The sequence below is a fragment of the Centrocercus urophasianus genome, unplaced genomic scaffold (assembly GCF_019232065.1).
Source record: "Centrocercus urophasianus isolate 14NV4802_14NV808 unplaced genomic scaffold, USGS_Curo_1.0 seq_13, whole genome shotgun sequence".
Taxonomy (NCBI): domain Eukaryota; kingdom Metazoa; phylum Chordata; class Aves; order Galliformes; family Phasianidae; genus Centrocercus; species Centrocercus urophasianus.
In genome coordinates this window covers 32174557-32313373 of record NW_024884475.1, presented here as the reverse complement: position 1 = coordinate 32313373, position 138817 = coordinate 32174557, and the positions used below count along the sequence as shown (strand labels likewise).

Below are 138817 nucleotides of genomic sequence, written 5' to 3'. Positions count from 1 at the left end.
GTCTTCTGCCAACTGAGAGCAGTAGCAGTTATACACACACTCAGTATTGATCTCTTTACAAAAACTGAGATTCAAGCCTAGTTGTAGCCAAAAACAAGTGTAATGTGTTTCTGATAGTGATAGTTTAAGTGTAGTCTGATCTCTTCTGCATTGGAAATATGCTTTGTTTCTAGCTGGCACTATGGTGCAGTGAGAGAAGAAACAGCAAGCAGCTGTGCTAAGCTGTGTAGATGCCAAGACATCTAGGTAGCAATGACCCAATACACATTTCCAAGGATGGATGAGGCTTGAACTGTTAGTTCCACAGCAGCAATAAAGAAGGACAGAGTGCTCAAAGGAAGTGCCAGTGTTCCAGCCTTGGCTTACCCTATCTGGATCATCTCCCTCTCTAGAGAGGATATCATGCAGATGAGCACCATGGCCCCTCATCAGAACGCTGAAGATATTTTTGCTTGTATAAGATGATGAATGCAGAAAGTGACAAGAAAGCTCACCCCAAGCCACTTCTGCATAAACTACTAGCATGTCTATTTCAAAATTAGCAAGTGCTGTCTAAAGCTGGAGGGCTACAAATTGGCTTAGTTTAATTTCTAGAGAACTGGAAAGAGTTTAAAACAATATTATTAGTCACCTAGGCAATACTAGACATTTCTTTCATGTTGATTTTTTGTGATTCTGTGATCCTGTGATTTTTAATTGAAGCAGTTTCACCTTGAGTTAGGATTTAGTTCTCCATCTGAACTGGAATTACTGCACAAGTTTTGCCCAGCCCCTTTGGCTACCTGAAAAAGAAGAGTATAATGTCACCCTGCTCTGTCTTGACATTGCTGGTGGGGACATGTACATCGCTACAGGAGCAACATCCAAACATCTTTTCAGACAACTGCCAGGAATGTAAATGCATCCTAAATTTTATTCTCCGAATGGTAAGCTTCTCTTTTCCAAGAGCATTTCCAATTTTAAGATTAGAAAATGGAATAAGATTTCCACAGGTGACTGCCAAGAGCAGCGTTAGCATGGGCCTGCCGAAGGCTTTCAGGGAGAAGTGACACAGACCCAGGAAATCCTTGATTTAAACCAACAATGAGCAAAGAGCTGCTCTGGAAAGTGTCAAAGACATGGAAATAAACAAAGTATATTAAAAATAATAATAAAAATCAAATTCTGCAACAAATCACAACAAATGAAACTCCCCCTAGCCAAGTCCATCCTTGGAATAACACAAAGTACTTATTGGGCCTATGCCAAGGATATCTTCGCTCCCTGTGTCCAGAGACATTAAGACGATATGAGGGCAGCAGAATCAAAGAACCTCTGATTTCCTGCCTGTCCCTGAGCTGCCCCAGCTATGAAATTATGGGTTGTTGTAATAAATGGAGCCTCTCTGCCTCCATCAGGAGCAATTTGGCTCTCTTTACACTAAACCAACACTCTTAATTAAATCCATGGTTGCAGAAAAAAGAATGCATGAAGCAGTCTCCTTTAGTGACTGCTTTCTGTCAGAACTGCACTTGTAGACTTCTCCTCTGTGGCTCCTTACCCCAAGAACATTCAAAACATGAGAGATGTGAAACTGTGACGTTCCCCCAGGTCAGAAGTGAATTGTACCAGAAGTAATTCCCTTATGCTTTATTTTCTTATGCCTGTAATGATTAATCTTGTCTCCATATTCAGCTCTGAATATCATCTAGCAATTATGAATCCCCCAGAAAGATCTTAGTAACTGCTGGCTTAGAGTGATCCTTGCTTCACTCAGCTTTTTCGTTGACAGTTTTTAACTCTCAGGTTTGTGTTGTGTGGAAATACAAATGTTTCAAGCTGATTTGAGAGGTACATTTGGCTGTACAGTTACAGCTGTTTCCCCCAGTAAAACCTTTGACAGCTGGCCTTAGTTGTGCCATATTGACAGCTGTGGAACCTCAGGAGGGTGTTACCCCCTGCTGCTTTCAGTCTCACCATCCCTTCTGCTTGTTTCCCCTAGCAGGCTTGTGATGGATGTATTACTTCTCATTTGTATCAAGGCTGAAAGGGTTTATCTCAATGCCTTTTCACAAGGAAGTGAATGCAACTGTGAATTGCTTTTTTTTTCCCCCCTCCTTTCTGTTTCAAATTTCTGGATTTGGATTCTGTGTCCTGAAACATGAACATCATCCTATATACTTTGTGTTCAGAAGGCAGCTGAGACTCAATTTGCTTTGCTCTGAAATGTTATTTAATCATCTACTGCCTTTCCAACAAGGTGAGCTTGCTTGGGTTCTTTCAGTCAAATCATTAATCTAATATAAAGCCATAACATAATGTGGGATTCTGATAAATACGATTACTCCTTACTTGTTCCAGTGTGTTTTATTATAGTTACCCCTTACAACTGTATTTCTTATCAACACTGGCTATTAAATAAGTTACAGGTTATGGCTCTGCAATTGGAAGGCTAGCTTCCAATGTGAAGTTTCCTTTTTAAAAATGGCCTGAGGCGAGTTCTACTGATCAACAAAATACAAATAAACTTATTTGGACATTTGTCTCAAACTGTCTCAATAAGACATCTTCCTGCCATTTAGTACAGCTTTTTAACAAATTCCTAATAAGAAAAAAAAAAAAAAAAAAAAAAAAAAAGAGATAAGAAAGGGGAATTTACAGTGTTTACTTAACTGGTAGAATATGCTGGGAGACTGAAAGGCCCACATGAAAACATGAAACTTTCAGTAGGAAATCCACAGATGAACTTGTGCAGTCCTTTTATCTACCTAGCATTAGGAATTTGCTTCCTTTTGCTTTCTTTTCTTTATGAGTGAGGGTGATACCTTAGACCTTCTCCCCCTGCATGCAGTTCAGGGAAATACTTGTAATCTATTTCATAAGAGTTGCAGTTCCCTGAGATGCCACCTTTGCCCTTGAACATTGCTGTGTCATCTAACACAGCTATATTGATCTGCTCATATGTCTAGGTAGCAGGGCATAAGAAGAAAAGCATTTTTAATGGAGCAGAGGAATAAATTTCCTTCCTACCTCAACTAGCCACAGCTTGAAAATGTTAACCTTTAAGACAGGCTCATTTGTGTGTCTCCCTCTTCTAGAAGCAGTGGGAGTCTGGAGGCCAAATAAATAGGAAAGTATTAACCAGGCCTGTAAGGATGTCTGCTCAGCATGCAATGACAGTTCTAAACCCAAGTAACATACTAGATTCACCGAGCAGGTGATGGAGTCTACTGTGGCAAATATATTATCAGCTGATGATGTGTTTTAACATACAGCAAATTATGGGTTTCTCATTTTACTGAAAAAAACAACAACATGGAAATGAAAGAAGTTGTAAGACGTCTTAGGTTGGAGGGGACCTTAAAAAATGCATTAAGCTAACTGGCAAGACAGACTAGAAAGATCAACCATCCTTCTAATCACTAGAAGAGATTAAAACATGGAACTGTGCTCTTAACAGCTTTGTGCACTCTCAAGGCCAGCGGTTGAAAGTCTGCTAAAAGAAAAATAGGATATGATAATTGTAAAAATAGTATATGTCTTAGATTAAGATAATTTGACTATTCCATACTATCTAGGAGACTTATACAACTTTCAAAGGCAGGGGTTTGACGCAGGTTAGAAGAAAATCTTTCCTAGTAATTTTGCATCACACCTGTGGCATTCATAGTGAGGGGTCACAGATGCTGTTCTTGAACCCCCTCGTGCAAACCACTGTACACATAACAGTGAACTGAGAAGGCCCGATCTCTTCTGCTGCATAGATTCATGGGGCCCTTTGCTGCTGAAGAGATATCAGAAATTGTGCCAAGTCACAGAAAAATTGCTGGTGTGATTTCTGGTGCAAAAGGATTGTTGTAAAAGGAAACAAGTTAGCAGTAGAGAAAACAACTGTTAAAATTTTTAATCAGTTGGAGTTATAATGTCAGTGGAATTCTGTCTGTGTGTATTTAGGTTGCTTGCAAGTCTGTTACATCTGCATTTGTCCTTGGTTTCATTTTCTCAGCCAGAGCAATGAAACTGATAAAAGAAAACGGTTGCAATGGCATGAACTTTCATTTGGCTATCATATTAAAAAGTAATAATCCTTTTTCTCCTTTGTAGGGATTGTGCTTATATTAAGGTATTTGAAAATGAATTCAGATTAGAGGATGAAAGAACGTCAACAATTAAATATATATTTACCTTTCCTTGTTCCCCTTGAAACAAATCTATTTGTCTGCAAAATGGAAATAGAAAAAGCTGCATCTTTGCAGCTTCAATCACATTTACTCAATCTATATTGCTCTGCATGGAATCTTTCTCTCAAGAACTAGCTTAATTTTTATCAGTCCTCACCTCCCTGCCACTACAGAGGTTGAGTAGAGAATGAGATAGAGATTCACCCCTTATGTCACATGGGTGGAGTATTGGGAGCATCCTAAAATGATGGGGTAAGGGTGCAAAAGTAAAAAGCAAGATATTAATCGATGGATTTTGTTTGAAGTAGATATAAGAAGAGATAGAGAATATTTATGTAGGTGTTCATGTAGGAAACCTTTCTCTCTGAAAGACTTAAATCTCTACAGTTATATGAGTTTTCTTTATTAAATGTGACTTCTAACTGATCATCCACCTCATTTAATTCTGGATGATCATGGCATGCAGAACTATCAAGAATCCATCATCAAGACTGTCACTCATTGTTGGTGTCACTTGTATGGGTGGGATCCTTACAATTTGTTTATGCAGTGAAGTAACAGAATTACCAACATCAAAAGATATTTGTCTTTTGGGATTGTGAAAACGAAGCTCCTTGAGAGCTTGTGAAGTGCTTGACTTTCTGGAAGCTGCAAACTCTGTTTGTAAACTGCAGGTCAAGGAGTAAACGGGGGACCTTTAGAGTAAAGGGATATCACAGAGCAGAGGGGGGAATTCCAAAATAAATGTTGGCTTAGAAGAGCCTGAAGACATTGTACCAGAGTAAGAAGATATATTAAAGTAACAGGTTTATGTAGGTACACATGCCTAGTTGTATCATTATTTAGTATTTTGATCTCTAAAACCTAGTAATTCCATCCACCTCTGAAGTTAAAATATTCCAGAGGCTGGGAACCCTAAGCTATGGACATTAATTCCTAAGACCAATCCTAGAAGAGCAGATGGCTTCAAAACTAGGAGTAGATTGACTGATTCCCAAGGAAGTTCCAAAATTATTCAGCTTCACAAACTGGTGAGGGATGACGAAGTATATGCACTAAAGGACTAGTTAGCAAGCTTGCCTGAAGGGGGGTGTCATGTTAGGAGGAGGAATTTGACATGAGTAATACTTATTTTTATCTTGGTATTGAGAGTCATGTCCTTCAAAGCAATGACTAGCCAGATTTTTTCAAGCAGAAATGTTCTAAAATAATCCTATTTTAGCAAACCCAGGCTAACCTGGGAGTAAAATTTAATTGTCCAACAGCTAACTCCTCACATCTAATTTGATCCTTTTATTATAAGCAACAGCAACCAAAGTAATCAAAGTCTCTACACAAGGATAAAGACAGCTAGATTCTTCAGACATATAACATTTGAGCTCGTATGCAGCAGTACAGCTTGCCAAGAGCATAAAATAACAGACAGGCAAAATTTAGCACTTGGTAAAGATTGCACAGAAAAAAAGCCAACAACACCAAAAGTGATGAAATCCAGGAATTCTGTATCTCACAGATGATGAAAATAATTTGTCTTCTAAAACCAGTTAAGGAGCTGCATACTTTTTGGCTCCATTTGGTGTTGAATATGGAGGCTTAGACTTGGAAATAACCAAATAGTGTCTTTCTCTGTCTGAATCCAGTGTAAGATTTTAGTCCCTTGTCCAGAATCTTCTCCACTGATAATCAGAGCTGATCATCAGACCTTGGGTGAGTTTAGGTTTTATGTACCAGTTCACTTTTAAATCTGTAAGATTTCTGTCTCCACTTTTCCTGGAGGAGCTGAACTATCAGTGTTTTATAGGATAGAATATTGTTGTACAGCCAAGTATTTCCTGCAAAGCCTTTTTTTCCTTTCTCATTTTAAGTCACTCTTCCCCTCTGACTTTGGGGTATGGGTTTTGCAGTTTTTCTTTTGTTTGTTTGTTTTACCTCTAGAAGGAGTTTTCCTATCCTAGAAGTTCTGACAATATAAGCCACAAAAATACCAACAAGCATGATAGAAGAAAATGGATATTAAAGACAACTTCTCAGCCTATGTCCTTTAGGAACTATGTCTTTTAGGAACACATAGTAATATTCGTATATGCTGTTTTCAGCCTACTTCTGAAGTCAATAATGCTTCCATTCTCTTCAGAGAGACCAAGAACTAAGACATTTCAGGCTTATGTTTATTGCCAAATCTTAAGGGAAGATTTAGACACAGGGTGATTGACACTTCTTCCTACAGAATGTTTTCTATTTATATGCTTGCATTCAAAAGCAGCCTAATGGTTTTAGGATAGAAATTTGGTCCTTACTGAGAGAGTAAATTTGTTGGTATTAGACATGACAAAAAAGTAGGGCACTAACAAATGAAAAGAGAGAATGCTTTGATGTGATAGAACAGTTGTATCAGCATAGCTGTATAGGCAGACAGATAAGCACTTTTTCTTGGTTGTTTGTAGTCTAACACATAGCTCACATAGTATGCAATTCTTATTGCATAGCAGGCTTTTATTCCGTTGGTGAGAAACCTTCAAATGACACTTAAAAAAGAGTTAAAATAACTCTATTGAAATGTCTTCTTATCTGAGAAGAGCACGTACTGAACTCTCAGAGCAATATCCAGTTGAATAATCAGAACTCATATCTATGGTGCAATCAACAGCATTCTTTATATCTGCAGAGCCAGTCCCAAGATCAAAAATAACAAAGGGCAAGTTGCTTGGCATAGTTTTACAGTGATCTTACCTAATTTTTTTCAAAAAAACAGTTGTTTATTAAGTATATGAATAAAGCAATAAGGAAAAGTTCAATCTGTTTAATTTTCTTCTGCAACTTTAAGCCCCATATCACTTTTTTGAATGGGAATAACATTTTTTTGAGGAAGATACACTGCTATAGTGATGCACAGGAATAAGAAAACTCTGATATATTACTTAGTTAAGTTTATGTAAAAATTATATATCAAATTAACTATCATGGAAGGGTATCTCTGCACAAGTTCTGAAGTCTGAGTCACCTCACTACAGTTGGAGATTCAGTATGTGTTTTTCATAAGCTATGCAGCCTCCTTCTATCTAGCTTGGTCTGTAATATATCTGCTATTGACACAGATGTTCAAATATTCAGACACGGCCTGCAGGAAAGGAAAAAATGGAGAAGGTGTGAAAGATGATCTCAAATCAGAGAGACTCTCATCAGTATTGTCACTATAGCTGCTTGTCAACACAGAGATGCCAAAACCTATTTCCATCCACCAGTTATTTCTGCTTATTCTAGCTGGCCATAATCCTGGACCAGGACCGACAGCCCAAATTGTTGACATTCTGGGCTTTTTTTTGTCTAGAATGCTATGCGGAACATTTCAACAGTGTTGTCTTAACAATACCAAGTGAAAACCAAAATATTCTTGATGCAGCAATAGAAGTAGCTTTTTCTGCTTTACAGAGATGGAGTATTGTGTTCCTAAGTCATATCTTCCTACAGGGAATAACTGTACGTTTAGTGCTGGAGAGAATGTTCACAGTCTTGCTTTCCAGAAGACTTGCTACAGTTTAACATGCTGCACAGGCTGTTCCCTATTGTTCTGTGGCAATGTTTTGGCATACTCTCAGCTGAGATTCTCAGATTCACATGAAGCATTTCAGCAAGTGGCCCAGTTTTACAAGTGCTTGCTTGTGAACTTAAACACTTAATCTAGCTCTGAGTCTTTGGGAAAAAAAAATAAATTTAAACTTAATAGCTTTGTGAAGAAGAACAGGGTATTTTTAAAGTTAAGTAGAACATTTTCAGTATCTGCTTTCCAAGGTTTTACTGAAGGCTTATGTGTACATGGTACAACTCTGGGCTTTTGGGGACCTACTAAAGAGTTATAATTTATCTATACTATACCTGTACTTGCAGACAAAAATACAGCCTCATCTTAATAAAGAGATGAGTTCTGGTTATGCTTGTCTGATCACTTGGATTATTGCCATTTCCACACTGAGCTGGGTGTCTGTGCTCACATCATGTTAGCTGTGCCCTGAAGTACAGCAGCAATCAAGACTTCGTCTTCTGCAGTACACTAAAGCAGTGCTGCAGAGAGGAAAGCTTCTATGTTGCTTCAGGTGATGTATGTGACAAACACTTATGTCCCAGCAAATTCTTTCTATGACCTGCTGGTGCTTCATATCTGACTGTAAGTGCGGTACTCAGCCTGCAGCCTAGCCCAGGGCAGGCCTCCTGGCAAGGGGATCAGAGTGATTCCCCTGTGCTGTAAGTGTCCTGAGTCCAGCCCGGAATCATAGTCTCTTTGAGCAGTCAAGTGGGACAGTGTCCTAACAGCCTGCCAGCCATGAGTTAGCTCCATTCAGGCAGAACATCGCTTCTACTGTACCTGATTCATTTCTGCAGTGCAAAATACATCTCCTCAAACTTTTTGAGTTCTTCTGTGCTTGGTAAAAATCCCTACCCATTGATGCCTTTTCCAGCGGAAAATTCTAAAAATCAGTTACTTGAATGAATTCCAGAACATGTTTGCAGCTTTAGGAGTGTCAGAAATTACTGTCACAGGGGAAAGAAAGTGCCTTTATGCAACAAATCACTAAAGCTGCCTTCCCTCCAGGGACTTGATGAACTGGTCTCTTAAATACAACTCCAAATCCCCTGATCTGCTGGGATTTACTGGACTCACCCAGAAAGTGAGGGGTGAAGCCAGGCAATGACCAGAAAGCAGAGGAAACTGCCTTAAGTGCTCTGCATTAAAGCAGGCTGCAAGAGAGTGGCCAAAGGAAGCGGTGGTAAAAGGAGCTCACTTTCCGAGATGCAGCCTCATGATCCAGTGAGATTTCTGTATAGTTGCTGTCAGGGATTGATACATATATGGAGAAATCTGCCCTGAACAGACAGTCAGTGAGGCTAGTTTATTATCTTATAACTCAATGATAGATGTGTAACGCTTCAGGTTTTCTTCCCTGATTCTGGCATTACACGCGCAGCGCCTCCTGTCCATCTCCCATCAGTCTAAGAGCAGCCAGGACCAGGCCTGTGTTTATGCTGGCTCCCAAAGATCTGGGGTTATTTCTATGCTTTTGGTAATTGAATTTCAACAGACTTAATCTAAGGGACCAAAAAGCAATGGAAATGTGGGTTTGAGGGATTTTTTTTTATTATCAGAGTTTGATTTACTTCCCAGTTCCAGCAAGTAGAAACCCATGCAGCTTCCCTCTGCTACCTATCTCAGAAAAGTTTCTCAGGACTACAGGCTTCCACTGTCTCATTCTGTGGCAATTTCATTGCTCATTCATAAACAGGAATAGATGTTTCACTCACAAAAATGAAGAACAGGTGTGGAGAGTGAAATTATTTCCTCCTGATTTAATGTTGTTTCACTTCCCTTTCACTAGATTCTCTGTGAGAATAATCCACTTCCCTGCTGCCCAGCCACTCAGGTTGGAGTGGAAGACCTGGAGTGGGCATGCTCCTCCCATGCTGCCCTGAGAACATCTGGATTCAATACTCCTATTCTCCCTAGCGCTCATAAGTACAAAACAGATGTGGTGGGATTTTGTTGTTGTTGTTGTTGTTGTTGTTGCATCTGTGTTAAGGTGGCAGTGCGGGAACCTGAGTGAATATGCCTGATCACACAGATGGTGTCAAGGCACTGTCCAGTTTCTTTACTGTTAATAGATCTACAACATTTTGAGCCACAGCTGTTGCTTAAATGGAAACTTGTTCTTTCTGTGCTATGGTAACAAGAGGTTAACTGTTTGCTCAGAACTCATCAGTACATTATGAAATGTACTGGCTTTAGTACAAAGAGAAGAAATCAGCTTATTGTGAGAATATTGATTGTTATTAAGAGGATACTGACAATTCAGGAGATCTGAATACAGGTTAAGATGTTACTCTTAAAAATCAAATCCAGTGCTTCCAAAATATTCTTCTGTCATTACAATGTTTGGGTTCAAGACACGATGCAAGACTTCAATTTCCATGGCCAGGAAGTTTCTGGAATGGTATTTAACTTCTGTCCAACCCCTTCACTGCCAAATTTCTTGTTGCAAAGGAGCAAACCAGAGCTCACTCCCATTAACATAATAAAATGGAGAAGTAAGTATTCTCTGAGTCACTTGTAAAATTGGTACAAAGACATGACTTTCAAATTAACACTTCTTTCCACAGCATTTGCAGCAACTTCATGAGATGTAGCACTTATTGCTGGTGGCCTGCAGTTCACCAGGATTCTGCTGAGATGAGACATTTTTATGCAAGCTATTTAAAAACAAACCAACACCTCTAGGTTTAGCGTTAACTGAATTAAAATAATAAAATGTTTTATTGTACAATAAAATGAATTATAAGAGCATAGCCTTGGAGTTTGATTTCAGGTAGTCATTGTTGAAAACATTTTTTCAACTTGGAGACATCTTAGATTTAAGACTGAAATTCTCTTTGCCTTTCATCTCCAATAGAAGGATTACAAAATTGTGCTCAGCCACAAAATAGTTACAGTTTCAGAAGTAGCACTTTCTTCAGACACTAATTATTTTATTTGTTTTCATTTTGGACTCAGGAGTAGCTTGCTTTTGATGTAAGAAAGAGCTGTCTTTCCTGAAAAAGAAATGAGTCCACAGTCCTCTTGAATAGCACCAAAATCTCAGCATCCCTTGGAGGAAAGTCTTTCCCCTTAAAAGAGATATTTCTGATAGAGCACTGAGGCACTTTTTTTTTTAATGTGGATTTGAAGAGGTCAATTAGATGCTTGCTTCATGTCCATCTTATCTGTAGGGCTGTCTCTTCTTAGAGTTCAATGTTGGGACTACTTAAATAGAAGTAGCACAGAATGGAAGACTTGTCCTAATCCTCACTTGCTCATTCACATGGCAGGTGGGAGTAGCTTGGCCTTTATTACCAGCCAACTACTTAATAGACATAAAGTATTGTAACTAGAGATTATAGTGAGTGTGAATAAAAGTTAGACCAGCTTTAGCCTTAACAAGAAGGTTGGATATATTTTCCATTGTTGGCTAGCTTTTCCAAAAGAGCCTAACTACTTACCTTGCTCTTTCCCACCACTGGAAATGAACTAAATGCAATAGTTTCCAAAGACAGCAGACTTCCTTGAGTTTTACTATTCTTCAGGCTCTAGCATCCTGTTTTATTATTTCTGTCACTAAAATTTCCCTTGTTCCAGTTCTGGACTCCAAGCCTCTGAAGTGTGTTTTGGGTTATTCTCAATCTGTGCAAACAAATTCCCTTCTATTAAAGTTACTGATTTTCACTCTCACCTATTTCCTGCTTTTTTTCTTTCCTAGTCAGAATTATTTTATGAGCTGGAATATTCAAGCCTAGTTTTGCTGAGTTTGCAAATGTTTCAGTATCTGTACCTTCACTACTGAAGGGGCAGAGATGCATTGGAAGGTCAAATGCTGATGCCTTGGTTTGGTTCCACGGTTTCTGAGCAAAAATATCTAAACAGTGGGGTTCTTATCAGCAAGAGCAGGATTTGGTCTTCTGAAAGTTCTGGCATCAGGAGACGCCTGCCATCTATTTCTGCTGACAAACTACTTTTCTTACAGCGTAAACAGAAGCTCTCATCTTCTACCTTCTATGTTTTGTTCTGACCTTGCATATGTTTTCTTGTACTTAATTAGTTTATTTCAAGATTTTAACAATCATCCCTAAGAGTAATTCCCATTCTTCTAAAGTACAGCAGCACTAAAAAAATTCATCATATACCATAAAATCTAACAAATCGATCAAAAGGCACCTGAATGAAGTGCAGATGATGTCTCAAAGAGCATTTTTTGCCTCATGGTTGCGATAAAAGCAGGTCAGGTGCTGTCACAAGTTGCATCACTTGAGACGCCAAGAACATCGAACAATAAACATAAAGTTCCTGTTGAAGTGCAGTTCTGTCAAGGAGTAAAAAGCTAGAATCAATATTCTATTCAAAAAAAGAGATGTAGGTTCTTCACAGAAACTGGTATGATTTAATGCTGGGAATCAATGGGACCTTCACCTGTCTGCAAGTTGTTAAAAGCAATAGAAATGTTTATTTGTTATTGGCTGTGTGGAGGCAACAGTTCTTGTATGCTAATATTGCTGAGTTTGCTCCAAGGTGCCTGGGAGCACGTTTATCAGTTAGGGTGTTCTGAAAAGGAGTTACATAAACAGACAAATCTCATGACTGCTATCTTGCTTTGATGCTGCAGTGAAGAATTTGTTACAGAACCGCTCTATTAGGCACACCTGTATTCAAACAACATTATTCTATCTCTATTCAATGAATGACAACACCTTCATGACCTCAAGGTCCCTACACAGCTTGACATTTAATTGCTTTCCTTTACTGTTGAACTTATGGAAAATCCAAGTGACTGGGAAAATCAGATGGAAAATCATTCTCCAGTCTCAAAGTTAAAGGGATAAGTGAACTCAGAAAAATGTCTCAGTTATGAGCTGCTCAGTTGCAGATCTCATTTGAGCTTGAAAAAATTGCAGAAAACATCAATTTTCAGGATTTCAGCAACATGTAATATTTACATAGAAATCTGTCAGACTAACACACATTGGGAAACTAGGCAAGTACCTCCCTTTATTAATATAAGTAATGTGATCCTTTATCGTAGATGTGTTTCTTAAATAGCAGTAATCAGGCAAATATGGCAGGCTATCACTTATTATTGCATCTTTGGCCTCTTCTCTTGTGTAACCAGTTATAGGACTAGAGGCAAGGGCCTCAAGCTGTGCCTGAGCAGATTCAGACTGGATGTTAGGAAATACTACTTTTCTGAAAGAGTGGTCAGATGCTGGAATGGGCTGCCCAGGGAGGTGGCGGAGTCACCAACCCTGGAGATGTTCAGGGAATATTTAGATGTTGTGTTGAGGGCATGATTTAGTGACAACTATTTTTGCTAGCTGGGTGGTTGGACTGGATGACAAGTAGGTCTTTTCCAAACCCAGGTGATTCTATGATTCTGTACTCCTTTTGACAGCAAACAAGTGAGGCTACTGCATTTTATTGGATTTTGAGATGGGAAGTACCTAAGTAGATGTCTGGGTATTTACAGTACGTATTTTCATGTGTTGTTCTTTATATTATACATTTCTAGTAGATCACTTAACTGCAATATCTTCCTTCTCTCACTTCTGGAGTGCCATACTGTGTCCCGCTTGCAAAGAGAACTGGCAAATATCGTCCCTCTCCATTCAGCTTTCCTCTGGCTGGAGTAGGACATAATAATGATGGGATGACAATTTCCAGCTGCAGCACAGGAAACTTGTGCTTTGGACAGGTGATGAGCACTGAGTGCCATTTGCTTGTGGGGCTACAGCAGACGTTGCTGTAGGGGATTGATATCCAAAGGGGAGGAAGACAGCTGAGCAGAGGTGAATGCCAGAGTCGTGCACGGGCTGTATACTCCCTGCTGAAAATTGCTGAGGACTAGCACACTCCTTTGTAAAAGGTGAAAGAAAACTTTCACCTTGAACATGCCGGAAGATATTTCCTACATGACTCAAAGAAGGATGATCTTACTTGTCAAATCAATTTTTCTGTACTGTCTAACCCAGGTAATATTCATACTGTATGAACTTTTACCAGAAAGTTCTATTAAATTGTCTCATACTTCAAAGAACTGTAGTGTAGATTTAAAGGAAGCTATAGAGTTTAATTTAGAGTATGTCCTGCTCCCTCATAGATACTTTTGTATTAAGGATCACTTTTATTGCCAGTGCAGGTTAGCCTTACAAAACTTAATGATAACCATACAATCTTGCTTGTAGGATGGTTCAGGAAGAGTGATCAAGAAATATAAATAGAATAGTAGGATTTAGATGAGAAATCTGCCCATGTTCTGTAACTTGCTGCTGACATCAACTGGCAGGGAGATAATTATTAACAGAATGAATTCAGTAAAGATGATAACATCTACATGATTGATTTATTTATTTTATTGTTCGTTTGTCATGACAACCTTTAGCCAGTTTTCCTTGATGAAGGACAATTTAGATAACAGGAAGATTACATGAAGTGTTGAAGCGTGGGTCAGTTTCTTTGTCAATCTGCTCTCATCCTTGTCTCTGAGTGTTACTTTGCACCTTTCACACCACTTATGGTGTAGTATATGATGCCTTCCACACTGCAGTGGCCTGACAGTGTGACAACTCTTACTGTCAGTTGTGGTCTAAAACGCTGGAAACCTAATCATAGTAGCATGATAGGGTCAGAGAACAAATCATGAGTAAACATTCTTGTTTGTGTTTCTAGGGTCCTCAGTAAAAAACGTTCATTTTATCTTCAAAGGGATTATTAATGGATGCTCAGTTTCCACGTCTTCAGTAGGTATCCCAGATGTAATGAATGTTGAAACGAGCACTGCTGTGACTTGCCAGGTCTTCTAAACGTTGAGGAGCAGACAAGAAACTGAGTTTCTAATGGAACTGAGGAAGAAGCAGTTAATGCTGTGCTCAGCACCAAGCTGCAGCTGACAGCCACGCAAGAGATCAGGTTCTAAATGGTCTTTTATTGCAATAATAGAACTGTTATGTTTTTAACATTCATGGTGTGGAGTTCATTGTACTCTATGGTGAACTGACTGTTAGATACGAAATGCACTTGAAGCCTTTTTAATCTGCAGCCATACAAATATGATAAAAATTTTTCCTGAGCACTTTAAATGGCACAGAAAAACCACAGTGCTCTTGTTATAGATAACATGTTTTCCTTCAGACTGACAGCGAGAACGGCCTCAAGTAACCCTGTGTGGTGTGCAGTGATAGTGGCAGACTGATGTATCCTGGCAATTTGCAGTCTGCAGGGCATTACAGAACCGTGGGAGCTCTCATGGATGGACTGCATAGCAGTATACCTGGAGGCAGATTAATAAGAATGATTTATAATAAATACTGTGGCCACAATTACAAAAGAAGGTGCTGAGTTTTTCCTTACCACTCATGCAGAATTGGTTGGTCAGAGACATTATATGGCCAGTACACTTCTAATCTTATGCATCTTGCTATAATAATTGTAACATAAAAATTCCCACATTAATATTTAAGAAACTACTTTCCTTTGGTATTGTATGGCATTTGCATAATTATCACTGCAATTCCTGTCAGATTCAAATTGTCAGGTCTGTGTACATTGCAGTGGAAAAATATTTACTGATCCACGCAAATGTTACATTTGCATTTGTAACAGAAAAACATACTTTCTCAGTTTGCTAATGAGAAAAATTATACATCCGGCTAAAGGATATTTGTCAGAGGCAGAGGTGGCATTTCCTGTATGTCATTAATATATGGATACACTCCTTTTACCCCTGGAATTTCAGTTAACTGTGAGAACGTGTTATTGGGAAATGTTTCCTGGAAGACCAACAGTATCCTGGGATGCACCAAAAGAGGGGTGGCAGCAGGGAGAAGAAGGTGATTGCCCCCCTCTAGTCTACTCTTCTGAGATCCCATCTGGAGTACTTTGTCCAAGTCTGGGGCTGCCCATACAGGGAGGATCTGGAGCTGTTGAAGTGGGTCCAGAGGAAGCCACAAAGGTAATCAAAGTGCTGGAGCACCTCTCCTATGAAGAAAAATTGAAAGAACTGGGCTTGTTCAACTTAGAGAAGACTCCAGGGAAACCTCATTGCTGCCTTCTAGTACTTGAAAGGAGCTTACAAGCAGTAGGGGGGGTGACTTTTTACATGATCCGATAGCGGTAGGACAAGGAGTAATGGGTTTAAACTAAAAGAGAAGAGGTTTAGGTTAGATGTTAGGAAGAAATTTTTTTACACAGAGGGTAGTGAGATGCTGGAAAAGGCTGCCTAGAGAGGTTGTGTCTGTCCCATCCCTGGTGGCGTTCAAGGCCAGGTTGGATGGGATCCTAGGCAGCCTCATCTGGTGGCTGACAATCCTGCCTAGGCAGAGGTTGGAACTAGTTGATCCTTATTAGCTACTGAATGAAGATACACTGGTCCAAAGCAGACTTAGAGACTGTAATTGCAGACCCAGAGTGATGTGGTGGAGTTGTACCTAATGGGCTCTTCAGAAGCCAACACAGATCCAGCTGGGTTCAGCGTGGTTCAGTGTGCAGAGTGATTAGATATCTTCGTCTTTGCTCTGTGTTTATGTACACTGAAAAGAGGAGAATCCAGAGGAGTTGTCTCTTCCCTTCTCCGAATAGGTGTTGCCTGAACTCAGCTTCATTGTTCTGCTGGGTATAGGAAGCCCTCTGAGCATTACAGAAGAACCTTACAAGGAAGATGAATTACATCAATTATCCAGAAGAATAAAACTTTCAAATACCAGGGGTCAGGTTCCAAACTGCACAAAAAAGTCGAGTATTTTAAGATATGTTCTCTTCATCTTTAGACAGTTCTGTATTCACATGAAATTCCAGACATGTCCCTTGAACAAGAAAAACTACAACTGAACTTGACATTCCTGTTAGCAAGAGCTGGTACACTAGCACATTTGTGAGCCTTGAAATAAGACCAGCACTGCATGCATAACAACTGATGACCCTGCTCAGTCCTGGAATACTTTTTCTACTCTTTTGTCTTGACACACTAATGAAATTTTTGACTGGAAAGTCGAAGATATTTATCAAAAAGCCTTGCCCTACTAACACAGGAGGTGTGATAGGTATCATCTGTGAATGCTTCTTTGCCATTGAACTGCTTGTGAAAAACATAATTCTTTAATTGTTCCAAACACTCGTCTTCAAAGTAACAACTGATGTAAAACAACTAACTTAAAATGTCCAAGAAACGAGTAACCAAACTGTGAGAATGTCTTTGTATTGAGCAGAGAAGGATGAAGCTGTTCCTTGATCCAAACATGTTCCTACCTTGTGTGGCTCTTCCCTTCAACAAATGCAGCTACCTTATTATAGCCACTGAAAACTAGAGGGAATCATTAGATCTTTTCTGTACAGGAACAAATTATATTTCTCCTAACCTATCTAGGAAGAGTTCCATAGTTCTTCCTAGTCTCGGGTAACCAGGGTTTTAACTTCTCATGTCACTTGCATGCTACACATTTTTTTTTAAATTACTTTTAAACAGTGCCCATGAAATTATGTATTATCCATAAGAATTGCCTCTGAAACATTTCCCTGAGGCTAAGATGTTTCTCCTTTGTGGGCATATTCACCCAAGTAGCCTATTTTATTGAAATTTTAAAACTTTCCTTCAGAAACAATTTTTTCTTAATGCACGTCCTATTTGCATCTTTATTTGGCACTAGCCTTCATTTATGTAATTTGAGCATGTTAGATCAGATTGATATTTATAATTTTGGTCTGAATTTAAGAAAATTTTAAGGGTGAATCCAGTGTTTTGATTTGTGGCCTCTGTAGTTCAAATGGGGACTCTGATGTTAAATCTCTGCATTTCTTCCACTTTATAAAAAAGTGTTGTATTTTACTTATCTATGTAACAAATGGGAGCATATACCTGGGTGTTCCTTTGTTTGTTTGTTTGTTTGTCTGTTTTGAGGGAAAACCTCTGTCAAAAATCTGTTCAACACGTTATTCTGTTCTGTGTGCACGTGCTTCAGATTCTCTAGTCAGTGGCAGCCCCTCCTTCCATGGCACAAAAATCCTGTGAAATTTAACTTCACAGAAATATGTGGCTCCAAGATTACAGGGCTACTGAGGTAGAGTGTTTTCTGTGCAGTGTCTGAAGCTGGAGATGAGAGAATGAATGGCACAAAAACAGAAGCTTGTAATTATGAGTTCTTGCAAACCCTGATGTGTCCTTGAAGGTTAACAGTTGACTCTGTGCTTAGGGTGGGGAGCTGAACAGGACCTGAGGTCAGATGAAATGTGGCAGGTGACAGACTGAGGTGCACACAGTGTATCTTTCAAAAATGTGTCTGTTCTACTGGAACCTTAGAAATAAACCTCTTCTGATTGGTTGTGCCTGATTTATATAAGCAACCAAAGGACATTAAAGGAGATTTCCAGGTGTTCAGGGCTCCTCATATGATCCTAAAACTTCCTCAATAGCATATCACTGTAGGATTCAAAATCCTTCAGTTTCTGCCTTACAAATGTTTCCTTTTGCTTCATTTGCCACCCAGTATTAGACTCTGAAATAATAGATTGAGAAAAAATAAGTTTTAAGAGGAGAAAAGTAAAAAACAGTTTCAGAAATTTCAGATTCTAGAGAAATAAATTCTTCAGTCATGCACCAGGAAGCAAACTTATCCTCAGGTTACAGAGCAAGATTTGGTTTAATTAACCCTGTTGTCATTTTCCTTTGGTCGTGGAAATCAGACTCTGTTCCACTACCTGTGACATCAAACCAGACATGATCTGAGATTCCTAAAAGCAACCAAAGCTCACTAATGGAACTTTGTGGTGTGCTGAGCAACTATGGTTACATAATTTGTGTCCCTCTTAATCAGAGATACTGTATACAGCACTTTTTGTTACAATGAGTTACAGTGAGGATGCTCCAGTCTTTCCCTTAGTTGATTGAGTTACAGATGTTTCAACCTTTGAGGGGCTGACAGACTTGGAGGAATAAATAAGAGTGTAAGGTCTAGATTAAAAATACGTAAGCTTTTAAATTCAAATATCCTTTTCCTGTGCTCTTAAAATGTTGTGGGTTTTTTGTTTGTTCATTTTTTTAAACAGCTTAATACATTTGTCCCACTAGATTCCAAGGATATATATTTTTTTTTTCTAGAAGAACTAAATGTAGAAAATCAAGAACCCAAGCTTAGGTTACTAATGCTACTATTTAGGTTTAGATGCTGTAATGCTAATTCTGCTAATTCTTCTGCTAATATAAGTTTGCCAAAACACTTAGAAATATGAATACTATACTACAATCACATAAAATGAATAAAATGTATGAGAGCTGCTGAGAAACTAATGCCCCTTGTTTTATTATGTTGGCCCAAGACATCAGAGGTGGATGTTGTTGGTCCGGCAGCAGCAGTTGAACCTTCCCAACATTGTTTCGTTGCATATTGTTACTGTGCGACAGATGGCAGCAGAGAGGCAGTCTGACAGATTAATGTCTGATGTGGAATTGTGTAAGCAGAGGCTTAAAAAACAGTGTTTTGTAGCTGAGAATTTACACCATCCAATAGTGTTATTGTGCTCTTTGTATCTGTTGTATTTTACATGGAAATAAATGAGGCATGACTTTCAGAGCGACCTATGTATTTGTATGCATATAACACACTTCTATACATATACTTTCACAGATGAGTTTTTTTCTGTGTTGTTTTGTTTTCGTCTTTTTACTAGGAAAAAAAGGTGCTTTTTTTTTCCTAACCTGTGGTACAAATTAGCAAAACCTTTTACTAAAACTTGTCAGGGAGCAGCCTGTACAAATGTAAACAAGTTTTAACTACTTTAAGATGCTTCAGACAAAATCCCTAATTACAAAAATGCAAGAATGAAATGATCTGAAAGAAAGGAGTAATGACTTTGAGTTTAAGTCCAGCGAAATGCGTATAATCTATTGAAAGTGGAGCAATTAAGTTTTACATCAAGGAGCATGTTCAGTTACCACAACCAATTAATTCCAGAGCAGTTTTCTCACTGCCGCTTAATTTGCTGAGTGCAGCTATTTAAGCTTCCTTGCTTTTCAGCTGTTCAAACTGCTTAGTGGGAACAGCAGACATATCTATTTCTTCCCTAAGCTGTCTGTGTACTCCAAATCCAAAGATGAGCAGGTTCAGTCACCCTTTCACAGGTTAACAGAATTCTTTCCCAACTGTTGGAGCATGTAAGAGTACAGCAGTGCACTAACAAGAGAACAGATCCCATATTGTCAAGAGTGCAGAGCTTAGTCACTCTGCTGCCTGAAAAGCAATTAATGTTTTCATAATCTCACACTTTTTTACTTTTTACAGCAGCCCAAATTATGACTGGGATGTTATTGTGATGAAGTCATGCAGGCATAATATGGCTGTGCGGTAATATGATCTTTACAGGGTAATTTAGGCTCTGCTGATGAATTACAAATTTAAAATACCAACAGGAATGCACCTCTACTCCGAGATGGGGGCCACCTCTTGCACACATTGCATTGAACCTAATTTTCTCTGCAACTCCCTCGAAAACCTTAGAATCATAGGATGGCTTTGTTTGGAAGGGACCTCAAAGATCGCTTAGGTCCAACTCTTTGAATTCTCTTCAAATGTACATTGGCTTGAAGACTTTGAGGCAAGCATTGCTGTGTTTTGTTTCTTAGGCCTTGAAGAGCATCAACCCTCCATCCTTCAAATTCAGCCAGTGGCTTTAAAGTGCTGTTTGAGGTGACACTTCTGAATCTCAGCCTGGGGACCGTGCCAACTGGGACATACTGAACTAGTGTCACTGTAGCTCTGTCCTGGGTCTTTCTGCCAGCTTTGAAATCTCTTAGCAGCATGATGCTCTGGGAGTGACAGGTCTGCTACCCTCCTTCCCCTCTGATTTCTCACTATCCAGTGCTTGCTACATGAACAGTGCCTGGATAATGCCCACAGCCTGAACTGCTGCATCTCCTCTGGCCAAGCCCTTTGCACAGGTAGCCTCACAGTTGTTTCTTTCAGAAAAGTAGCTGCTTGGAGCAGTGCAGAGCTTTCCAATGGCAGCATGGGTATGCACCAAGTGCAAGAAGTGCTCTGACGTGAGGCAGAGATGGTGTGAAAGCACGAGTGCTTTTCCCCAGACCAGGACTCACACTGATGCAGTCCCAAACTGGCTACATGTAATAATATCAATTGGTTTGGCTGTTCAAGAGCATTTTCTCAACATACATTAATGTCAATGTTGTGAAAATCTAGGGATTCTGCTCCTTCGCCAGTAACTCATGCATGCAATCCAACTTATTGAGATGTTTGCCGCTAAAGGCTTCCTCACAGGTGCAAAAGCAAGCTTCATTCAAATTTACTGTCTGGAGAGGATGTCAAATTCTAGTGCATCTGTCAGATCCCTCTCTGAAAGCCTGAACTACATGTATATGCATTTATGGGCTTCTATCTGTGCCATGTGTAGCTGATGTGAACTTAGTTTGACCTGCAAGTGGCAGTATATGGCTTAAAATGCTGTCTACTTCCTCTCGTCCAGCTTGAGGACATTCAAAGGCAAGAATACTCAAAGGGCTGCCTGAATCCTGTTACCAGGGTCTTACTTACACAACAGTCTTCTTTTCTGAATGATGCCCCACAGCTTCCTATTATTCCTAATGCTGCTCAAGCATAGGGAGAAGGATTTTCAATCACTTTCTTTTTTCAAGACATTTTAAAGCTGCTTTGCACAGTGGGAAACTTCCTTCCCCACATATACTGACTTCCTTTCAGCCATGCAGACTTCAAAATAGCATGGTATAGCTAACTCCTATACAGTACTTGAATGTTAACATAAATATACATTGAGAAATAAGTGCATTCAAGCAACAAAAATCTTAATTTGCATATGTGATATCCTTTGGAAAGCTGATGATAAAACTGTTATTTTGTTCTGTTTTTTGAGAGAGTGAAAGATAAACTTTTTGCATTACTGTAAGCCTTCCCAAGCCTTTCTGTTGACTCGACATGACTGCAATAGGCCTTAGTCAGATTTCATAGCAATAAGCAGACGTTGCTCTTTGCCCTGTGGCAAGGCATGGAAAATGGGATTGATCCAAGCACTGCACAGGTTTGAGGAGGCTGTGACAGCAATGCTGCTCATTCCCCATAGGAACAGCCCTTCTTTAGGTAGGACTGCACCAATTACTGGACGCACTACGGTGCAATGTATGCATTGTAGATTCTGCTGAAGATTTCCTACCTTGTGTGCCAACAATGGGGTTCAAGTTCATCTATGAAAGGGAAAGAATGTAAGACTGCTTTTCTCTGCTTCCTCACTCTGGTTTATTTATTTGTTGTTGTCACCAACAAAGTTGGTAAAGGACTACAGAAGCCCACTAAAGACCTACCTTCCAGATAGAGTAAGAAGGGGCATTTTATACATCCTGGATCATGGGAGTCTCCCTAGGATTGAATGGCAATCATAAGCAGTGCTCTTTTCTGTTTCCCATCCTCCCTCTGCTTTTTTGTATTAAGGTGCCATGCTTCGCCCTTGTCAGCTGCAAGTCTGCTGCTTTTTCACAGGCTTTAAAAATAAATCTTAAAAAGAAACTCTTCTGTTCTATTTGGCTATAAAGGACACCGAAACTTCATATATAGCACATCATGCATAAAAGTAATCACTGCAACTGCAGTGTACAAGTACTCATTGTTCTGAGGTAAAATCAAGAAGTGTCACAAGTGAAAAATATTACTCTGGGAAAAGAAGTCCTTACTTTAAGAAGTGGAGAAAAACAGCTATATCAGTGGACAGCCAGAACACAGAGAGGTCTTTATTTGTAAGTCAGCGTTTTTATGGTACTCATCAGAATTCCTTTAGTACCTCATAAATATGAATTAATTTATGCTCATAACTCTTCTGTGAAGCATGGAAATATTATTTTCATCAGGTTTGAGAAGGAAAATGGGTCAGAGAAATAGTAAATGATCTGCCCAACATCACAAAGCTCACCTTTAGTAAAGCAGAACAGAAATGCTGATTTCCAGAGTCCCAGGCAGATTCTGACCACAATTCAGTCTTTCTCTCAAATCTGGTTGTTGGTATGTAACTCACAGGAGAAAGGAAATCAACCTGACTCTCAGGAAAATAAAGACAGGTTTTAATGAGTTGTAGAGACAAAGATGAAGTGGTACAACTGGAAATTTCTGAGATTCAAAAGGGTTTGGACGCTAATGGAGTTTCTGTGGGGTAACTTCGGATTTATCTGTGTTTACAAAGAAGAGAGCTTTCAAAAAAAAAAAATAAAATACAATATTCCATATGTAATAGGAATTAAGGATGAAGAAGGAACTGATGAACTTAGGGGTTCTTAAGTTTTTCAAATGTGCATCTGAACTTCAAAGCATGTGTAAATGTCCTAATTTTAACACTGTGAGTCTTTGTCTCCTGCTGGTTTTATGACTCTCAATTTTGGAGATGGTATAAAGCACATTCTTCGCTTGGCATGATGACAGTTCCTCTCCTGTGCAGCATTTGCCCAAAGCCTGGTACTCTAGAGTTCTAGCGCAGCAGAGACAACTGTGAATGGTGAGATTTGTAGAATTGTAATTATTTCATGCAATTAATTTTCCCCAGACAGACTAAGAATTATCAGGTGAGAGAAGGCCTGCTCTGTGCTAGGTAGAAAGCAGCTGATGAGAGTTGTCCTTCTTGTCAGTTCCCTGAGTGCAATTAGACAGTTGAGGACAGAGAAACATTTTGACAATTGCCTTGTGCCAACGCAGTCCTGCACACTGAACACTGCTTAGTTCCAGAGGTCATCACTGCAGGGTATATTTGTCTTTATCAACATGTAAAACCTGCTAGTAATGGAGTGCTAGCACAGCCTGGAAGGAGTTCAGTGCACACCCCATTGCATGATGCTATACCAAATATTATATAGCCCAGTATGCACACCTCGGAACAACTTTAAAAGAAGAATCTGTTTGCTGGCCTGTTTGCTGAGCTTTTCTTCCACTCTGAAGTTTTCCTATCCTTTTACTGTTACAATAATGTACAGTGCTGCTTCCTACTAACTGGAAAGTGTGGGTTAAGATAGCATGTAGGACTTCTGGGCTGACTACTTTTATTTCAACCCCACCACTACAGTGCATACATAACAAAATTTTAACTTTAAGACTTCTTCCAGATCTAAGATATATGCCTCTGTGAGGAAGAAGTCCCCAGGTGATACCAGTGGGGAAATTAAGCTGATGGAAAGATGGGTGAGAACCATAGAATCATTACGGTTGAAAGAGACCTCTAAGATTCCTCTAGTCCAGCTGTCCACCTACCATCAGTATTGCCTGCTAAACCATGTCCGTAAGTACTAAACCTACTCTTTTTCTAAACACTTCCAGGAATGGAGATTCCACCACATCTGTGGACAGCCTGTTCCAGTACCTCACCACTCTTTTTGAGAATAAATTCTTTCAAAAATCCAAGCTGAACCTCCCGTTGAAGTTCTCACAACTTCAGGATGTTCCCTCTTGTCCTATCACTGCTACCTGGGAGAAGATGCTGAACCCACCTCTCTACCACCTCTCTTCAGGTCATGGTAGAGAGTGATAAGGTTCCCTCTGGGCCTCCTCTTCTACAGACTGAACAATCTCAGGTCCCTCAGCCGTCCGCCTGAGACCTGTGCTCCAGACCCCTCACCAGTTTTGTTGCCCTTCTCTGAACACTCCAGGGCCTCAATGTCTTTCTTGTAGAGAAGGGTGCAAAACTGAACACAGTACTCAAGGTGTGGCCTCACCAGTGCTGCATACAGAAGGACAACCATCTGCATAGTCCTGCTGACTGCACTATTTCTGATACAAGCTCGGATGCGATTGGCCTTCTTAGCCACCTGGACACTCTACTAGCTTATGTTCAGCTGAGAATCAACCAACCCTGTCTGAACTGGAAGGGACATTTGAAGATCATCTAGTCCAACTCCCTCCCTCCCAGCTAAATTAGGTTGCTCAGAGCCTGGTCCAGTCTGATACATCCATATCTACATAATATGATAACAATATCTGATCAGAGGGAGAGCTGCATGTTACTTGAGGTGTGGTACCTGTCCCTCAGTGAGAGGTGTCACAGGAGTTCATCTCACCAGCTGTAAGAATGACAAGCAGTCCCTGCCCAGCCACATCAGGGAGAACTGCCAATCACACTTCTCTTCCACTTCAGCTGAAAAAAGCCCCAGCTGCAATGTGGTTTTTGCTTTGACCCCTTCTACCAGGCATGTGTGCGATGTCACATTGCATAACACACTGTTCAACACTTGCTGCGTAAAGGCATTTGCTGTATGTCACCGAGAGTGATGCTAGCCTATAGGTATTTCTGCATGTGCTGAGAGGGTCTGAGTGTCTGGAAGAGCTGTCTGTTGTCCCACAAACAGAGCCACTCAGTGGCTGCCTGTTTCTGCACCTAGCCCTGCAAAACACTGTTATTTTACAGTCAAGGACACAGAAGGTAGATATTTATTTTTTCCCATTGAAACTTGACAATCCAGGCTCCTGCTTGAAGATAAGGTTGTTGTGCTCAGCACCCAGGCAGAAGCCCCTTTGGAAAACAACAGGCAAGGGGTCATGTGGCTGATTTCTTGCTACACCAACTGCTCAAATCTCAAAATAATTATGTAAGAAACAGTACTTCTAATCCCTCTGTGCCTTGGCTTTTTTCTCTCACCATCTGTGAGTGGAAGTGCCCATACTGTCAGTACCAAAGTGAGGGTGTTTTACCAGTAAATGGCATGTGAGCAATGACCAAATAATGGGGAGAAGGAAATGAGGAAGGATTCACCCACCACTGTCTGCATCTGTTGGGAAGCTGGGAGGAGAGAAAGAAATCCATCCCCCCCTTCTCCCCCCCCCCCCATTCCGCCAGGGCAGGAGGCTGGCAGGCACATTTCAGGGTGTGAGCAGTCCTAAGGAGTCTTAAGGACATCTGAAAATGCAAGGACACTGTGGAAATGAAATAAGAAAAATTAGGTGGATAGAAAGAGGAAAAGGTGCTCAAATAATGTGGAACATAGCAGCCATTTAAATGATGGAAAGATGTAATTAATGAAAGAAATGCAAACAAAATAAACAAGAAAAAAAAAAGGCTCGTAACTGGCATTTATAGAAAAGTGAAAAAGAGTCTCCCTTAAATATTTTTGGAAGCTTTTTTTTCTTAATTCTGTCCCATATGCTTTGTGCTGATCCCATCTTTAGAGCTTATGCCTTTCTATCAAACATTTTTTCTCAGCTGTGCTAGCAAGTTTTTGAGGCAGGAATGAAGTGCTGCGTTTAACATGGGAAGTGGAAAAGCCTGCTTTAAAGGCTTGAGAGCTCATGGATCTCCTGCCTTTAAAAAGCTGTTTGTTCTGACATACAAATATGGAAGGACAATAAAAAAAAGGAAAAGTGTTTGCTGTTTGGCCAGTTTTTATAGCCAGGAATAGATAAAACAGATTCCAGTCCAGTGTACTGTTTGCACATACCTGCTGTCAGGTCTGTGTGCGCTGACGTATTTTTCTCTGACTTTTGCTTTCTTCTCATGAACTTAGAACCATCACTTCCTCACCCTGCAAGTGACAATGTAAACAAATACAGAGGATTCTGTCTGTGCTCCTTAAAAAACAGGCACAGCCCATGCTTGCATTTCTGTATCACTACTGACATTGCCCCCGACAACATTCTTGTGGAGAAGCTGGCTGCCCGTGGTTTGGATGGGCGTATGCTCCTCTGGGTGAAACACTGGCTGGATGGCCAGGCCAAAAGAATTGTGGTCAATAGAGTTAAATCCAGTTGGTGGCCAGTCATGGGTGGTGTCTGCCAGGGCTCGGTACTGGGGCTGCTTCTATTTAATATCTTTATTAACAATCTTGATGAGGGATTGGGTACCCTCAGTAAGTTTGCAGATGACACCAAGCTGGGAGGGAGTGTTGATCTGCCTGAGGGGAGAAGGGCACTACAAAGGGACCTGGATAGACTGGATTGATGGGCCAAGGCAAACTGCATGAGTTTCAATAGGGCCAAGTGTCAGGTCCTGTGTTTTGTCCACAATAACCCCAGGCAACCCTACAGCCTTGGGGAGGAGTGTCTGGAAAGCTGCCTGATGGAAAGGGACCTTGGTGTGCTGATGGACAGTCAGCTGAATATGAGCCAGAAGTGTGCTTAGGTGGCCAAGAAGGCCAACGTCATCCTGGCTTGTATCAGGAATTGTGTGGTGAGCAGGACTAGGAAGTAATCCTGCCCCTGGCCTCACCTTGAGTAAAGTGTTCAGTTTTGGGCACCTCAGTAAAGAAAGGACATTGAGGTGCTGGGGCAGATGCAAAGAAGGGCAACAAAGCTTGTGAAGGGCTTGGAGAATATGTCCTACAAGGAGAGACTGAAGGAACTGGGGCTGTTTAGTCCGGGGAAAAAGGAGGCTGAGGTGAGACCTTGTTGTTCTCTTCCAATACCTGAAAGGTGCTTATAGCGAGAGCGGGGTTGGTCTCTTCTCACTGGTGACAGGTGACAGGATGAGAAGAAATGGCCTCAAGTTGCACCAGGATAAGTTTAGGTTGGATATCAGGAAAAACTTTTTTATAGAAAGGGTATAGAAAGCACTAGGCTCCCCAGTGAGGTGATTGACTCACCATCCCTGGATGTGTTTAAAAAGCGTTTGGATGTGGTGCTCACGGACATGATTTAGTAGAGGGTTGATAGGGTAGTTTGGTTAGGTCATGGTTGGACTCGATGATTCTTAAGGTCTTTTCCAACCTGAGTGATTCTATGATTCTATGAACACAATGGGATATATTTCAGAAGAGGTCAGCTCTCAGCTGCAGCCTGCAGTCTGACTCCATGAGTGCTTTGCTGCTGTACTCAACTGCAGTGAGTGGTGATATGCCTGCGTGCTTCACCCAGTTACTTCAGCTGACCAAATGCATGGGGGTTATCAGCAACATGACAGTATTTTCAAAGAGGCAGATTGACACATGACATAAGGAAAGAAAACAGTTTGGATACTCATCTGTTTTTCAGGCTTCAGCATCAAATTCTCCTGTCCTTGTTTCTGCTAAATAGCACTCATTAGCTTTGCTGCTGGTATTACCCTGGAAGCACTTGGTTAGGAGAAAAGAGTTAGGATATCAGAGTCATACCTGTATGTCGCTTTGCCCCAGGAGGTGCTGCTTCAGCACAAAAGATGACAGAAAGTTGTAAAATCTTGGGTCCCTTCTGACACTGATACTACTGAGATGATGCAGAATCAGACAAAGTTGTGCTCCAAGCACAGCGTGCTGCATGGACTTCCCCATTCAGGAGGAGTTTGTAGGCACTGTGTGCTTCAGAGTTTATATAAGACTTTCTTGAAAGTAACACATGCTGCTTCCCTTGAACACATGCTGGAGACATTATCATTGGTGATATGTGAGTGCCATCTCCAGACTTTTCCGTTACAGTTAACAGTCAAATTTTAGACTTAAAGAGCAACACTGTTCTTAAAGCCAAGCAGAATGTGCCCACATCTACTGCTATGTAAATCACAATCTCCTCAACATACAGTAGTCTGGATAGCACAGCTACATATGCCCAACAGTCCTATCTGTATGCAGTACATCCCTGGTGAAACACCCAGTTCTGGACAAAACTTTTTGTTCAGGACAGCTTTTGTGGAGAGTGTTCTGTGTGAAGAGTTGTAACTGCATGTGAAGGAGCATTTCCTTTTCTTCTAGCTATGTGTTGGTGAGAAGTCCTAAATAGTAGAGATGCTTAGGAAAGGTCTCCCTCTCCAGACTCCCAACCGTTTCAGCCAACAACATGAAACTAAAATAATCTCATTGGTCTCTTTTTTTACTCTCCCTCTGCTGTGCAAGCACACATCATAAGGCTCAAATCTAGGCCATTCTAAGACAGGAGGTAAAATTCCTATTAATTTTAACAGAGGCTGGGTTTTACTTCAGAAATGAACAGCACAGCCGTGCGATAAATGAATTAAATGTCCAAGATGCAAACTTGCACATTGTGATGGTTTAAATTTGCATTACTCTGCACCTATTATAGTACTATAGGACTACTATAAGAGTATAAATTATTACACTGCTTCCTATACATTATTGAAAAACAGATGCCAATCTTAATCTACTGAATGCCAAAACTAGGGGTACAAAATTCAATTATAAATTGTGTGCAAAATATGCAAGCTGCCAGAAGTAGCGTCTGTCATGTACATGCCCATAGGCTCAGTAAAGGATACAGTTTTGGTTGCTAGCTTTGTTTTGTGTCTATACTTTCTTTATAGGTTCATTCTGGACTTAATTTTTTGCATAACTTTTGGCTCATTTTTTATTCCTAAATTACTCAGAAGAAAAGAGAGAAGAAACATTAAAATCATTGTCTAATTTTGCATGAGCAGAAAATTCTTTGGAATAGATTGAGAGTGAAGCAGGCATTATTGACAGCCTTGTCAGGCTTCCCATACGAACAGTTTATCATCATTTCCAGGTGGTTACAAATAATGGAAGGGAAGGATCTCTTAAACTTGTCAGACAAGACATAAGCAAGAAACATATATGCGGCTTACTCTTATTCTGGAGAGCTTATAGTTTATGATGCCATTGGTTTGATTTCCCAAAGAACTAGCAGGTTGTCTTTCAAGACAAACCAGCTCAAACTGACTTAGAGCTACCACAAATAATCACAGAGTGACTCTCATGAGTGATCACATGATGTCACACAAGGAAAACTGCCAATGTCAGGAAAGATGGTGGAAAATTTTATGTTTGGTCTGTGCTCTGTTTCATCTGGTTTTGCTATTCTACAGTCTCAGCTTCAATACTTAGTAAAAGAAGTTCTCAGGAAAGGGAAGCTTGCCAGCCTAACTATGCATCTTTTATAGGGTGAAGTTGACAATAGCAGTAAAAATCTGTTTATTAAAATCTCTTAGTGTGTGTAATTATAGGGTACTATGTGATGAATAAAGATAAAGTTGGGCACAAAGTGAATGATCTTTTAAACACATTGAGTCTACAGTAACTATTAAATTCCTGGAAAGCTTCCTAGCTCACACTGATAATATGTGAAAAAATGGACTTCCTTTGATGACGAAAGCTGGCAAAATTACATATGATCAAATTCAATAAGCAGAATCACCAGAGTGACTATTCCTATTATTTTTGTGTGACAAGGTTTGCATCGTGTGTATTTTATATGTCTGCACTCCTCTTCTAGGAAACTCAGTAGGGGCAGGAACAAGAATCTGCTGATAACTGATCTGTGTTGTAATTACATTGGGTCTGGTTTATGTCTAATGATAAGATACCTGTGTTTATATAATTTAGACACCTGAAAAGAAAAATGGGAGTTTGGAGCTGCAAGAACTGAGATTTGCACAAGAAGGGAGTTTCTCTTTCTGCTGAATCATAGAAAATAATAGGGCTGAGAGTTCAGAGGTTATCTAGTCCATCCTCCTAAATCAGTGTAATCCCAGTGTGTTTTGTGCAGCTGCTGTGGAGTTGGAAGCAGATGAAGAGAGCACATACACACTCGGTGGTTGCTAACATGGCCCTTTTTCAGTACTCTCCTTTTACACTGCTGCATTAGTCTCTTCTACATCAGCCCTCCAAAGCTTTCATTTCTTTATAATGTTTATTACAAGAGAAAAAAGGTCTAGAAATAAGTCCTGTCAATCAATAGTTGATGCTTTCATTGAAAACCAATACAAACTCTTAGATTTCTGCATCTTCAGTCAATAGATTCACACTTGCATTTTGGAGTGCTACATTTCCGAAATGACAAAACTCACTGCCTTGCTTTAAGACAAGTTTTTGTTGTTGTTGTTATTTGTTTGTTTGTTTTGTTTTTTTACAATAAATTGATGGGTTTTATTATTTTCAGTTGACACACAAGTAATCAGTGGAGTTCAGGCATATGCCTCACTAGAGCAAGAATAGAATGGCTATGCTGGGAGGAACTGTCAAAGATTACCTAGTCCAAGTGCAAGGGTATCTGGTAAGTTTTAGAACATACTAGAAAAGTCCACCTCCCAGTGATAGCAGTGGGACGCCTTTGCTGATTCTTTGCTGGGAATATTCTCTCTGAAAGAAAAGCTCTGAAGTATTAATGTTTGCTACTTAATGTTAAAAAGGTGTAACATGGTATGTAGGTCAGGTATAGATGAATAAGATGAGACGTTCTCTTGTACTTCCATCTGACTAGGGACACTTTGCCTTTTGTTTGCCCTGAAAGAAATTTTGAAAATCAAGAAGCTTGATTTTTTTACATTTATCTTATTTTTCTGGTAGCTGTTTCCTTTCTAAATCCATCACAACCGTGTTAACTCAGTTGAGTTGTTGTATTTAATAGTCTGAAATTACCTCAGAACTGTGATTGTGCTCAGTTCTTTGTTTTGCTTCATGAATAGCCTTGTATTGAAGTTATCCATCTTGCTTACCTAAATAGGCAACATATGATTTATTTTGAACTGGAAATCATAGGGGATTCTACAAAATGTAATTGCTGTACTAAATAACAGTAGTATTTCCTTTTATACCCATATTCAGTGTCTACACTTTCTCATTGCAAAGGTTCTCCTGGAGCACTTCTTCCAGTAACTTTTGATTACAACCCACTGAAAATGAATCATTCTTCATTGACATATAGCAGATGTGGTATATCTGCCTTTGGACTGCTCTGGTTTTATGTCTCCTCCTCCTCATGCCTAACTTTCTCAGTCTCACCTCCTAGGAATTAGTCAGGATTCTCTGCTGGCAATAAAAGTGCTGGCTTCTGCTAGGTTTCCCAGGGATTAATCTACAACCTCAAAGCTCTTCAAAGCACATGGGTTCTTTTTGAAGCCACCTTGATTGTCATAAAAAATATCATTTGAGTATCTAAAAGTCTCCTTGTCAGATTTTTGAACAGCAAACACCGACACAGATCTCCAGTTCATCCACTGATTGTTGCCAGAATTTGACACCCAAAGATCTTGATGAACTCTGCAGACAGAATTAGTGACTGTTATAGCACACTAAAAGTCACTGTTGATCTTTTCTTCTTCCTCAGAAGTACAAATAGCTCAGAACTGTAAACTTTATTTTAAAAATCATTAAAAATACTGAGAATTAACCAACATAGTTTTTCATATAAAAAATAATGTTCTACAAAAAAAAAAAAAAAAAAAAAAAAAAGAACCATTTGGAAATCAGTTGGAGCAAATCTATCAGTCTCATGCCTCTGCTGCATTACATTGTAGCCTCTTATCACTTTCCACATCAACAGCAACAGCAGCAATCACCAAGTGTGTGATCCTTAATGGAAGTGAGAAACTTCTCCCTTTCAGAGACTGAAATTTGCTTATAAGGGACTGAGATGGAATTCTCATCCACTATATTCTGTCCATTAATATAACTAGATTTCATCTAGTCTTAAGATTAACTTCTCAGGAGCATCATCTTCAGGAGAGATAAGGCTTTGCTGTCAGTGCATTAAGTGAGGAATATCTCTTGCAAAATCAATGTGCATTTTCATAGCTTCAGTTTTTCCTTCATTTCTAAAAAGTTTAATGTATCCTTTTTTTTTCTCTCCTAAAACTTTGTAAGCCTTTGTCTGCTGATGTTAATTTCTTTTTTGTCTTTTCTTCACTTTTTGTTTCTTTGAGGAAATTAATTCCCAAGCTTTTAATTAATTCCCCTAGCACTGTCATTATAATTGGCATGACCTTTGTAGTTTTTCAGTTTGGGCTGATCTAATTGGCCAAGTGACACCCTCTTCATGTTTACTGAATTCCTTTCTTGACTGTAAAACCCCATTTGTTTTGTCTGGGTGACAGGCTTCTCCTAGCTGCAATTCTTGAAATTGTTTCAGAGGAGCTTTTCCTGTCTTATCACACTCTTCTTTCTTTCAAAATAAATTGTTTTAATTAGTTTTTAAATCAGAAGTTTAAGGTTCTCTGCGTAGTCTCATTCTTATCTTTTAGTTCTTTATGCTGAGGCTGTCCTCAATTAGGCTGTGATAGCTATTTATATCACTCCTGACTGCTCATCTCCAATTATGAATCTGTACAGAAGGCCAAGTCTGAATTTGCATGGAACATACTTCAGCAACTCTCATAATATAAATGACTAAAACATGATTAAGAAACTAAGAGACTTGCGAAGGCATTTCAAGGTTCTGCTGAAGTCATTTAAGTTACTGAGGCTCTACTAAAATGGTGAAATCAGAGTTTGATACTAGCGTGGGGATTTGCTCTCTTGCACGAGTTTCTGCGGAGGGTGGGCAGTTTTCTCCAGCACTCTTCACTGGGTCACAGAGCTGCCCTGCCGTTGTCCTCATGAGCAGGACTGTGCCAGGGCTGCTGTTGGTATTGAAGATCATTGCCAACTGCCGATGAGGTGCCATGAAGTCCCACGGAACTCTTAAAATAGAAGAACAGCCTGTGAGTTCAGGTTTGCCCATAGCTCTCCTAGAAATATTTGACTTTCTGGATGGATATAACTGTGATTGATTTACGCTTTTTTTGTGGCTACCTTTTACAACTCAGTGTGGCTGATATTGTTGATTGAATGGCAGGAGAAAATAGCGGATTCATGAATAACAGTCTTGTTCCTTATATTCCAGGTATATGTGTCTCAGACAGTGAGTTGGAATCACCAAGATCACAGAGTAGTATGTAGGATCTTTGCATTTGCAGTCAGGTTTGCATTGAGTCTAATAACCATATTGCTGGGCCTGATGTCCTGCCAGAAGTTAAATACAGCTTTTCTCGTGGTTTGTTTAAATTCTTAGAAAGGAAGGCAGCTTTAAAGGAGATGTGCTTGCAAAAGGTTTAAGGGGATTGCTTCAGAATTTGTATGAAAAATTAGTCTCCTGAGAGAAGGTGAAATGTTCACAGTCTAAACCTGAAGTCCCTGAATAGACTCCAACAGATGAAGAATACCTGTATTCTGATGTTAACAGTCAATTTATTGAAGGACGGTAAAGATAAATCCTCTGGATCCATGCAAACTACCCTGATTGCAAGTGTCTATTTTGAAGGCACTACTCATGTATTTTCCTTTTCTTTGTAAAGTTCTGCACTTGATTTGATTTACTACGATTTGAGAAACAGAAAAGAGCAACACACTGAGTTCTCTTGCAACCTTTTCTGAACTTCATCCTTTTTTTAGTTTACAAATCAAGCAGGAAACTTTCATGAATAGGCTGATATATGACTGACATGTGGGCAACACATGAATGACACACCTCGTATGTACAGGACTGGGGCAGGATTTCAAACTGGTTCATTTAGCTTCATGTGTTTCCCTTGCTGTAGATAAAAGTGTTGGTGGAAATGGCTAATACACAGTGACCAGCTGCATTTTATCTGTAGTTCCTTTTTTTTTTTGTATGAACCTCTCATTGGTTTTGTGGGGGTCTGCCTCTTGATTGGCTCAGTGCAAACCTGAAAGCTGGAATTTGCAAAATATGTTGCAGCTGTGTGTACTACATATTCTTCATTTTCTGTAGTATCAGCACAGTGTGATCACTCCTCTGGCTCCAGTCATTTATCTGGATCAGATGAAAAAAAAAAAGAAATATCTGGGAAAGGTAAGCTGAGAGCAAACTTTGCCACATGGTAGCCCATTGCAAACCATTTTCCTTTTAAAAGAAGTGCAGCAAAATTTCTCTGTCTGTATTTACTTGAAAACAGGAGGTGAAGCTGCACATTGAAAATCCCTATTGGCAAATGTTGCTTAAGTGTTCAGTGCAGTGTGATAAGCTCTAGTAATGCCTCTTAACAGAAGTAAGCCACACTGTCCCAATGGCAACTAGCTCCAAGCACACTCTAAAGCTTCAGGGAGGTCCTAGGAGCACTGATCCTGTGCTGTCACTGTTCAGAACAAGAGATGCCCATCCTTGAGTGCCTCATTGCTGAACCAGCTCCTATCCATGCCCAGAAAGGGCTCATTGATGTCTCAGAAAAAATACCTTCCTGGTGGCTTCGAATCTGGGGTGTAAATCTTATGAGGAGTGGCTGAGGAAGCTCGGATTGTTTAGCCTGAAGAAGAGGAGGCTCAGGGGAGACCTCATTGCACTCTACAACGTCCTGAAGGGAGGTTGTGATGGCAAGGGATTTGGCCTCTTCTCCCAGGAAATAAACAGGACCCAAGGAAATGGCTGCAAGTTGTACCAGAGGAGGTTTAGGTTAGACATAAGGAAAAACTTATTCTCTCAGAGTGGTCAGGCACTGGAATGGCTGCCCAGGGAGGTGGTGGAGTCACCATTCCTGGCAGTGTTCAAGAGGCATCTGGATGAGGAGTTACGAGATACGGTTTAGTGCTTGTGGTAGCAATGGTGATGAGAAGACGGTTGAGCTAGATGATCTTACAGGTTGTTTCCAACGGTGCTAATCTATGATTCTATGATTCTACGATTCTATGAATCTGTAGCTGAATCCACAGGAACCATTTCCCTCAGCCATAAATTAATAACTGAAGCTAATAACTGAAATGTTAAGGTTTGTTTTATTAGTGATCAGAAGTGTGATTACATTTCTGACTTCTGCCGTGGTTATTGTGCTTATTCAGTTGTTGACTCTTTCCTACAATGTCCTTGAGTTTTGCCCTGTTTTTTTGGCACCACTGGATGTGAAAGGCCTAGATTGTTGATTTTTTTTTTAACTTGATTGTAGGTAGAAAAAGATTATTTTATTTCTAATTTTCTATTTTTTTTTTTTATTTCTAATTACTAAATTTCTAATTTCTAATTTTTAAAGCACATCTTTTTTCAAGAACTAAAAAAAAAGTATATCCATTCTACTCAGTCGTGAGTCTTAATTTATTCAGCTGGGACTAGATCTCATTAAAGTACCTCAGAGATATTGACTGTGCTTTTGTCCATAAAGAATAGCTCCCTTCCTCTTAAAATATGATAGCATAGTGCATATTTGCAAAAGGAGCTTAAATTGCACACCAAGTGGATTCTTCTGAACTAACACAGAAAGATTTTTGATCTCTGAAAATGGAATAACACTTTACCTGAAAATATATTTTAGTCTGAGAACCCAAGCTGAGTAAGAAGACTACTATTTTTGCAACTAATTGGAATTCAACTTTAATTGAAAAAACTGAGAAAAAAAATTGCTAATTATAGTACACAACATTAAATTATGAACACGTCCAGTAAAGATGCATGGTATTCTGGAGCATTCTTGAAATTTACAGCTATTTAAATAGTCATTTTGTTATCAAGAGGACTCAGCAAGGTAAAGAGAAGTGACATGGGAGCAGGAAGAGAGAAGAAAGAGGAGTGAGTTGGGCAGCAGCAAGATGGAGACAGGGAAAAGGAGGTCCTGATCAGTTCAGCACTTTGAACAACCTGTGGAAAGCTGCCTTGTGTTGGCATCATCGGTGACCCTTAAAGACAGGAGGGAAAAAGCACTGGAGCAGGTTGCCCAGAGAGGTGGTGGATGCCCTTTCCATGGAGACATTCATGGTCAGGATGGACCAGGATCTGAGCAACATACAGGAGCAGTAGACGTCCCTGTTCATTGCAGGGTAGTTGGACTAGATAGCCTTTAAGGGTCCCTTCCAACTCAAACAATTCTATGATTCAATAAAGCAGAAAAGTGGTCTGTGTCAGCCCTGCAGGCTGAGTGGAGGGTATCTGGGCTGAGCAGCTTCCCTTCCCCTGACTGAAATCTTACTTTCTCCAAAGTTTCACCAGGCTCATACAGATTTGTATTACTTTTTTATTGAAGCTTACAGTGAAAATAGGTCATTCCAAGAAACACCTATTTTTTCATCTCCTGCAACATTATTTTTGGATACCAAAGTTTCAGACTATTCAAAAAAGCAGCCAAGAGTTGCTGCTGAACTATGTGATCAGTTTTGACGTTGTCAGAGCTTTCTTCTTTATCAATGTCTTTGATAACATTATTTACAAAGTAATAGTAAACGTTAATGTTCAGAGTATAGCTTGAATTTCAGTACTGTCAAAGCATTCCTTTTTTAGCAGGCTTGCGTCTACATCTCAACTGTTAGCATCAAAGATTCAAGGAGAATGCCTTGAATCAAACACATGCCAGAGTTCTTTGTGGGCTCTGCAAGAGCAAACATGGTTTCTGCTCCCACTCAAGGCAGTGAGCTACTTTGCCCTCCCATCCCCTGCCCTGTCTGCTTTGGGGCAGTGGCTGTCCCTTACTTTGTCCATCTGTATCTGGCACTGTGAGACTGCTAGAGCCCTCACTGTGATACTGCTAACTGCAGGCATCTGGAGTTTTGGAGGGAGTCAGGACAAGTAAGCAAACTTCAGATATATAGCACTTTCATTTAGATGCATTATCACCTCTTATCTCTAAGCTATATTTAATCTGCAGGCCTCTCTGCCTTATCTGCTGCCAAAAAGAGGGAGTCCAGATATGCTGGCAAGGTTTATAGACAGACTGGGGAATAAAATCTCAAGAAATACAAGTGAAAACAAGACTAGAGACAACATACGACTAAGCTCTTTTTGATTAAGATGCTTTACCACAGAAAATCGTTTATTTTAGGTCACTCCATTTTTTCTCTTTGTGTTGGAGTGCAGAACTGCAGGTAGGCAGTTCTAGTCATAAATGCCATATCCCTACTTCTGTTGAGATAGCAGAGAGGCAAGAAGAGAAGGCAAGTACAACAGAAGATATGTGGTAGTTTACATGATCTTGAAACCTCCAACGTGACTGCAGAACACCTAGCACTGACTTTCTGGTGCACTGAATTCAATTTGTAGGCTTTTGTCTGCTCCAGTGGCAGCACCAGATCTTTGCAACACATTTGTGCCCATTTCAGTAGAACTGTTCTGTTCACAACTGGGTTTCTGAATTGAGAGTATCCCATGAGAACAGTCAGCCATCTGAGAGAGCCATGAGCAGGCTACTTAGTAGTCATGAGATGCTGCTGGGAAGAAATGGAATCCCCACAATTTAAATATTCAAAACAAAGTCTTGCAGTTTTGAACAGAAAGCAATCTTTCGATTTAGTTTGCACTTTCATCCAGGCAGCAGCACAGCTCCGGTCACAAGGGAGGGCAGCGGTTTTGTGTCAGCAGAGATGCAAGCAAATTGGAAAGAAACAAAGCCAAATTTTTACCACACTCCTTGCTTTTTTAATAGGTCTCCTTGATTTCATGTAGTATAAATGCTGGAATCACCCATGCATTTAGCAGTCCTATAAACCTGTTCAAGGAAACAGCAGACCAGATGTAACTCTTCATGTTTTGCACTTAGTTGCCTGATAGTAAGTAGAGTTTGCCACCTATTGTTATCTGATTGTATAAAGCCAGTTTGGTAGTACTGCTAGGCACTGATTTAACGCTGAGATATTCAAGGTCACTAATCCACTACTTACTTACACAGTTGTCAAGTATTGAGGCATATTTATGGGAATGTGTGGGAGAAAGTTTGTGCTTTACCAGTGACTCTCCCAGACTGCTGGTCAAGGAGCTTTGAACACAAAAATAATTCGATTTTATTTTTAATCTCATTAATTTCTGTCATTGCAGAAATGCTTTTTCCCAGATAAGCTTTTGAAGCAAGCAATCATACAAAGGGAAGAATGTGAGGGACTTGCAGCAATTTGTGGCCACAGACCTCCCAGGATCTCTTCACTCACACCAATGGAAATGTGAAAGGAATTAACCCTGCTTTAAATTTCTATCATACTTCTAGGCTTCTTGGTTGTTTTTTTTTCTTCTTCTCTTTTCCTTTTTTCCTTTTTTCCTTCCCCCCCCCCCCCATCCCCTTTCTTTTTCTTTTCCTTTCTCTCTCTCTCTCTCTCTTTTTTCCTTTTTTTTTCCCTTTTGTAACAAGATCTGGAAGTTGCTTAGCCACAAACATTTTCATGCTCTGAAAATAATAAATGCACTTCTTACTTGTTCTGGACAAAATGTTAAGATAAGCATCTCTGTTGTTTTTTCAGTCACCTTTTAAATGAAAAAAGCTTGCTGAGTCAGACAAGCCTTGATGCTGAGTTCTGTAATGGAAGTAGGAGATACTATCGTTTCCAAAGTATTACTAATTTACTCTTTTACTGACACATGGGTGAGATCTACCTTTCCTACCAGAACTTTATAATAAGAGTCAGGACCTGATTCTATGTCCGGATAGCAGAATAGGAGTTATGGAATCAAAACGGCTCTTTGATACTTGATGCAAGATGGAAATATTCAACTGACCAAAAGCAAAGCAGGTTAATTTTTTTGTCCTGCAAAGCATGTTTGCTCCAGGAAAAGAAACAAAGTATAATTGTTTTCATTTTGACTAAAAACATTTAGCTAATAGCTAATTTCATTCTACCTAAAACACTGTAGGTGGCTTTACAGCAAAATGGCATTTGAATGTGTCCAGTATACAATGATCTAATATAGAATCCTTCAGCTGTATACAGTATCCCACTGTATATTGGGATTTTTTTAATTTCACCATGCAATTTGAATAGAGAAGTGGGCAATAATTCCAGCAATGTAATCTCCCTTTCATTACTTGATCTTTTTGTATATTTTTCTTCAGTTGCTATCCTGTTCTGTTTTAAATGCACATGAACAAGTATCGGGATCAGCTCCAAATTGCCTCTCTGCAATTAGCAGCAATTTTGAGTGCCAGCCATCATTTATTTGGGAGTACCCGGGTATGATCAGCACTAGCTCTTGGACTCAGCTACAAGCACTGTCCTGCAAGAGCAGCTAATTCATTTCTGGACACAGCTCTGATATTGTTAAAATCAGCTGTGGGCTTTGCATGTGAAAAACTCTTATTTTTGAGTACAAGTTGGAGCAGAGTATCAATCCTGTGGTATTCATTTGGTGTTTTTTACTAAAAATGGGAGTGGAGCTGGGCCAACAACAGCAAAATGCAGCTTTTGTTGAAGAAGTAAATAGTAGAGTAAAATTCTGGGCATACAAATTTCTAAATATTTAAAGATGTGCACTTGTACAATAGTTTCTTAACAGCAGGTGAAGAGTCCTTGGTAGATACTTGGTACATATTCTCACTGCGCTTAAACAACTTCAAAGACAAATTCAGCTTGGAGATTTATGCAAGCTTCTGTCCTGTCCACATTGCTCTCTCCTACCTACTCAGGCAGAAAGAAGATGGGCCACTGTCAGCATTATGCTATGTGACTGGCACCATGTTTTTCCCATATAGCAGTTGCCAAAGCAAAATTTTTACTCATCCGTAAACTGTAATTCAGGGGTTTGCATGCTCTTAAACCATTTCAGCTTCTTGCTATGTCTCTACAGACATAGGAACATACGACTGATTGGTGATACCAGGTCTTCAGAGACAAATACCATGCAAGCAGATGGTAGCTGCTTTCAGTTGCCATTAACCAGGAAATGAAGAGACCAGCTGGAATCTTACTAGTACTCAAAAAGCAAAAGCAGTCACTCACTGACATTTCTATGAGCCACCCTATTATCAGCAAAGGCAGTTGTAATGTCTGCTTTGAGTGCAGGCTTCCAGGAAGGTGCAACAGCCCAGCCTGAAGAATGGGAAAAGCTCTTATCAGAAAGAGCAGTAGATTGCCATACAGTTATATGAGAAAGAGCAGTCTGATTCAGGAATTAATTCTTAGCTAGGCATCCCACCTACAGCTGCAAAGCGGTTCTATATTGAAATATCCAGTAGTCCAAAAGTAGACAGAATGTTCCAGTCCAAATTCTCCTTGTGTAGCGCCTCTTTTTTCCAGACTGGAAGTTGCAGCCTAATATCTGTGTATGTTACTCAGGAGAGAAATCCCCTTGTAAATCTGTTATGTTAATGCTCTTTGCAGATCGTTATGCTGCATGTGAATGGCTATTTGCAATAGGAAAAAAAAACCTGCCTGAAAACTGGGGTTGTTTGGAACCCATACACATGGCATATTTCAACTGCATTCTTTTCTTGTTTGTTTTTCCTCTTTCAGTTTGGAAATCTCTCTGTCTTCACCAAGAACCAAGTATGCCAAGGCCAGCCTAGGAGCAAATCCTGTCACTTCTCTTTCTGCACACAGCCCTGCTCACAGTGACTGCAGGCAGCATTTTGGCCCCCTTTGATGTACAGCTCTGTAAAGAAATGGAACAGATCATTTTGGCAAATGGCCAGCAGAGATTCCCATGTACACATGCAGGGGCACAGCAAAACTGCAGTGCCAGCGTCCACTCAAGTGCTGCCTGAAGAGTAGGCAGCTGCTGTTCTTTTGGAAACCTTAGTGCAGGGGCTGGCAGAGCTGTGCCCTCCCAGGTGACCTCCCTAGTGCTTGCTTATTGCCCCTTACACAGCCAGTGCACAGCTGACCACCAGACAGCCCTCACAGGAGCGAGGAGATAAGGTCAAGAGTTTTCCGTCCAATTTATAGGTAATCACTGCTTCCAGACCTGAATAATCAGATTCTCTGTGCACCAGCTGACTTCCTAAGGCATAAGGTAATTGATAAGTAGAAAATTGCTTACTTGATTATCCTCGAAGTATTACAAATGTAAGAAGCCTTTCTCAGTGTCCCTGCTTTACAGAGGCAGAATAGACACAAACTGTTACCCACAGGGGCTCTGCATTCTCTCCTAGTGGACAGCAGTGTCTCCAGCCAGCTCAGGTGGTCTTAGTTACAGGGCTGAGCACCTACCCACAGCACGTAGTAAAGCAGGCCACAGAAGCTGATTGAGTCAGAGAGCAGGGAGTTCAAGCCAAGACATGCTGCTGCTGCAGCACAACTGCCTCAAGAGGAGCTCACCTGGAGAATTTTTAGCTGAGGAATGGCTGCACTGTTCTGTTGTTGCCTCCCAAATTGTAGGAGCAGGAATAAAATTCAGCTCACCTACATCATTCCCTGATCCCTTTGGGGAAGAGTTTCAGCTTCCCAGCTGCAGTTGTAGGTTAAAAAATCAGACTTTGTGCCTTTGAATATTGGCATTTGCCTGCAAGCAGAAAGCTATGGGTCAGTCTCTCCCAAGGCAGCTGTGGGAGCTGACTTCATTGTATATGTCCCCCAAAGAATGTGGGGGCAAAGAACTATGTGGGACAAACTGGTGGTTCCCTGCAGAACCTGGAAGAGAGTAGGAAATCTGTGAATCTCACACTCGAGGCACCACCACGACAGCAAAGGAAAGGCTTGTTCGTGATGTATCTCCACAGGAGTATTTTTACAATGTTCTTTGCTGCACAGTTTGAGAATTCAAGCCTAAATCATGACTATCATGATTTATCATGATATAAATCATGAATAAAATGAATAAATCATGAATAAAAGCAGGGCTTCTGAACAGGAGTTTTGGCAATGGTTAAAGTCAGGGTTCAAATCTGCTTTATTCTGGGCCATCTCTGAACATTGCCTTGTGAAGTGCACTCAGGTTTTGGGTGAATGAAAAAATAGGATCTTTAATTAAGCGTTGCTTTTTATTAAGCAATAGGTCAAAAGCTTAAGAGGTATTTGTGGGTTTTTTTTTCAGCTCAACCTAGAGCCTTGTTCTGGCACAAAAGCACCATTGTCACCCACCCAGAGGTGAGGCCAGGCTCTCAAATATCCAGTACAAGAGGACATTCCTCATTCAGATATATGGCCAGACAGGAAATATCACCTTTGGTTTCTGATCTAGCCACACTTTTCCCTCATTTCTCCTCCCTCTCTGAGCAAATTTTCAACTAGTGCGTCATGGGCAGTGACCTAAGGTGAAACCCCAGAGGGACTGCTGTGCAGAACACTCTCTGGGAGCTGGTATGGAAGGAAGAATGGAGGAGTTTGTGTATTCATGTTTTCACAGGCACACAGAAGCTTGTTTCTTGGTTGCAGCGGCTGCCATTGCTCCTGCTAACAAGTCTCAGCTGCCACTGCCTGGTTTTATAGTTAACAAAGGCTACTTGTGCACTGTCTGATGGCCTCAAAACAACAAGTTGAAGCTATTGTTTCCTCATCTTTAGTGTACTTCATATTTTGTGAAAACAATCCCTTGTAAATCTCCATTGTGTAAGATTGTTTTAAAACAAATCCATTTTAATTACATGATCAATTTCTTCCTTCAACATGTCTTTTCTCTTTTTCTCTCCTCTTTTTTTTTTTTTTTTTTTTTCCTTTTACATGTTACAGACCTCTCTTTCTATCCTGTTATCTTCATGGGAACGAGAAAAAAAAAAAGTACCATTTACTGCTCTGGGTTTATGGTCCTATAAATAAGCATATATTGAGCATTATCAGCATTATCAGGTCTAAATAGGATTAGTATGATTTTTCTACTTATTCTTTTGGTGGATTATTTTTATATAATTTGTGTATAATTTATTCTCACCCACTCCTTCTATAGGGCAAATTAGCTTTTAGCTTCTCAACTTTTTCTCTGCTTCCCCCACCTGCTGAATGTTCTCTTGGCACAGGAACTTCAGATAAAGCCACAGACCAAGTTGCGTGTGAAATGGGATCTGGGCCTTTTATTCTCTGTTTAAAACCACTGCTCAAGAAAGAGAGCAAAGGGAGCAGACTCCTTACCTCAGCCCCAGTGTTGGGGTGGTGCCTTACGGAGCACAGATGGAAATCTTCACCAGATTTAAAAGCCAGGCTGATGGAAATTTATCTGGGTGCTCCAAGAAGGAGCCTCTTTCAGAACCAAGTTGTGTCTCACCAAACCAAAGCAAGCAGCTCTGAGGAGCCCATCCTCTTGGCTCTCACTCTGTGCCTTATGAAAGATGTGAACTAAAGGTGATTTTGGAAGATGCCTGGAGTGTCCCTTTGTAGCACACCTGTTAGAGCAGGACTTGCCAATGCAGTGAGCAGAACTGCTGGTTTGGTTGCTTTGAGGAGGTTAGTACCAGTATTACAGATATCGTGGGGGCAGCACTACTGCCAAGGGCATATGGCAACCCGAACAATCTTGAGGGCACCTCCATGAAGTGTACAGTATCACCAATGCTTCCATTAGAGTGCCTCTGTGTCCCCAGACATCTTAGAGATGTTTTAGAGAAAAGCTTTGTTAAAGATTTTTGTTACAGCGAGAGAAATAAATTGTTTGGCTCTCGCAAGACGCAGGAGTTTTAAGTGAGCCGGCTGGGGAGCTTGGTATTTCAAAGATGGATTTTAAATAACTCTTTAGACAAAGGGGAATCTCTGGAGCTGTGCCAGTACTTACAAACAGAAGATGGCATGCCCCAGATGCTTTCAAGTGCTATTTCTCATTCTGACATTAATTCGGGGTAAACATTTTAAATGGAATAGAATAAAACAAATGGAGGGGGAGAATTAATGGGTTTATAATTAATACTTATAACTATTTATTAAACAGTTTCAGTGGGTGCTTTCACATTTGTAATAGATTGCTAGATACTGTATCCTCTTGCATAACACTGATGATACATTGTACTTAGACATCTGGTAAGAATTTCACTACATCTTACACAGTATTGTAAATAAAAAGAATGCTATAAAATTATCATAGTTCGTGTTAGAAGTGAGATAGCTGGCAGCTCTTTAGTTGTGGCCATGAACTGGGTAACTGTGAGCAAGGACCTGTGTCACTGCAGTGGCCAGTGGTGACTGCTTCTTAGCCACGTACACATGTACTAACCATCAGCAGCCCAGAAGCACTGCATCAATAGCAACTACAGCAATGTTGGGCTTAAAAAAAAAGAAGCCCACAATAGTGTGGTTCTCTGATAAAACAGGATTAAGGTAAACAACATAGATCTTAAGCTGAAGTTTATTACACAGATATATATTGTGCACAGTTTAGAAACAAACAAAGAACTCAAGGGAAGAAATCTTCCTGCTCCCCAGGCAGCAGCATCTCTGTAATGGATTGGAAGCAGTGGTGAGTTCTCCTGGACAGGCAGTCCATAGTGAGGCCCTTGGAAATTAATGCAGCTCCAAAAGCAAAGGTGTGAGGATGTTATTGTTTTTGTCTGCCACTGGAGACAAAGTTAATAGAAAATTGTCTCCAGTTCTCCCATCCACAGTTCGAGAAGGACAACGACAATCTGAAACAGGTTCAGAGAGAAGTTATGAGAAAAAACAGGAAACAGGAAAATATTTATTATGGGCAAAAAATCCAGGAAGTAGGCACTAACATTTGCCTTATTGAATGGAAGTTAGAGGGTAAGTTACTTGCAGTTTACAAGAGCCTACTAAGCTTTGGTAGTGGTTCTCTGCAGTCTTGAAGCCAGAAAAATGAGACTAGAAATAAGACATTGAATTCAACAGTGGGAACAGGTTCTCATTAGAGTTTATGGTGTAGTAATTTGTAAAACAAAGATTTTTAAATTTTGTTTTGTTTTTCTTCTAGCTGCAGTTGAATGAGAACTAATATGGGAGGGTGCTGCTCAAGAGTCATCCTTGCTGACCTCTGTGAAAATTACTGATGGTATCCCAAACAATATGTGAGTCAAAGCTGCATGATCATTCATACACTGATAAAGATGAGCAGGGGGTCAGAGTCTTACTTAAATCAATCCTTTACACTGCTTTGAATGTTGAGGAAATTGTTCTACACTTCTCAAGTGTGTATAGAAAATAAGCACCTTTTCACCACTGCTTTGTTAGATGCAAGAATGTTCCACTGTCAGAGAATAAAATGAAAAAGGAAGTGGGAAGGGTTGGTGAGGCAGACAGTATGGATAGGACTTGGAGCAATGAGAGAAGCTGAATAACTTCCTCTACCCAAAGAGTTCTGAGAGGAGTGAGGTTTTTCAAAAATATGTGAAGAAGAAATGAATCCTATAGGAAATTGGTTGAGAAAAGGATTTGTGTTGAGCTTGTTTTAATGCAGGTGCCCTCATTAATGAGAGAACAAGGGAAACTGCAGATGATGTGAATGTATAAGTAACTGCCCTGGAGGAAATAGAAGAGACAATAAGTCTGTAGAGGGTACAACATGGGCATAGAATAACAGTGTGAAATTCGCATTGAAAATACGTGAATTACCTCACTGAGACAGAGGGATAGATAGAAATAATCTGAAGGAAAGGAAAATCATATAAAGCACCTAGGCTGAAAGATAAATGTCCAAAGATGGGGGCACAGAGCAAGTGAAATGAGCATGTGATGTGACAGAGGAGTTACAGCTGGCTAGCTCTGGATTTCAGATGTAAGAACATAAGAGAGAGACTGGGCTTTGTCACTTAGAAGGCCTTCTGCCTATTCCCAGGCACAGAATCCTTCTTGTCTGTTCTGAAATGGGCCTCAGCAGCACCCAGATGTAGGTGAAAGGACATTCGGATCAGAATTTAGCTGGGGTATTCTCATACTTCTCTGGCTTTATCCAAACTTCTCTTTGAGCTCATTGTATGAAAAGTGAGGAGGATTTCACTGAAATACATTGGTGGAAGTTCTGGGCTGAAACTGGGGGAAAATGTGCCCTAAAGTGGTCTGGAAATCTGAGTATTGTTTGACTGCCAGCCAGGGGATTCCCCTGGAAAACTTCAGACAACATTTGCACCAGCCTTGATAAAACACTACTAAACTGTGCAATAAAAGAAAATCTTCCAGAGGGAGATGGGTTAGATGGCCTACTAGGTCTTTTCCATCTTTAACTGGTGATGACTTTATGAAAGCACTTTGTCAGTTCCTCACTTAGCACTGTGTACTTAGCTCTGATCAGTCCTGTCAGACTGCAGTTTGGGAAGTTAGATTTAGCTATAAATTCTTGTCCGAGTCTCTGAAATCTAAAAATAAGATAGTTGAGAATCTATGGTCTGAGTTATGGATCAAATATGTCACTGCAGGAACCAAGGACAAAAAGTGTGACATTAAAACTCATGTGAAAGAAGAATTTGCTACTTGACTATTTCTCTGCTCACAGAGTACATTTTTCAAGCTCTGAATTTTCAGAGCTCTGTCAACACATTAGCTAATTAATCTTCACAGGATGTCAGTAGATCATTACTTACACCTCCATTTTTTGGACAGAAGCAGCAGATGTAGTGAATCTTCCCAAGTTACTACTGAAATTAGAAACGCTAGTATCTTTCCTGTTGCCCCATACTGACGTTTCCAGTTCATACTGCCACCTAATGCCTGTCCAATATATGTCAGGAAATGTAGCAGGTGTTTTGTGTGAAACTGAGTAGATATTTTCAAACTATTCACAATGTGTAGTAGTTTAAAAATATCATATGATGCATAGAAAAGAATGGAAGAAAAAATAAAAGGAAAAGCAAGAGAACAGGTGACACAAGGCTGAAGATACTTGCATGGGAGGCATTTCTTCCATTGCGTTTGTAGGAGGCTGCAGACAGCCTCCCCATGCTGCCTTGGTACAGATGCAGCTCCAGCAGCACAGGGCACAGCCCTGGCTCTTCCTTGCCTGTTTGAACATCGCTGATGTATCAGTTGGTGCACACAGTGGCTAGCTGTGATTCACAAGGGTTTCCTCACCACTTGAGGCTATACGACTGCCTCCCACCATGGCCAAGGTGAGCACTGGTGCATGATCTCCTCCTTCCTGCTAGAGGGGAACTAGGCCAGCCTGTGAATCTCAGTTCTTCCCAGAGTCCTTGGGAGCCTGGGCATCCCAAGCCATTATTTATGGTTACAGCAGCTGCTTTGCCCAGCATGCTGACAAGGCCACAAGCTTGTCACAGAACCACAACACCAAAATGCTTCTCCCTCCATCACAGTAACTTCTATCACATCATCAGTCACCATTTCATCAGTTTTCAAATCTGCCACAAACAGTTATGGTTTCTGTTATTCACAAATTCAGCTTTAGTGCAGCAAAACTCACAGCTGCTCAGTCTGGGTATTGCTTCTAGATTGTGTGCTGCTGCTGAAGCGGACAGATGCATCCATACTGGTGTCAGACTAGTAGCAGAGAGCTGACACAGCCATTGGATGGTCATCTACAGGTTGCAAGTGTCCTTGAGATAAAAAGCTGTGGCATACTTGTACAAAATTACTATTGCAGCTCAATAGCATTGCGTATCTACCCTCTAGACTAGCTAAGGAAATGTGCTTGGAACTATGGGATGCAATTAGCATTTGTCCAGAGGCAGTAAAAAGCAATCATACCTCTATTTTTCCCCCTCAAAATCTGTAGCAGCTAGGGTTCCATTAACAGCAATATTTGCATGTTTTTGCTACTCACTGAGTGATTTTCCTGTAACTGTTAGATTTTATTAGTATTAGCTTAATAAATCTTTGTGGTTTATTGTCCAGGGAGAGCTAGCAGCTTTGCCACTGAAAGAAAATAACAAGGGAAAATAAATGATTCGTCACCATTGCTATGGAGGTGAAATTCTATTTTCCTGTGATTGATTAACCTTTAATGGTGGGAAAATCAGTTCACTATAAGAACTACACTTTGAAATGCAATGTGCTACCATAGGAGTTTGCTGACAAGCTGGGGAGCCTTTCATGCTGAAAGCCAAGCTTTTACCATTGGAGAATATTGCTGATTGCCTTCCTGGGTATCACTAATAAAACCCTATCGATGTAATTAAAGATTTATCCAAAACTAGAGATCTATGCAGATAAATGCAATAGGGATTTCGCAGTTTGTTTTTGCCCTAATTTCCAAGGGAAACTAAAGCATTCTGAGTCCTTTCTGTCAGCACTAAAAACATCCTTACTCTTGACTAATGTGGGTGCGCAGCAAGCTCTGCTGTAACCTTTAGCCCTGGGAGTCCCCAAAACTTCTATCTGCCAGGGATCTGTTGGCCAGGCAGACTACTTTCCTTGGTGCCATTTCCCCAGGGAAGAGAGCTGCCAAGAGAGCTTCTCCCTGGAAGTGGGAGAGGCAGGAATCCTGCCTGAGAGCTCTTGCTGTGCTTCTTTCTAAATCTCACTGGCAGAGGTACATATTTGCAGAGCATTTCAGGTTCAGTTAATTCAGCACTGTGTAGTGAAAAAAGAGTTTTCTCTGTTCTTCCCTCCTCACATTGGTTTCTTGTCAGAAAACAGCCACATTTACTGATTATGAACTTTCATTAGAAAATGTCAAAGAAAAATTCATAGCCTAATTTTTTAAAGGTAATAACTGCAAACCTTCCCCCAGGGATGCTCTTACCCCAAAAAATTAGGTTATTTTCCTGTTCCAGTATCTTTCGAAATAGGCCAAATTCAGTTCTGGAGGAGGTAACTGTATTTATTGCATGAGAACTCAGGTTTGTGGGAGGTCAGTGTTTTTTTCCAGGACAGTCTTGCTTTATTCTTCTTAATATTATGATTATCTCCTAACTCTGGATGGCAGCCCCACTGTGGTTTGTTATATAAAAGTGCCTCGATCTCTACCTCAAAAACAGAAGTTCAGCTCCAAAAGCAAAGGGCAGAGAAAGGGTAGAGGAAGGGAATAGAAATTCTTATTGAGAATGATGCATAGAGCAAGGTCACTGATGGAAACAGGAGCCATATCTAGATTGTCTGCATCACATGTTGGGCTGTACCCAGGCTTTGTTGGAAAAATGTCATGCCGGGGGCAGTCAGCACAGCATGGATGTGGGGAAGAGTGGTTTTAAATCTTTTAATTTGACCTTTACTGTCACTCAAAAAATGGAAATGAAAACAGGCACTGCTGTCCTCTCCTCACCAGTTGTCTCCAAATTTGTCCCCTCTGTCACCTGAGTTTAAAAGGCAGATGTTTCCTAGTGGCATCCACACATGATTCAGAGAGCCTCCCATACGGTGATGTTGTGCTGCTTTTCTGCAGCTGCTTTCCAAGTGTGCTCCCAGTGAGCCAATTAAAGCAGACAAGATACCAAAAGAAAAAAAATAAATAGTTTTTGGCTGCCACTTCATTAAGGAATCCAAGCGCCTGTCTCCTGTCAGAACCACTGGAAGCTTTTGCAAATGTGCAAGTGCATAAATTATGTCTGCGTGATTGCAGCTACCTGTGCTCCTGGAGCAACACAGAGCATCATGCCAGCTTGCTCCATATGTGTAATAATTAAAGGCATAAGTGATGGCTGTGCAAAATTCAATGATGCTGAAACAAAAGCATGGACTTCTTACAACCTTAACAGTGCTGTTGTCCTCTATGCTTTCTTGGCTGACATCCTCCTTTGCCAATTATTTCCATTCAGTTGTTTACTGCTACACCCAAAACAGGCTGAATTCAGGAAGAAACAAAGTCCTGTCTCCCCCTAGGAGCACAGGCCTGATTTCTTGCTTGCACAGCCAGGTACATGTAGGAGACACTAAAATGCTGAGACTTGACTACATTAAAAAATACAAACATCTTCCTCAGAAGAATGTCCTGTACCTTTAAGGCAATTTAGATCACCTATCATGTATCAGTCGCAGTTAGTATGATGGTTACATACTGGGTTTTGATATTTTATTTCAAGTTATGTTGATACTGTATTTGTACAATAGGGTTACTTTGGGTTCTTTGGTTTGTTGCTGTTGCTAAATACAGTATGTAATAATGTGATTTGTATGGAAATGGTACCACTGGTGTGAGATGTTCCACTCTCCACCAAGCAGAAGATGAGGCAGGAGGTATTTTGTTTTATAATTCACATTGGGCTAGAAAATACATGTATGTATGATAAAAGAATCCAAAATCAAATGGTTGATCTTCCTTTAGTGATGTTTTTGCAACTATGTTACCTAGGAATGCCAAGATAATAGATACAGAAATTAATTGGAAAATTTCCCAGAATGCCTTAATGAAATTATAAAGAAAATGGGCATTACAGAGACACGTGGACTGTCCCTTGCAAAGTCACTCACTATGATGAGTGCAGAGCACTTACAGGGGACTTAGGACAGTGAGCAGCTCCCACTAAGGAAACACTGACCAATTCCAATGGGGTCCATCCATGAAGGAAACGGAGGATGTTTTTGTTTGCCTTGGCATGCAATGGAATTTAGGTGCCCGTTAAATTCATTCCTTGCTAAGCTTCTACATTCAATAGAGAACAATATGGTTTTACCCATAGGCCCAGCATCTCCAACAGCAAAACCCTGGCTCAAATCCAGGGTGCTGTTCTGCAGGCAGAGTCGAGGAAGTTGTCTGTGTGAGATGACTGCGTTGCTCAGCTTGTCAGGGAAGAGGCCAGGATGATCACCGATGTGCTCCAGTGCACCCCTCACAAATTACAGCTGTACATGCACATGGGTATAATTAGGTGTGTACAGAGGAGCTGAAACATTTCAGCATTGTCTCTGCCAGTACTTATTCCCAGCACTCTGCCATGGAGAGAATGAATAAAAGGGCTCGTTTTCATAAGAGGGAGCTTGTAAGGCTGCCTACAGCAAAAGCTGGTCAGTGCTTCCCATTGTGTTGACAGTGCAGGTTAAAGCATGAAGGTACTGGTAGGGACAGTGGATGTGCATAGGTGCTGAGAAAGGCAGAGAGGAGTGCTGGCTGCAGCATGGGAAGCCCAGGGCTGGTGGGATGGTACCCAGCCTCATAACTGGGTTCAGCTGGACTCATGTGGCTCAGAGTCTTTTGGACAGAATGCTTTATTACATTTAGCTGCTTTTACTAACAAAATTTTACCCAGCCCTGCCTAATTAGGATCCCCTGGTAGCAGAATCATTGGAATACTTTATGTAAGGGTAAACAGTGTGCTTAGACTCTATGAAGAAGGGGTTGACCTTGAAGTGTCTTCTGCAGCTAAGGTCTATATTCCACTTTGATTTGTGGAGTACCTGAATAAATGAGTTATCAACCAACAGATGATGGCTTCAGCTCTCTAACATCTGACTGAGGTCACCATTTGTCAGCCAGACTCTGAAAATGTGAACAGTGCAGTAACAGATGCTTGAGCAAGGTGGTGATTACAGTGGCCAGCAGGAGGACAGAGGCTATAGATATGCTAGGAAAGTCAGAAACCTGCATTTCAGTAATCATAATGTACTTTGAATCGCTCTTCCTTGCAGCTTGAGCTACTGCACAGCACTTTTTGTCCAGCTAGAAAAAGTAGTGGTGACCTTCCATGCTGAAAATGCAGGTGAATGCCTTTTGATACTCAGTAGCGAAGCTGTCCTTAGTTTCAGCTGCCAAAAATGAAAGGCACATCTATGGTAAATCATGATATATATTTATACGTAAACCCATCACTGAATTAATCTCTGATGCTCCTTCATCTCGATGCTACAAACAGGACACAATACACAAAATTCTATTTGACTGTATGTTATGCTGTATTTAACAAAACACATAGGAGGTACATGATATTAAACATAAATGTTGTTTACCTTTAGAAAAGTGCAAACTAAGATGCAAGTTTGTTTACATGCATAGAAATGAATGGGATTTCTTCCATCAAGTAGTTCTATACGCAAAAACAATTCTGACAAATCTAAATGAATATAGTTGCTTTAATAGTCTTCCAAGAATAATTCCACTTTTCCTTTGATTTCCATTCTCTCCTTTCTTCATGGATCTTCAGTAACTGCATAGGTTTCTCCATGGAAAGATGGGAATACTTTAATTTCATTTTGGATCATTGTTCTGACCACTACTACACAAGAATGAGAACTGAAAGACACAGTCAAGAGGCTTCACTCTATGCGCAGCTGGGTACAGTGTTTCACAGGAAATTTCCAAAGGTTGACCCAAGCAATACAAGTCAAAAGTACAGTCTCACAGCCAGTTTAACAACTGTGCCTGAAACTGAGAATGAAGAGGGTTTGTTTGTAGTACTGCCGATCTCAAAATGTGCAGTAGGCCTTTGAAGTTAAATGTAGCCCTTGTGAAAGCTGGGTGTTAATGTCACTGGAGTTACAGCAAGGAGGCTGACATGTTCACAAAAATTCATGGTGAAGTGCAAAATGCCAGGCATAGCTGACAGGTTCTGGGGCATGTGTGCTCAGATGTGTAGAAAGATCTGATTTCTTTCTGCTCTGTTTGGTATTTATGGTTTGTTTTTTTTTTTTTTAATGTTTTGGAGTAATTTATTCTAAATAATACAATTCTGTTTGTTGCCTGTATTACCTAACTGTTCCAATATTGAGGTTTGCTGATTTGAAGCAAATGGACAGGAGACAGATGTCAGATCAACAAATCTGAATGGAATAGGAGTGAAATGAAACAGAAATGTCTAGAGAGAAAAAAAATCCTAGAAACTGTTACCATCTGAGGACAAAGGTACAAACAAAGAAAATATATTTCTGTGTTTTCTATTTATCTATATTTCTGTGTTTTCTATTTATCTGAGTGAATCTTAGGAATTATGACCTGCAGAAGGTCTGATAAGCTATAAGGTCTGCTTGTCTAGGCAACATGGTAGAGATAGCACAGCCTTATCTGCAGCAAGTCAGAAGTTTTCACTTTTGCTAGAATGCTACAAATATGGGAGGATGTTTCAGTATCAATCTGCAATTGGATCAAAATGCCCCTCCTCTCTCTTAGAATTATCATAGTAATTCTGAGTGTGCATGGAATGGGTTTTGCCTAATGAGAAATATCCTCTTGAAAATGTTAAACTATTTTAAGGTAAAATTGAAGTGATCCACACTCCTTCCTGTGAGAACAGAAACTGTTACCATCGTGCACATTACGAATGTTGATAGTAGCAACTCTGAGAGAATAAGCCAGTAACACACATTTTATTATTAGTTTTGGTTCCTGGGAGGTCTTTGCAAAACCCTCTAATGAAAATGTGACTTGGCATGTTTGCAGTGAAGGGGAAGCTGAAGTAGAGTCTGTGTGCCATGGACTCATAAAGTACTTTTGTCTGCTCACATCCTACTGCTTGGCTGTTTCCCAGCTCAGGCCAGGCCAATCTGCCTTGGCAGGGCCAGACTCAGGTCAGGGAGCGGAGCTGTGTGACCAACTGGGACCTCAGCACTGCCCAGCCTTTTGGTCCAGGACCAGTTCTGAGCCTGGTTCACCCTGAAGTACCCACACAACAGGCTCCAGCAGAGGGCACAGCCAGCCAGCATAAGTGGACTGCTCTCAGCATGCAGCAAGCAGCAGGGTGCTGTGGGAGCAGGTGTCCCATGGCTGGTTCCTAAAATGATCCCCTCCCTGATGGCCATGCAAGTCCCTGCAGCTTTCAAAGGAGGCACAGCATTTTGCCACAAAAGCATGTGGTCCTTGTTCCTTATTTATAAAAAACTTCCAATGGTTCTGGGGAAGCCTGATGACCAATCTACCTCAACATTTTTATTTTTTATTTTTTATTTTTTCCTGAAAAAATAACCACCAGAAAAAACATCAACTTCCATTTGCAGACCTGTTTTTGCAGGGCATTTTCCATGGGGATCTCCCTTGGTACGTTTTGTCCAGCATGACCTGCTTGGGTCCTTCTCCTCCATCCATCTCCATGAAATTCCAAGCAGAGGAAGGGGATCCCTCTTTCTGAGCCAGCTTGTGCAGGGAAACTGATATATAGCCTTTGGGGAGGTACAAATCAGGAGACTGCTTAGGGAACCATCCTTCCTGCAGTGCCTCCCGATGCATGCTTTAGCTCTGTGTTCTCCCCAGCCAGGGCTCTGCCTCTGTGGCATAATTAACATCCTCTTGAGTTGTCTCTTTGTGTCTCAGTAGATCATCATGACAAGCACAACACTGGCATTTTACAACATGGTAGTAATTGATACCTAGATACAGCATGTTGGCATCCAGATCTTTCTTAACTGATGACCAGAATCACAGAGAAGCATTTATGTTATTAACAGTATGAGTGTGATGCAATTTAATTTTGTGGACGACATCTGTAGCAGATAAGCAACATCATAATTATGCTTTATTTATAACACAACACTTTCCTTTCAAAGATTTCCAAACTTAGGAAATTCAATAAAGAGTTTAGACTCACTATATCTGTCACAATGGGAGAGCTGTGTGTTTTCAGAAATATTGAAGCAAAGAAGTGAAGTATTTTGGAAATTTTAGCATTAACTCGCTTAGGGTCAATGAACGAAAATCTTCAGGTTCTCAGTTTTGTGGTATAAGCGTAAACTGAGTTTGTATTTGCTTGAAATCTGATTGAAGTCCAACAAATATTCTGTTGATTTCAGTAATTAATCATTTTACCTTTGGAACTCAGACCTTGAGCTTCTGGTGACAAAATTTATCATCCTAAGAACCAACTGATAAAACAGTCATTGTTCTTTTCTATAGGGTATTATTTTAAACAAATGAAATACTCAGATAAGAAATGCATGAATTCACCATCCTTTCCTATGGGAGCTAGGGAAAAGCCTTGGGCAGAAATCGGAATGTTTCCTTTGATCAGTGTCTGACCTCTGCATATTCAAGTCATGATGATTATCAGAGTGATAATTTGGTAATTACAATCATGCTGGAAAACTCTTCTGTCATCTTTGGACTGTCCTGGTAAGGGGTGGAGGAAATGGCTGGGGAAATGAGTATAGGATTAAAGATAGTAGTATATTTCCGTAGGAAGGTAGTTCTTATCTCTGGAAAGATTTTTCCCAGTATCTGCACCTTAAAAATGTTGAAAAAAATCAGCATTGGCATACATTATCATCTTTTTTTTAATACATATTCATTAATAATTAAACAGCTGTGTTCAGATCTCACCTTATGCCAGTGTGAAAATTTGTTGCTCAAACTTCATTCTAGAACTCTGAAAATCCTAATTTCCAAATCAGGATGACTTGAAGCAGGGATCTCTCCCACATCTAGCTCAAGTCAGCCAAGCCAAGCCAACTTTATAATTCCTTCTTTTGGCTAGAAGAGCCATCCCATGACTAACCTGTGTTAGCACTCTGCTCTTAGGTATAGCAAGTTTCTACTCTAAGTTTGCACTACAGCAACATCCTTGGTCAGCACCTGGACATTGCAAATCACTACACACACAAGCTATTTACTTTTTCTTTTTTTTTTTTTTTTTTTTTTTTTTTGTAGGTGACATCCCCTTTAATGGGCCGAATCAGCTCACAAGGGGGTTAGGGCAGTGCCAGAGGTGGGGACCAACAGGAGAGCAGGCAGCGGAAACTCCCCTTCTGTGGCAACTGGGTTGGCTCAGCCCTTCCACTCAGGCAGTCTTCCCCTGCCAGTGTGGCAATCCATTGAAGCAGAGAACAGAATGACCTGTCATTTGGGAATGCTTCCCAAACAGCATTAATTCTCCACATGATCAGCAGCCTCCAGTGGAGTAATTTCTATAGTCTCTTTGGTGGAAGGAGAATAATAACTTTGGCACATGGACATTGCTCATGTATCCACATGTATATGTTAGCTTCCAATGGTAATTGTGTACCCAGCACATCCCTGGGACTGGCAGATGGGACACAGTATAAGAGGAACAGCTGCTGGAGGCCAGGTGGGACATCAGAAAGCGCTATGTGATACTCACATCCTTGCAAATGCCTTGAATCCAAAGTGAGTAATGCCAGAGTCCTCAGCTCTGACACAACACGGCTCCATCTACACTGATAAAACTGCCTGGAGATCAGGTAGTAGGAGGCCAGAGCAATGACAGCGCCTACCCACGGACTTCCCTCTGATACAGTAACAACATATCAAATGTACAACTGGGTACAAATGCTTCCTCTCGACCCTACTCACTTTCTTCAAAAACCCTGGCAGTTTTACTGTCAACTTGTCATCCTCTTATTTCTTCATGTCTACTTGCAATCTAATGCTAACACAGAGCTTTTTATTTGAACACCAGCAGGAAGGATTTCTGAGGCCAAAAAATACCTGCATGGTCCAGGAGATGTTAAAAGATATATCCAAATATTGAAGACAGCCTTTTAAAAAGACATTCTCTCTGCAACTACTTCTCTGTAAAACCACTTTATTTCATGACTTTTCTTTCCACTACTCTAAAGAGCACATAACTCTAAATTGCAAAGTAAAGTTCTTCTATAGACTATTTTTGCACAGATTCCAGATGGCACAGAGTGAGTGACTTTTCTATGTAAAGCTAAAGATTTCAGAAGAGGTGACTATAAAGACATACTCAGCTTTTGTACCCTCTTAATCGCTGATTGCAGGATTAGTCCAGCCAATGAAGCAGTAGAACAACAGAAAATCCCAGCAATCATTTCCCATTTTTAGTTTTGAAGCTAAACATCCTTTTTCTTTCTTTTTTCTTTTTCTTTTTTGTTTTTGTTTTTTTTTGTTTGTTTGTTTACTAAATCCCCAGTGTGAAATATAATCAATATTTATAAAGTTAAACATGACATTCCTATATAGGAAAGCGAGACCTTCTTTTCCATCTTTTAAATCAGTGGGCCACTGCATGCATGCATGCATACCTGTATGGTCTCACTGGCACCATCAGAAAGATTATGCAGCATGACTGATGACTGAGTCCTATCCTTCATAATAGCCCCTGTGTGGGATTTGCGTAGCATATGTTTATTTTATTTAATAACAGTGATAAGTAATAGTGATATTAATCATAATAGATAAATAGTAATCAACAGGATTTAATCCTGTTACTTCTTTCCTGCTGTGGGATTTCAAGTGGTGGCTCTCACCGTCTAATGGGCAGCGAGTGGGCTGAGTATGGCTTCCAAATGCTATTGTTGCTTCTGTTGCCTCAGGACAGCAAGCGCTGCAACACAGCTCATCCCTGCTGAGTTCAGCAGGACTTTCCAAAGCCATTGCAAGCTGGCCCCTCAAAATCTCACAGCAAACTGAAGATCTATATGTTCTACAAGCTGTGATGTCTGGGATGGAGCCTGTAAGCAGTTTGGCAATACCACTGTTACATATTAAGGTTTTTAGGCAAGTGAGAGTAGCGAACTTGTTTGTTCAGGAGAGATAGTGATATCAGTTTACTGGCTCTGGAAGCAGATAAACCTGCACAGAGCAAAAGCAGGTGAAAAGCCTGAGCCTGCCTAATTACACTTTCCTAACCACTGCTGGCAGATAAGCTCTGTCCTAGAGGCTGAAACCACGAAGACAAAAATCCAACCACGAGATTCTCAGGATGCTGAGTATTTTCATATGCAGCCACTTCATCAAAGCAACAGTCAGGCTTTTGCTCTCTTTCAATACCACTTCTTGAGGTTTTCAAGTAGCGCGAAAAAGTATGGAGAGTTAAGGTTGATGTGTACATGCTCTTTACTGCCTTATTTCTCAACATCGCCCAAAATAAACACATTCCACCCACAAATGCACACCTGAAATAACATCACTGATCACTTGAAGCATCACCTCCTGCTCATGTGATTTTTTCATACTGCAATATAAGAGCAATGTGGCTGCACAGACCCCATTATTTCAACCACACTTCCTGTTCTTACCCTAATACATTTAAAAGGTAGTATGGAGGAACGTTAAGCAAATATATGTAATAACATCCAGCACCAAGTACCACAAAGCCTGTCTCATCTTCCAACTTCTGCCATAGACCTGCGGTGTGATCTCAGTATGCAGGCTAGAGTGGCCAGCATAGATATCCAATTCGTGTGCTCGTGTTTGAGCTTTTTGCATTTCACTTCTGTCTTTTGCCTCCTTCCCTTAAAAAATAGATCATTTTGTTGACCTCTCAGCAGGGAAAACAGGGAAAATGAGTTCATTTTCTCTCTGTTTTACTGATGGGATCAAACCCTAGAGTCTAGTTAAGAAAATAAGCCTTCAGTTGCGTTCTCTCCTTGGCTTGTAGGTATGAAACCCTCTACAGATATGCAGATGTTCTTCCAGAAAATGTATGTAGGTAGAAAGATCCTGCCTTTTGTTTGTGAATGGATACCATCTGGGGTATACTTAGAACTGCTACTAGACTATAGAAAAATGGGAAATACAAATTTTTATATGTAAATGGCTATAATGTGGAAAGTTTTGCTGTTGGATTGCATTTTATGCACAAGACTTTGTGTACTTCACAAAAGATCTTTTGTGTACCACAAAAGATTTTCCACTTCTTGCCACAGAACCATGGCCTGAAGCTTAAGTGTGAATTGAGAAATGCTTCTGCTGCTCATGGCCGTGTAGAAAATATTGAGGGTAGGGAGTGAGGAAATGAACCATGTGAAAGCAATGCTCTCATCACCTCGCTTGTAAATACGCCGAGCTGTTATCTAATCCATCTAAGCCATAGCCCCAGTGATGCGGAGGGGCAGGTTTTTGTCTGAGCTGCCCACGGGAGCTGTACTCTTATGCTGCATTTCACTCCTGCCTGTTGCCATTTCCCTTTTATCTGGTGTGAGCTGCACAAAGAATAATGCAAGTGATTTTAGAGATAGGTGGTTTCAGAGCACTCTGTTGGTTTTTAAGCATGTGATCAACTTGAAGTCTTTGGCTACTGTAGTGCAACGGAATAGGATTATGTTGAGACATGGCTTATTTTACAGATCTGGAAGATGACACAGTAATTCAGCTTTAAATTCCTTTACAACATTTTAATTCTGATTAGTGCTGACTAAAGATTTATTACCAGCTGGCTGCCCAGGCTCAGCAGTTTGTTAGTGGGATTTGCTCAGGCCCACCACAGCAGCCACTCAGGCTGTGGCACAGCCCCAGTACAGTGCAGTGCCACTGACTGACCTAGTTGTGGGTCTTCACTGATAGACAGACTTGGGCTGACAGTAAGTGGTCCTTGGCCATCTTGTTGTTTATTCCCTGGTACCTGATGAAAACATTCTCTTTGGAAGGACAGGTCAGGACCAGCTAGTAGTCCCAGAGATGCCCACCTACTTCATTCTTCCATTAGCACCATCCAAGGGCACCAATGAATTGTTTCCAGATTACAGGGAATATAGGAACCTTCATTCTTTTTCTGTCTTCTGTTATTTGTATGTTGTTTTGCTTTCAAGCCAGCCAAAATTGTAGAGAGAAATCAAATCCTTTAATACATCAGTTGATACAGATGGAAAAAAAGCTTTCAGTACACAGTCCTCCTTCAAGTTTTTATTTCTTTTAGTAATTGATGCTATGTTTAAATCACGATGTTGTCTCTCGTTGCCACTTACCATACCTTATATTGACTTGTCAGCAATATAGTGCCTCATTTCCCAGCAGCTGCTAAGAGTTTAGTCAACATCCAGCTATACATCGGGACGCCAAACTATTCAAAATCACTCCTCGCGGCAATGAAGCCTAATGGTTTTTGTAGTAATTTAACACTGTGACAAGGGAGGAAAAAGTATTTGCTTAGTAGCGGGAATGATGATGGTTAGGTGCCCAACCTGATTAGACAGTTCTTTGTAAACCTTGAATGAACCTGCTCACATTATTCAACCAAATGTTCCTGGGTAAAATGTAAATGGCATTGCTGTCTATCTGGTATAAAATGCAGTGTTTAGCTGCTACACATTCTGTACAGCTTTAAGAGGCATCCTGAATGAAGGGAATAAACATTAATGCTTGTTAACTAGCTACTTACTGAATGAGACAAGGAGCCCATAGGAAAAATATAAAGTTATGCATGTGAATGCAAGCACAAAATTTGCTAAGATTGTGCTCCCTGTCTTTTGGAGACATTATTCTGAAACCTTATCATTCTCACCCCACCCTTCCTCATGAAAGGATACTTACAACTTGAACTGCTTTCATGTAAGAATTAAACAAATTTAAAAATGGTTATATAACAGTTGTTTTCCCCTGAAAGAGGTTATGTATTTTACTGTTCTCAAATGCAACTTATATAAGCGCCTAGAAGCAAGGCTGTGCAGGTGTTATACCCTCTTTCAGTGTCCATGCAGGTTTTTCTAAGTGGTGCAAGTGGAGGTGTTACCACCCAGTAAGCCATGTGGTGGGAAGAATACTCAGGTAGCCTACGTGGGCAGAGGAAGAAGGACTGGATGCAAATTGCTTCACCTAAATATAGGTACAGAACTCTCAAAGCTTGTGTCCAGATTTAATTGTTCAGGAGTTGCATTCGGCAAAAGCAAGTTAACATACAATAGTGTTTGTTGAATTGTGAATGGATTTCTACACATCCCTGTACTAAAGATACTATTCAGACACATGACTAGAGCCCACCATTGGAAGAAGCCCAGGCACATGCTGCCACGATGTCACTGCCAGGTGACATTTCAGCTGGAGTAGCATAGCTGGGGCTAACCTACAGGAAGCTGAGCTGGCACAGGAGCAGATCATGCAGGCAGAGAGATGCTGTGGAGCTGCGTTGCTCCTGGAATGATGGCGGGGAGCGTTCCCTTTGCCCAGATCCTGAGTATCTTCAGGGGCAGTCACCAGGAGCAGGAAAGCGACGGAAGGCCGCAACGCCAAAACCCTGCCCCACCTACAGTCTGGTGGCTGCAAGAAGCAGTTCTGGAAAGCTTTGAGCTTCCCTTCTCTGTGGGGAAAGCAGGGAGAGTAGTGTTCCCAGGCTACTGCATTGTGTCTATGCAGACAGCAATCTCTCCGAGGAAAGACTGCTGGACCTGGATCTGCTGAGGGCCTCTGGTACAATGAGAGTAAACAATAATTCAGCACTGCCTTGCAATTTCAGTGTGAGCAGCTGAAACACATGATGCTGAAGAGCATAGTGGTCAAAATGCAGATAGAAACATCAGACAGGTTAGGTGTTGGTATCCTACATCCTGAGGGCTCCATGTTGTGTTTTTTTTTGCTGTTCTTGGACAACGTTAAACACTTCCATGTCAAGAAGAACTGAAATCCACAAGAGCCAAGGGTATGCTGACCTGTGCTGGCTCTGCTCTGCTTGTGTCTGGCATCCATGAAAGTGGGAACCCCACTGCCTTCAGACTGCAAAGCTAGCAGGGACTGTGCCCTGCCTTGAGACCAAGTTGTTGGGAGAAGCGTGGCTAGGGTGCTGGCCCTGCTGGAGCCAGAGGAACTCAGCTGGTGACAACAGCATGGGACAGATGTGCCAGGAAAGATGAAATGAAGGATACGTCGGTACACCCCAAGAAGGTGACGGCCCTGCATCAGGTCTCTGCCTTAGGTTTGAGTGAAGATCTATGCTCCAGCGGCCCCTAAGCCGGGCTACCCTCCTGCAGGCCGGCACTCCCGCAGCACGCCGGACCGGGCCAAGCTGTGAAACACGGGGACCGCGCTGTTGCGGGGCCCGCAGCCTCAGCAGGTGTACGCTGAACGGAGATGCAGAAAGGCCGGGGGGCTGTGAGGCGTTTTGGGGAGAGCCCTGCTTCATAAGTCTCACCCCGTGATTCTTTACTTGGGGGCTGCCAGAACGGCCGGGGGGTCCCCTTTCCCCGGCTGGCTGGGGGGTGGCGGGGGGCGGGTGTCCCGGGCGGCGGCGGCGGCGGCGGCGGGCGGGCACTAAGACCGCGCCGCCCCCGGGCGCTGCGCGGCGCGGCGGCTGCAGAAGAGGAGGAGACCGGCGGGCCCGGGAGGAGAGGCGCGGAGGGGAGCGGAGCTATGCTAAACCTGGGGTACCGCTGAGGCGGGGCGGCCAGGCCGGAGGCGGGAGATCTCCGGCTCCCGAGGCGGCAGGAGGCATTTAGGCGCGGGGAGCGGCTCCGCAGCCACCGGGCCAATGAACATGTCCGTGTTGACTTTGCAGGAATACGAATTCGAGAAGCAGTTCAACGAGCATGAGGCCATCCAGTGGATGCAGGAGAACTGGTGAGTGCCGGCGCTGAGCCCAGCCGGCTGCGCGGCCCCGCGGCGCCGTGCGCGGGCACGGGGTTCCGCTGCTACCTGCCCGACTCCGCCGCTCCCCGGCCCCGCTCCCCCCGCCTCGGATCCCTCATCAAACTTCATTTCCAGCCGCGCCGCTATCAACTTTGCGGGCTGTGCGGGGAGATCTAGGGCCGGGGGCCGGGATCCCCCTTCCTGTCGCGGCCGCTCGCCCACGCCGCCCTCCGCGTCCCGGTGCCGCGCCGCCTGCCTGGGCCTCGCCGGGCGCGCCTCGCCCGCGCCGCGCTGCACTGCCGCACTCCCTTAGCCGGGACCCGGTCTCGTCCTGCATGGCCTCTCGGTCCTCTCAGCTCGGGGAGCTGCGGGGCGACGGAGGGCAGCGCTGCCCGTGCCCGTGGAGGCGGAAAGGTGCCGGGTACCTGGTAGGGCTTGGGCAGGGGCTTGCGGAATCCTTCCGTGTCTCATCTGGGCTTTTCTTAAGGGCAGGATGAGCAAAACGACCAGCCTGTGGTTTGCGTATCCCTGTCGTCCTGTAGATGAGCCGTGTGGATACCCTGTATTGCTCACTACTCGCATGGGCACTCTGTATAATGGCTAGTGTGGGTAACTTGTGTTGGTACCCCATGCTGCTCATGTCTCTGAAGAAGCGACAGCATATAGGTGCTCTTGGCCTGAGAGTGTTGGATGCTTCCCGTTTTGTTCACATTCTGAAAGAAAACTGCCATCAGAATAGGACAGGCTGGTAGAAGAGGTTGGAGGGGGTGATGTTTGAGATATGCATTAGCTGGATGAGCCACAGGAGATGCAGTTCAGATTAAAGAACATGACTGGGAACCAGGATTTGTGCGTCGTCCTCGTGGTTCTCCTGCTCTTCATTATGTGACCTTGAGACAATTACATAATCTCTCCTGGGCCTCAGTTTCCCCAGCCAGCAGAGACCCGGGGTAATGCTGAATTACCTCGTGGGGTGCTTTGGAGACTGAGATGCTGTTTGCTGAGGGTCCGGGAGACATCAAGCACTGTGTAAATGCTAAGCAGTGTTACTGAAGTCTCCCTGGCTGTGTGCTTGCTGCAGTTAGCTAGCTGGGACTCATCAGCATGAGGCCCCGCTGCCTGGGCCCAACAGAGGAGGCCATTGACTCTGTGCTCTGCTGTGCAGCCTGAGAGATGGGATGCTCCATGTGCATGGAGTCTCAGTGTAGTTTCACCCTCTGTAAAAGAGCTGATGCATACTTAAGTTTGATTCATATAGAAGTAAAGGAGAAGAGCAGTCTGGCCCAGGGACATTTCAGGGGACAAGATGAAGCCATGCCTGCTGCAATCTCTCTCCTAGCAAGCTTCTCTTGAAAATACTGGTGAAGCTTCTTCCAGATTTCGAGTTAGCTTATACATCCTTATCTGATGGAAGTTTGCTCATTTAATGGAACTGGTTCTGTTCCAGCACATGAGATGTTGGCGAAAAACTAACAAATAAAATACAGCAGCTAAGGGCTGTACAAGGAGGCTTCCCCAGTTCCCATCGGTTTACTCCGTATGTTTGTCTGCACTGACACTGATGGCAGTGTTTGCCTTCCTGGCTTAATAGGCAGAACTTGGATGCACACATCATGACTATGAGATGAAGTTATTAAGCAGGGATAAACACTGTTGTTTCCTCCTTAACAGGAGGATGAACTAAGGGGTCGGACTTCCCAGAAATCTGTGGCAAGAATTTATGCTCTTACTAGTCATTAAATGTAGGTAAACAAGTCCCAAAGGTGTGGCATTTGTTATTTTACTTCCATCTCAGAAACAGCTCTTGATGCCTTACAAGGCCAAAAAATAATAATAAATAAGATCTGTACTGTGTGTGAGGCAAGGAAGTGGCTCTAAGTGTTGAGCAGCTTCTGGGTTTGGAGCATCATCAGTGGAGTTCAACTTGATTGCAATGAGGACAGACCAGATTTAGGCAGTGTATTAATCCCTTTACATACCCTCTGGGTTCTGGACTGTTTAAATACTAACAAGCCCTTTTAATTATAACTTTTCCAGCCAGGCTGGAAAAGCTTGAACACAAAGTCCTGGGATAGTGGCATGCCCCCCTGTGTACCAGTGTTGTTGGTCTGTATGTGTGATGGTGCAAGGGACAACATGGCTGCTTCTCTTTTGCCAGGGCTGAGCCTCTTTTGCCTCCATTCTCCCACTCCAAACTGCTCTTCAGGGCAAATGAATGTCACGGGGAACTTGGCACCTCACTCATTGCAAACACCCATGATTGCCTTCAGCACGCGTACGTGCTGGGGTTGTTCGCACTCCCACGTCTGCCTCTGAAAGTGTTCCCTGTGAGGCTAATGTGGATGGAGCCATCCTGACAGCTGAGAGCTGTGACAGCAGTGAGTGAGGGCCTCCTTGCCTCATCCTAGGTATTCCTCTTTCAGTTTATGAAGACCCTCCTCCCACAGTGAGAAGGCTTTCTGGAGTGTGGACCTACATTAGCTATGCTGTACAGAGGCTGCTGTTGGAATGCAGAGGGAAAATGAATGGTCCATTCCCAGTACCTCCAAGCTCATGAACTTCAAGCCTTCCTGGTGTGCCATCCCACCATCCTACTGCATGGCAGTAGGATTGGTGTAAAGCCACCAGTCTCGGGGCAGAGCTGGTCCCCTACCCCACACCAGTAACAACAGTTTTGGGAGAGGCTAACGAGCTGCTAGGTCCATTGGGTCCCGTGGAGCAACTTGCACTCGTGTTGTGTGAAGGCTGTTGTTTACCACCATCTGCCATCAGATAAGTGGATTTTCATGTAAGATGCAGCACCCCATTGATCTTATCATGCTTGTGCTGTGGGAGTTGTGATTTCAGCAAGATAAGAATTAAGCCCGAAGTTTGTTAAAACTATTGCTTAAAATGAATTCTTGGATCAAGCTGTCCTACTACCTCCTGCCAAACTTCTTTGGAAAGAGATGAAGCAAATAATCTGTGGAATATTATTATTTTTAATCAAGCTGCTCCATGAGAGTGCATGCTACTGTAGCCCTTCATTTCTTTGAATCAATAAATTGTGGATTTTGCAGGGGACTGCGGGCTCAGGCAGGCATGCAGCAAAGGGGCCAGCAGCGCTGCCATTCTGGCTGCAGGCACTGCGGCGGTAGAAAGTGGCCGGAGCTGAAGTGGCAGAGATGGGTGGCGGGAGCGCTGGCTGCCGGGTGCCGCCGCGCCGCAGAGCGCCAGGTTGGGGCATCGGCACCGAGTGACAGTTGTTCCTGTTATAATTGTCTGGCCAATAATAATTATCTTCAGATGTCTGCTGACGAGGGGCTCGCCAATGGGGAGGCAGGAGGCCTGTGCTGACTGCGCTGAGATTATCTGCCTGGGGTGACGTCACGCGAGGGCTTGCCGAAAATCACAGAAACTTTTCCTGTGCTGCTTCACCACCGGCGGCAGAGCTCTGGGATCCCATCCCGAGCCATTGGTGTCCTGGCAGCTCTACACTGCAGGGTTCTGCTCCCCCCATCCCTCTCCATGTTTCTCTGTTTCCTTTAACCCTTGTCAGCCAGCATCGAGCTCTCAGGTGGCAGCAGGAGGATGAAAGCAGAGCTAGTTGCTCCCCTAGGATGCTGTGGGGCTGTGCTGTAGTAAGTGGCCATTTTTGTTAATGAAGCTGTAGGACAGAGTGAAGCCCTGTGGAAAGTCTGGCAACTCAGGCATGACTGTGAAATTACCTCTGAGCTCTAGATTAGTATAAATGCTTTTGTATTAAAAAAGCTGGTTTTAACCTTTTCTTATCTGAAATTCTTATGTGGCAGGGGACTGAGAGTACCTCTAATTCTGGGGGAAATTTACACCCTGCTATAATTCTCTTTCCAGTCCAAATTGAAAATAGATGTGGAAAGGCAGAAGGTGTGCCAATTTGGGTTTCAAGATGGGCTTCCCTTTTAATAATTCATGCAGGCACCATTGTTCTGGACAGGTTTGTTTCCTAAATGCAGAACAAGCTTCTCTAATCCACTTAAGTACTCTTACTTCATGCAGAAATCATAAATAAGAGGCTGTGCCTATCACTCCAGGCATGTGCGTATGGCAGCCTAAGATTGATGTAAGCTACTTCCTTATATATGTTTTTGAAACCGAGTGCTTGCAAAATGCCAGGGGAACATGAAGAGCAATGCTGTGGTCACCCTGTCTTTCTCTTGAGTGCCATGGCAGGGATGCAAAATGCAGCACTGGAGCTGCTCTTCACCATGGAGGCTGTTTTATTTGACCAAGTTCAGAGAATGTAGGTTACCTTTACATTTACTCCAGTGCCCAGAAAGCGTTTCTGCTGTTCTCTGGTGCCAACTGGCCAGAAAGCTGAAAGAGCGAAGTGCTGTTGGTGCCATGGAAATTAGCGAATAGCAGCTCTTTGCATTTCCTCCATCCTTTCCTGAGCAAAAGACTGATGTACTACATCATCACAGAACTCTGCCTCTGTGAAAGTGCAAGGATGAAGCCAGCGGAGAGCAGCAGCATTGTCATTTCAGAGTTCAGGTGATCAGTTATTTTCTGTCTCTGTGTGTGCTTGAGGAAAACAACAGAACAGAAGAGATGGTGGCACAGAAATATCATCCTGAAGATAAATGTGTTGGTGACTTCTAGATTCAGCCTGCCTCTGAAACACAGTCACTGGCCTTTCCCTCACCCTATTCCCGGAGTTTGAGCACATCTCTTTTTGTGCAGCTTCATGAATTTTTAAGCTTCTGAGAGTGAAGACATCTCTTCTGCTTCATATGTGAAACACTGTGTACTCGTGGGACTAGCCACCTAGTAAAAATGGCCAACATGAACTCATTTATGAGACTGCCATTATTTTCAAATGCAAATTTGAATACTACGGAGAGTTTTCACTTAGGAAGAGTTACATAATGCTGAATTACTTTGGCACTTTTGAAAACACAGCTAACATCTTCAGCTAGGTTCATGTCATTAGAGCAGAATGCAACTAGCATGGTTAGGACTTTCGATAACTCCGTTAGCTACTCTACTTAATGTAACTGTCCTCCCAGACCACTGAATGCAGTCAGCCTTTGTGATCAGAGCATCTATTGCTCCCTAAGGAGTAAAGCCTGGTCCTGTTAGTATTGGCCTCAGCAGAGAAAGGTCTGGCCAATTATCGAACTCTCACATTTTTGCTTTGTGTTTGAAATTCATGTCTTCTCCACAGTTGCCTGTAGTGGCACTGGGGATAGAGGGATGTTTGTACTTATTTATTCTTTTGACTCTTTGCGCAGTCTCTGCACCTTGCTCAAGAACCTAGCCCAACCACTTCTCAGCTCAATTTCATGTGAGGATTCTTAGTGATAAATGTAGAGATTAAAAGGGGTGACATCTTGTAAGGAAAAGGCTGTAATGTTCCTGTTTTCCTAACAGTGTAAGCACTGGACCGGTTCCCCAAGTGCCTTGGGGGTGCGGGCAATCGGAACAGAATGATAAGTGAGCACAGAGACTCTGCTCTGCTTCAGAGTTTGTTGAAATGCAGGAAAATATAGAGTTGGGATTTCACTTTTTGCTTTAGGGGTAAACTTTGAGTGCCTATGGAGTTTTCTGCAGTTTTGAGAGTGATTTTTGTAGTACAGGGTCCACTGGGAGTACATGAAGTAAGATGACAGAAAACACTCCTGAAAGCTTTATCAAGAGAGAGTTAAATGCTTTTTTTTTTTTCTAATGGAAGTGGTCAGAGGTTAAAATATTATTTTTAAATGTAAGTTGGCATTAGCTGAAATGTAAAATAAACTTTTTATTGACTCAGACTGTATTGACGTGAGCTGTTAGTACAACAGCTTCACCTGTGTATTGCTATACAATACTACTATGCAATACTATTTTATTTATTTATTTTGTAAACTGTTTTGTCAGCCCACTTGAATCTTGTCCTGACCTGATGCAGAAAAAATTTGCCTTTACTTTGTGCTGACAGAGTGCCTTGCAAAGTGATGCTCCATCCCTGAGTGAAGACCCCAGCACTTCTGGTGCTGTGAGCCTGCTGTTCTCGCTTCCATAAGTGTGTGTCACAGTGCAGAATTCCCTGGGCTTTCTGTGGGCTGCAGGTGCAGTCCAGTGGGGTGCTCTGCAGGGATGCTCAGGTTTGTGGCATCCTGGCAGGCAGTGCTGTGGGTAGCAACATGTCTGTGTTTGCACCTGGTCTAATTCAAGGAAGAAACTCTGTCACTTCATTAAGATTGGAAAAGACCTCTAAGATCATCTAGTCTGACCCCAACCCATCCATACCATGCCCACTAACCACATCCTTCAGTGCTGCATCTACGTTTCTTGAATGCCTCCAAGTATGGTGTCTTCACCACCTCCCTGGGCAGCCTGTGCCAGTGCCTGACCACTCTTTTGTTCTACTATCCAATCTGAACCTCCGCTGGTGCAACTTATTACTCTGGTCCCAAGGGACAAAGCCAAGGTGGCAATGTGTACTGTTTTCTCATCCAAAGTAGCAATTGCACATGATGGCAACTTTCCTTGTGCCCTTTGTACTGTTCTCCATTACGCATCTTTAGCTGCAAGCCTTATTGATTCATGTGAGGTCAACAGTCTTACCTTTGATTGCCACGAGGCTTACTTGTGTTAATTATGGACTTGGGAGCAGGTGGAAATGCTCCAAAAGTAACATGACCTGATCTGCCAGGGTAAGCAGCCAGAATGTTGCAGAGGATACATGCCACAAAGTGATGAAATGATGGGCAGATCTTGTATCTGCCAAGAAATCTTTGACCCTGTGTAGGGAGAATGGTTATTTGGAGTGATGAAGGTGTTTTACCTTGTGCCAGAGATCCTGGGGCTTTGCAGAGGGCGTGCAATAGTTTGTGCAATGTGCAGCATACAGGGGAGTGATGATCATTCATCCCTGAGTGTGGCGGAACCTGGCCTCAAACTGAGGATAGCCATAGCCTAAACCCACATAGCCCATAGTACAAACCCACATCCATCATCCAGGAACAGTACTTCATAATGTGCTGCATGATTTCAATGAAAGTTGGGGGCTTATGTCATCTCTGAAAATTGTTCCTTGCGTCTTAGTTTTTTAGCTGGAAAATATGAGGCAATTTCTCTCTAAGGTATTACTGTTTGTTTGTTTGTGTGTTTTAAGTGTGTCATAGAGGTTATTCTGAAATGGTAAGACCTGTATGAGTAGTTGTGTTAGAAGAATTCAGAAAACATAGATTTTATGCTAATACCATGCAACTTTATATTTGTGTGGCAGTGAAGAAGACTTCATTCTTGGGAAGAATGTGGGGCAAAGTCTGTCTCCTTGATTGTGGTAACCGGAGAGTAAGAAGCTGTTCTAATATTGGAGAGAAGGCAGTTTGTTGTTAAGTCTGGACCATTTGTAACTGCAAATTTATGGAAGGAATTGTCCTTCACATAGTCCAATAAAGCTTCAGACATCTTCTGATGATAACTTTTAAGTAGAAATTTTAAAGCTTACTGGTAATTAGTTCCAGCATATGAAGCTTGGAAATTGAGTGAAAAATAAGTTGATCATCATCCACAATCATGGCGTCACAATTTGAGTGCACTGATTCTGGAATCTGATGAATTCACTTACCTCTGGGCATGAAATTTATGGTCAGTCCAGAGTATTATTAAGGGTGAATATTTACCCTGCATATCTTGAGCCATCAGTCATATAAACACACCTAGAAAGAGCAATCCCAGGGATTGCCAATTAACATTTTAAGAGGAAGAAACAGTGGGCCAAGCTCATCTCAGTAAGAATACCAAGGTGGTATCAGTGAGGAGTTGGATCCTCTGACTAATAAGGTTGTCTGGTTTTCTTTTTTCTTTTACATTTAGAGCTGTTAAGAGGTACTTAAGATGGTAGTAAATTCCCCTAAGGATAAACAAAAGCAGGATGCCAAAGTTGTTGCGCTGTTCTGTTCAGATAGTGGTTTTGTTTAGAAATCTTTACAAAGTCTGGCTTTCCTCTTATTTTAGCTTTAATGGGGAATTTTCCCAGTTCTCCTGTGCATCTGCCAAATGCAGGACTTCTGTAAATACTAATGGGAGTTTTGTGGTTTCAGACATATGACATACACAGGCAGCCGAAAGCCTTGGGTTTTCTTCCTTTCTTGCTCTCCCTGGAGGGGCTGGTTTTCCAACTCCTTTTTCATGTCTTTGCAGATCACAATTAAGGGAAGTGTTTGTTCGTAACTAAGAACTTTTTGGACAGCTTAGGTTTAGATTCATTGCTTGCTTGTGGTTTCTTCATCATCCTTGGTTGACAGCTGGTGATTTTTGTGTTTCCAAGGTAGAAGCTGAAATCACAGATTTGCATTAAGTGAACGCTGACTGGGTACACATCATTGATTATGGATCCATGATGAAGCAAGTTATTCAAGAGACAAAAGTTTTGAGATGCAGAATGTTTTCACTATGTTGTGAGAGCACTGCCCCCTTACATTTTTGCATAAGAGACTGCTGTTGGATGCTATCTGAAACAAGATACTGACCTCGTTCAACTTTTCACCTCACTTGGTCACTGCTGTGTGCTTAAATACTGTTTTTTGATCTTGTGCCTGATGAAGAAAGAACTATTTTTGGTACCACTCATACCAGAACAGTTCTGTAGCGACCTTCTGTTTTGCAATGGCTCTGTGTGCACAGAGCATAAGTTTGGTTTTTTACGTCATTATTTGTTGTTTCAGAACTCTGTAAACACTTTGGAGTTAAATCCATTATTTTTAAATCTTACTTGGATTGGCAATTCATGCCAATCATACTGCCTTCATACTACTGCATTTCTGTGGGTCCAATACCACACGAGATGCCCTTGTTCAAGGCCTTGTATGTTGTCTTCAGATGTAGTTGCATGGTCCTTGATTTCTGGAATAGAGCAATAACAAAAGAAGACTGCTGGTTTGTAGCTTTGCTCAGCCTGTGTCATACCTCATGTGCTAAAAAGCGCATTGCTGCAACTAGCTGGGAAAATCCTGGGTAAAATCTGTAGTAAATTTTCTGCTGACTTCAACACGAGAGAGAAAGTTGCTAAAATTGTATGTGTTAGGTAAATGTAATGTAGCTTCTGGTATGTAAAATGTTTGTGATAATGCGCATATTTTGAAGTGGTCATTACTGTAAGTGGAATAGTTGGAAAAGATGCAAGAAGAATACTAAGAGAAAGGAGATTGTGTCTACATATAGGAAAGATGCACACCAGGCAGATAAAACAGGCAATCCAGGCAGAAATAATAATTATAAGATCTAACACTGGTGAGCGAGCAGTGCTCTTCCCTCTGTTTTTTCTAGTAGTATGCCCTGATTGAAAAGAAAAATGGACTAGATTAAGAAAATATCTGTTGTGTATCAACATTAAAGCTGAGAGCGTAGATTTCAACCTCAGGTTTTCCAAATTCTCTTCTTGCCTTAGCAGTCCCCGCGAATTTTCAGCAGCTTTGACATTGTGAAGCATATTCCCTGGTGGAAGGCCAGTGGCTCCAGGGTAGACCTGCAAGGCATGTACGATCCTGAGGGTGGTCCTTGCATCTCTGAACTTGTATGAGTAAGGTGAGCAGTTTTGAACTACATCAATTTAAATGGTATATGTGATTGAGGGAGCCTCTTGACAGACCACAAGTATTTTGCTATGCTTTTGTTTTACAATTTTCTGCAGGCTTTTGTCTTGACAGGTTGTCTCCTGATGACCTTATAAGTTACAGTTCAAATTTATTGCTGGCAAAGAGTAGGTCCAGTTCCATTAAATTAGATCATGTTGCATCTGCTTAAAGGGGACATGAATTAGGCTTCAGACATCTTTAGTCAATTTTCCTTGCTTGAATTTTCAAGAATGAGTTGTGGTGGAATTTCAAGAAGCTCGGGTGTTGCAAAAATAGAGACACTTGTGTTCATTGTATTACTGTGCAGAGATACTGTTTTCTAGTATCCTTTTGCCCTTCACTAAGGTCTAGACAGAATATTTACAGTCATGTGCTAGGTGAGTTATATGCTTTAATGGGTAACGTATCTGATGGTAGTAGCTGCCTTGCAAGCAGTGGTTCTGCACTGCTACTGGGGCTGCTCTGAGAGCTACTCGAAGCCACTGTGCCTGAAAATCTCACCAGGCTAGCTTGACTACTTCATTGACTTTCACATGAGGTCTCTTCTCAGCTCCTATATGACATTAAAAGAAAGAAAGATTTTGATTTCCAGCAATTTTGACAGCCACCCTTGATACATACAGTAGGTTGAAGCACATCAGGTGTAAGCTTCGTACCGGCATGTGTTTTTCTTGACCCTGCCCCTTGGATGTCAGCCAGCTTGTGGGGCAACACAGCAGCATCCCTGTTGCTCCTTGCTCTTGGGGGAGATGTCAGAGTGGGTTGGCTTGCTTGTGTTTGCTGTGTCTGGAGCATGCAACCACAGCTGCAGTCAGATGGCCAAGGCCACTTGACATGGCGTTGCCTGGCGCCATGACCTCCTGTGGAGCCTCAGAAAGGCCTGATGAAGGCAGTAAACTGACTGCTTTTCTGGAGTCTGTCTGTGTGACTTTCCCAAAAGCAAGCCAACAGGAGATGGAGATGACATGCCTGTTGGCACTTAGTGCCCAAGGAAGCACACATGTGGCTTGTGGCTCACACACTTTGAGCAGTCTTCTGGCTGCTCGAGTGTGCGTAAAAGCTGTAAGATGTGAATGACTCCAACCCTTGGCTCCACACAGGCCCAACATCCAAACCCTATGTCTGCTAGCATTGTCCAAAGGCTCCTTGAACTCTCGCAGCTCAGGGCCATGCCCACTGCCCTAGACAGAGTGTTCCACGTCCATTGGTGCAGAACCTTCCCCTAACCCCCACCTGACCCTACCCTGACACAGCTCTGTGCCATTCCCTCAAGCCTGTCACTGTTCCCAGAGAGCAGAGCCTCCCCTCAGCGTCCTCTGTTGTGCACTGAACAAACCCAGGGATGTCAGTGATTCCTTATATGTCTTGCTCTAAGAGGGGTAACACATCCTTTTGGAGAACTGGAAGCTTTCAAAGACCCTCACTGTGAAAAGTGATGTTTGGGATTCATCCTAGTAAGTGGGATTACATGGGATGGTGGTGATGAAACATAGCTTTGTTCAGATGGTGATGTGAGTGCTGCGAAGTTGAGCTCGGCTGCCATTCCATGGGCTTCCTGCTGGACTGCAGTGGAGAGGAGGGCCAACACATGAGGGAAGTACGTATGTGGAGGATGGGGTTATGTGGTGGATCAAGGTCCTGTTTCTCAGAGACGCTGGCTAGTGATGGCTTTTGTGTGCCATATCAGAAAAATAGGCAACTGGCAATAAGTTTGCTGGTGGCTTGAAACCCAATGAGTTTTGCAAGACTTCCCAGCTCTGTCCCTTGCTGCCTTGTCCTACTCACCACTTTCTGTAGTCGCAGCCAGCAAGTGTGGTGCAGCCATGTGTGATTCCCTGGCCAAAGGCAGAAGGTCAGTGACTTGGTTTGCAGAGCTTGTGGGAGGATGAGCTAATTTGTAAACAGGTTCAGTGGAGCGTTTTCTGGCCTACGATGCCAATGGGCTAATTCTGAGACCATGTGGTATTCGTGGTGACAAGTGACTGGATCTCTACCATCACCCTTCCATCTCTAAACGTGGTATAGATTTATTTTTCCTGCATAAACGGAGAAATGGAAGAAATCTGCAGCAAAACGTTCCCCAAAGCTACATGAAAATGCATTGTCCCCCTTGCAAGTGGGGGCCTTTGTACTGGGATGGAGTGTCACTGGGTTGATACAGCTTCCCATCTCATTTTGCCTGCATTGCTTCCAGCAATGCTGCCCACATTTGCTGACTCATGCTGGTGCTGCCTTTTTCCCTTGTATTTCCTGTTGTGTTGATTTTTATCTCTGCTCCCAGGGCTGTGCCTTGGATACTCTATGATCAGAGTATGTGTGTTTGCCTGTGATTGTGGTGAAAAATGTCTGCATTTCAAGACAAATGTTAATATTGCTAACATACAAGTGAGCAACAGCAATCAACTAAAGGGGATGAAGGCCCTCCACAGTAGAGACTGCTGTGCTCTGTCACTTGCTGCAATGCTGTCCTCATGTGAAAGTGCTTCCTAGCTGTGCATCACAGGAGCTGGGCATGGCTTAAGAGCATGGAGGAGCTTAGGACTGCTGGAGCCCTGCTGGTCTGCTTCTGCCATCTCTGCATAGCGAACCAAAGATTGTCAGGATGCTCCCAGATGAGGTTCACCCAGCTCCTCTCCCTGGGTGATCTGCTCCCTTTCAGCCTTGCTTGTTTTCCCACTTTGATCTTCTACTCAGAGCCACTGAGTGAGTGGGTCTCTTGCCACTTGAAAGGATGACTGCTCTTAATGTAGAATGCTTAGGTGCATCTGGAAGTACAGCTCGTTTTCTGTTTATGTGCCCAAATACCATCAATACTAGTCTTAAGCAACACTCCCTAAAATCTTTGAGGATCCAGGTTGATACGCAAAGACAATTACAACTTCAATTCTTTTCAATTTAAGAGTCAAGGTTCCTAAATCATGTCTGTGGGTATCCCAGCTGGTTTTGTCTGTCTTGTCTTCTCAGTGTCTTCTGATCAAGTCACCCAAGTCACCATTCTTTTTTTTTTTTTTTGTCAGATGATGTACAGTGTTTTACCAGCAATCCTCATGCAAGGAATGACATTGCATGGTCAATTACCGGGAAGCTAGTTAGCAGACAGCTTCTTTCCTCATGGATCAAAGAGTATTACATACCCATTCCCAGGAGCTTGTACCACACAGGAAGGATAACCTTATAGCAGCATTGCTGTAAATGAAGCACGCTCTTCCCATTTGCCTTTTCCTGCTCATCAGTTTATGTCACAGCAAGAGTGGGCAGCCAGCATTCCCCAACATCACCAAGTGTAATTCAGCACTGAAGATACCTTTGCAATCCTGTCTATGTTGAAGTTACGACCTCTACACGCCAGTTCTTTTTTATTATGCTAACCTGTATTTATGGTACTGCTTATTGCAGATGTGGGTATTGCAGGTTTAGTCACACCAGGGACATCTGGCATTTGCAAACAGAAATTCAAGACTTGAAAGTCTTGGCGTTTTTGATTTGAAATTTCTGCAAGTGCCGGAGGCTGTGAAATGCACAGCTTCTCTGGTGTTTTCTTCTGTTAAATGTTTCTGTAGCAGCAATGACTGTTGCATTCTCAAACTGAAAGCCCTCCAGGCATTTCAGTGACAATACTAAGTACCTGGGACCAACTTTGCTCCGTTTTGAATTTACATTTTTGTCATTGATTCTGAATATGCACTGTACCAAATATGTTTGTAAACAGTACAAGGAGGGTATACTCTTTGCACTTACTCTTAATGATTCTCAAAAGCAGTGCGTGGCACCGTGAGCCCATTCAGTAAGGACAAAATGATGACCAAAGCATGTCCTCCATTAAATTAGTCCTTCTCTGCTTCAGCTTCCTCTGTTCTTGTGTTATATTTACTGGCAAAGAAAATCTGGCACCACCTATTTGTAAATGATAAATTTATATTTGTTTTACCCAACCAAACAGAAACCAGCCCTGGAACAGACAATAATATGAGAGCTTTAGAAAAGACATCTCATCTTTGTCAGTCAGTGGTGTTATGTACTCTGAATGGGTAATATGGGCTTTGTTTTCAGCATAGTGCTGTGTCCCAGAACAGGGTGAGCAATGGCACTGCTCTCTTCCATCTCTCCTCCACCCCAGGCAGCAGCAGTGTTTTGATGTTCTCTTGTTCAGCTACGCAGTAAGTTTGGGGGATGAATGGCTGCTTCAGTGCAGATTTTAGGAGTGAAAATGGGAACCAGAACTCCATATCCATTCCCTTGCCCAAGTCAGGCCATCCAGCTTTTCATTTAAGATACAAGGAAGCCATTGGTACCTCCTGAAGATGCTTGGGGCTGTGGGCGGAGATGGGAAAACATCCATATATTACTTCTCTCTTAGGCCGGATTTTCCAGCTGTTTATTTTACAAGTGTGTTGAGACATCTTAATGCAGTTAATTGTTATTAAGGCTAACAAGTTAATTTTAATGACTTTAATAGACCTCTAGTGTTCATGTTTAATCCACTACTATTTACTGGCCTATGTAGTCTGTTGATGCTTTTTAAAGCTTCAGACTTGGTAGCTCAATTGAAAGAGTTCTTTTTTTTCTCATATCCTTGGATGAATTTCTTTCTGCTAACCAGTGTAGACTTCAGCACTGTATTTGGTCTAAAATTCAAAACCATCTTCACAAGATAGACTGACATAGTCGTAGAAGCATCAGCAGCTGACTTTGGAAAGAGTGACTGCATCTGGCCAGCAGAAGTGTAGAGGGAGGGCAACAGATTTGGACTGACTCAAATGAGGCATAAAACAGTGTGCTAGCCAAGGAGGTGTAAGAAGCTGTCCAACAGACCATAGAGCCCTGTTCACCGAGATGAAACTCAGCTCTGGGTGTTTCCAGCCCACTTCAGGTTCCCAGGGATAAACATCCTGCTGGTTACAGCACAAGAATAAGTATCAGCCGCTGCTTTTTTCTGTTTCATTTGAACTTCTTTTGGCATAAGAATGCTTCTCCAGCAATTCAATTGTAAGTTCCAGAGTTTCTGAACTATATTAAAATTTAATCTGCCCTCTAGTAGCTGACAGTTTCCATCCTGATTTGCAGTGATTAAAAATGAATCTAGCTTGGATTTAGTGGTACTCCAGGATATGGACATTTTGATCTTGTAAGTCAGATTTTAAAGTAAATGCGCATTACATACACACCTGCTTTATTTAAAAAATAGAGGCAGCATATCAGCTTTAAAGTTAAAATTATTCATGATTTCCTGGCTTACTGAGAATTGCTGCTGTATCACTGTAGCTAAGCTATCAGAGAGCATCTTCCAGATGACAGTTCATCTCTTACAAGGAATACCTTTTATGATTGACATCAGAAACATGTGCAAAAGGAGCTTTTATGTCTGCACTTGTGGCTGCCATGTTTCTGACCTAGTGTTTGAGCTAGCAAACCCAGCCCTTCCACACTTGGTTGAGACAAAGCTTCCCCTAATGCCATAGGACAAATTATCTTCTGTACCATGAGCCATATAACAGGGTGCTAATTTTACAAAAGGGATTCAAATGCATACCTAGATTTGATTCTCTTATGTATGTAATCCTCCTATGATTTTTCTATATATTTTGTCAGGCTTTTCTGTCTCTGATTCCACATTAAGTGCCTGCTAACCTTCCTTGGATCAGCTTTTGTTCTCTAATAACTTGAAGTAGTGTGTACAAATCCTGGGATTTATATATTTAACTGATTTATGAGTAAATATCTTTTAGTCTTTGAAATCAAGCAAATATTTACACGAAGAGGTGCTGATGTATTGCAGTCATTTTGCAGTTACTTGCATCTGAGAGATTTTCTCCATTGACTGTTCCCTGGACGTGACAAATATTTGTGCACCAAGTGGAAGCACAACTTGGGATACTTTCCATCATATTTGTGGAGTTTTTACAGAAGTTGTACAAGACCTATTCTTCTGCAGGTATTAGCACCTTTTTATTTCTCTGCTAATGAAGAATAATCCAGTATGCCTCCAAACTCCTCCTGGTAGTTTATTAGTTCACACTGGGCTACAGTGTTTTTTACTGCTTAAAGCTCGCGGCTAAGATATGCATGACAAAACTCATCTGGCTGAACCTGAAGTATTTCATTCCCTTTGTCACTGTTGCATCTCTGTGACATTCACTGTTTGCTCTTTGCCTTTTTCAGGTTTTCATTTGTTCAGCTGAAAAAGTCTTTTGATGCTTCATTTTTAAACAAAACTGATAAACACTTCTGTAATGTGTCTAGTGCTTTGTGGGGAGAGGACTGATGAATCAGGACCAGGTTCTAAGCCAGGTAGGTAGGAAGTGAAGCATGAAGTATAGACTTCCAGAAGCAAAAAGCACAGGACCATTTCAGCTTTTAATAATATGTGAAATGTTCTCACCTTGAGGAAAAATGCTCTCCAAATTCACAATTGTCTTTTAGGTTATTCCAGTCATGCTGTCTCTACTAACTGCTAATCTCTGATGCAATTACTCTTCAGTTATGAAGTCATCATTTTACATCAAGGCTTTTTGTCTTTATTTAGTGCGTCTCCTTTCTTTTGCTCTCCATAGATGCAACTATAATATCTGCCTTAACTGTACATAGCATAGCAGAGCAAATATAGATGCAGCAGTCTTTCTCCAGGCAAAGGTTTTTCTACAGACAGAGGGTAAAATCAGCCAGATCCCTGAGAGCTTAGAAACTTCAGCACATGGTGTGCGGAAATCTGGATGTCTTTCATGGGGTTTTGCATGATAGTCAGCTGTAGAAGCAGACATAACTCTGACTTTAAGTGGAAGCCTTTTAACAGATGATAAAATCATACATCCAAGTTTACACAAGCTATCCTTCAGCGATAACAGGTGATCAGGCACAGATTAGTGCCCAATACAGAATTAAAATAATACTGTTCAGCAGAATGGTGGACAACTCTTGCTGTAAACTCTTGCAAATGGGCACTGGTTATCTTTTCCCCTAGTCCTACACCTGCAGAACTGCCTGCGTGGGGAGAGAAGGAACACAGGTTTGTGATGTATTTAGAACCAGTTGCCTTTTTTCATAGGGTACAAGTTAGGAAGCTGTGTTATAAAAATGAATGGATCAGCTAGTTCTGTACCTTTTAGTTGTTGCTAGAACTATTGCATGTTTGTTTATTACAGTTAGTTCAAGCCAATGTTGTTTAGGCAATATAAGTAGCTGGGAAATAAGTGTGAATTCTGGAGGATGAGCCTGAGGTGGTGGTGGGAAAACACCAACCCCTCCAGTCAGCATCTCAAAAGGTAGGTAAATTAGTTCAGGAGCAAGGGACTTGAGACTGCCATCTTCTGCAAGACTAGAAGGAATTTGCAGTATTCTGGGTCATCTTTTTAGCTCCCTCTTTGTAACTCTTCTCAAGTGTAAATACTGCTAAACCTAAACATATTTAATAGTGAGTTGTGAATGGGATTGCGTATTGGAATGTCTTTCTTTCAGTCAAGAACAGGGGGAATTTGAAGGAGGGCGGCCTTTGAGGCATGGTGCACCTCTCTTTGCAAAATTTAATTAACCTGTGCAGTGCTTAGCTACTGTGGTGATTACTGTGATTGGATCCCTTCAATGCTGGGTTTTGCGTAAACAGGAAATAATTAGAGAAGAAACATGTTGCTGTACTTCCATTGCATTTCCTGTGCAAATCTGTAGGCTGAGCCATTTAGGGATTCTCCCCTTAATTGTATAGTAGATGAGTGGTTGTATGAGTGGTGTTGATCAACTTTATGTGATGCCCTCATGCACACCTGATGGGAACTGATTCAGGCAATGCATCTTCTGTAATGAAAGGTGTTTCAGCTCATTTTGCTATCTAAAAATACCAAGGGCTGAATTCAGACCTACATTGTGCAAGAACACTTTCAGAAAGACTGCACCTGTAGGATGCTATGGGCTTGGCTCTGTCCTCCTTGCAGATATCCCTGGAGCAGGATCCACAGGGACTGTAGGTGTTGCATTAGTAACAGCATAGCTCAAAACAGAGGAAAAGACCACCTGAGGCAGGCAAGTCTTTGAAACATTAATAAGGGGCAGCAGAGTGAAACTAGGGAATTGAGACATCCATAAAGCCTTGAAAATTGAAGGAATTTGTGCATAATTAATAGCAGTAACCAAAGCAGAGCAGAGCCAAGCATCAGTCTCAACTTTCTTCTGGCAACTGCTGGGTACATCCTTTCTATTTACTGAAAAGGAGAGGCAGGCTTAAGTACTGAGAAACAATTCTAGAGATGCCAATGGTAAATTTTGTTGCTGGTGAAGATCTCAGAATTGTATCATACTTTAATTTGGCCTCAGAGATGCATTAGATCTGAGGCATTTGAGAGTAGAACTTGTGACTGCATGCACAAAAAAAAACAAGCCAGGAAACTTCCAGAATTGCCCCAAAGAGCTTAGGAGCTTTCCAGAAGTGTGTAGTGTTGACTTAGAGCAAGGCAGTTGTTCTCTAAGTCTCTCGGTATCTTAGCAAATAAAAGCTATGGATTTTCATAATACTTCCTGGATGAACAATCTGGATTATCCAGCATACATAGCTGCAATGTATGGATGGAGACATAAATGAATTGTCATTCAATCGTCATTCGTTTATGTCTTCTTAATGTTTTCTCTGCTTAATGGTTTCTGAATGACATTTTATATGGAGAAAGAAATTAAATAATACAGTAGGGGAATTGCTACCAGAATGCTCTGTAAGCCACTGAAAGGGAAAGGATGGAAAATACCATGTTATAAATGAGTATCTGCATTGTTTCTTTTCCTTTTTCTTTGACTAGTGATTCATTTACTCATCTGCAAGATGTTTCTCGATATTGTTAAGGTATGTGCTTGCCACAAAGATGAAGGGCCTGGAGTATGTCCCATATGAGGAAAGGCTGAGTGACCTGAGTCTGTTCAGCTTGGGGAAAAGAAGACTGAGAGGGGGTCTGATTAATGCTTATAAGTATCTTAAGGGAGATGGGAGGCAAATGGGTGAGGCCGCGCTCTTCTTGGTGGTATGTAGCAATGGAACAAGGAGTAGTGTCCTAGAACTTGAATATGGGAAGTTCCATACTAACATGCAGAAGAACTTCTTTACAATAAGGATGACAGAGCACTGGAAAAGATTTCCCAGAGAGGTTGTGGAGTCCCCCTCTATGAAGATATTCAAGACCTACCTGGATGTCAACTTGTGTGACCTATTACAGGGTACGTGCTTCAGTGGGAGGGGTTGGACTCGATGATCACTGTGATTCTGCGAAGATACAGTGCTAGGACTTAGATGTTCCTGTGTGAAATGCCATTTTGCTTCTGCCCCATACATTTTCATCAGAGGCTTTTATGAACATCCAGTTGAAATATGAAATTGGATATGTAATATATCCAGCTATAGAAAAGGGTGCCTTTCAAATCTGTGTGCTCACTGGAGAGCTCATCTTTCATACATAGTTGTATTGGAGGGATGGTATTTAAGTGACAGCCTGGAATAATGGCAGGAAAGCATATGATTGCATTTATACATGTAACTTTAGAAATTCAGTCTTTTATATATATTTGCTGAATAAATGTCACCTTGCCAGAACTTGCACAATCAAGTGATGTATTCACTTGCGCAATCAAGAGAAATTCAAGCATGCAAGAGGAGAAAGGTAAAACTGCTTTTGTAATGATAAAGCTGAAGGCCTTTATTTCTGTGCAATTAAAATTTCACCTCAGAATTGCATGGTGAGTTGTTTGCGCAGCATTTTCTTTCGTTTGTCTTATCAGGTGTCTTATCTTCAGAAGGATACATGGAAGATGTGGGACATATGTTCTGGGTTACAGGTTGCCTGAACCTTTCGTTTTCCTTTTTCTGGGACCATAGTTAAGGCCTTATGCAATGCTTTTTGTTGTAGCCATCAGGCTTCCTTCTTTTTTTCTTATTTCTTCCCAAGGGCTGAGGATGTCCACCAGTCAAATATTTTGGGTAGTCAGCTGTTTTTTGATTTGTCTTGTGTTGCTTAGCCTCTGAAAACTTTGATTTTTATAGCCATGAAGGAAGTAAGCCCAGCTATTCTTCATGTTTTTAATCTTTAGGGAAGTGCCTAGTAGAGAAAATGGGTAGGTACAGCCTACATTTGTGGTCCCTGTTTGTGCATGAAGAGTGCATGGCAGTCCTGACTGTGTTTATATTAAAGTGGTCATCACATGGTTTAGTAAACATGTGGAACGGGCACACAGCAGTAGAGAACATTTTGGCACTTTGGAAGGTTTTGCCCTTTTCAGCTGCGCTTCCTGTCAGTTCCTGTCATAGTGAGTTTCTATATATTTTTTTTTGTGCATGTGAAACAAGGTAAAAAAATATCTATTAATCCACCTCCCATGCATAGTTTTTCATGTGCTATCAGTGCTTATGGTGGCACTCAGGGAGATAAGGCTCGTCACCACATAAATAGCTGCTTGGAATGAGCTGTGTCTCTTCCTTTGCTCTTAGTCACTGGTTCATGAGATCAGCTCAAGTGTTTGCTTAATCTCTTACCTACATAGTTTTGTTACACACGGTGCATATAGCAGTGCCTATGGGTACCTTTGCCTTGCATTTCCCATTGGATCATTGTGCTCATTCACCTATACCTTGCTTGAATGAATCAGCCAGGAGGTGAAGATCCAAAAATGAGAAACTGAAAAATACTCAAGGCATTGTGCTTGGGCTGTGGGTAGCAAACTATTGTTTTTCATAAAGCTAAATGGTAATACGTTTGTAATGCTCTATAGAATTGCCACTGGGGTTTCACAAAGCAAATGCTTAGCTAAAGTAGAACTAGAGCCTTGAAAAGAAAAGCATTAAACTCCTGTGAAGTAAGTTTTATCAATATGCAATTTTCTGCCTGATAGATTGAGCTGAATTGAGTGTTGCCTAGCTTTCATTTTGTTTTTATTTATTTATTTTCCTAACAAGGCACTAGTTCAGAACATTGATGGCAACTATTTAAAGGCATCTGCCATCACAGGAGTGGTGAGCTGAGTTTGAAAATATTGTTTTTCTTTTCCAATTATACTCCCTCTCCTCATGGTACTTCCCAATATCAGTACATACTCAGTGTAGAGCGGTGAAATCCTTGCCTCTTTCCCTTTTACACAATAGACATGCAGTAGACGTTGATGGTCCAGACAGTAAATTCCATGAGCTTCTATCCACTAAATGAGTCTGTTAATAAAAAGCCAGTTATTGACTCTCCTGGAGCAGACCCAGAGAAGTTTATGGCAGGTCGGCAACTGGAGTCTGCCTCTCGTGTGCCTGCCTTTGCCAGGGCCAGGCTGAGCTCAGAGCCAGCTCTGCGGGTGCTCTGAGCAGCAGCCAGTGACCTCCTGCTCTTTGCGGGGACGCGGGGACTCAGCGACAGATAGATCCTGTAAAAGCACCAGCAGGCTGATCGGGGAGTGGTCAGACACTGCAGCCAAAGGGGATTTGAACACGGGGACTGCTTTTGATACAGTGAGTCAGAGGCCAAGGGAAAAAAAAAAAAGCAAAACACCTCAAAATATTGGAAATTAAAAAATAAACAGAATCGAAACAAAAGAACACACAATAATCTTACCACAGTACCGGTTTGCTTCTTAAGATGAAGTCTGTCATTTTTAACATGAGAGGTTTATAGTGATCTAATCCACTGTTGTTTGATAAGTCTGATTTTGACTTTTTGAAAGATTGGGATTTATTTTGTAACAAGAAAACCACCAAATCGCTGTTAATTGGTCTATTGTTTTGGAAGCAGGCTGTTTATTTTAGTTTATTGTAGGAGTGAAATGTGCAGTTAGGTCAGCAGAGACTAGCTAAGCCTCGTAAAGCTGCTTACGTTGTATTAGAGAACCTGTAAAGTAATGGGAGGCTCATTATTTCTTCTTCAAAGTTATTTCAGGAACGTCACTGTGAAGTGCAGAAGATCCCACTTTAGAAGAAGCCCAAATACTAAAAATAAAGAAACTATTGCTGCAAACAGCAACAAAATCTGTCAATAGGAAGATAGTGCCATAGCTTGTTGTTAAAGAAAAATATGAGTACAGAACAAAATGCCCCATTTCCAGAGAATCAAAGCGCAGTGTTCCAGCAGTGCTATTAAAAGAACACTTTTTCTTCTTGACTGTCTGCGTGAAGACAGAGTTTTGCTCCATTGAGGTAATCCTTCTGTCACCCTTGCTTGCTAATATCAATATGCATGCAGTCTGTTTGGATTAAGTATTAGAGTTGATAAACAAACCATATGAATGTGTTTGTGCTTAAAATGACAGCACTGGCTGGCAGTGTGGCTTCCTGGCTAAAAGTACCAGCCAGCTGATGTGATATAGCACTTGGTGGCAGGGTAACACGTGAGGATGTGGCTGCTGTGGTCTGGTGAAAGCATTGGGCCTGTGCCAAGCTCCCCTACAGTCAGTGGATCAGGAGCATAACAGGGAAATCCACAGTTCTTTGCACTGATGTGGAGTTTGGAGGATTCGTAATGAATGAATAAGTTGTTTCTTTGGGTCTTCTTTGAAAGACTCGTGCTCTGTTGGACATGTTTGTAGGAAATCTGGAATTGGAAGAAAAAGACTGCTTATGAATGGAGAAGGAGCTGGAGTTAAGGCTGCAGGATGTAGTATGAATGTCTGCCTTTGAAAGGAATGTGGGGTGAGGCACTAGCCTTACTGCTATCTGAGGTTTTGAAGATGACTAGTGGTTATGATGCCTCCCCAAAGGCTTCCTACTAATAAATAAACCTTATAAAAATCTGGTTTGTAAAAAGTACCTGACAGGAATGCTGGCTTCTGAAAACTTCAGGCATGTACAGTCCCCAGTCCCTTCCCCCTGTGAAGTCTAAGACAGTGTTGCTCAATAAAATCTTTTTGGACTTTGATGTGTTGCTAATTAGCTTATTGCTAAGGAAAGCCTAATCACAGACATACGTGTATGCGTATGTAAATATATGACGGCTGCCTGGTTAGTTCAGTAACTGATTTTACCTTCCAAGAAAAGAATGAGCTATCTTAATATGAGGTGTAGTGTTCCCAAAGGTGTTCAAGAAAAGTGTAGATGTCGTACTAAGGGACATGGTTTAGTGGGGAAACGTGGTGGTAGGTGGATGGTTGGACTGGATGATCTTGGAGGTCTTTTCCAGCCTTTGCAATTCTACGATTCTATGACTTTCAAAAAAAAACCCAAAAAAACAACAAAAAACAACCAAAAACACAAGGAAAAAGAAAGTGCAAAACTGAAACCTGAGTCTTGATCATTATGTAGAAAATTTCTTGGAATAACAGCTCTGTAAAACCCTAAAACCATTTCAATTTTCCTGCATCTGCACAAATGAGCATTCAAATACCGTGGCCCATACCACATTTGAAAGAGTGCTCTTGTCAGAGTGTCCAATCCACACAGGCTGGAAGCAGTTTTCATTTCATTTTCTGTAGCCAAGATGAGCGGTGAGTATTTGTGTGGTCTCTCACCAGTGATCTCTTTCAGGAAATATTCTAGTCCAGGTAGAAGTACATTCTTAGGAGCCTAAAGACAGAAGGGAGAAAACTAAGGGAACGAAAGCTAAGGTAATGCAGTTAGTTTACAATTAGCAAAACGACAATATTCCCAAATTGCTTCATTATATGGCCATGCTTTGAGTCAATACAGAGGCAACACTGAGTTGACAGTGCAAGGGAATACGGTACTGGAACTATCATCCTGTTAGTGAGGTGAGTAACCTGGATTGAGCTCCTGTACGCTCCTAAGAGGAGGGATGCCAGCTTGAGTGCATTGCTCAATTCTGTTTGAGTTGTTCTGTTGTGCCTACCCTACCTAGGGGCCCAGTTCTGTATGTCCTTGAGCAAATGATTTTGTTGCAAGTCTGTAGTGGCAATTCTTAAGGTTTGCACTATTCTGCCATCAGGGTCAGTTTGTTCATTCAGGGATGTGTTTATCTATGGGCTGAAACCCAAACAGAAGAGCATAGTTTTTTGAAACCTGTGCGTACAGTATCTGTTGGCCACTTTTGGACATCCTGTGTAAATTTTTGGTTTTGCTCTCATAACAGCGAACAGTGTACCAGAAATAACACTGTTAACCTCTGAAATGTTTTGTCTGAACTAATGAGTGACTGGCTGATCTTTTGTGGGTCTTACTATTTATTTATTTTCCAGTTTTCTTTAGAAGCACTCTAGGAGGTAAAAGCCAACAATCTGCAGTTGTGAGTCAGAGAGGCTAATTGTGTCTTGCACAAAAAATCCACAAGCTTTTTCAGCTCAAATTATTTCTTTTCTGCTTTCATTGAGTTCATTGCTGGTGAAAGGTTCTAGGTAAACTGTTCTAAGGACTGAATTTTTCTGACCACAGCTATATAAAAGTAGCATGCTACAGTGACCTTTCTCCATTTTGCTTGACTGCTGAAAGCAAATTGTTAGGCTGTTCCTCGCTAAGCAAGGCTTAATGCAACCAACTCATCCCATACAGATTATCAAGTAGTCTTCAGGTAGTTAATGACCTTTGGTCAGAGTGGACGTGGGCCAGATCTGAACTAACAAACTGTGGAGGTAAAAAGATCTATATCCCATTACAAAACCACTATCCGGTCTTACTCATTAACATTTTAGTGGCAAAAGTTCAAATGAGTTATTTCATTAATAGTCATGAAACTAATTACATTGAAGTGCATCTGTCAGTAGTAAAGGCAACTGACTTCTGTGCTTCTGAATAAATTCAGTCTGCATTAGGAAATGTTATTCTGCCTCTAAATGAGAGAAATGCATTGCAAATCATGAAGAGGTATTAAAAGGGAGAATGCAGATGTGTCCTAAATGTGATATGCTTGATGCTGCAGTTCCCTAATGCAATCAATTAATGAAATGAATAATTAGAAGTGTGTTTGAGTAGGGGAAGAAGGTCTTGGGTAATATTTTGTACCTTATTTCTTACCTCAGACACTGAAATGTCAGCAAGATAAAAAAGATTGTGGGGCAGTAGGGTTGTCATTGACCTGGATAAAATCAAACTCAACTCAGCATCAAGATTAGTTTGGTTATATAGAAATGAGACATGCATATACAGAGCAGATCTGAGTAGAGCCAAAAAGGTATTTATTCAAGTGATTTCCATGGGCTTATGCCACCTGATTATGTCTGAGGATGAAGTTAGATTTCTTTGCTCAAGAGCACAGGAAACTTATGATGGAGCAACTCAAGTTTTCCAAGCACTAATCCCGCAGCCCAGCGCTGTAATGACTCCTGTTTGCTGAGTGTGAGAATGTGTCCCCCACATCACTTCCATACCCAGTGTAACGTATCAGTTCAGGACACTGTTCCCAGTGTCACTCAACACCAGGACTGCTGTTTGACTTTGCTGTTGTCATGCGATGCAAGGTCTCTCTACTTTCCCATGTCTTCCTGAACTTGCATGCACCCCAACGATGCCATTGAAGGCATGCACTTAGAGGTATCTGCTGCCTTTGAGAATTGAAAGCAATGCCATCTGCATTGTGTGGTCAATTCTGGAAGTGAATAAGTGTTCAGTGTGGCTGGTGAGATGGCCTATTTCTCCATGTGTGTATGCAGGTCGCTGGGGAAGGGCCTCAAAAGCAAAAGCAAAGATGTTAATGTGAAGAGCTCTGCTTTTGCACAATGGTCTCCTGTCACTAAAATTGCACCATTTTTCTCGTGTTTCTGCAGACTGAAAAAAGAACATTAAAGAGTGTGAGCAGTACCAAAATTACATGGGTATTTAAGGCAGATAAGCCGTATATAAACTAATTATGGCATGAAATCAGTTGCATTTATCAACTATTGGCTAGGAAAAGTACTCCATATAAGTGTACAATATGTGCATGTGATTGTATAGAAGAGAAACTGCTAGTTATGACTGTAAATCTATCTGTATTTAAATTTCTTCCTGTGTTTTATAATGCAGTGGCATTTTGCTCAGGTATTGTTAGGGAAAAAATGAGATTTCCCCCTATTATTTTCGTGTTGTTACCAGGTTCTAGCAAACACATCTGTGTTCCAGACCTGTTACAGGAGACAATGTCTCCAAAGTTTAAGAAGACAAGACAGAGGTTGAAAGTATTATGTATTTGTTTTGTATCTCTGCAATTAAACTGTGATTCTTCAAGAGACCTACAATGAAGTTGATGATGTGGTAAATGGGTATGTAATGTATCCAGTGAGCTGTTTTTGGAAAGTAAGATGAAGCTTGGTGCCTTTTGCTCCTACTAAGCTCTTCTTCTTCAGACATGCTCTGGACTGTGGATGTCCAACCTTTTGGCTTGCTTGGACTGCGCTGAGTGAAGAGGAATAGTCTTGAGCTGCATATAAAATACTTAATATAGTTAATTTATATAAGCGCATATATATATATATATTCTTTAATTAAAATATTAAAAAAGAGAGCAACAAAACTGTAAAATGAGTGGGATATTTGGCCCTGTTTTTGTGAAACTAACATATCAGGCTGGTTTGATGGAAGTGACTGCAATTCTTGGTGAGCTCTCAGGATGTTTGTCATGGATTTTTGATGAAATTTTAGTCTTCCCATGCTTCCTCCTTGAAAACAGCTTACAAATGTGTGTACTGCCAAAAGGGATAGCATGTTGAAGGCGAATTCTAAACAAACTGGGCTATCATTGTATTAGGTATTAGAAGAATTAATACATTTCCTTAACCAGGGACTTCCCTGAGCCAGTAGTCCTTGAAGGGAAAATTAATCAGGATACTTGGGGACATTGCCAAATTGGCAAGAAAACCCAAAGTCCAAATAATAGTATGAAAATTACTAACAGCCATCATGGGGAGAACAGATTGGAAAATTACTAACTTTGCAACTTTCGTATTAAGCGTTATGTGGATAGTTTCATGCAGTGCTTGATCTGTGGAAAACCACTTTGTGCCCAGTGGTGTGTAATCCTGAAATAAGTAAGCAGTGTCTCTCCTATGTGTGCAATGATGGCACACTGGGCAACATGTTTGCTTTTCAGACAGCAATGTGAATAAGTGTGATTATGAAGTGAGGGGTATTTTTCTCTGGTAAGACAAGTCTTATATACAAGTCTGGTAAACAGACATGGTCAGATTTTTGGGTTGAGTATCTGATTGCAACTCAGTGCCTTCCATTTGAAAATTGGCAGATCATGTATTTATGTCAACTGAAATTGAAGTCTCAGCTATTCAAAAAAAATTGGTTATTTTTTCAACAATCTTGAAACATTTTCTCAGATTCCTTCATCGCAGTGGAAAGCACGACTGTGTGCTCTTTGCTATTCAGAACACTGTGTTTAGCCAATGCATCTCAACGTATAAACTTATTTGCCATAACTTGAGTCAGCCCTGCACTGCGTCCTCCCCATGCCCTGGTTTCAGCCCAGATAGGGTTAATAGCACACTGAGGTTTGATTGGTGCTGAGCAATGGGGTGCATGCCTGTGGTCAGGCCAGGCCACTTGGTGGGTCAAAGCTGCTGCCGTGATGGTAGGGCAGGGGCAGCTGCAGGACCAGGACGGGCTGGGCCAGGCGTATGCTGGCCATGGCTTGGACGTGCCTGCTTTGAGTCTTGTTGCAAGAGAAACCTATGCTAGAGTAACTGTAACAAAGGAGTTGCCCAGTGCAGCTCACAACACCAGCAATCTGACATCAGCACAAACATGGTGTGAAATGAACTGTAAGAACTCTGGCTGTAGTGGACAGGCAGAGAATGAACGGAAAGAGACAGCAATTTTTTTTCCTTTGGTAGAGAGCGCCTTGCTCTTGCTTTACTTGCAATGTTTCTTAGCAGCCTGGGATCCTCTCAACTCTCTTGAGTTGTAGCAAGACCAGGGGCGCACCTGTATGTGGGCAGTGGGAGCTGCGCAGCTTGATTTCCAGAGGGGAGGAAGGCCAGGTTGCAGTGATAACTCCTTCTCCCTCCCTACAAATGGCTGTCATAAGTGTCCATAGTTTGTAGAGGACTTAAATTAACTCCTTTGGTTGACCAAAACACTAACGTGGTCAGATGCATAGTTCCCTCTTCAGATACCTTTGTTTAATTGGCCAAAGCAGAAAGGGGACACGTGGGGTTTTTAGATGAGAGATTGCTTCTTCAAATGTTTCTTTTTCGCTTGGTAAGCAGTATAAAACCAACACACCCACTCAGGGAGGGGCAGCTTTGCCAATCAAGTCAGCAAAGAACAGTGTTGAACAGATCATAATTATCGCAGGAAACCTCGGGGAAGGGAACAGACCCATTTTCCTGATGGCTGCCTATGAAGGGGTCACAAAGAAGGAAAGATCACTCCATGTTTATCTTCTGTCCCCTTAGAAATGTTGTTTAAGGACAGGTATTGGGAGAGGGACTGGAGGGAATAAGAAATAAAGTAAGATTGTTAAAGCTGTCAAGTTTGGCTGTCAGAGTTATTGTAGCAAATGCTGAAAACAACATTCACCAGCTAACATGCAGCTTTCCCAAAGTTCTCTGAACTAGAAGGAAATTTTCCACTAATGTTCTGGAGCTGTGGACCAGACCTAAGCACATCTCTGGGAGTTGCTGGCATTTCACCATGTGCTTTGGCTGTGCTTGGCCTCCCTGTTGCATTATTTCCCACTGGTCTGATGCAGATTAGAAGACAGATAATAAAGACAGTTCATTATTTGATAGGCAGTAGAGCTGCTTTGCCTGCAGCATTTGAGTTTGGCTTGGAGTTGCTGAGCTGAATATCCCAGCTGTGGAAATGGATGCTTATGCCCTAAGCAAGGGTTGTTCCCTACTTCCCCACCCAATAAGATGCAGCAGCCTATGCTGGTTTTATTTTGTCTTGATATATTTATGGCCAGAGATAGAGAGCTATGTGGAAAAGTACAGACTGTATTTTACCTTCGTGTGAATTTATGGCTGGAAGCTGACAATGGCTTGGCAGCCCATTGGCTTCTCTTGCACAGGCTGGGCAGTGTACATTTCTCCACATCACCTCAGCTCTGACCTGAGCTGACCTGGAGAGACTGTGTTGCTGATCATTCCTCCTTGCTTATCTTGGTGGCCGCTGTGGAGGGGGCTATGTGCTATCAGGGCAGCTCCAGGAGGTCTCTTGGTGGGTGAGACCAGCAAAGACTTGTCAGCCTAAGCTAGTGAGAACTTGGAAGTACCAATACTTCCCAGATAGGTGCCAATGTCTATAATGCAGTCACTGGGCTCCCTTTCTCACTCCTCTCCACACATATGCTGTGAACCAAACCCTGAACTCTTAACCCTGTTCTTGTTCCATTACAGTGCAAAACCAGGGCCACTGATGCAAACCAAGTGAACGCGTCCCTGCTCTTGTTACAAATATCATATTTACTTGCAATGGGCTAGTAAATACTTCACTATTTCATTACCAGGAACACACTGTTGTCAGCCAAACCAATGCAGTGATGCAGCAAAGCGTTTCAGCAAAATAAATGAAATGATGAGGAAGCGAAGCATAAGCACAGCTCGGGCAGGTTTCTCCCCAAAAAGGTGTTTCAACACCGTGCTCCGTGTTTCCATCCAAAGTGGAGCCCTTTGAATTGTGTGAGAGCAAAGCCATGCAGGACACTGCAGGGAGGCTGCTCTCAGGCAAACACCAGTGCTTTGGCCCCACAAAGGGATGTGAACTGAAGGGAGTGGAGGCACAGTCTCTGTAAAGAATACGCTGCTTTTGTGAGTCAATCCCGGAGGAATGCGGTTTTAATTTTATCTGCATTTGGCTGAGCTGCTAGCCTTTATCCATGCAGGGCCTTGGCCTGTGCCAGTGGTAGGCTTGCTACCTGGCCCAGGACTGCAGTTGTAGAGGTCTCAGGGCTCGACCCTGGTTCCATGGGCCTGCTGGTAGCCTATGAGTGGCCCTATTCTCTTTCTGCCTGATAACTGCAGCCCTCCTTGGAATGTGGCTGGTGGAAAGGTGCCTGTACAGCTCTGTTGGTACATTATGGTAAGGCTTATGAGTCTTGGTCAGAATTTCACTGCATCTGGTGTGCATCTGGTCCCATCGCTACCTACAGCTGCTGGACAGGGGGCTGCGTCAAGGAGGGTGCTGCTCTCTTCTCTCAGGTGACGAGTTAATCATAGAATCATTGGAGTGGAAGGGAAGGGACTCTTGAAAGGCCTAGTCCCACTCCCATACGATGAATAGGAATACCTACAGCTCCATCAGGTGCTCAAAGTCCCTCCAGCCTGACCTTGGGTGTCTCCAGGGATGGGGCATCCACCACCTCTCTGGCAATCTGTGACAGTGCCTGACAGCCTGTATTGTCAAAAAAAAACTTCTCCTTATCTCCTTATATCCAAGCTAAATCTCCTCTCTTTTAGTTTGAAGCCATTTCCGCTTGTCCTATCACAACAGACCCTGCTGAAGAGTCTGTCCTCTTAGAGTGCCACTTTATATGCTGAGAGGATAGGATGTGAAGTAACAGCCTCAAGTAATGCCAGGGGAAGTCTAGATTGGGCATTAGGAAAAACTTCTTTGCAGAGAGATAACCTCTGAGAGAGGGGGACAAGCATTGAGATGGGCCGCCCAGGCCAGCGGTGGAGTCTTCATCCCTGGAGATATTTAAGGGTTATGCGGGCTAAGGGAATATGACTTAGTGGTGGGACTTTGTAGGTGAGGTTAATAGGTGGTCTTGGTACTGGAAGTCTTTTCCAGCCTAGATGATTCTGTGATTCCATTATCATAATGAACAAATTCTAGCCCTTTATCCTGCAGGGTTTGCGTTGGCATCACTTGCTTAGCAGTGAAGGAACTGCTGGAAAGTGAAGGAGAATCATTTGCAAAGTGAAGCTGCTGGGTTTGTGTGCTTTGGGCCTGTGACAAGAGAGGTGAAACTCTGCTGCTACCCCATATACCATGGAGTCTTTCCTCTCCTGGTCAGTGCTCCCAGGCCACTTTCAGCATAGTCATCCTGCAGATGCTATTTGACTGTCAGGCTTGTCCAGATTCTGGAGCAGCATCATTCAATAAGGAACTGCAAGGTCACGCAGCCGCTCAGCCAGCCCTTAATCTTTCTCACAAGCTTGCCAATCCCTATATTTGATGCTGGCAAATGCTTCTGCACTTAGAAAGCAGAATCTTGTGGAACTTTGGTGTGAAGATGGCTGGGAATTGTCTTCCAGCTTACATGCACTCCAGGCTATGTGTTTGCTCTCTGCCAGGGAACTTACATACACCTCCTCACCTTCCCTTTTGCGTGAGAGCAAGAGCAACCTGCCAGGCTGTTTGAACAGACACCTAGCAGAGAAGCACTGAGAGCCTATGTCGAGAGATCTTTTTATTTATTTATTTTTTATTTAAAGCATCTGTGGTTAGCACACAGTGAGCATCAAGATAGTCTTTCAGAGCTTGTGAGCTGAGTTGTGATAGCTTTGTCCCAGCCTGCGTGCTAGAGACCCTCTCACTGCTTTTTTTGGTAGTTTACCGTTGAATATGAATACAAAAATCCTCAATCTTTTAAAACACTTGCTCCCTCCCTCCCAAACTAACCAAGGTTTAAAAGTAGCATTGTGCTTAAGCAGAGACAGCAAGACCTTTTTCCATCCTTAGAAACTGAAATGGCTTGCCAAGGCAGCCATGTTTGTTTTTTGTTTTTTTTTTTAAGGCAAAGAGAAGTGTTTCCTCTTCACTTGTTAATTACAAAAGAAAATCAGTCAAGGAGAGCCTCTTAAAAAAGTCTGGCATTGAAAGAAAGAAAGAAAGAGAAGAAAAGGCCCTACCTTTACTCTGTAGCTGGCTGATCAGACTCACAGCCACAACCTGAAATTGATTTCCTTCAGATTTGTGTTTCCACATCTTTCCTGGTTTTTTTTTTTTTTCCTTTTTTATTTATTTATTTATTTTTTCTCTCAGTCCAGCCCTGGCAGCTTCTGAAGGGATGACAAAGCCCTGTATTGTGCCCCCCAGGAGAAGACAGCTTAAAAACTAGGTGTCAGGCATTGATTTATCACAGGTAATGCTCATGAAGCAACTCATGTTGCCCTCTCTGGCAAGTGTCTGCGGTGACTTTCATTTCTGCTTTACCTCAACCCCCTCAGAGGCAAGTGTTTCCTTAGCTTAGTTTCTGTCTTTGCCATATATTTCTCTGGGAAGAAGCAGAGATCAATTTCAAGTGTTTGCTGCATGGTCTGTCCTTGCAGGATACTTGAAGAGCTGAACTGTTTCATGCTGGGCTTCACTGTGCTTGGGGGAAGATTTGCAGGTTTGCTCTCAAATTGTGCCTAGCGAGGAACCATTTGATAAATTTTTCTGGGGAAAAAACATAATAGCTTCGCTGGGCACTGCAGCATTCTGGTCTTCTTGGATTTGAGGAGCTGGGGATATAGGGAGTTTCCCAGGAGAGTTCACGTTGTCCGGCATACCAGGATAAATCATGCCAGCATCTCTTGGGCTGTATTCTGGCACCTTTCAGTTATATTAGCTGCAGGATGATTAAGATTCCTACTGGGACATTTTCTTTTTAGCTACAGGGCATATAAAATGATTTAAAATACCTCTGTACACCATGGTGGGTAAGAGAAGCTTGAGATCATTTCCTTCATTGCTTATTGAATGATCGCAGACACTAGATTCAAATAGGCCTATCATTGCTGGCTCTTTTTATTATTAATTACAGTAGAAATTCCTTGGTCCCCAGGAGCTCCCAAGCTCTCACATTGCCTCTTGTCATCTTCAGAGTTTAGAAGAGTTGACAGAACCAATTCATCTTCTTGAGACTTCTCAGAAGTATGTGAGCCGAGCCCACAATGTGAGCTCCAACTTTAGCCTAATCATTTGAATATCGTTCTACTAAAAAAGTAAAAATAAAAAAAATTTTAAAAAGTTTATAGTCTCCCTTTGAGTGCAAACTGATTAGTGCTTTGACTGAATTCTAGCACACTGACCTATTTGGCTCATGAAACCATTTTCTCTAATTAATATTTAATGGGATCATTTAGCGTGTTCGTGTAGTATTATTAACGGTGTTATTTGGTTATTATGCATACACTCGACACTATTTAATGGGAGTGAGTGGGAAGAAGTGGGACTCATTCTTCCTGCCATCCAAGCAAAGGGAAGCACTGAGGAGATGCTCTGGGGTGTTGTGTGTGTACTTGCACAGTCTTTAAATGCACATCAGAAGAAAGGAATATCTGCAGACTTAAGCATACAGGCTGGTACGGCTGTGACTGAAGTTGCGTTATGCCCGTCGCCTGGCTTGTGGCCCTGTAACTCCCTTGTTTTATGTAGGGCAAAAGCTCCCGGGGTGGGGCAGGATGGGTGGAGTGCAGGTTGCAGCCTGGATCTGATACTCTTTAGAAATGTGGTTGAGAAGCTCAGCCACGAGAACATGGCCTTCATTGCAAGGCCTTTCCCTTCCATGCCTCCTTCTAAATGCTCCATCACTCAGATTGCTCAGACTCCTCTGTACACCCAGTCACTAGCTGGAAACAGCTTCTGATGTCCAGGTGTACCTGCAGTACCATGGCAGCAGCCAATTACTTTTTGCTTTTGAGCATGGAAGGGGTGAGATGCAGGGACACATGTATGTTTGTAAGTTGTTGTGGATATGGGAGGCAGGAAAGAAAAATAAAATGAAAAAACACTGAGATGGGGAGGGAAGAGAATTGCTGGCATGGATTCTTAAAGAAGGAGTAAATTCTTTCCACTTGGTGTTTTGAGTTTGAGACAGTAGTGAGAGCTTGGTCTGAACAGGGTAATTGTGAAACTCCCTGATCTGCATTTATACTGCTCTTAGTCTTAATAATCTCAAAGGAGGCTACAGCTGAGGGGAAAAAGAGAAAGGGAAGTAGTAAATGTAGGCAAACTGCCATTTGCTCTAGGGTATCAGGAAAGCGGAAAAACTTGTTGAATGCACATTGTTACACATTTTTCTCTGGATGCTTGTGTTAGCTCCACAGCAAACATGCAGTTGCGTTGATCATTACCAGCCTCAAAGAGATAGCATTTGCCTTTCCCAGGGAGAGAAGCTTGTAAAAGCACGCTATTGTTAATGTGTGTGCAGAGCACTTGCACAGAAACTGGAGCTCCCGGTTTGTGCAGGCTGGAAGGCACTGGGATGACGCTGCTTTGGGCAAAGGACGGTTGTTGTGTTGCCCCCCCAGATCCTGCACACAGCTGCCAAGGGAGCATCAGAGCATCCTTGCACGAGGCACTAATGAAAATGGGTTTTGTGTATAGTTACTGCAGCTGCTCATAGCTTGACAGGAGCAGTGGGCAAGTGCAGGAGACACGGTTTACTGGTGTCTTGTAAAAGTCATCTGGAAGAAAGTGGTAAGGATAGGTGATGAGAATAAACGGATACATCACACCTTCTGTGTGATATAAAAATTTATTGAGGAGTACACTGGCTCTTTCCTAAACCAGACTGTTTTACACCTCTGTATAAGCCCTAAGTTAGTAAGCCTGCCCTGGAGAGAAATCCAACAGTTACAGAGAAATTGGTGGTGGAAATTCAGTTAAGAGAGGTGATAGCAAAAGGAATATCTATGGAAATGTAAAACGGATTTTGGTTATGCGACCTTTGGGAAAAAAGCAAAGGTTGGATCACTTATTTCCCTACTTTTGTGGCAGACTGCTTTCTGTTTTAAAACATCTGAAGTGGTATCACTGACATGCCAGCAGGCTTTCTTCTTTGTTTACAGTAATTTGTTCCTTAGTCACCAAGGTCATTACATTCTGAAGATGGTGTTTGAATTGTTTAAAAGCATTTTTATTTCCTTCCGTTGGAGCTGTGTGCCAGTCACTGCTCCCTCCTGGTCATGCTGGTTTTCGTTTGTGCAGTGTCATGTGCACAGCCACTTCCACCCTGGTCCAGATTCCTTTCCTTTTGGCACTTCCTATGTTCCAGCAGGTCCTCTGCAACCAGGATTTGGCAGAAACCAGGATTTGAACCTCTCCATGTGTACGCAACACTTAAATGTTATGCTTGCTAATCCTATAGTAACCTGGGCTCTTTCTGCTGCGATGGAAAGTGAGATACTGCTAAGCAGTTTAGGATCCCATCTAATTAGGTGAGGTGGCAACTAAGGGCAGGGAACAGCCATGCTCTCATGGTTGGAAGGGAAAGAAAGACCCCAGCTTTTCAGCCAGGCCAAGCTGGCATGTCCCATCACCTCTAATAAGAGAGATGGGGGCGCCTGCCTCAGGCACAAAGGTTTAGGCAGGGGTGAAAAGCCCAAATGAGCTGTCACCAACTTATTGCTGACAGGATACTAGATAAGCCACATTAATACTGTGTACTTTGTACTGCCTTGTGCCACTCCTGCCGGTTTATGCCTATTGCTACAGGCAGGTTCAGGACTGCAAACAGGATGTTTGCCAAAAATGCTTGAAAAACAGCCTGGCTGTGGGAGTAATTGGGGAAGGGGTGGTGGGGATCACAGACATTTACTATGTTCCTGCCCAGTCTTCATTTCCACTGCAGGCTTTAGGAGTGGCATCCGGCCTGTTACTTTCTGAGCTGGCTACTGAGAAGTGTGACCATAAGGAGAAAATTACTTCCACTGGTTTATCATTGGCAGTATTTCTCAGGCTGTTTTCTTCTCAAATATGTTTAGCTGGATTCAGGCTAGCTTGCCTCTTCCTTTATCTTTGTAATGTTCTGTTTTAAAGGCACTGATTCAGGTAAAACAGTTCTGGATTTAAGGAGGAGACTGTAAGTCATGGTGATGAAATGAGAATTGCAGCAGATAGAAAGTACTCAAAAATAAATTAACGTATTAATCTGAGGATGGAAGCCTCTGCTTCGATCATAACATTCTTACATACGTAGTGAAGAAGTTTAGTTCCTCAAAATGTTACTTGGTAATTATTACTTAGCTAACACGTTCCCTGCTGGGGGGCATATTGGACAATAGGCAGAGCATCATGTTGTAAGGAGGCAGTAACATGGAAATCTGCCTTGTGGTGGCTCTGAACTTCTTCATGCTGCTGGAAAACGTTTTTCCAAACTGCTACCCAGTTGGTAAAAGAGGGAGTGGCTGTTTGGAAGGGCTCTTTGTTTTAGAGATACGGTTGAAAAGATGCAAGATTGCACTTTTTTTTTTTTTACTTTTTTTTTTTTTGTGGATTCTTTTGGTTTTCTTTAGTTAAGAATTGAGTTCAGGTTTGCTGCAGCTTTTCCATTGGCTTCCTTTGTTACTTGATCACACAGCAGTAGACAAAGGCCAGATATCCTGAGATTTTATTAGATACTTCAAGCAATCTTTGCCATCATGCAAAGCGTACTGCAGGACTGGTCAGAGCTGGTAGTTGTTTTCCAGGTGGCCTGATTTTTCTTCACTGATGCATGATGGAAATGATTCCTTTATTTCCTTTTCAGCTCAAATATCTTTTTTGTGAGCTCTGTTGTCCCCCTCCTCCTTCACAGAGCCATGAGCTTTTACAGGCTTTGAAAGTAAGTCGTTTTACTCTGCAGCTCTACTACAGAGATCTCACTGGCACCAATATTTCTTTTTAATCAGACCTGAGCCACAAAATGGCATTGCTGGCCTGCTCAGGTCCATCTGTCTGGGTCTCAGCCTTTAGATGAGGAGTAGAAGTGTAGTGAGGTCATTCTAATTTGTTATGCTTTTCAGGCATCCCTTCAGCTTGATTTCCTCAAGGAGAATTTAATTTTTTCCAGCACTGAAAGAGTTACAAAGTGATCCTGTCCATAAGGTGGTCCCCGAGCCTGACATATAAAGGCTTATTTGTACATGGCTTGTGGCTGCCCTGTTTCTAAGGCTACGCTCTGCTCCAGAGGAGAATCCTGTGTCTCTTTTGACTGTGAACGTGCTCAGAAGTGTTTTGTTTGTTTGTGTTTTGCAATCCAGTAGCAGTTGAGGCAACATCATTTTGAGGTAGTATTGCAGAAGGCTGAAAGGAAGCAACATTTGCTGGAACGTCTTTTAAGTGAGACTGAAAAACTTGCTAGCAATCACTGCATTTTTCATGTTTTAGGGTTTTTTTATTTTGTTTTGTGGTTTTGTTTTTTTTTTTTCCTACTTTTAACAGCTGCTTTTTTAAATTATTATTTTTATTCTCGATATTTTGGGGGATTCAAAAGTCACTGTTTCCAAGGGTATTTAGAAGCTGCACTTGCACTGAAAGAGATAGCTGACCTGCATATGCTGCATATGCAGGGATATACGTAGTGTTAGCAAAATCTGGCTAATCTGTTATTTCCAGTGTTGCATCATGTCCTGTCAAATAAAGAAATGTCTGTCCCCAGAGCACTGACTAAAGCAGCACTTGTCTATATAAATAACATTCAGAAATTGCTGCGAGGGGTCTTGCTGGATCTGTAGGTCTTACATTGATGTAATACTTAAATATAAATTCATTAAATTTTGTAATCATTGATTGTTTCGATCAGATGAAGCAGATGAAAGGAGTGGGGCAATAGGAGATCTAGTTATTTTCAAGCTGTGTCTGTATAACATAACTTCACTTGTATCATCATTAATTGCTTTCAGGTGACAGCTGGAGCAGCTTTAACCAGGAGAGATGTAGGTCAGTAGTCCCCAAGTTCACTTGCTGTTGAGCTTGTTTATTAGCTCCAGGTTTTTTATTGTAGAGGCCAGAGGTTTAAATTTGCATTGATGAAATTAAGAGTGAAAGTACTGTAACTTTTCATCAGAGCTTCAGTGCTCTGACCTACATCGGCTTCTCTGCTCTCTGTCATCTCTCCAGCAGCTGCCTAAAGGCCTACCAAAGCCTGGTGGGTCCAGGGAGACACTGCTTTCATCACCTCTTATAACCATTACAATTCTTAGCATTACATAGGTGCGTATCAAAGGGATATAATGAGTTTAGCCAAGCTTCCCATTGGAGAGGAAGCTTCTCTGACTACATCAGCAGCCATGAAGACTCAAGACCCTTAACAGGGCCAAGGATGGTCATTATTTTGCCAGTACATTCCTATCGGTCAACTTGTAGTTCTAACGCTGTAAATATTGGGCCATTATAGTAATTATTTATGGTCAGCATCAGCAGTGAGGTCAGATGCTGGCCTGTCCTTAAGGAAGAATGGAGACGCTGGAGATATGTACATGGACTTTAGCAGAGGCTGAATGCTGTCACCTGGGATATCAGTAGAATGTGAGGACATCCAGCCTGCCAGGCTGAGATTTCCATTGCTGTGCTAGGTAAAGACACCCAGAAGACTGCCATCACTGCAAGCACACTGTCACCTACTATCTCTGCTAGGAGGGTCCCTGTTCACAGCACAACTTACAAGTGGAGGAAGTCTGGGACAGATCCCAGGATAAAGCTGATTTGTCTTCAGAGATAATAAACTTCTGGCAACTGGTTTCAATGCCCACAGTTCTGTGGATTTTGTTTTCTGCATTGCTTTCCACTTGAAGAATAATTTTTCTCTCATGACATTGCAGATATTTATGATTGTAGCTTACATGCTTTAAGGGTTTGTAGTTTCTTTCATTAAGCTTATAAGATTATAAAGACCAAGGGATTTCATATTCTTCACAGTTGAATTTGACTACTCTATCTAAAACATTTGTCCATGAATTTTAACTTCATTTTAGCACCTTTACACCTCCCTAACATTTCCTCTACAAAAGGAAAGCAAATTATAAGGTTTCCCATTGTTGTTTTCTTCCCTAGCTGCATTCACTTTAGTTTGTGTCTGATAAGGACGGTGTGGCCCCTCACTCCCTGACCTTACCTCCTCAGGAGCAGTGCCCACACAGGCTGGTGATGGGGAATGAATCTGTAGGCAGGCATCCAGCTGGATCACAGATGCTTGTGATTTTTGCGGTAAGCCACAAAAAAAGTTCAGTTCCCTTTAAACCAGGCTGCTTTTCCATGGATTTGAGCCTGTGGATTGAGGATGCAGCTTCTGGGTGTTGATAATGCCATAAATGTGTTGATGGATATAAGATCCCAGTGAAAAGGCAGCTGTGGGGATAGTGGACCCTGCCTGGGACTTGTTCTCTGACTCCTCTTCTCTTGCCCCTGGCAGAGGGGTGCATGGGGAGTTGCCCTAGCTGCTGGGATGGACAGCCTTCACATACCCCGCAGTGCCCCTCACAAGGGAGTTGAAGGTCTGAGCACTCCTTGAGAGGCAAGATTTAGAAATCAGATGATCATTCTGAGATGTATCCCTGTTTACACTCCAGTAGCCTGTGACGTCAAAGAGCGTCATTGGTGAGTCACCTATCCGCATGTCTGACTCGTCCTGGCTGCTCTAAATATAAATGTCAAAAGATGGTTAGGCTGTAGGAGTAAATTGGTCTGTGTTGCCATGTGCATTTCGGGCTGGTCTTCATCTTCTGCATTTCACTTTTTCTCCATTATAAGGGCTGATTTGGTCAATGGGAAACAAAGGCAGCAGCGCCAGCTCTCATACTATGTTTCCATGCACACATCTGATACATCACATCTTTTTGTGCTGGCTCTGTCAGGGCTGAATCTGAGAAGAGGGAGAAAATGGGTTGCTTTGACAGTGTTTCTGAAGTAGACACCCTGAGAGACTGTGAAGCATTTTCACACTTATTTTTTTTTTTTTGTACATGCAGAATGTACAATACTTAAACAAGCCTCCAAGAGAAAGTTCCTTTGCTAAAGCTGCTAGCCACTGCTAGTGGACCGCAGTCATGGAGATGCTTGTGTGATTTATGCTGCTCTAGCAGAAATGCTATGTCACAGCCTAAACCAGTGATTGAGCACCTGGTGGGAAGGCAGGACCAACCCAGGGGAGCTCAGGTGCATGCAAGGTGCCTGTGGGACCAGAAGAGGTAGAGCCAGGATCTACTCCTTCCCAGACATCATTTAAGTGCTTGCTGCACTTGGGCTTGTCCTTAATTGCTACAGCTGAAGACTTTGCTACCCCAGTATTATCACTGTACTTTCCATCACGTTATGGTGTTACACTTGTTTTAGGCTCTCAAGGTTGAAGTTTCAATAATAAACACAACTGGTTTCTCTGTTGAAAGCTGGGAGAAGCAGGTAAGGAAAGTGTCATGTCTTTCATCTTACTAAGCATTTGGATTTTTTTGTATGTGTATGTTTCTTTTTAGTGAAATGTGTATTTTTTGTAAAGTAAACAAAATGTTGATGAAGAATGCCACAAGAAAAACATCAGGACCCTGAAATTGCCTCTGCTTTGGCTATTGGGATATGGTTGGGTTTTTTTTCACTTGTTGCCTTTAACTGCTTATGCAGAAGTGGTAATGAATTTAAGAATGAGCTCTGTGTGTGGAAAGTAAATAGATCTTTATAAAAAGCATGTCTAAAAAGCTATGGAAGGTAAATCGAAGCAGATAGCCCTGCTTCACTTTACTGTACCCCTGCTGAGTGATGTAATAGGGCTAATTCTGTGTTACCTTATAGAGAGTAATTCAAAGATCAATGAAGGTTGTCGTTTGTGTATTTCTGTGAGAATTTCCTTAACCATTAAAGAAAATCCTTCGAAAGTATTAAATTTTATATATCTATATCAGTTTCCTCGTTAGTATCAGAAAGCTCTATAACAATGAAAAAGAATAAGAAATCAGAATAAGAAAGTGACAACAGTACATCTGGGCTGCAAACACCTCGTTGGAGGCACTGCAGTGTTTAGAGTAATCTCACTTCCACTTCACATCACAGATGCCAGAATGGCTCGTGCTGCTGTATGTGAGACTCATCACGAGGCCTTGGGCTGTTATTTTTACATGTTATGTCACTTCTTCTCTTTTCAGTGTTCTTAAATCACTTTTTTCTGCCTCTTTCTTCTCAATTTTGCTTCTTTTCCTTCTCTTCTTTCCTGTTGCCTCTAACAGGCAGCAAATCTAATGAAGGGCGTGAGCCTCTGGACAGTGTAGAAGTATGCAAACCTTCTATAAAAAATAAAATCTCTGTTTGATTTACACAATGCAGAGGGTCAGTCAAAAACTGTAGGCTGTGTTCCAGCTGAAGGTAGTACCTGCCCCTGCTTTAGAATTTTTATGAGACAGTGACCGAAGCCCTTTGTGCAGCATTGGCAGCCTGAGTCTATTAGCATGCATTTAGGTGAGGGGTGCCACCTGCGTTTTCAGCCTTTCCCTTTTCATAGGAATGTCCAGATGGAGCAGGGCATCTTACAGCTCGTCTAGAAAATTCCTCTGCCTCCCTTCTCGGGGAACAAGCTGGCAACTTTCTACAGCAAGACATGAAGTTGTATTCAGTATAGATAGTCCCCGAAGTCTGAAAATGTAGGAAGGTGGGAGACAACTGTGAGAAACAGACATGTCAGAAAAATGTGGAGGATTTGGCAGCCTTGTCTTTATGTCTGCTGTGTTACCCTGAAGAACAGTGTTGACTACAAACACATGAACATGCTAGCATTGAATTTAATGGATGTAAGTCTGCCAGAGTTACTTGGGGTTTGGATTTTTTCTAAGCTTCAAGGTTGTTGTTATTGTCCTGCTTTACTTAGTGTCTCTACAGATAGCAGTAATGAAAAGTTGCAGTGCTGTTGAATGAACCCAAAATTCTGTCTTTAAAAAGCCTCATTTGGTATGAGCTCGCTTTGACTGAAAGCGCATCAGAAATAATTGAGTGCTGTGAGATTGCTGTTGCTTTGTATCTCCAGTCTAGGAACCAGTCTGTAGTTATGAACCTCTCATGAATGTTTATAACAAAATTATTGCTAGGAGGCTGGGTAATATCAATCTAATTCTTTTTAACAGATTAGTAAGAGTACATACTTCTGCAATTCCTTTATAACTGTATCACTTGGACTAACCAGTCCTTTATCCACTATTATGCTGCAGAGTGTGGAAAATTCTAAGACCTTTGGCTGAAAAAAGTAGGAGTTATCAAAAGTCATTAGGAGTCATCAAAAATAAAAATAAAATGCATTCAAAGTCAAACTAATCCTCATTCAGTATTGTTCTTCTCTCTGTAGGAAATAAGTGTTGCCTCACTCCTTGTCTGAAACAGCTTCCAGCTGCTCTCTGCATCACATAATGCAAGCAGTCACACCTCATGTGTAGTACTGCCAGCACCAAGCTGTGTGCAATGGGAATGCTGTTTGCAGTCACTGCAGACAATGCTGAACTCATTAAGAAGCTAGTAAAGTGACCTAAAATTAATCTGTTCTAATTAGTGTAATCTGGCTGTTGACCTCATTCAGCTGACTGAACTCACAAGAAATAATGTCAGTAATAAGGACTAAAATGAAATATCACTTAGTGTGAATTATTATGGTGTATCTTGCGAGGAAGGAAGAAGTCCAGTACAGTTATGAAGACCACAGTGTTCCTCCTTCCTGTGTCAGAAGGGACGTGAGATCTTGTTGCTTGCCATCACCTTTCCTGGGATATTGATAAAATAGTTTGTGTGTGTCTTTCCTTTAGGGATTCAGAAAGAGCCAGCACCTCCTGATGCAAAGCCATATTCCACTGATATTATTGTATATAATTGTAGCTTTTGTAGAAAAGAATCTGCTCCTAAATATAGCCACCCAGTCAGGCCACCATTAGAGCTGTATGTTAATGGTGTTTTACTCTGCATAATATAGTGATGTATGGAAAAAAAATCCCAGACTGAGTCCATTTCTGACATCCAGTGGTTGATTTGCAATGAATTGTAGTACCAGAGTTCAAATGCTTGCTGATTATTGCTGAGCTGGGCTACTGTCAGGCATTTTAAAAAATAAGGCTTGCAGTTTAACCAGTATCACTGAAGTTCCTCACTGCAGAGCCCTGCGTGACCTTTCAGCACATTCACTGGAGTTCCCACAATGGCAATTGTAAGCAAGGCATGACATAGCATCATTGCAGCTTAATGGGGCTATTGACTTCTTGCATCTGGCCCTGGTAGGAGAGCCATACTGCCTGGAAATGTTCAAGATCTTTAAGCATTTCGTAGTAAGAAACAGTGGGAAACAAAATTGCCAAGTACCAGGAAATAGGATATGAAAATAACAAACAAATCACAAAACCTCATGAAGCACTCACCTCGTGCTGGTAGAAGGTAGAGGTCTGCATGAGCTCTCTAGTGTCTGTTCTGATCTTCACAGAAGATCTGTCTTTGTAAACCAAGAAAGACAGCTAAATGTGGCTGTCCTTTTGGGCAGAACTACCCCAGGATCAATTTTGCTTGAAGTAATACCTGGACCTATGTGCCATTGTGTAGATTCATACAGGAACAGAAATCTCCACTGGGCTGTGGCAATGTCTTCTGCAGAGTTTCCTTTCAAGGAAACATATAAGTTCTTGGTACTTATGTCCAGGTGTGACTGCTATCTATCTGATACTAATTCAGTTCTTAACAGGTGTTTTTTTGTTTGTTTTTGTTTTGCAGGAAGAAATCTTTTCTATTTTCAGCACTGTACGCTGCCTTCATATTTGGTGGTCGGCACCTTATGAATAAACGAGCAAAATTTGAACTGAGGAAACCACTAGTGCTCTGGTCCCTGAGCCTTGCTGTCTTCAGGTAGGCATTCCTTCTCATCAACTGCTTTCAACAGTAGTCTCTGAAAAGGGTTTTGGTTTTGTGAGGTTTAACGGCAGTGCTAGTATGGCAACAAACTTGCTCAGAAGTGGCCTTTCTTTAGTGCTGCTCCCCAAGGTTGTGTCCTGATCCAGTCCTCACAATTTGAATGGTCCCCTTTGACTTGCCAGATCATACAGCATTCAGAGAGGGGAGAAATCAGCACTATTCTTGGAGAGCAAAGGTGAAAAAGAAAGGGAGGACGGGAGAAAAAGCATGAGTCATTGAATCATTTGCAATAAATTTACCATGCAAACTACAAATGGAAATAAATGAATTAAGACGCCAGTCTTGTTCTGATTTGCTAGTTGGCATTACATTTATATGGCTGCATATATGGAATATTTAATTGAGGTTCTGACCTCTATTACAGTGAGATAAACCTGGGCCACTGTGACTGAGATCTGAATTTGGTTTCTGGTTATTCCATCAGAAGTGAAGAGCTTACAAATACAGCAAATGGGTGGCTCCAAAGCAAAAAGGCTCTGTTTTAGTGATGGACAGCTCTAGATGTGTGTTTCTTGTATATCACTGAGTATGGGGAAATCAGGTTCGCATTCTTGATAATTTACATAGTATAGAAAAATTTGTAAACAAATATCTAACACTGATACCAGTGTCTTTTTCTAGTATCAGTATAATAATTACTGATTTGAATAGTTCACAAGTACAGAAAGCATGTTTGCGTACTGAGCAGCCATGAAGGCTGAATTATTTTTCACAGGATGGGAGTATTTTAGGCTGAGAGTTTCTAAAGATTAAATCAAAGCAGAAATAGAGAAGTCTGATTATTTTGCCTTCTTATGTTTATTTCCTTTCTTCTCAGAATCCACACTGGCATTTCCTAAAACTCTGGCGAGGAAAAATAAATTACGTTTTTCACTTATTTCATTCAGCTGGAATGTTCTACCTGTAGAACTTCAAACTACGTTTGCTTGATTTTAATCATTTAAAGATTCCTAAAATAATAATAATAATAAGATAAAAAGCTTTGAGCGTTCTGGGGTAACTTTGAGAGCAATTTCTAACACTGAAAATTTACTGTTTTTGTTTTATGGCCTTTGGTGCTGTGCTTCCGTCTATGTGTCTAACATTTTGTTGTTACTGTACACAATTGTCATCTCTTGGTGAGGTTCAGCAACTGCTGAATTGCTTCTTAGGTGACACGTCATTTGTGAATCAGTTTGTAAAGTGATCTTTAGCCAGTTGGATCCCTAAGTATATATTCCAATTATACTTTGTTATTGAGCATAGCCAGTAGAAAGAAGCTGACGTATGCAGAGAGGTTGTAGTTTATTTCCTGACCTGCAGGCAGGACACACAACTTCATAACTGTGCTTCAAAGAGGGTCACTGGCATGATTTTTAAAATCACGTTGTTTTGGGGTTGACTCTATGGCTGACATGCATAGTATGGGGCTTGTAAGCAATTTCACTGATTAGTTAGTTCTCAAAAACAAAGCAATGCGGTAATCAACAAATAGCAGTGTGCGCTATGGTGTGAAAGTGCTGTGTGGGTGGACTGAGAACATTCAGACTTTGAAATCAACATGTTCATTACTTGATAGCTGGAGTTTTCCATCGTAATCATATGAAATAGCTAATGCACAGTCTGTAGTAGCTGATGGGGAAGTCTGCGTGAAATCTAAAATGTGGCTTTCACCTTTGTGAAACGTCATGTTGCCAGAATGAACACTCCAGAGTCACTCCCAACTTTATTGACTCTGTAGCCAGCTGTACTAGACTTTGACTGCCATAAACTTTACAAGGAACTTGAATTTTACTTTCCAAGAGACTTTTTTTCTGGCTCCTTTCATGACGAGGTGTTTCATTTGCACATGCTTGATCTGAAAGATATTTCTGCTTCCTCTGAAGGTGAACTTGGATAGATTTAGATGCTGTTGTTTTACTTATTACAGATCCAGGAAAATAGTCTTCAATTTTAAAAAGTCTTCCTCGTTAGCTTTATGGGCTGTTGAAATACTATGATTTTTACAATACCTTTAGGAAATGCTAAGTAATGTACTTCTGTTGTGAGCAGTTATAGTGAGGAAGAAAAGCCTGCCTAGAGAGCCCTCAGTATTTTCCTCAGCCTCAAGGTCAGAGCAAGACTTTTTTCCAGAGTCCTTGTTTATCTCTCTGCTAGCACTCCTACCATTTTTACCGACTTCAAATATCCTCAGAAATAGTAACACTTAGCAGAGGCTGGAAAAATTGTGTTCTGGACTTAAAAAAACAAACAAACAAACAAAAAAAAGCCCATGAAATTGCTTGCCAGGCAATGACATGGCCTTCCTTCACAATGTATCCTGAGCGCCTTGCTCTTGCCAAGATCCTTTAAATGTGGTAGCAGCTACTGTAGGAAACCTGCTACGCCTATAAATAAACAAAACAAGCTACAACACCCTGCTGAGCTTGCTAAGCATTCGGGGAGTTTGGTAAGAGTAAGTTTTGTGTCAACACTGGCAGCCAGCAGGATCTGAGAGACAGAAAAGCTGCTTTATTTCCCTTTGGAAGCATCAACTAGTTTCGAACATTTTGTCTCTGGGATAAAGTTACTGCTTCTATGTGAATACCTCTGTGAAGGCAGTGACAATAAATCTTGCTTTTCACTTTGAAACCACTGTGAAAACATGATCTTCTGAAGTCTTTTGCTGATGAATTAGTTTGGGATGTTTTTCTTGGGTTCTTTTCCTTTTCCTTCTAGTAGATTTGTTGATCTGTTTCAAGCACTGAAGACATTGTTTTGTGGCATGACATGGTTTCAGTCTTTTTTTTTTTTTTTCCTTCCATTTTATGCACTTCATTCACAGCCAGTTGGTTGTGCACTGAGGTCCTGTGGGAGCAGCTCCGTGCTGTTCTTTGTCAACAGGATCCCACTGTTTGTTTTTCAGACTTATAAGACCCCAAAGAAACTGTTGCTGATTCACCTGCATGTCAAAATGACAGCCATGTAATTAAGAAAATTTCCAAGAGTGAAAAATCTACAAAAACACGAGTTTGAATTGCTAGTCCTATGTTTGTGCTCCTTTGAACAAGAAGTTAGGATCATTCATTGACACCAAAGTATTTTTTTAGTTAGCGTATATCAAAAATACTATGTTGGCATCTTAAAAATCAGCAAAGCTGGGACCAAGGGTCTCACAGAAGGATGTGTAATCATTAATTCATGGTTTCATTACATCTCAGCTGGATTTTTGTTCTTCTTTTTATGGGCCTTAGAGTGTGTGTGTGGGTAGCAAGGAGCTCACACAAGGGTTTGATTGCCTTACCTTCGCAGAAGACAGTGGCATGGCACTGTTTTCAGTCACTCTCCATCCTTAAAGGGCTCCCAGCAGAAGAATCAGTGTTAGGATGCTGACTAATAATAGCAAAATGTTGTTTTCCTTAAGGAACACAATCCCATCAATAGAAGAGAGAAGGAAACTAAAGCATCCGTTGTGGTGCAGTTGTATGCAAGGAGGAAGAGAGAAGCTAAGTCTGATTGTGACTGGAGGCATGATTTGTCTTTATTTGGCCAGACTACTCATTCGTAAAGTTGCTATCGTTATTTGAGGATGTGCAGATTCTAATACAGCTTCAGCTGTGCTTTGTAGCAGAGGCTGATGTCAGTAGAGGGTATACGTATGTCATTCTTCCTGGGAAATACTTTCTCTTCAAGAGGCTGAAATGGTGTGAATGGCCACTAACTGTCTTCCACAAAGCCTCAGAAATGAAATATTCCAGTAGCAACTTATTTTGTATTTGAAAGACACAGCCAAAGTATCTCACTGGAAGAAGGTTACTCACTTTTCTTTTGTGAGACTGCTGTAATGGATTTGTTTCCACAAGCACAGCAGCATTTTGTAGAATCATAGGATCACTCAGGTTGGAAAAGACTTTAAAGATCATTGAGTCCAACCACGACCTAACCATACTACCCTAACTAACATCCCTCTGCTAAATCATGTCCCTGAGCACCACATCCAAATGGTTTTTAAACACATTCAGGGATGGTGATGCAACCGCCTCCCGGGGAGCCTATTCCAGTGCTTAACAACCCTTTCTGTGAAGAAGCATTTCCTGATATCCAACCTAAACTTACCCTGGCACAACTTGAGGCCATTTCCCCTCAACCTGTCACCAGTGAGAAAAGACCAATCCTGCTCTCTCTGTAAGCACCTTTCAGGTATTGAAAGAAAGCAATAAGGTCTCCCTTCAGCCTCCTTTTCCCTGGAGTAAACAGCTCCAGTTCCTTCAGTCAGAAAGAAAGGTATGCACTGGTTCTGCAGATTGCTCCCAACAAGATAATCCAAAATAAATCATTATATCTGCAGCTCAGTCCTGAGATGAGCTGAACTGAAAGGACTGAACATAACTTTAAAAACAGGAGTCCAATTGCTTGTATTTGGGACTCTGAAATACCTTCTAGTTATGATGCCTATGCACAAGACAGTTGATGAAAACTCACTGAAATTTCCATCCAGTCCCAAGGTCTGCCATTCACCACAGAGATTAAAACACAACTTTATTTCATATGTTGCTGAACAGCCCATTAAAATCTTAAAATACTCTGAAATTGTATATAGAGTCTGAAAATGCATTTAAAGAGAACATAAATTAATGAAAAGACCAATATTTGCCAAATAGTATTAAAGTTAATAAGTAGCATTTAAGGTGAATTAATTATCTTCTCTCTTTTAAACTTGAAAGCAAGGGAATTATATTTGAGAAGCATTGATATTCTCAACATGAGATTGTTCAGAACCCAAATATCTACTTAATGATTTATTTCAATTGAGCCATGCTCATCTATATAGACTTAACCGGTTTTCTTATTTAAAAGATATTGGGAGCATCTTTTAGTTACCGTTTTGGAACCAAAGTTGAAAGCTGGATGAAAAGCAGGAGTTCAGAATGGTTGGAAAGAAGGCAAATCCTTGAGACTTAATAGTTGTAATCCCAAGAGTGAAATGCATACAGTGCTATGCAATGTGCATTTATAAATTGCAGAACAAATGCTATCTGCAATTAAAATAACAGCGTAAAGGTGGAAGAAACATACGGACTAGGAGCAATAAAGTCCTATCAGGAAGGCATGCCCAATATATATGTTATTTATTCTAAATAAGAAGAGTATCTCATGACAAACATCTTCATTCCCAGAACTGTGTTTGAAGCCACATGAGACCTAGCTAATGCAACTTTACAGGAGATGCAGATAGCATTGGCTAAACAATTCCTGTTAAAATTGCTTTCTTTGGAATCACAGAATCGCCAAGGTTGAAGAAAACCTCTAAGATCATCCTGTTCAACCACCCACCTATCACCAATATTTCCCACTAAACTATGTTCCTCAGTACAGCATCTAAACATTTCTTGAAAACTTTTCTTGGCAGCCATTAAATTTAGCACAAAAGTGGGCTTCCTTTCTTTAAAAAAGTGGATTTTTTTTCCTATTTGTTTGTTTTGGTAACTGGAAAACCAAATGTAGAGTGAATGCAGTGCGTTATTTGGAAACTACTTGTAGCACCCATTCGGCACTGCTGTCCCCACTCAAAATCAGGGAGAGTGTTGACCCTCTGTAACTCCAAATTGCATCTTTCTCATGCAGTCACCTTGCCCCAGCCCATGGCAGCTGGTTTCTCTCAACACACTGACAACTGTATTGGGAGAGTAATGAACCGAGCCTGTGTAAGCAGATCACGGTTTAGCTAAGACACCACCATGTGACAAGTGTAAAATGTTCTTTCTAAGGTATTCTTCTAAGCAGGTGAGCTTCCTCGTGCCTATGGCACTCCACACCTTCCCTGTATTGCTCCATCCCTGGCAGACTTGCTGGGCCGCCTGCAGGAGTGCTGAGCTGGAAAGGGAGATCAGTGACTCCAGACCTGTAGCTGCCATTTAATTTATGACTCTGGGCATCTCATTACAGCTGTATTATGACTTTTAGCTTCTTTAAGCCTTCTTTATTCAGTCAAATGCTAGTCTTTATCTGTAACTTAGATTTTGCTTGAGTTGTTACCTGCCTGTTTTATAGCTTTAGTGATTGCTGGTTCCATTGGGTGGCTTGATTATCTGCTAAATCTTTTACTATATTATATTTTGGCTTTATTTGCCCAGGATAATTTCAGTCTCCTGAATACATACGTTTCAATGCTACACATGGCAGTCACTTTGCCAACTTGATACATTTGATCCTATAAGTATCTTTAAATTATCCTGCAGAAATGATATGTCACTTTTTTCAGATTATCATTTAAACCACTGGAATATTAGTTATTCTAAAATTTTCTTGAGATAACATTGGATGCTGAGAATAATTTTAGTGATGACATAGGAACAAGTGCAAATGCTCCTAAAGCATTCATTAAAGATTGCTTAAGAGGTACATTGTGCTTATGGATCCTCGTGGGCTGCTTTAGAGATCCTTAGATGAATTCCTTAATTCTTACGAGATTTTGCACCAAATGCAGAGCTTAAGCAGAAAATTGATTTTTTTTTTTTTTTTCTTTAAGCATCTTAGCCACAATTTAAAGTTGCTGAAGTGAATATCTGAGAACTAAGAAATAGTTCTCAACAGAAAATTGCCTCACTGTATATACAGCCTTTGCAGGGTGCTGGGGCTCTTCAGCAGCAGCCAGAATCCAGTTATTATTTAGTGATGGAAGAGTGAGTTATTGCTTGAGAAATTACAGCTTTCATTAAGAAATAGTGTTTCTGCAAGTCCAGTGTGCCAGGTGGTCAGAGACCACTGTTAGGTAACAGCAACATTGAGGGGCAAAGAATAGATGACGGGTAATTACTATTGATTGGGTTGTAGCTGACTCTTTGGAAGTCAGATGAAATAGAGGGATATGTAGGTGGAGCTGGAAAACTGTTTTTCATTCTTTGCAAGAAAGCAATTAAATGTTTTTCAGTGTCGTATGGTGTCTTTGTAAGCAAATTCTGCTGTTCTCTCATGTTTCTTTGTGATGACCAAGCATAACTGTTATAAAAACTATTCATAAGAATCTGATGCTGGCATTTTTTTTCTGTGGCTCTTTGTAAGCAGGACAAGCTCCTCTACCAGCCTACACTGTGGGGCTGCTTTGTTTTTGAACTCTGCTCCTCAGGATTGCCTGAGCATAGCTAATCCCAGTTGTAAAGAAGGCAGGTGTGGGATCAAACTGCATTTCCTGGAGGAAGAATTCAGGTTTGGTGAAGTACAGAAGACAGTAGCTGTCGCAGATTGATTTTTATCCACGGATAAATAAGCTTTTCCAAGAGCAATTGCAGCAATTGGTAGAGGTGTTGAACTTGCTCTTTAGCAAGAGAGAATCAGATGGATTTTACACTACTGTGGCGTTAACACGATTAAAATTGCTCAATGACAGCATCTGTTGATCCGGAGCCCCGCGGAGATGTCACTGTTTGGGATGCTCAATGAGGTCCCTGGAGAGGAAAGAAAATAAGCCTGGTGGTTTTTTTTTGTTATTTGTTTGTTTTGTTTTTCTCCAATTTTGTCAATAAAAAGAGCAAGGTTTTAGGAATCAAGTGAATTGTGACTGGGAAATCTTATGATGAGAGAAGGGTGGAAGGGAGTATCCCCACGTAAAAGCAAGGAGCACAGTATCTACCCTCACTTGAAGCCACAGAGTGAGCTGTCACTTTAACATACCTCCAATTCCTCCATTCCTTCCCAATAATTCATCATGTGGGAAAGTCATAACCACCCAGGCATGAATGCATATGCTTATGGGTATATAAATCTGCATAAATGATATATTATTTCTTAGAGCCATGTAAAATATTTGCACAATTTTTAAATCACTCTGAGCTGGCCTGGCTTCAGGTTTGGTCCCCACTGAAAACTCAGACGATTTGCATTGAAAAGCTTGCTGGAGAAACATCTGGGTCAGATACAGCAAGCAGGTCTGAAATGCAAGGTTTATGTGTGAGAGGGGTAGAGATGGAAGGGGAATTCTCTAAAGTTTGCTTTGGGGTTTTGATAGGACTGAGCCCAAACCTCAAAGTATGCGGGAACTTAGACAAAGAAAATTATTTGGGCTAAACCAGGGATAAAAACTGCAAAGATCAGCAGAACTTTTGCTTGCACACATGGTACTCAGAGCTAGAGCACCCCATCATCATGCACGTTCAGTACTGCTGACCACTATGTTTTAGCTGAGTGTGGCACTGAGACAAGCATATGTTATTCCTCAACTCCTCCTTCCTTTTTTTTTTTTTTCTTTCCTTTTTTTTTTTTTTTTGGATAATATAGTGGCTTTGATTCCACCCTCCATAAGACTCCATCACCCTCAAAGTGGGCAAGTCGTAAGCTCCATCTGTTCTGGATGGGAGAGGGGAGAGGCTGAGGAGCAGTGGAGCAGTAGGGCGTTAGAAGGAAGGTTTCTCTGCAGGGGGCTTGCCCAATTCTTTGTGTTCTTGCACCCTTGCAGAGCGGGTAACTATTTGTGTCCGTGTGTTTTGGAGGCACCACGACATAGACAGTCCATCTCTAGTTAGCAGATACACCTTCTGGAAGAAAACAAATGTTTCCAAATGATGTGTCCCCTCAGCTGCAGAAGTGGAATTACAGGTTGGAACAAAAGCACCATTTCAAGCTTTCAGGGAGTTCAGGAAGCTAAAGGCACTTATTACCCCAAGTCATGCATGAAAATTGTGCTCTTAATTACAATAGTTACAATTACAATGAAGACTATAGGTACCTTATTGCCTTTCAGGTGCATGAGTTGGAGAAAATGAGTTCTATGTTCTTCCTAAAGCATGAGATTAATGCAAGTGCTGTTCAAAACTGGTTTCATAACCTTTGAAATTGTGTTTTCTAAAGGTGTTCAGATTTCATATGCAAAAGGGATATCATGGAACCAAGCTGTTTTTTCCATACTTTTTACTTGTTCGTGCCAACTGCAAGAAAATAATTAATGGTTTGTTTAATTAAAATATGGGGAAATTGTAGCTAGCATAATTTTTTCCAGTGAAACAGAAACAATATAGAGCCGAAAGGAATTCTACTTAGGTGCACAGCAACATCATGATAGTTGCAAATCCCAGCTTCTGCAAAATCCCCATATTGACTTTAAAATAATGAGCTTTTCTTTTTACTGTGAGAGTTCAGGGTCTGTTTTTGTCCATGCCGGTAGCTGCACCTGTGGCTGGGCTGGCTTGGTTATGTCTTTACTCTTCTTCTTCCTAGACTTGGATAGAAGCCTGTTGAAATGAACTTCCCATGGAATCTCTTGCTGTTGAATGGCATTAAATAGTCACATTTTCTGCTGTTTTATCAAATGAAGTCATTAGCAAAGGAAATCATGAGTTTTTAAGAACATTAACACAGAATTTTCCACCTCACTGGTGTGGTTTTTGTATCTGCATCTGTCACAAGGAGTTGGGCATGGATCAGGATCAACTGCAGGAGGATGGTTTTAAATGCCTGGTTTTCTTCTGGAGTTTACTGTTGCGAGTAAAGGGATCAGCAAGGAGCATAAACAAAGCAACCATGATAATCAGAACAGCAGCAAAAAATACACGAGGAAAAAGAATTCAAATATTTTCTCCTAACATAGAACAGGTTGCTGGGATCTGGTCCTACATAAATCTAGGGGGCAAGACAAAGTGAAATAGAAGCAGGGATGCTCTTAAAACTCATTATACAGGCTTTTGTTGTTTGTGCCTCATGTCCATCTATGTCAAATCAAATCCATGTTTGTATTAGCCTTCTATGTCAAGGAAAAATAGGAGTACAACAAAGTGTGGGGCAAGCATGCATTGCTCTTATCTGGTCTTCTAGCTAAATAAGTTTTCAGCTGTTTGTGTTTCTTGGATAACAGGGCTTTATGAACTTTGACTGTGTCTCTGCTCATTACTCTGTATTTTATGTCCTGAGAGTATGCTGCCAACATATCAGAGGTGCCCATGATGAAAGGGTGATGTTAAGAAGCGTATGTCTATAGACTGTGTATCTTATTTTTTTAATTAATGTCTACAAACCGTTTAAAAATGTAGATTTGCCTGGGGTGATTAAGACAGAGAATTTGTGACTTGGAAGTTTAGGGAGTAGCATTAAAAAATGAGAAAAAAAATTGTGGTAGGTCAGAAAATGCTTTATATGAGGGTCTTTTCTCTGAAAATGCCTCAATCCAGAGCATTTATGTGGATTCTCTAATACAGTTTTCACTTATAGAGTGAGGTCATATGTCCTGCTGAAGTCAAACAGATCTCATGGACAAGGTGCTGAGCCATATGCAATTCATGATGTTGCCCAACATAGCTTGTCCTGGCTCAGGCACAGATTTTGTTTTGACAGGACACTTAAATTTCAGTTTGCCTTACCTCTCAGTCTTTGAAATGGATCAATGCTTAGCCACTTTACAACGCTGTTGCAAGAGTGAACGCCATTAAGGACAGAAATATTCACAGATACAATGCTGAGAGCCTTGGTGATGCCAACACAAAGAAATGCCTGAAGGAAGTTAGGTCTGAACCTGAATGGAATCCAGCTGAAGAACAGCTTTGTTCTTGGCAGATCTTTATACAGACATCTGAGCTAAAGCAATTGCTGGCCTGGATATTGCTGAGGCACTGGTATCTGTGGGGCAGCTCAAGCTGGCAGTGGTAGATTTGATGAGGGGATGGGGTTTTTCTGTGAGGTACTTGGGTCAGCTCTGGGAGATAAAACTGGAAGGTGGTTTGTGTGTGTTTGCCAAGAACAGTCTCTGCAGGGCCAGGTCTCTTTCTTTCCATATCTAACCTTGATGTTGCTCAAAAGCACCTCAGAAATGTTGAAAGATGGCGAAATAACAGCCTGTTTATGTCAGTCTTCTCTGCCATTATAAAAATAACAGTTGGGCTCAGTTTATCTGCCATCATTTGAACAAATGTGCCTCTTGGATTTCAAAGTAACTCACTATTAAAAAGTCTTCTCTTTTAAATGCTTGTGAAATGCCTCGTAAATGTTACACGTGGCCAAATTTCTAGCTAGTATTATTTTTTCCAAAGTTTTCTATAATCTAGTGAATACATTGTCACTGCATATCCTTCACTACCCAAGAGGCTCATGCATTTAGTTGAAAAATGTAACCCTTACTTCAGCAAACCAAACAAAATATTTTTAATCTCCATCTGCAGACGTACGAAATGGCTCTTCTAGTCAGTTATTAATATATTCAAATAAACTAGAAAAAATTTCATGTGTGCTGTCCTTGCACCACATTGACCATTTAGGATGTGGGATGCCAGATCCTTTTCTAGGCTGCTTTTTTTGTGGGATTAGAGTACATGTCCTATTGCACTGACTGAGCTACTTGAGATCCAGATAGGATTCATCAATTCCATGTAGGTCACTGAATGACAGCCAGTTATTTCCCATGTTTTATCTGTAGTTAATTATCAGTTTCTTAGCTTATGGTTGCTCACTGTGCTGCAAGGATGCCATGATTTTGCAATCAGATAGATAGCCTAAAGCAACCTTGTAGTTTTTACACTGTATGCATTCCTGGATTCATCCAATGAAGTTTAAGGGCGATTAGTCAGGAAATGTATTTCTCTTTCAGCCCATGCTTTTTTATGTAGGAAGCTGGTATTTCATGGCAGGTCTTGCCAGTTCCCTCCCTGTAGGGGAACAAATGTCATCTCTGCATACTCTTGAAAGGTTACTGTTATGTTTTTAATTCTTCCCCAGCCTTGAAACTGTCTGTCATGTCTACCCCAAAGTGTTTGGGAACAATAGGCTTCAAATGGGCGCCCAGGCACCTATAAAAACCAGTGGGCTCCACCCCAGCTGGAATATCCTTTCTTCATTTTGCACCACCCAAGTAACTGCTTTAACCGGGGCATTCCCTTTGATTTCAACTCAGCTGTAAGCCCTGATCCTCACTGCAGCCAGATCCTGGCGGAACTGAAAGAAATGCGATTTCATATTTTGCTTTACAGACTGAAGGTGGGCTGCCATAAACCTTTTGTTGTAACTACTAAAATTTTGTATGAGAGTCTTCTCCTTGCTACCACAAAAGCTTGCTGTCTCCTAGGACACTTCTCCTGCAGGGCCTGAGGCCACCAGAGAGTGTAAACACAGACAGGGCAAGGGGGAATGGCTTTAAACTAAAAGAAGAGAAATTTAGGTTAGGTGTTAGGAAGAAATTATTTACTCAGAAGATGGTGAAGCCCTGGCAGAGAACTTGCAGATGCCCTATCCATGGAGACGTTCAAGACCAGCTTGGGTGGTGCTCTGGGCAGCCTGACATTGTGGGGCAAACCAGCTTATGGCAGGGGGCTCCAAACTGTGTGATCTTTAAGGTCCTTAACAACTGAAGCCATTCTATGATTCTCTGATCGATTTTAGATTTGGAGGAAGCAAACAGCTCCATAGAATTACCTCCTTTCCCACTGGTTAGTAGTGTCATCACCCCATCCATAGCAAGGTAGCAAGTACATTGTGATCTGATTGCTTTGCCTGTCCATACTGGTCTTAGTTTACCACTTTGTATTTCAGGAGTTTCTGAGTTTCTCAGCCATGTCAGATTCAAGGGTAGCTATCCAGTGGGGGGCTAAGAGCTTTTCTAGTGAAGGTGGCTTCAGCTGCGTTTCTGTTCAAGAAACTTAATCCAGACAGTTACTTTTCATACAGATGCTTTCTCAGTATGTTTTCCCAGTGTCTGCTTATATTTTGTATGTTTCCAGGCTACCCCACACTGCCAGCCCAAGGGATGCCCACACACCCTGTGCTTGTGCCACACTCCACCTGCTCTATAGGCTCTTGCTCCTGCATCAGGATAGCAGGTGTCATGCAGTAGGGCACAGAAAGGCCATTTGATTTTGTTAAGAGACCAAGCAGAAAGGAGAAAGGAAACTTGATCTGACTAGCAGAACACTTGCTGAACAGGCCTGAAAGCTGAATGCAGCCTGATTTATCACAAAGGAGGTTTAGAAAGCGCTGTATTCTTCAGTGGGGCTGACCTTTGAACATCTCTAACTCAGTGTCCTTCCTTTGTAAATATTTTGCATGCTAAAATGGAAAAAAGCTGCCTTCTTTTTTCTCACTGTTGTGGTGTGACTAGGAAGGGCTGCGAAGCTGTGTGGATGCTAGAGTTGGTGAGGAATGTCTACTTTCCTGGGCCCTGATTATCCTCAATTTCGGTGTCCCGGGACCACATTTGGAGGAATCGCATTTGCAGAGATTCTGTGACTTGCCTCCTGGGCAGATGGGGACAGAATTTGGGTTTTGTTTTCCCCCAGCCAGGCTGTGGGGCGCTGGGTGCTAGACCAGCCTGGCCATGTGCTTGTGCTGAGCACTCCCTAGGAAGTCCTTATGGTAATTCTCTAGTACTGGGCAGCACAGCATTTTCTTGCTGCCCATGGGCTCCCTGCTGCTCCCTGCTGGTGCCACATCTGCACAGATTGCAGCTCACAGGGGCATGCTTTAGAAAATAGAAGCGCTTTGCTTCTGACACCTTTTTCTAATGTATTTTACACTCATTCTGGTCACTATCTCTGCAGAGACCCTTGTTGGATAGGCAAGGAGTGTTGGATCAGCTTGTTTGGTTTTTTTAGGGCACAAATCCAGAGCAAAGGATTTCCTCTCTGTGGATCTCACAGTGCTTTCAGGATATGCTGCTGCATTGTGTGCTGAATTATGTGCTGAAAAGTTGGAGTGTGGGTTTGTTTCTAGATAGGAAGACATTGTCAGAATGAGTAATGTCTGAGTAGGACATTACAAAATGCAATAATGCCATTGATGTGGGATAAATGTAAGCCTGGATTTCTTTAGCTTTTTTAATGTATATTTTTAATGCAGCAGCCATGTTCCCTGCTCAGTCCTGCAGTGTTGCTCCTGGGCTGGGATGTGCTCTGAGCAGTGCCACTTGTAGGGAAGTAGCTGCAATGGGAGGAGCTGGGTCTGCCACAGTGACAGTTGGGGTCAAATAGGGGTCTCAGCTGCCTGCTGCCCTCTCTGGCTTTTGGAAACCATGTTTCTGACAGCAGGGTGGAGGAAACATGGAGCAGTGAGCAGCCTTTGGCTATTGACTGTTTTTGTCTTCTGTCATATCAGGGAGTTCCTGGTCCTCAGTTTTCCTTCAAAAATGCTGCCCTGACCCATGCATGTGATGGCTGTTGAGGCCTACATTTGAAACCAAGTTTATGAGGGAAATGTTTTAGGTTTTATTTTACTCATGGATGCGTTTTGCTCCTGTTATAGCCAGCAAAATATCAACTGGGCATTTGTTAGCCTAGCAGAGCAGCCACTGCCTGGAGGGAGGAGAATGTAGGACATTCTGAGTCTGAATAGATGAGAAAGCTGCATTAGCTGGTGCAGTTTGTTTCTGATCAGTCTCTCTTGTTGCAAAAGGGTGTAATTGTACAGTAATTCACTGCTACCTTATTTCTGAAATCCCTGTGGATGATTCGCGCTAGACAGACTGCTTTGGTAAGCAGTTCACTTCAATACCTCACAAAAGCTACAGCACAGAGCAGGGCAAGGGCAAAATCAAACAGAAGTGATTTACTGAGCAAGCAGTGTCATCACTTTGCTGCACATCATGTCTTTGCAAGATAGAAATGTATTGGTTGATCTTACCTCACAGAACAAACAAGTGTGGCAGAAACACAACAAGCTCTCCAGATCCAAGGTGTATTTGCAGGCATACACTAGATCTTTTCCTGTCTCCGGTGGTACGTGCCTCTTGGCAAGTGTTTTGGCACAAATAGCTACCTGCCCATGGCATGTATTAGGATCAGCCAGATCAGTTACTTCCAGTTTACCTCTTCCTTATTTATAAAGCCTTCCTTTGTGAATTATACTAAAATCTAGTTTGTTCTTCACTGATACTGATTTCAGGCGTCTGACACACCACCTTAAGCCATTGTCACTTCTTCTGGAGTCATGAACCTCTCTTTAGGGAAGCCACTGTACCACGAAATTACTCCTGCTGCAATTAAGAATGAGTGTGTATGAGCCATGTGCACCCACTCCAAGGAGAACTCCGCAGTTGTTGCTTAACAGAAAGACAGGAAGAGTCACATGCATGCCATCACTAGGACAGCAAAGTGTGACTGTGCCATCCCCACAGGGCAAATACTTTTCTGCTCTCTTTTCAGTCCAGATTAAGTCCATGGGCATCCATTCTGAGTCACCTGCAGTTAAATCAATGTCTACCTGTTGCTTGAGCCAGTGCTCCTCCTATCTATGTGCTTGTGAGTTCCTGGCTTTAAAACTTCAATAATATATGATATTTTAGAAAAGCAGTACAATTTCTTTACAGACGAAGGCCCATAGTTGCAGTTGTTTGATTTCCTAATTCAAGACTTTCTCCTTTTTTGCGATTTTAATGTCAGCTCTGAAGTATTTGCGAATGGGAGAAATATGTAACTGGTTGTGTATTGTTAACAACTCTTCCACCCGATCTTCCTCCACCCGGTTTTGCCACCACCCGAAACACAGGAGGCAAGCAGCAGCCTGCCCTGGCCAAGTTGAGGAGTTCAGTGCCTCAGGAAGTGATTTGATCGCATTGCTGTGAAAATCTCCTGTCTTCTTGAGAACAAGAAATGCAGCTCCTAGGAAAGCAGAGCATATGTGAAACACTGGAGGGAAGGCATGGAGCAAGTTGCACCCAGTTTCAAAACTCCTTCAGCAGGCTTGGGCACTCTCTGCCAGGTGGAAGGGACCGATGCCAGAAAGACGTGAGAAAAACGTGCACAGACAGCACTTCTGGGAGGGAAAATCCTGTGGAGGAACCACACTTCAGGCTGTGGGGACATCTGAAGGGCTGCACTTTCCCTTCTATGTGAAGGGATGGATGAGTCTAAAGTCTGTATGTGAGGAACTACCACTGCTGTCTTGCCTAGTGGTGAGAATGTATGCAAAACATCGGGTGGCTCTGTTGGGAAGCCTAGGCTTACCTAAATACCTCCTGTAAACCTGTACCACAGCAGGATGAGTTTTTTGTTTGCATGCAGAACAGGAGGACTTGTCTGGCAGTGGAACCCATGAACAAATACCACCATTCAAATAGCAGCTAATATTAGTAGCTTCTATTGAGAACAGGGCAGTGTTGACCCATTGTCTGAATTTTCTGAAGTGCAGTCAAACCTTGCTCAAAAAAATGGAAAAGCGCAGGAGCATAACTTGCAGTGGGCTAGGGTGGGCAAAGGGCAATGCTGCTGCTAACAGCAGGCAAGTGGGACTGGCTACATTAATGCTGTAGAGTTGGAAATCTAAGTACTTTATACAAATAATATAAAAATGTTTATCAAGAGCTTGGCAGATTTACTTGAACCATCCAGTCTGACCAAGCAAGACAGGTAGGACAGGGCCACAGAGAAGCTAGAGGGGAGATAAGGTGTACCTGGGTAGAAGCACAGGGATGTGTGATATGAAGATGTACTCAACCCCAGAGGAATTTGGGCCTTTCTTTGCTCCAGTTTTCTGAGAGGTGCTTGTTTCACTCCGTATTCGTCATGGCTTTTGAAGGCCCACCAAGTGACAGTGTTAAACGTTAAATGGCAAGCGTGATCTTGTGAAGCAATTACTTCTGCAAAGTGCCTCACTGCTGAGACAGAATCTCCTTCCATTAGCTGGATGTCTTCTGTTATCTAAACCTATCTCCTCTGTAATTGCACTAATTAGTATGATTTCAAATTTCATGATGTTTTTCATTTACAGAACACTGTTACCTTGCACCTCACTGACGACATGAGAGTGAATCTGTGCTGTTTACAACAGTTCAACCAGTCAGTTCTTCTGTTAGCAATGACCTGTTAAGAGATGAAGTCAGCATGTGCACCAAACCACCAGCCCTGACCACAACATCCCACTGCAATCTGTGCACCCTGCCTATTTTCTTCACTGCTCAGAACTCCCATGGATGTAACACGTACAGGGAGAGACAAGAGAAAACTCAGGAAATCAGAGGAGGGAGTTGTTCCTGGTTGTATTGATGGCAGCTCTTTATTAACTTGTGTCTTGTAATATTCTAGCCACCAGCTAGAATCAAAACTCTGCATGTTGTTTTCAGTGGAATTAGGGGTCTCCAACTGTACCTGAAAACAGAAGACTCCTTGCTGTAGTAATGAAATAAAAAACATTGATGTTACCTTTCCAGACTTTCATCAGGGAATACTACTGCAGTCCACTTTGCAAATATGAGTTCAGAATACCTTCCTAGAAGCCAGAAGAGTTATCCAACTTTAAGGCTGTCTCAAGCTCATTTTTTTTCAGCACATCTATGGCATTTTTTTCCTCATAATAAATTGAAGTGACCACATGTAGATGCCAAGTATCTACTCAACTTTCTTCATTTTTCTCTTTTTGTTTTAAAGTATATTCGGTGCTGTTCGAACTGCTCCTTACATGCTGTACATTTTGATGACCAAAGGCCTGAAGCAGTCAGTGTGTGACCAGAGTTTTTACATTGGACCTGTCAGCAAATTCTGGGCATATGCATTTGTGCTAAGCAAAGCACCTGAACTAGGTGAGTACCCTGTCTTCCTATTTCTCTCCAGAGCAGAACGAAGAGAGCATTCTCTCTAAATGCCATCAAGTTCAGTGCTGTTCTTTCTCCTCTGCCTCTCTGCCAGTTTTTCTGAAAAGGAGCTGGGCCTTTGTCGTTGTTTCAAAACTGCTTTTTTTGCAATTAATTTGGCAGAGCATAAAGGCCTTATATTGGTTGCTCTAGTCATACTAGACAATCTCATTTATTTATATACACCTCAGACTGTCCAGATGGAGGTCTCCAAAGTATGCCTCATTTAGACACATCTTCAAAGCTGAAACTACAGCTCAGCTTTCTGAGCTTTCTTCTAGCCTTTGTCAGCACATCTGTGATGACGCTAGTTTCAGGTAACAGAACAGGTAGGTCCAAGTCCTCAACTAAGCTCCAGTGTATTTAAAGGACCGGAGTCTGCCTCATCACCAACCTGCCCATTAATTTATGTAGCCTATCTGCCAGCCATAGATTTTAGCTATCTAACAACAGCTGGACATCAGCTATGGATTCACAGCTGTGAGGCATCCTGTAAGTGGCAGAAGGCTTACCTGTTCCGCTTTAGAGCTCCTGCTGTTACACATTGTCTTCATCTGCGAGTGGCCACTACTCAAGGGTATTTGGCATCCTGACACAGTAAGAGCTGTAGGTAGAATGAAAACCAGGAAAAGCTAATAAGAAGTCTCCATTAGGAAACATCAGTTAGAGTTGTAGTTCTAGAGATGTTTTTTTTTTCATTTTTCAACAATTTGCCAGGAACACACTGCCACCCTTCCAATATCCAAGCTTGCCAGTCAAGCACTCTTCATGTGCTTTGTATTTTTGTTTGTTACCCCACGTCTTCCAGCAGCAGGAGATACAAGTCCAGTGTTGCTCGTAGCTGGGGTCTCATGCTTTGCAAGTTCATGCAGAAGATCTGTACATCCAGGTTCATCCCCAAGGGACCAGTATACTTCATGAACATGATACAGATGTTGAGAAAAAATCCCTTGGTATTCCCTTCATCACTACTAGGTCTGGCTAATCACTTCTGAAGTAGTTAGTGATTGCAGACAAATCTGAGTAGCATCACTGGCAGCCACCCACCCTGTGGATATTGGTGTGAGGCTGGGCTAGAGCCATTGTGTTGGCAAGAAGCTACCTCCATTCTGCAGCATTCATACTTAAATGTATGTGTGGGCGTACAATTATGACCAGTAATGTGCTTCTTCTGAATGCTGAAAGCTATCTTTAGATAGAAGCCAGTTTTCCACAACATCCCTGGCTTTTTAAATCCCAAATCCAGTGTGATGCGGCTTTTTATAAACGGCTGTCTCTCCAGTGATTTATTTGTAATGATACTTATGATATGCATGCCAAAGCCAACTTAACATCCCATCTGTGTGTGTTCTGATCCCACAGCTTATTAGTGTAAGAGAGGATTGTTTTAACAGGAAGAAGACAGTGATTCAGCAGCCTTCCAGCTTTCCTTTAGGAGGATGCCTTTGCCAAACCTCAAAGGGCTGCAGAATTCACTGTGTTCAGGTGTGCAGCAAAATAAGTCTTTACCTTTCAGTAGACAATTTGATTCAGCAAATTACAGGATAGCAATTCATCAGCATAAACACTGGGAGCGACAGGCACCATTTATTTTGCTGTGTCAGAATCTTTTGGTTTCCTGCTGCTTAAATTACTGCAAAACCACTGAAATCTCATTTGGTTAAAACTGGAGGACGTCAGCTCGAACTACGCATCAACAATAAATTGGTCATATGATTACTTATTGAAATGTGAGTCAACATCTTGTAGCTAATGAGATAAACAGAAGTATTATGGCTTATTGGAGACCTTGTGCAGATGGTGCAGTTTCAGTTCCAGCCCTCACTGATACTCTTATTTGGATTTTCAGGGATATATATGTAGAAATAAGGCCCCTGATTCAAATCTCAAGGTACCTGTTTGGAAACACTGTCTATAACAATAGCACATAAGTAGATACATATATATTCATTGTATCTAATTATGTATAGGTTAGATCTAATTGGGATGCTCAGAGCAATCACGAGAAGCAGAAGAAAGAAAAAGGCAGGAATGAGGAATAAAATTTGCTTTTCTAAAACAGTAACATGAATTTACAGAGAGAATATTCATTTCAACATAAACCAAATTTCTTTTTAAAAGCTTTTTTTTTTTTTTTCAGGCAATTACATACCTTCAGTAATGTACACAATAGCTTTTGCATAATAACATTTAATTAGAGCCAGTTGCAGGTAGACATTCAAACCACTGTGCTGCAGATTTTCTGCTCTCTGCTTTTTTCTTGTAGTCACAGTGCACAATGGACAGCCTGACAGTCAGAGGTGGTGCATGTATGTTCACCTGCCTCACTTCAGGCTTTTACAGATTATGTTTACAGCAAAGACCTATGGAGTATTCAAACAGGGGATGTCCAGTCAACAAAAAGGGGATTCTTGGGTTTTCCAAAAAGCACCAAGATACGAGACCCAAGCTGGCGTTCGGATCTGACAAGCTCTGAGTTCAGTTGCTGAGGTGCTCTTTCATGCTCCAAAAGCATATACTCTAGCAGGAGGAATAGGAAGAGAGCATTGCAGAATTCAGTGACTGTGTTTGATGTGTTTCTCATTTCCTCCCCTCCCTTTTTTTTTCTTTTCTGTTTTTTCTTTTTGTTGCAGGAGATACAATATTCATTATTCTTAGAAAACAGAAGCTCATCTTCTTACACTGGTACCATCACATTACTGTGTTACTTTATTCTTGGTATTCCTACAAGGACATGGTGGCTGGCGGTGGCTGGTTTATGACCATGAACTATGGAGTGCACGCTGTTATGTACTCTTACTATGCCTTGCGGGCTGCTGGCTTCAGAGTCTCACGCAAGTTTGCCATGTTCATCACCTTGTCGCAGATCACCCAGATGTTGGTCGGCTGTGTAATCAACTACCTGGTCTTCTCCTGGATGCAGCATGGCCAGTGCCATTCCCATGTGCAGAACATCATCTGGTCCTCTCTCATGTACCTCAGCTACTTTGTGCTCTTCTGCCATTTTTTCTTTGAGGCCTATATTGGCAAAACCACAAAAGCAAAGAAGGTTGACTAGTGGTGAGAATGAGACAGAAGCCATAGCTCAGGGTCATCAAGAAAAACAAAATCACAAGAAAAGAAAATGGCACAAGGAAACACATATATGTATGGTGCAGCTAAAACTTGGCAGCTTAGGGAAAGTTAGCTTGGTTTAACCCAGTAAGTTTATGATCCTATCATGGTGAGGACTCACTGCAATTTACTCTAATTCAAAGGACTGCTGATGAAAGACTCCTTCCTTCTTGTACCTGCCTGCTCCAGAAAAGAAAGAAGAAAAGGAGAAACAAAAAAAAAAAAAGTGAGAAGAAAAGAGAAGAAAAGCAGAAAGGAATAATATTGAGGGGGAAAAATAAAGTACATTAAATAAACTGTGTTTCCCTGGGATGGAAAAGAATTTTATTGTGGAAAAAAAGTTGCTAAATTCTTTCTAATAGTTTTTCAGCATTAAACTTAAACAAAACATTTACGTTAATGGTAGGATTGTGAAATTAAAATCTTTTCTATAAAAGATTTAGCCAAAATGAAGCCCCAAGAGGATGTCACGTACAGCTGTCTGGAAAGCGGTTGAACTCCATTGTGGTCATGAATGGCAGTGAGAAGAGATGGAGTGCTCTGCTCTGTCCTGTGCCAAGGGAGTAGAGCTGGGAGGCAGGCACCTCTCTGGGGTGCAGGAAGGAGCAGGACTTGTACAAGAGCCTAATGTGAAAAGGAACGCTGTTGCAATACATATCTCAGCAAGTGCATTTTCCAGGTGCGCTTTTCAGCTAAAGGCAAGGAGTTTCTGCAGCAGGATAAGACACAGAGGGTTAAATCAACCAATATATGCTAAATTACCAGGGGCTAATAGCAGATGAATGTTCAGGAAGGAGAGGGAGGCAACTCCTGAAACACGATTTTTAAGAACTATCCATCAATCTCAAATTAACCCACAGCAACACGGAATGGAATGAGGGGAAATGAGAAGCCACTCTAGCCAGCGAGCGGTGAGCGACGCCTCTTCCCATTGATTCCCAAACCGTGCGTCGGGTGGACCCGGGAGGTGAGGCGAGGGGAAGAGTGCAGGACCAGGCAGCGCTGGGTGGCTCTGTGCCTCTGCACGCACCTGCCAGGCTGGGTGAAGATGTGCCAAGAGCCCTCCTCTGGTCACATGGAGATACTACTGCAAAACATGCCTGGAATAAGATTTTCTTGGGATCGGTATAGGAAATTAGTCTGAGCGGAGTGATTTTGCTGCAACGGCTTAGCTCTAATGTCCAGAGAGAATTGTTCTTCATTAAACATGTATCTCTCTCTCTGCAGAGTCGGTACTGTAACATCAGACTGACCACTAAAGAAGACACTCTTCTTCTCCGCAGTCGGCTACAGAAATAAGGAGAAATGTGTTTCACTCTGAACCTTAGAGAGCTAGTTGATAACAGCCATATTCTCTCAAAGATGAATAGATTGCATTATCTGTGATATTCCAGTCCTTACAAAGCCAAATAAAATGTGTAAAAGTTCCTAGTATTTCAAAGACGCAAGTATGTAAACTTGATGTTAACTGTGTTAATGTAGTACTCTAAATTGTATCAGTTAGGTAGCTTAACTAAACAATTAGAAGAACTAGATCAACAAAATAGGGACTGCTGTTCTGCGTAGAATACACACACCTATAACTACACCCATATACACGTTCTGTGAATTGTCAGCAAGAAAAAAGCCCAGCGGCAGAGAATCACATTTCCTGGCTAATGCAAAAGATTGTCATTATCTTTCTTGTTTTAATTTGAGATTGTACAGTGCAAAGGGTTTTTTTTTTTTAATTCTGATTTTTAGCTTTAATTGTGCTGTCATTCATGAAACAGAGCTGCTTTAGTATCCTGTTAAGAGATGACAAGGGCTTTTGGTGTCTCATTATATACAAGAGAAAAACAAATAAAGTTACATTCCATGTTATGTGAATGGTCTTACAAATCAAAAAGCCTCTGTAGGCCGAAATCGTAATTATAACAAGCAGAAAAGATGTTTACATTTGTGTTATTTAAGTTATTGATGTGCTGACGTTATTTTATGGTACACAACAAGCAGCAAAATGTAATATCCAGTAATGAAGCTATGATATTCATTAATAGAACTACTGTGTACATGGAAACAATAGGCAAAACCAATTAAATGTGTAAACCATTTTGTTTTACAGCCTGGGAGTAGATAACTGTAATGCTGAGTAAGCCTTTATCCTCATGCTTAATTTTGCCCTGGCTAAGAACCAGGCTATGAAGACTGAGGAACTGGGAAAACCCAAATTTCAGGTTACCTACACCCTAGATGGGAAGTGGTGGCCCCATCATGCCATGCAAGGAGCTGCATGCAACCCCTGGTAGCTGGAGGATTGCAGGTAGAGGCTTAAAAGTCCAAGAAGCTTTACAAATAGGAAGTGATACCACAGCTAAGGGAAGACCTGTAGCCCAAGTTTTACACAGACAGAAAGCGGGATGGGTTGCTAATGAGTGTGCAAACAACCCACTGTGTTTTTTGTACACTGTGTTCCTTAATTGCATGGGGGAGGGGGGGGGTGGGGGGAGAAGGAGGAGGGAAGCATTCTGTGTGTGCCAGATGGAAATGGTGGCAGTGCTGACACTGAGTTGAACAGAGCAGGCATTTTACCCCCGTTCCCTGAAAGCCCTCACAGGCGCTGTTTGCTCCCAATCTGCCCGCATCCCTGTGAGCTCTCAGGTTAGACCTGGAGATGGCCCCAGCCATCCCATGGGCCAGATCCCTTCTATGCTGCCTGGTCAGTGGCTCCAGACCAGGGGCTGGCCTGTCGGCCTCCTCCAGATGCAGTACAGGTGTACCCCAGATGTGTAGGGAAACCAGTGGGGAGAGGGAGTCCAGTGGGAGGATAGGTTTGCTGGTGAGTATGTGTGTAGGGAAGGAACAGCAAGATTGGACATGTAGGGCATAAATGAGGATTACATCTGCCATCAGAAGTTGGAACTGGCATGTCACAGAGGCATTTCTACATGCCAGTTCCAACTGGCCATGGAGCTTCTCTGAGATTTTACACTGGAGGCAAGTGTGGCAACTAACATTAAAGAAGTTGAGGATATGACCAAAGTCAACATATACTGTTTTTCCTTTTTGGTTGGTTTTTTTCCCCCCTCTAAAAAGCACATTCTTGATATTTAGACATCACTTTTAACCCATGTACTTGGACAGCGAGGCAGTCATCTCTAATGTTCCAGCTGTTCCAACCCAAATACAGCTAATTGGGTCCTACTTATTTCCCCTAGTTTAAACCTTGCAGCCACACTTGCACACTATTCTGTCACTACCAGAATCCTTTTTTTTTTTTTTTTTTTTGGCAATAACTTTAAGTAAAACTGCAGTTCTGCCATATTCACACATGCATTGGGAGACTACAGCTTGCACAGTGCACTAAAAATTATGGGACTGTGACAATAACCACAATGCTGTCAGGAGATTCACTGCTGAACTCAGGCAGGTTACACTGATGATAAGGTCAGTTTGCCAGGACTGAAGTCTGCGCTTTGTGTCTGACACATTCATCTAGTGTACTGAAATAAAAACAGTAGGGTTGTGCATGCTTACCTGTAAGCAGCTGTGAGCAGGATTTGTTGGGAAACACCAAGAAGTTGGGTAATTGCAAAATTCCTTCAAGCTGTGTCTGTGAGGAGAAGGAAAGTCCTCATGCTGACAAGACTCCTGTAGGTCAGTCACAAATGTTGTGTGCCTCAGCTCACTGATAACACGTAAGTGGCTGCTTCCCAAAGACATCTTTCACCACGATTTCAGAGGAAATGATTAAAAGCATTGTCTTACCATAAGGGCTTAAGCGTGTGAAAGGAATCACTCGAAGAGGTCCAGCTGAACAGCAGGGATAAACAAAGCCTGTGTTGTAGGGGAGCATGAACTGCAGGTGAGGTGGCAGTGGAGACCAGTTGGTGCCTGGGTAGGGAGGAAGCTTTGAGGACAGGGCTGAGCCACTCGCTGGACTGACTCGTGCACAGTGGCCTGCTTGCCATGATGCTGTGCAGGGCCCAGGCTGGGCCACGATGGAAGGAGGCTGTAGCCAAAGGCCTCCTGCGGTCTGCTGGTCTATGCTTTAACTGCTGGGCCTGTCGTTTTTCTCTCCTAAAGAGAAAAATGTAGGAGAATGGGTGAACTGAGAGCAACGACACCTAGGAGAACGATATCAGGTTTTCAGGTAACAGCCAGTGTAAGGCACCAGTAAATGTGGATATGACACAGCAGCCTTTGTAAGCACGTGCCATAATGTCTCCAGTATTTGCATTCTGTCTCTGTACTTCAGAACTAGAAACAGAGCTATTGATACACAAGGCATAAATGCAGAACCACTTTTAAGTAACAAAAGTGTCTTTGGTTGAGGAAGAAAGCTTAGCACAGTGCAGACTGTGCCACATAAGCTCAGCGTGTGGCTGAATACCTGCAGAAAATGAGATTGCTAGTGAGGTGCCCGGAGATGTCCACCAGCTTTGCTTCAGTCTATTGCAGTGTGGTTGGTTCAGAGAGCAGTGACAAGAACCGCCCAGACCCTGGCATTAGTCCTCAGTCCTATTTCCAAGAGCCATCTCAATGAGCCTTCTAAAAGAGAAGAAATACAGCTCAGCACTATCAGTGTGTTTCTACTCTTTTATTTCAATACATTTTCCTGGAATCCCACAGAATGGCAGGGGTTGGAAGGGACCTCTGAGATCAATGAGTCCAACCCACCTGATAAAGGAGGTAAAATATAGCAGAGGATGGTTGCCCATCCCATTTATTTTATTAAAAACAAGCTAAAAGATGAATCCCTGATCCTGCTATTACAAACACTCCATTGTGGTCATGGGCACAGAAACCCTTCACTTACAGGGGCAAGGACAGGATCAGTGCCTTGTTAGAGACTTATTTTATAGCAGAGCAACAACCACACACAAAGTAGAATTAATTTGATTTCTTGAACACAAATAAGGTGAGATCTACACAAGAGCCCTACACTGAAGGGAGACCAGGGACCTCCCAGTGCATCATAAAGCTCAATAAAATGCTGCATGAAGTGGGGTCAGAGGATATTTTCCAATGGGTATGAAATGATATTCCCCTGAAATAGTGACCTTCCTGAGAAGTCTCATGTCTGTCCGGCCCTCGACAGCTTCAGACAGGGCTGTCTGCTGAAAAAATACAGCTCTGATTGACTTATCTGCTTTCTCTAAAAAAGCCACTACATGCTTTAGGCTTTGAGGAGCCTTAAAGCTCAAGCTAGATTTCTATTCAGAAAAAAAGAAAAAAAAACAAGAAAAAAAAACAAGGGAAAATAATACGTGTACAATAGCTATGAGAGAATAGTATGAGAAATGTCTTTATTTTACCATTTTCAAATGGCTATTTCACTACATAAAATGAAGTTTTTTATTTTATTATTATTTTTTTTTTTGGTATATTGATATTCCAAATAAAATTTTAACTTTTGGTTCAAAATAAAAGGCATCTCCGTGTTTTATTAAGCTGTAGTGCCCAATCAGTATTCTGTAGTGCCATCAAGTCCAACTGTTGAGAAAGAAAAACAATTCTCTGTCCGCTAGGCTACAGCCTGGCTGCTCTGCCTTTCACTTCCCAGCAAATCTCTGCCATGTCCCTATTTCCACGTGCCACACAGAAGCACTATATGTGCATTCTTTCTGTGTGCACATGTGCATCTGTATGACTCGAGTGCAGCGCAATTGGTGCTCACATGTTCTCTATTCACATTTGCCCTTTGGCAGTCCTGATCTCTGCATCTCTGGGGTGAAACAAAACCTGATCCCTCACGTGCCCCTTTTGTTCCCTGAGCATCATGGTTTTGGAATGAGCTATATAGAATAATTTATTTCTGCTTATAGAAGCTTTACATGTCACAAGTGAAGGATTTTGGAAGGGAGGTTGGTATTGTTTTTCCTTCAGAATTTTACTGAAGTACCAGGATTGGTGCTAAGATTCACCAGGCCCATATTTGGGCTGGTTGGGGAGGCATGCAGTGGTGTTTACAGCCCACCGGTGGCACAGGAACTGCTGAGGGCACTGAAAGGCAGACAGTGGAACCCAGCCAACAATGGCTTTGCTGTTCACCTCTTTGGTTTTTGGTATGGCTTTATCTACATAAGATAAATGCTGCACATGTTGGCTGATGGAAATTCAGGGCATGTCTGCAAGATACTTAAGGCCTCAGCTTTTGAGGAGAGCACTGTTTACTCAAGAACACTTTTGTGCAAACAAGGCCAAGTTTAAGGAGATAAAAGCATTATAGGCCTGCTATCTCTTACAGGAATGAACATAACACCATGTCATTTCTGACTATAACCCGTAGCTACTCCTGCTCACTGAGATTCAGGCTGGAAGGATGTAACATATTGAACCTCAGGTAAATATCCACTCACATCTGGTAGTTGGCACAATACAAGCACTGGACTGGGAACACAGGCAAGTGTTGAAGAGGAGATGCTCTGGTCTAGCACAGGATGGGTGTGAGGAATCCTCATTTTGAGGGTCCCTGGTCCTGTGACTGCACCCCAGAGGGTGGCAAGAGTGACCCAGGGAGCCTGGAGAAGGCTTTGGGAAATGGGGTGGCCACAAGGTACCATCTGAGGAATGTTATTGGTTGGATTTCTGTTCCTGGGCTCACCCCACACAGTTTATACCAGCTGTGCCCTGAGGGTAGTACAGATGTTCAGATTGCTAACAGGGCTTCTTTAAAATGAAAAGTAAGGTATGCCAATGCAGCTGGCTTATCAGAAACATCTACTTAGTCTGGATGACTGGGTGGTCAAAACACAACTACGAACAACTATGAAGACACCAGGTTTAGCTCTTGCTTCTGGCTGAGGGCTTTAGTGCACGCCCACCATGCCCTCCACTAAAGCAGCAAGCCTTGGCAGGGCACAAACCATGTAGGGGAGTAGCAAAATCTGTGCAAGCTACACATTTTAAAATATGACTGTACTGGCAAAACAAACTTCAGGATATATGCTCCTGAAGTAATATACGTCTCTCTATATGGATACCTCCAAGCTGATATGTTCTCTGCATGATCTTGGAGTGATAGAATTGTTAAAGCTGTGGAAGACCACTAAGATAATCTAGTCCAACCATCCACCTACCAGCTATATTGCCCATTAACCATGTTCATAAGTACATCTCCATGTTTCTTGAATACCCCCAGGAATGGTGACTCCACCACCTCCTTGGGCAGCCTGTTCCAACGCATCAACACTCTTTAAAAGAAGAAATTTGTCCTAATATCCAAACTGAACCTCCCCTAGCTCAACTGAAAATCATCACCTCTCATCCTGTCACTGTTACAGGGGAGAAGAAGATCTTAGGCTTGTTTGAATTAAATGAGGCAAAACCTGTTCCTTCAAGCTGAAGAAAAAGACTTCAAATGGAATGTGGTGGTGTGCCAGGATCATTGCATACAGCAGATAGTTTTGGTGGGCTGTATGGATTTGCATGCAGAGGCTGGGAACACCTACCTTGCTCAAAGGGTGCGGGTCAGAGAGAAATCCCTTGCAGACAGCTGCCAATTGCTGACAGATAAGAAGGCTCCTGTCCTTTCCATAGCACAGCAAGGCTAAAGAGCCTGAGCGTCTTATTCTGGAAATGAAAGCACCAAATTGGTAAAAAAAATTAAATGACTACAGGTGCAAAAAAGAAGAGGAAAAAAAAAAAGAGTTGCTGGTAGCAGAACACTGAAGATAAAAACAGGTGGTCTCTGTTACCCAGATACCTTCTCTTAAGCCTGCCATTTTGTAACTGTTGATACAGCAAACCTGACCAAAAATCCTCATCACAACTTGGAGAAACAGCACACGCTGAAATGCATCGTGAAACCTTTGACTTTTGTCAGGGTCCTGATTCAGGGAGGTACTTCTGGAATGCAAACCCAAACCTCCCATGGCAAGATCTCCTTGACAAAGTAAATTGTGAAATTCTGAGGGGAAAGCTGCGAGAGCTTTCTGAGGGCTTGTTTTTGGAGGGGGGTTTGTTAGTTAGAGAGGCTTTCCGTCTTTTGGAGGAGTGAACTTCAAATGTACATGGCTTGAGAAAGCTTGACACCGATGAGGGTCATGTAGGCATCTCCTTCACTCTTAATTGCATGGAGAGGGGTCTCCTCCTCCCTTTCCTCTCTCCTCCTTCAACCATAGAATCCTAAGAGTTAAAAGGGACCTTTAAAGGTCACCTAGTCCAACTCCCCTGCAATGAACAGGGACACTGAGATATCTCTCTTCTCTCTTTTGCTTTTTTTTTTTAATTATTTACTCATTTAGATGCCTTTCATTTATGCAAATATGTAAGGTAGTATTATCCACCAACTTCCGTAACTCTTTGCAAGGGCTCCAAGTGTGAAACTTCCAATCCTGTTTGCAACTTGGCGAAACTATTCCCAGTCACACTTGCCTATATCTGTTCATGCCTGTGACAGCAGTCATGCATTGCACAAGAACAGTACAAGCAGAGTACCCTGAGTTCATACAGGCTGTTTATACTGTCCAGTAATGTATACCTTATAATGATTATAACTCTGCAAAGAGAAGAATAATTAAAATAATGAAGTCAAGATGAACCGTAAAACTTGAAGAAATAGCATCCATTACAGAGTGACTCATCTTTAAGCATCTTCCTCTGTAGCAGCTGGAGCCAAATGTTGCTATAATTATCACCAACAAGGAACATTTCAAAAGTCAGTATATAGAAAAACTCAAAAGAAAATACTTCGGGATTTTAGCTAAAGCTGATTTCTCCATTGGTCATGCAAATGGTAAGAAGGGAACAAATCTCTCTCTCAAAAAAACCCCCAAAAAGGTATTTCGCCACCAGGACTTCTTAACACATCCTAAACTTTAGAGTAACTACTGCACTGACACTTCTTAAACTTGTTTTCAAAGACTCAAGCTGAAAATCTCAATGTCATAATTAGAGGACAGTACATAATTACAAGGTTTGTGTGATCTCATCCTCTAAGCACAATCCCTCTCCTCCCACAGCTCCTGTTGCTCACTGCCAGCTGTCTGCACCTGTGCAGAGGTCACCCATTGAGGACCCACTGGTGATGGTGTCACCAGTCTCTGCTCTGCAGCACAAAATGACCATAGATGCACAGTGCCTGCACAGCTCTCTGCCTCCCTTTGTTGCATCTAGAGCGGCTTGCAGTGCAGCAGTGTAATTCAGAGCATGCTTCCACCACACTGCATGGCACTCTGCAATCCACAGACAGCAAATGGCAAATAAGAGAGATATGCATCCCAACACAAGTGTCACCATCAGAAGAAAGTGAACATCTCTGTGACTTCTCTACCTGCCTCCCCAGACTTCTCTGTTCTGATGTTTTTTAATTGGCTGCTTCCTGTCAGATGGTTAAAATCATGATGTGAGACCACAGAGAGTTTGCAACGGAGCAAATCCCTCAGTGGCCTGCTGGATCTGCCCTATGACATTGATGGCCATAGTTCAAGCTCCTGCTGCCACAGAGCATCTATCTATGCCACTGGGCATCTAAAAGGAAAGACTGTAGATGCAGAAGTGGCAAAGGAAGCTTCTTTTGTTCCCTCTCTCTTAAACTGCTAGCAGGGAGGATCGTTAGGTCAACGAATAACTACTGTTTTGCTGAGCCTGATATCAATCAAAGGCAGCAGCATTTCCCACACCGCCAGGAAAGAGAATCACAGGTGGCATGCTGTGACTATTAGGATGTTTGGCGCCAAGAAACCAAGCTCCTGTGATGTTTCTACAGGTCTGTTCTCCCACCAGAAAAGCTGCCAAAAATCAGATTTCCTTGCTTCAACTTTTAATGAAGCAGGAGACTTTTCAGCATCCTTTCCTTCTCTTTCTGCTTTTCCTCTTTTCTAAGAAGTCGGTGTCTTATAGCACAGCTTGCAGAGTTGCTAAGGCTGGGACAAGGGAGTGCTAATAAATCTTTTCTCCATCTTTAATGAAGTTATCAAAGATAGAATGAACATACATGCTCAAAGAGAAGAGGAAGCCTGAATCAAGACAGAGTCTTCCTTGGGAATAGAAAACACTATTTTTCTTTCATATGATGCAGTTATTTATTTTCCTAGGATCTGACATAAAATAGACTGAGGCAAATCTGTCTCTGCTATTAGCTTGACAACCACATGGAATTTCAGCAGAAAATACTTCAGAAAAGCTGTATAGTTCATTCAAGTAGTAGTTTAAAATGACAGAGATATAAAATGAAGAAGACATCAGTCAGTTACTGTGAAGTCTATAAAAATCTTGTAAATAGAGGAAGATCAGAGAGCATCACTAGAATTAAAATCATTGCATTGACCACAATACCTGTGTGTCAAGCACAACAAATTTGATGAGCTTTCTTTGGCCGTACCTCAGAACCCTTTAATAAACCAGCATTGTTTATCCTTCTATTTTCAATCCAGAGAAGAGTTCGGACATCGTTCTATGGCAGGAATGCATAAAAAGCATTTGTTTTTTCCCAGCAGTGCAGCAAGCCACAACACAAGCCAAGTTCTGTTGATTCACTGCACCATTATTTTCACACTTAGACTTCCAAACCACAAAAACTGTTAACAGAAAGTCATTGGAAAAAATTGTTCCCATTCATCCAAACAAGTAGTAACCATTCAGTGTGATAAAGAACAAACAAAAAATCAGTGATCTGCTGCTGTTCCTATGTTACAGTCACTACCTATTTACGCATCAGCTGAGACTGGAAGTTTTTTCCTAATCCTATTTCCTTCCTCTGCCTAAGTGGGGGTTTAATTTAATTCCTTACAGACGGGTCCTACAGATAGGTGGAAATTTTACAGAGGCACAATTTTTTATAAAAATGTATTACAGTGTCTTTCAGTCAGAATGATTTAATGCCATGGGACTTCTCATTCTCTGCTGTTGAGTAATCTCAAAACTTGATGAAATATCTCACGCAGAGTTCCTTCTGAATCATGCCAACCACAGAGCAGCTCCATCTCTAGAGACGAATAGGAAACTAATTCTGTTTTGAATCATACATGCACTGTAAGCGTGCAAGCTGCAACATTATTTTTCATTCCATGGGATACACAAAGGCTTTTTTGGGGGGAGGAATTCTTCACTACCCACATTTGCTTTCTCATTTGCTGAAACAAAATCATGTTTCTTGATCATTATCGTTCTGAAAATAGAAAGCCTGAAAAATGTCAGTGGGTAAGGTTTTTGAAAAACTGCCATTCCAAAGAAGGCCATTCAGAATGTCTTGTTCTGAAGCAGACAGCTCGTTTGACCTCCGCAGACTCATCTGCTGTACTTCAAAGCATCCATGGAGGATTTATAGGATATGCAGAAGCAAATGGTAGTGGCAGGAGGAGTGCTGCAGTGGACTGCATGGCAAGGTTGTAGTGCTGCATTTCCATCACTGGAATTACTGGAGAACGTATTAGAAAGATACAATATTATAGGAGAACATGGTATATTTTGAAGATAGTTGGCCTTTATCCCAGAGCAGAAAGAACTAGGTGATCTATTGGATTGCCTCTCAGTCCTGTGCTCCTTCCTGTGATTGTTATTACGACCCTTGATGGGTTTTCTTAGCATACTAGAGCCAGATAAAGCACTGTCTAAGAAATATAAAGCTCATGATTACTGAGCTGTATGCTTGGTAAGAACAAGATTTCATTTTCTAAAAATGACTGAACAGGTTTTATGCCAGTGGATCAGATATGGCCAGGAAAGTATACTTAACTTGTGGAAAATGACTGAAAGAAGCCCTCAAGCAGCTGCTGGCAGAACAGTTTAAAAAAGCATAACCAGTCTATGAATGAAATTAATGGAAAGTTATGGTAGAAAAGCAGTAAATATGAGAAGCAACTACTGTTTTTCTAAGAGTCATGTTGAGCCACTGATGGCAACAGAATTTCTATGAAGTTTCAATAGCAAGTGTGAATGTGTTCTGTCCTAAGTATAAATTCATAGAATCACAGAATCATTAAGGTTGGAAGAGATCTCTCGGAACATCTAAGTCCAACCAACCACCTACTGCCAGTACTTCTCAGCTATGTCCCTTATTGTCACATATCCGCAGTTCTTGAACACCTCCAGGGTCAGTGACCTCACCACCTCCCTGGGCAGCCTGTGCCAGTGCCCAACTGCTCTTCTGGGTAAGTTTTTAATACCAGCTTGAACCTCTTTTGGCACAACTCGAAGCCATTCCCTCTCCTCCTAGCTTGTCTTCTAAAAATCAGATGTTTACCAAGAGAAGCTTTCCACCAGGTTTTACACTTCCTGGTTGAAAGCTTTGCTGAAGCAACAATAAACACAATGCACAGAAGTGTTCAGGAAAGAACCAGTGTCTCTGAAAATGTGTTGTGGGGGGAGATCCTTATACAATGCAGATTTCTCTTTCCTACCAGCCCTTCCACTGCAGCTGCCATTCTTAGAGTGCTCTCTGCAAGGCGTTGAGTCTCTCTCATATCTTTCTCCTTCCTAACCCCCTGTTTCCTTGCTGGAATTCATTTTCCTGCACACTTGCTTGCTAAACAGTACCTGCCCACTGCTGAATGTTATTTGACAATATCTGATAAATGGGTGTGAAGAAACAGGCAAGTCACAAACCAGCTCAAATAAAAAACAGTTGCACTTAGAGCAAGAAATAAATACCTCAAACAACAGAAAGTACACACAAACAACAACAACAAAAAATTAAGATGCTGAGGTGTGTCTGGATCTGCCCGGAATGCTTACAGGTGTACATACAGCAGAATATAAAGACTGCTGAAGACAAACAGCTTGCAGGCAGCTGCAGCTTAAAATATACATTGTGCAGGGGCACACAAAGCCAGTGGGAATCCTTCCTGGATCTCAGCAACCAGGGTCTCCCTGCAGCAGAACCCATCACCTTAACTGAGCTGTCATTTCTCATACTGCACCTAAACCTGGATCATGCTGGGAATATCTGAAGATAGATACTTTTTGTTGTAACTCTACATGCAACAGAACACCTTGATTTTTAACTTACTTACCCATGGACTACAGCCCAGTCTCAGTGGGGGAGAGCCTGCCTGAGCCTGCCTTAGCAGAGGGGGGAACAGAACTGCTCTAGAGCCCAGGCTACAGCATTTGCAAATCTGGTTTTGGGGACATATAAGTGAAGCCAGAGAGGACAACGTGCTCCACAGTGGGACCAGCTGCAAGGAGCATGGACTGAGCAGGCAAAGCACAGCTGTAAGCTACTCTTCATCACTGGAGACTTGTTTGCACAAATGACCAAATTCCAATTCACAGATCTTTAGTTTTCCATACATAGAACACTGAGTCAAAA

General features: G+C 41.8%; 1 protein-coding gene across 1 annotated transcript; it reads left to right on the top strand.

Moving 5' to 3' along the window:
• The first annotated feature begins 61732 nt into the window (after nucleotides 1-61732).
• ELOVL6 (ELOVL fatty acid elongase 6) lies at nucleotides 61733-127446 on the top strand. The gene is made up of 4 exons (XM_042811510.1): nucleotides 61733-61970; nucleotides 104784-104915; nucleotides 122267-122418; nucleotides 125103-127446. Exons 1-4 carry the CDS (start codon nucleotides 61882-61884, stop codon nucleotides 125525-125527), a joined length of 798 nt encoding a protein of 265 aa, XP_042667444.1. The 5' UTR covers nucleotides 61733-61881; the 3' UTR covers nucleotides 125528-127446.
• The last annotated feature ends 11371 nt before the right edge of the window (nucleotides 127447-138817 follow it).

Excerpts from the sequence above, each read along its gene's own strand:
- ELOVL6 (XM_042811510.1), top strand. The coding sequence starts at position 61,882 with ATGAACATGTCCGTGTTGACTTTGCAGGAATACGAATTCGAGAAGCAG. Across the intron at positions 61,971-104,783 it reads CAGTGGATGCAGGAGAACTG|GAAGAAATCTTTTCTATTTT; the intron begins GTGAGTGCCGGC and ends TTTGTTTTGCAG. Across the intron at positions 122,419-125,102 it reads AAGCAAAGCACCTGAACTAG|GAGATACAATATTCATTATT; the intron begins GTGAGTACCCTG and ends TTTTTGTTGCAG.